Source organism: Mesoplodon densirostris, chromosome 6 (assembly GCF_025265405.1).
Source record: "Mesoplodon densirostris isolate mMesDen1 chromosome 6, mMesDen1 primary haplotype, whole genome shotgun sequence".
Classification (NCBI taxonomy): Eukaryota; Metazoa; Chordata; class Mammalia; order Artiodactyla; family Ziphiidae; genus Mesoplodon; species Mesoplodon densirostris.
Genome location: NC_082666.1, coordinates 1449407 through 1552717, shown reverse-complemented (window position 1 = coordinate 1552717; position 103311 = coordinate 1449407). Strand labels below are relative to the sequence as shown.

General features: G+C 62.7%; 6 protein-coding genes across 15 annotated transcripts; 2 read left to right on the top strand and 4 right to left on the bottom strand.

The window, feature by feature from the left end:
* The first annotated feature begins 11012 nt into the window (after window positions 1-11012).
* On the top strand, window positions 11013-41961 carry GPSM1 (G protein signaling modulator 1). Its single transcript, XM_060101982.1, is given in 15 exon segments — window positions 11013-11304; window positions 20362-20583; window positions 21242-21377; window positions 22115-22257; window positions 22550-22673; window positions 22910-23025; window positions 23381-23536; window positions 24468-24576; window positions 25338-25461; window positions 31612-31682; window positions 32518-32697; window positions 38590-38746; window positions 39124-39332; window positions 40345-40489; window positions 40492-41961. Coding segments are annotated over 15 exon segments (2166 nt in total). The 5' UTR covers window positions 11013-11239; the 3' UTR covers window positions 40701-41961.
* Window positions 41962-44650: 2689 nt separating this feature from the next.
* Window positions 44651-46401, bottom strand: DNLZ (DNL-type zinc finger). The gene is made up of 3 exons (XM_060102004.1): window positions 46112-46401; window positions 45672-45811; window positions 44651-44905 (listed from the first exon to the last, which is right to left on the bottom strand). The coding sequence occupies exons 1-3, from the start codon at window positions 46310-46312 to the stop codon at window positions 44737-44739; spliced, it is 510 nt and encodes a 169-aa protein (XP_059957987.1). The 5' UTR covers window positions 46313-46401; the 3' UTR covers window positions 44651-44736.
* Window positions 46402-46513: 112 nt separating this feature from the next.
* CARD9 (caspase recruitment domain family member 9) lies at window positions 46514-57399 on the bottom strand. Of its 6 annotated transcripts, none has more exons than XM_060101995.1 (13): window positions 54289-54859; window positions 53693-53896; window positions 53407-53544; window positions 52434-52738; window positions 52173-52352; window positions 51930-52073; window positions 51601-51726; window positions 49648-49839; window positions 49146-49187; window positions 48835-48883; window positions 47456-47544; window positions 46881-46963; window positions 46514-46789 (listed from the first exon to the last, which is right to left on the bottom strand). In XM_060101995.1, the coding sequence occupies exons 1-13, from the start codon at window positions 54308-54310 to the stop codon at window positions 46690-46692; spliced, it is 1674 nt and encodes a 557-aa protein (XP_059957978.1). In that variant the 5' UTR covers window positions 54311-54859; the 3' UTR covers window positions 46514-46689. The 6 variants fall into 6 exon arrangements, with proteins under 6 accessions (XP_059957978.1, XP_059957979.1, XP_059957977.1 ...); XM_060101996.1 differs by having other exon boundaries at window positions 47456-47532; XM_060101994.1 differs by lacking the exon at window positions 54289-54859 and adding an exon at window positions 57319-57399 and having other exon boundaries at window positions 51930-52352.
* Window positions 57400-57478: 79 nt separating this feature from the next.
* SNAPC4 (small nuclear RNA activating complex polypeptide 4) lies at window positions 57479-83792 on the bottom strand. The gene is made up of 23 exons (XM_060101981.1): window positions 83717-83792; window positions 82497-82639; window positions 81526-81572; window positions 80058-80225; window positions 79805-79930; window positions 79234-79312; window positions 78707-78788; window positions 77654-77758; window positions 77495-77567; window positions 77084-77248; window positions 73884-74031; window positions 73640-73746; window positions 73430-73524; window positions 71297-71391; window positions 66395-66474; window positions 65588-66061; window positions 64107-64350; window positions 63584-63654; window positions 62940-63044; window positions 62195-62222; window positions 59638-61271; window positions 58383-58507; window positions 57479-57565 (listed from the first exon to the last, which is right to left on the bottom strand). The coding sequence occupies exons 2-22, from the start codon at window positions 82624-82626 to the stop codon at window positions 58391-58393; spliced, it is 4173 nt and encodes a 1390-aa protein (XP_059957964.1). The 5' UTR covers window positions 82627-82639; window positions 83717-83792; the 3' UTR covers window positions 57479-57565; window positions 58383-58390.
* Window positions 83793-85189: 1397 nt separating this feature from the next.
* Window positions 85190-91973, bottom strand: ENTR1 (endosome associated trafficking regulator 1). Of its 5 annotated transcripts, XM_060102003.1 has the most exons (10): window positions 91807-91973; window positions 91557-91706; window positions 90743-90811; window positions 89861-89973; window positions 89156-89563; window positions 88558-88631; window positions 87824-87935; window positions 87458-87520; window positions 86897-87036; window positions 85190-86164 (listed from the first exon to the last, which is right to left on the bottom strand). In XM_060102003.1, exons 1-10 carry the CDS (start codon window positions 91874-91876, stop codon window positions 86065-86067), a joined length of 1299 nt encoding a protein of 432 aa, XP_059957986.1. In that variant the 5' UTR covers window positions 91877-91973; the 3' UTR covers window positions 85190-86064. The 5 variants fall into 5 exon arrangements, with proteins under 5 accessions (XP_059957986.1, XP_059957982.1, XP_059957984.1 ...); XM_060101999.1 differs by lacking the exon at window positions 90743-90811; XM_060102001.1 differs by lacking the exon at window positions 91557-91706.
* A 111-nt stretch (window positions 91974-92084) lies between these two features.
* On the top strand, window positions 92085-101540 carry PMPCA (peptidase, mitochondrial processing subunit alpha). Its single transcript, XM_060101997.1, has 13 exons — window positions 92085-92191; window positions 93355-93557; window positions 93993-94072; window positions 94316-94398; window positions 95981-96075; window positions 96848-96948; window positions 97334-97597; window positions 97872-97964; window positions 98060-98178; window positions 98283-98373; window positions 98463-98525; window positions 100023-100167; window positions 101211-101540. The coding sequence occupies exons 1-13, from the start codon at window positions 92121-92123 to the stop codon at window positions 101378-101380; spliced, it is 1578 nt and encodes a 525-aa protein (XP_059957980.1). The 5' UTR covers window positions 92085-92120; the 3' UTR covers window positions 101381-101540.
* Window positions 101541-103311: the final 1771 nt, after the last annotated feature.

The window sequence follows — 103311 nt, the reverse complement described above, 5'->3', positions numbered from 1 at the left end:
CGTTGGTGTGGCACCTGCCAGCCACCTGCCAGACGCAGCCCTGGGGAAGCAGCGGCCCCGCAGGGGACACACCCACGCCAGCCGGCCACGCCGAGAGTCTCCAGCGGAGCAGACCTCGCCCAGAAGCCACAAGGCAGCCGGGGCCCAGGGGGAGCAGCCCTCCAGGTGTGGATACCAGGAGGGCGGTGTGTGTGGGTCAGAGTGGGGGGACGTGTGTGCAGGCACAGAGACCCCAGAGGACTCACCCGCTGGAAGTCTCCAGGCCTCCCCGTCCGTGGGAGGGTGCGGATACGGGGCAGCAGCCATGGCTCAAAGGCCAGCGGCAAGCAGAGCGCAGGGACCCGGGCACCCAGGCCTCCAGGTCCGGGGAGGTCAGGCGGGGAGAGGCCCGCCCCGACGTTGCCGAAGAAACCCCAGGCGTCTCTCTGACAGTGTAGGCTCCTCCTCCAGGCTGCTGGGAGCCTGCAGGACCTGTGCCAGGCGCCAGGGGCCTCACCTGCACCAACGCCCCACCCGGGCAGAGGTACACACACCGGGCACCCCCCTACCGCACGAGGAACTGCCCAGAGCCCCGCTCTCGCCCTCCTCCCCAGAGCCCGCACCCCGCACCAGGGCTCTGGGGGCTGGAAGCAGGGGGCCTGGAGGTGGACGAGTGCCATCCCTTCTGACACAGGACGTGAGGCGTGGGTCACTGGGACAGCTCACACCTCCAGAGCAGCCCTCCAGGCGTGGATACCGGGTGGGCAATGTGTGTGGGTGGGTGGGTGGGGAACGTGTGTGCAGGCACAGAGCGCCGCGTGGTCCAGTTACACCAAACTCACAAACCGCAAAACCCCTCGCATCCTCGGGGTCGGCATGGCAGCCTCGGCCGAGCGACGGGAGGTGGCACTTTCCCATGGTCCTTACACTGGTTTTCCAACTAAGGGTGCTGGTGAGTGTGGGGAAGGGCGTGCTGTCCCCCCCGCCCCCGTCCCCGCCCATCCAGCTCCAACCACAGGCCTGCGGGGGAGGGGGGCAGGGTGGGTGCCCAGGGGTCCTGGGGGCTGCCCGATAAACATCCAGTCTTCCCAGCTGCCGACTTAGCTGGCTATGGGGCCACACCGGCAGGTGGCGCCGTGTCCCCATCACAGAGGGGGAGCCAGCCCCCTACGGGGGTGCCGGGGGACGGTGCCACAGGCCTTTGCTGTTCCTGGGGAATTGCTGGATGCTGTCCCGGGAGAGCCAGGCACCTGGAAAGGTCACCTCGGACTGGAGCTGGACCCTCCAAGAAGGACCACACTGGAGGTGGCTGGGACCCTGGGCCAGAGGGTCCGCAGGGCGCCAACCCCTGCGGTCGGCAGGTGTGGTGCTGGAGCTCAGCACCCCTGCCTGGGCCTGCCTCGGCCGCCATGAGCCGGAAGGTGTCCGGCACCTGAAGATGGGTGGGCTCAGGTGTGTGCACAGGTCAGCTTTGTCCATCGATGTCGGAGAGATGGGGAGAATCCACCTGGCCTGAGGGCTGGACACGGGGGCTGGAGCCTACAAAGAGCCGAGTTCCTCCCTCAGTTTCTGGAACATCCTCCTCACCCCAGGTCGATCAACAAAGACCCCAACACTTCCAGGGGGCGGCAGCAGTGCATCCGCTGTCCAGACTCAGCCCCCAGGAGCTTGGCACCCCCCTGCGGGGTCCCGCTGTCTGGTCGCTGCCCTGAGCGGCCACACCAGCCTGTGCAGAACTCCTCCCGCTGGAATTCTGAGATGCAGACTTCAGATCCAGAAAGCACCACGACTGAAAACGCGTTAATTTTTTTTCTTGGTTAAAAGGAAATGTGTCACTGCAAACACTGAGACAACTTTCCTGGCTGCCGGGCCACCTCTTCAGTCCAGGGGTTCCAGGTCTGAACACTGGCTCCGCCAAAACCCACACCAGGGACTGTGGCATTTCTATCGGGGCAGCCACCCTCCGCCTCTCAGTCATCCGTCCTTAATTTACTCTGACAAATGTAAGAGGCCTTCCCCAGAGGCACCTGGGGTAGCTGCACTGGGAAAGGGAATGGCAGACGTGGTACAGACATCAGGACACGGGGCCAGGGTTGACAGTGATGCCCAGAGAACCCCGTCAGAGAGGCAGTTAACAGAGTTCTGTCCACGGTCCAGCTTAGAGCGGGTCCGCCGGGTCACAGACCCCTTGGTGGTCCCCTCCGCAGTCTGCGGATGTAGAATTCACAAACCCCACGTCGGATCCGTGGTCTGTGGGGTAAGAGCTATTGTTGTGATCATGGTGTGAAGGTTAAGGGTATGAAACGTCTCCCGTCCATGGCCCAGAGAGTAAAGCAAAAACAACATCACCTCCAGGGTAGGGGGACGGGGAGACGGGTGCCCTGCTGGAGGATCCGAAGGATGCAGGGGGGCTGGTCCCCAGCATACCTCCATTTCATTCTCCAGCCCAGTCCCTGCTGAAAGGGAGTAGGTCGTGGAGCCCGACCACAGCCTCCAGGGCAGGGTGACGTGGCCCCAGGGATATAAGGCCCTGCGGTGTGGTGCAGCCTCCATCCCCTGCAGAGACAGACCGCCTTCTCTACGTGGGATGCACACGGCACCTACTGCAGGTCTGTCTGGGGCTGTGTCTGACTCCCTGCCCTGAGCCACAGCCATCACAGGACCCAGCTCATCAGGGGCGCGATGCTGCTGTGCTGGCCGGACAAGACGCGGGGTGACACGTGCTCTCCGAGGGCGGCCTCCAGCGGCAGCAGATGGAACAGCCAGGACTCGGAAAGCTTGCAAGGCCTGCCGCACCGCGAACATTCTAGAGGTCCAGGGGAGGGGGGCGTCCCCGGGCGTGCCCTCCAAGCAAAGGCCAGGTGGTTGCATCTTGCACCTCCCGCCTGGAGCCGGGAAGCACCATGCCTGGCAAGCCTCTCGGGTTCTGGAGGCAGCACAGCCCATGCCTAGGGATGTGCTCTGGCCATTTCCACGGCGACGCAGAAGGCCGCCAGCGTGGAGGGTGACCCGGAGCGGGAAAGGGCCCCCAGCAGGCAGGCTGTCATTGCCCGCATCTGTGATGGGCAAGGCTTGTGGGGTTGGGGGCAAGCCCAGAGGGAGGGAGAGTCATGGCCCAGGCCCCGGGCTCTGCGTGGAGGCCACACCATCGGAGGAAGAGTTTCACCCTGTTGTGGCCTGAATGTTTGTGTCCTTCCCAGATCCATGTGTTGAGCCCTAAGGCCCCGTGTGGCTGTATTTGGAATAAGGAAGTAATTACCGTTAAATGAAGTCATGGGGAAGGGGGGCTGATCCGATAGGATTGGTGTCCTCATAAGAGGAAACACAAGAGAGCTTACACTCTGTCTCCTGGCCCCCACGTGCACACACAGAGGAAAGGCTACGTGAGGACACAGCGAGAAGGTGGCCATCTGCAAGCCCAAAACTCCTCACCGGGAACCAAATCTGCTGGTGCCTTGATCTTGGATGTCCAGCCTCCAGGCCTGTGAGAAATAAATGTCTGCTGTTTAAGCTGTCCAGTCGGTGGTGTTTTGTTACCCGGCTTGAGCTGACTCAGAGACATGCCTACTGGGCCCTGAGACAGACGCCCAGCCAGGCTCCAGACATGACATGGCAGGGACTGCCCATCACAAGCTGGGCCCAATCGGGCCACCGGGTCACGAAGGGGCTTTTTGATGGTTCACAGTGGCTCCTTGCCCTAATTCTGAGCTTTGACCAGCCTTGCAGGGACCCTGGGGCCTGGGGCCCTGTATCTGGGGAGGGAGGCCCCGGCGCCACCCCCCCCCCCCTCCTTCCTTCCTCCTGCTTCCCCGCTCAGCTGCCCGGGGCCAGACACAGCTCTGTTGGGAAATGTCCATGCTCCCGCCCTGGGAGATTCGCGGTCTGAAGGAGGGAAGGCAGTACCAGCCACAGGGAGGGGCAGGAGGGGCAGGTGCTCTTCCGACTGGGGGCTCCCTAGGGCCTCACGTGCTTTGCTCCATTAAGGCTGCCGTCCCTGTACACCTCAACCATCGCCCCTGGATTAATTAGGGCCACAGACACAGAGGCCCTACACCCAGGGCAACCTGAAAACCATGCATGGCCTCAGGGTTCACTGTCCCCAGGGTCCTTCCCTCTCCCCAAGAGACTGACCAGATGACTCGGAAATTAGGGAAAGGACCCGCTGTCCTTGTCCCAGGGCAACTGTGAAGGATCAACCCATGAAAATGGCCCCTACCACCCTGCCCTTTGTAACCCTGGGCTGAGGCCACACAGGCCTGGGAGAGGAGGCTGCTGGCAGAGCAGAAGGGCCAGGAGAGGGCGCTGAGGAGGATGCGGGGTTTCCATGGCAACCTTCAGCTGCCTAGGCTGGGAACCACTGGGCAGAGAGGCTCAGGGAAGGGACCCCCGTGGGTTTGTGGGCCAGGCTGGCAGGAGTGTGGTCCCACTCTCCTGCTCTCCTTTCACTGCATCGCTGCTGGACGGACAGATGGACACTGCTCAGGGACCCCACTGAGGCAGGCAGCTACTCCGGCTGCTGCGCGCCTACTTTGTGCCTCACGCCTCCCGGAGGCAAGTCCAGACGTGGGCCGGCGGGGAAGGGCAAGAGGTGCATAGCACCTCTTGAGAACACCTGTGGTAGGGCTTCCAGGGCCCAGGGCGCCCTGAACAGCTGGCCGCCTCCCCACTCTGCCCAGAGTCCCGTGCCCCCAGGCCTTCCCAACACTGCTTCCCGGTGCAGGGCACCCCAAGCTCGGCACCCTGCCTTCTGCCTTACCTGCCCTCCCTTCCTCCCCGGGAAGTGGACACACGTCCCCTGAGTGCCCTCCGTCCCCTCGACACGGCTCTGCACTCCTGCAGCTCCAGCCTAGACTTGGGGGCGGCACGTTCCCCCTCCAGGCCTGCCTGGGGGTGACGGTGTCTGAGGGCAGGGGAGGGTTGGGGGCTGGGGCCTCGCCTCCTCCACACCTGGCGGGGTGCAGGGTCTTCAGGCAGGGGTGTGGGGCTCCCGCAGGGGTGAGTGGGTGTCCCGGGGACCAGGTGTCCTCCAGGCTCTGTGCCCACACCCCCGGTGTGGCAGGTGGCACACAGGTGATAAGCATCCAGTGCTCAGGGGCCAAGGCTAGGGGCAATGAGAATGAGGGGAGGGGTGCTGAAGGGAGGAGGCCCCTGCTGCAGGGCCCAGGGCTCAGGGACCTTCCTCACGTTCCAGCTGTTTTTCCAGGTTCCCAGCCAGCAGGCCTGCTCCTGTCCCTCAGCCTGGTGGCCCCAGAGGCACCTGGGCTCCCTCTGGCCTTGCTGTCAAATGGAGTACCTGTCCCAGAGGGGCGGGCAAACTCCCGGCCCATTGGTCCCACACACAAGTCTCATGTCTGCTGTGCTCCAGGGCTACGCCAAGGGCTTCGCAGGCAAGGCCTCATTCACCGGGCTCCCATCTGAGAGAGAACAGAGAGGCCCAGAGAAGGGCTGGGGCCCCAGTTCGTGAGTAGCCCTGCTGTGTCCCAAGCCCCACCCCTGCCCTACGCTCTAGATGAGCGGGGTGGGGGGGTCTAAATGCAGAGAGGATTTGTCATCAGTCAGTGAGCATCTGTGTGTCAGCCCCACGCCAGGAGCTTCAGCGATGCCAGCGGGCCTTGCCCACCTGGAGCACACAGGTGCTCTGCCCAGCCTGTTGCCCACCAGTAAGGACCTGGTCCATAGCAGTGACACGTCTATAAGGTGACTTTCACACAGCCTCCACCCCCAGTTGTGTCTGTGACGTCCAGGGAATGCTCACAATACAATGTTAATGGGCAGGGACTTGCCTGGCGGTCCAGTGGTTAAGACTCCGCGTTTCCAATGCAGGGGGCACGGCTTTGATCCCCGGTCGGGGGAACTAAGATCCTGTGTGCTGTGCAGCTGCAGCCAAAAAAATTGTTTTTGATGTTAATTGGGAGCAGAAGGCTACAGAACCACCTGTGCTACGTGATCCAAGTTATGTAGAAACCCTTGTCCGTGCATACTGAGACTGGGTGTAGTGGGGCAAACGGCGGTCCTGAAAGAGACATCCACCTACAATGGTAAATGCGACCTCATTTGGGAAAAAGGGTGATTTCAAATGAAATTAAATTAAGGCTCTTGGGCTTCCCTGGTGGCGCAGTGGTTGAGAGTCCGCCTGCTGATGCAGGGGACGTGGGTTCGTGCCCTGGTCCGGGAAGATCCCACATGCTGCGGAGCGGCTGGGCCCTTGAGCCATGGCCGCTGAGCCTGTGCGTCCGGAGCCTGTGCTCCGCAACAGGAGAGGCCACAACGGTGAGAGGCTGCGTACCACAAAAAAAAAAAAATTAAAAAAAAAAAAAATAAGGCTCTTGAGATGAGATCATCCCCAGTTAGGGTGGGTCCTAAGTCCAAGGCAAGTCCTTTCAGGAGGAGAGAAAACATAGACCGAGAGGAGAGACACAGGGAGAAGAGGGGAGAGCTCATGAAGATAGAGGCAGAGATGGGAGTGATTTGGCCACAAGCCACGGGACACCTGGAGCCCCAGAAGTTGGAAGAGGCAGGAGGGACTCCTGCTGGACCCTCCAGACAGAGTAGGACCCCACCAGCACCTAGATTCTTCTGGCTTCCAGAGTTGAGAGAAAACAAATTTCTGTCATTTTAAGCCACCCAGTTGTGGTCATTTGTTACAGCAGCCCTAGGAGACTAAGACAGAGGCCCACCCCCCATCAGGTAGTATTTAACCAGCACTTACTGTGCCTCCTGTCACAGTCCCAATGGGTCCAGCCTCCCAGCAAGCCTGGGAGGTAAGTATCAGAGAGACAGAACTTGCCTGGGTTGAAATGTGAACCCAGGCATCTGGCTCTTAACCACAGCATGGCCTGGCTTCTCTCCCCAGAGTGTCTGGGTCCATGATCCATCATCACGCTCCTGGAATGGGGACCTGTCAGTGGGCAGAGAACCCTCAAAAGGGAGAAACCCACTGCATTTTCTGTTTGCCTGGGGGGCTTCCTAGTGTTTATTTGGATCAGCAGATTTGCCTTCCTAATTCTGTTTGGTTTAGGCTGTTGTTAAAAGGTTCCCTCTCCCACCCCACGCCCAAGGCCTGGGGGGCTTGGAGCCATCCCAGGAAACTGGAGCCCCAATACACTCTCCTCTCTCTGTCTCTCTCCTTCTCTCTCTGTTTCTGTCTGTCTCTCCCTCTCTCTGTCTCTGTCTCTCCCTCTCTCTGTCTCTGTCTCTCCCTCTCTCTGTCTCTGTCTCTCCCTCTCTCTGTCTCTGTCTCTCTCCCTCTCTCCAGCACTCATGGGCCTGGGGGCACAGACGGGCAGGGGCAGGGGTTTCCATCACACAGGCCAAGGACGAGCCCCGCCATGGACAAGTGAGCACGGGTCTGCTTCATGGGCATCTGCTTCCTCTCCACAGGCCCTGGGGGCATAAACTGTGTGACAAAGCTAACAGCTGCCAGCCAGAGGACCAGGAATGCCGCATGGCCAGGTGTCATTCGATGACACGGTGGCGTACAGCCTCACACGCACCTCCAGCCATTTCTTGGATGTGTGTCATCTCCCAGCGAGGTGCTCAGGACCCTGTGGGTGGACAGACCGTTTCCTTCCGGGCTTCCTGCAACACCTGCTGTCCACCCTGCAGCCCCCACTCTCCAGGGACTTTGAGGCCCCAAGGGGCTGTGGGTGATGTCTTAGGGGCCTTGGGGCAATGGGGGGCACATACCCTAAAACTGTGCAGAAGAATGAGCTCTTTCTCAGGGTAATGAGATTTTTAGAAATGGTGGTAAAAAAGAGTGTTCTTTTTACTTAAGCATGAATGTGTGCGTGTGTGTGTACATGCACCTGTGTGTTTGGGTCTCTCCCCTCTCTGTCCACCTCTTTCCTCAGGTCCAGGTCAGGCCCCTCAGCCAGTGGCACCTGGTGGTGATCCCAGCCCCACTGGGCCCTGCAGGAGCAGCCTGTGGGGGGAGGGGGCCCCGGGAGGTGTGGGTAGGAGGAGGCGGGGTCTGGGAGGTCGTTGTCTGGGAGCTGTCACGGCCACCGGGACATCCCCATCTCCCCCCAGCCCTGGCAGAAGTCCTGTCGAAGATCGGGTGCTGGTTCTTTGTCCCCGGGATGGCTCCGGGTAGCCCGGTCACCTTCCCCCAGCCTGGTCCTCATCTGGGGTCCCTGTCAGCCTTGAGTGACCACCTCTCTGCAGGAGCCCAGGCCTCTCCACTCCCAAGGGCTCAGCCACAGCCCTGCAACTGTCCACTGTCATCTCTCACCGGCCTCTCTAGGGGACAGAACCAGCAAGGGGCAAGTTAGGAAATCAGGGCTTGACCTCAGCTCCCCCGAGGCCCAGCCCGGCCACGAGGCGCATCACGGCGCTGGCTGCTCGTCAACGGGAAGGGCGTGCTGATGAGGCAGGATGCCAGGGAGGGTGAGTGATGGCGGGCGGGCACGCGGCAGGTGCCCCCAGCTGGAGGTGGCAGTGCTGATGGCCGCCAGGGGCAGGGCCCTCGGTGTGCTGACACTAAACCCGTGGCCCTCTGAGGGCGGTGGGCCGGCTCACGGGAGGTGGCGCCTCTGGGGACCAGGTCCGGCATCACTGCCTGCACCCGCCCGTCGCAGCCCCTCCCTGCTCCCTGTTGACCGGGCCTAGAAGGAGGATCCAGGTGCGAAATTGCTTTTCTTCCCTCCGATGCTCCTTCGGCACCAAGGACCGTTAGGCTGTGTTCACAGCCTCCTGGGGAGACGCTCTGCCTGGGCCGGTGCACCGAGCGTCCCGGGGGAAGTTACACGACAGGCTGCACAGAGCCCAGGTGTGTGCGGGCGGCAGCTCTCTGCACCTGTAGGCTGCGGGGAGGGACGAGCAGCCGGGAGGCTGAGCAGAGTGAATGGCGGGGCGAGATGGGTGCAGCGCCCGCAGGGGCAGGTGGTGATGGAGGGTCGGTGCCCCCAGGAGCTCCTGCCCCCCAAGACCTGTCACCTGGCAGCCCCCTGCCCTCCGTGGAGCCGAGCCACGCCTGGTCTCAAAACTGGGAGGCCACGTGGGCAGTGCCTGTTGGGCTTGGTGCCTGCCCACATTCCACCCTCCTTTGTGGGTCCTCTCGATGGCAGACAATCGGGTCTCTGGATGGGAGAAGACACACCTCCGTGCCGTGTGGCGAGGACCGCCTGCGGGGGTCCAGTGGGTCCAGCATGGTCCCAGCAGCTGGCATCCCCTGAGCTCTTACTGTGTGCCAGGCACAGTGACCAGCACTGTCCAGACCCCACGATCCTTCCCAACCCCTGCAGGATGGGGCTGCCGAACCCTATTTACAGGTGGCAGAACCCAGGCTCAAACAGGGAAAGCCACTTGTACCCAGCACACAGCAGGGTGGGGGTGGGGATGGCCTAACTCAGAACCGGAGCCCTTGGCCAGCTCACTGCCCAGCACCCCCAGGAGGGTTCTAGCTCCCCCGGGAAAAGCTCTGATAGAAAGTTGAGACCTGAGCTCCCTGTATCCCCGCTCGCAGGAAGAAAGAAGATGCCTTCCCTGCAGGACCACTCTGGGGCCAGGAATCGCCCCCTCACTCCACCGTTCACGTCACGTCACTATGAGGGTGGCCCTCCTGGCATGAGGCGCCCGGCCGCAGACCCAGGGGACCCGCAGGGGGCTCGCAGCAGCGGCCTCCTGGGAACACTGAGCTTAGGCCTGGAACAGGCGGGGCCCACAGCAGCCCCTGCCCTGACACTGTTGCCAGTTCAGGGGTTCCCCAAGGACGCAGGCCTTGGGCTGCCGTAAACGAGGGTGGTGCCCCTACCCGCTGCACCACCCACCCTGCAGGGGCCAGCCGGCGGCCACGGCCAAGGCCGACAGCAAGGCCTTGCCCAGCCCCTGTGGTCATCGGGGGAGGGTGAGTGGGCCAAGCCGCCGCCGCTGTGCTCTGGGCACAGATGGTTCCATCCCCGCTGCCTCTTCCGCAGGAAAAACAAACCAGCTCGGGGCCAACAGTCCTTTTTTACCTCATGTTTATTTTCACGGCCTTTGCCTTTGCCTGAAGCCAGCGTCCTGGGGGCTGCGCTCTGCCAAGGGTCTGGCTGGCGTGGCCATGGCATTTTCCTGACCTTAGGGCAGCTCTCCGGATAGGCGCCAGGGTGCTCCCGGGGAAAGTAGCCCATTTCCTGCCCCCAGACTTGTCCCTGTCCCATTTGGTCACAGAAACTTTTCCAGGATTTGGAGTCTTCTGGCTGCATGGTGGGGGCGGGAGGGGGGGTGAGGTTGAGAAGGGGAGCAGGACAGAACCAGTGAGACCCTGGGGCAGTCAGAGCCGAGGGGGTGGAGATGAGGCCACGTCTCCGGTCAGGGCCACCAGGGCTCCCGGGAATTCGCAGGGGAGGAGGTGGCCTGGCACTGGGATACTGGACTCTGGTGGGTGGGCCCGGCCCGGCTGCTCTACCTGCATCCTTCCAAGTTTTCAGCCATCCCCATTTCACAGACAGCTGAGAAGGCCAAGGTGGGTAGGGGGGACCCTGCAACCCAAGGTCTCAGAAGTGAGAAACGGGGAGGGGGAGGGGGGCGTGCTCTCAGGATCCGTGGCTTCTGGGGCCAGGCCACACACATGCCTAGGTAAATGCTTCTCCATCCTCCCACACGGGCGAATTCACATGGGAGACAGACTCGCTAAAGCAGCTAGAGGGGCATCCCCGGGGCCTGCACCCCACTGCCAGTTTGGAGAGGGGCTGGGGCACGCTGGGGCTGGACTGGAGGAGAGGCAGAGGACCACCAAGGGGGGAGGGGTCTCTTGCCAAGCAAAGGCGGGAGGCCAGGCCTCCAACGGGGGCAAGAAACGGGGATGGCGAGGCCAGCAGGGCTGCACCCCCACGCAAACGGCCTCGCAAGCCCCAGAAGCCCCCCCAGAAGCCCCCAGAAGCCGTGCCGCGCCAGGCCCCTCCCCTGCACTCACCCTGGGGGATTGGGGGCACACCCTCCTGAGCCCTTTGCCAGCCGAACGCTCAAAGGCTCCGCCCCTTCCCCCGCCGCGGGCCGCTCCCCCGACCCCGGCTTTCTCCCCTCCCCCCACCAAGCGGACGGGGGAGGGACCGGCGGCTTGGCCTGCGCCCCCCTCCCCCTCGGGCGGCGGTGACATCACGGCCACGGCGGGAGGGGCGGCGCCGCGCACATCACTTCCTCGGCGCCTCCCGCCCGCGCGGACTGACGGACGACTGGCGGGCGGTGGACCGCGGAGAGCGGACCGCGGACCGGCGCGGGGCGGCGCGAGGCGGCGCGAGCGTGGGGTGCGCGGCCCCCGGCCCTCGGCGCCCCCGGCCCCATGGCGGGTCCGGCCCCGCCCGCCGCTGACGAGCTGCTCGGCCCTGCCAGGCGCCTCTACTCCAGGTGGGCAGGGCAGGGCAGGCGGTGGGGCCGCGCGGGGCCGCGCGGGGACCGGGCAGCTGCGGCCGCTGGAGGCGGGATTGGCCGGCCTGGAACAAAGGCGGCGGCGAGCGCGCAACGTGGCGGGGACGCCCCTCCCAGCGGGGCCGGCGGCAGTTGGGGGCGCGGGGTGGGGAGGAGGGGGCCGGGGGCGCTGGGCCTCCCACGGCCCACGCCCTCGAGAACCAGGGCACTAGCGGGTGGGCAGCGTGGGCTGCTGGGATGGGCTGCCGCCTGCCGTATCGCCCCCTCGCAAACGGTGTCCGGGGTTTGGGAGACTGGCAGCTTCTACAGCCCTGCTCTCCTGGCAGCTGGGCCCTGTGGCACAGCAGGCGTGTGGTGGGAGACCCAGGAGCTTCCCTCCCAAGCCTGGCACCACCTCCCCACTGCCGTGGCCCGAGTACTCTGTGGGCAGGGGGACACGGTATGGCTGAAGAGACCAGGATGTGTCACGGGTGGGGCCCTGCCCCCACCAGCCCACCAGGTGCCTGTGGTGCAGCGGACTGTGGCTGGCGTGGGGCTGCAGAGCCAGCCAGCTAGGTGGGTGGGTGGGCGCCTGCCTGAAGAGGCACCTGCCTCGGGCAGGTTCATGAGTGATGCCAGCGGTCTGAGCTCTGTGCCCCACGCCCATCAGGGATGACAGGGTGGCCCTGGCCAGGGCCGCGTGCCTGGTTGGTGACTCCAGGCTTGTCGAGGGTGTGCCACAAGGTGATGCCCTGGGCCTGGCCCAGGCGGGCATGGGCACTGGCGTGCAGGTGTCCGGCAGAGCGGGGCAGGCGTGAGTGCTGGGCCGGGGATGCTTACTGACTGCAGCTCCTGGAGGCGGGCCGGCTCCCCACAGTGGGGACAGGCCGCCGACTTGGAGGGACATCATCCTGGCTCCCCCCAGCCATCCTTAAGACCTGGGGGCTGCTGAGCGTTCAAGGGGCCTAGCCTGGCCTGCGAGGATTCTCCAGCCTGGCCAGCAGCCCAGCAGCCGCAAACCTCTGTGCTGGGTGCCCCCCCTCCCCCGATGTGCAGAATGAGGCTCTGGGGCCCCTCCCACCTTGGTCTGGTCTGTGCTGCTGGCCAGAGACACAGCCCCCATTGTGTGGTCTCGGGATGGAGCGCTGGTCCCCCGGCCTGGCTCCTGGGCCCCACGCAGGGGGAGGGGCGTGTGAGTGGGTTTGTTGGCAGCTGACGCTGGAGGCCTGTCCTAGAGGACCCTCTCCATGGCCCCCCCTTGGGATGGAGAGCTGTGCGGGGCTGCATTTGACCCAGGGTCGTTTCTCCGATGGAGAGGGGGTATTTTGGAAGAATGACACGTGTTGATCTGGCAGCCACCGGCTGTGTGTGTGTGTGTGTGTGTGTGTGTGTGTGTGTGTGTGTGTGTGTAGGGGAGCTATGGTAGAGGAGGTCCAGGGGCGCTTTAGCCCTGGGAGACCCTGCGCAGCCAAGCCTGGGGTCCACATCGTGCTAGTCTCCCCATAGGCTTCACCTGGCAGCCTGGGGTGTGGGCTGGCACCAGGGCCCAGCGGGGACACACCAGACAGGACCATGGCCTGGGGGAGCCGTCCCCGGGCAGGGGCACTGCTCAGAGCGAACGCTGGGAGGGGCCCCGAGCCTGGCCTGGATTCCTTGCAAGCTGAGCCGTGAGTGGAGATTGAAGGGGCAAGCCTGGCAGAGATTTGGGGGGCGCGGCCACAAGCCTGCTTCAGAGCCGTGAAGAGGCCCGTGAGGGTTTGGAGCCGCGCGTGTAGCGGTGGCTGGGTGTGTGCGGGCCCCTTCCTGGTCGGAGCTGGCTTTCAGAGGCTGCCGAGACGCCCTCAAAAGGTCACCTGTCCCCTCAGAGCCTGTGTGTCCGGGGAAGACCACCTGTGGCGTGGGAGCGGAGGGGTGCAGGCAGCCCGGCATGTGGATGCCCCGCAGACAGGATCCCCTTGGTCTGAGCACCCCAGGGGTGGCTGTTCTGGGAGAACCCTGTTGTGTGGGGGGCCAGGCCAGGTCCCCTCTGCCGTGGCCCCGCCTGGTGGCTCCCCTTCCACACACCCACACCGCTGCCTGGCAAGGTGAGTTCAGTTCTTACAAAGCGGGTTCTGGGCGGAACTGGGCTTAAGAAGCACATGGAGAAGGGCCTGAGCGTGAGTGTGCTCATGAGCCCGCCATGTCCCCAGATGGGGCCCTGGGGAGGGCACCGGGTCAGGGAGGCAGGAGTGGGCGGGGTCTCGTGGGGTGGGAGACTGTCCGCTGCGCCTGGGCCTGCTTCCCCAGAGCAGGGGTTTGGGAGGGGGTGCCGAGGGGCCCGGTGGGGAGGATGGGCAGGTGGCTGAGAAGCCCCCGAAAGTGGAGAAGCCACAGGCCGTCCTCTCCTGGCCTTCTGGCTCCCTTAAGGCCAGCAGCTGAGTGCTCCTGCTGGGGGCCGGGAGGGCAGAGCTGAGGCGGCGACCACCCCGCTGTGGGGCGGCTCTTTAGAGGCGCGCCCCATCAGCGGGCACCCGGACGGGGATCCCACGCCCCGTGGCCATGCCATCGGCCCTCCCCCAGGGCTCCCTAGAAGCGTGCCCCGCGGCGCTTTCTAAAGCTGGTGGTGGCCGTGCTCGTCTCCAGTGGTTCCTGCTTCTCCCAGGCTGCCTGTCCCGTGATGCTCCTAGATCCCCCGCCCAGACTGAAGGGGCGTCAGTGTGGCTTCACTCTGGGGACGACAGGACGGGGGGTGAGCAGGGGCCCTGGAGCGTCTGCCCAGAGGCCCAGTGTGGGTGACAGCCCTGGACAAGGACGCTGACATTTAGCAGAGAGTGGGGCTGATGGGGACGCAGCCCCTGGCCAGTGAGCCTTGGTGGTGGGAGCCAGGGGCCAGGCTTGGAGACCAGCCTCGGTGGTCTGGTGGGCACCAGAGGACGGCGTGCCATCTGGGGAGACAGGCAGGTGGGGCAGGAGTGCTGATGGACAGCCCGTGGGGGCAGAGAGCAGGGCAGTAGGGGCCAGGCGGGGCCGGGCTGATGGCTGCTCCCGGAATGCCGTCTCAGGTGCCGCAGACAGGTGGGAGGGGTACGGGGCTGACGTGGTGACCAGAGAAGTAAGGCCGGCCACCGGGCAGTCAATAATCACTTCATTAACTGGTAAGCCAGTGGGCAGGTGGCGGGAGCTTGGCAGACACTACCCTGCCTCCTGGCCACTGCGGTCTGGCTGCTGGGAAGGCTGACCCTGGTCAGTCACTTTCAAGGAGAGATGTGCTGGGCCGTCGTGGTGTTGGATGGCAGATCTCACGGGTGGACGAGGCCTGGCTGGGGCAGGCAGGCTGACCCCTGAGGCCCCTGAGGCGGTGGGCCGGGTCTCTCCCCAGGAGGTGGAGGACTGTAGATTAACAATTAAGCGTCGGACTTCCCTGATGGCGCAGTGGTTGAGAATCCGCCTGCCAATGCAGGAGACACGGGTTCGAGCTCTGGTCCGGGAAGATCCCACGTGCCGCGGAGCAACTAAGGCCGTGCGCCACAACTACTGAGCCTGCGCTCTAGAGCCCGCGAGCCACAACTACTGAAGCCCGCGTGCCTAGAGCCGGTGCTCCACAACAGGAGAAGCCACCGCAGTGAGAAGCACGCTCACCGCAAGAAGAGTAGCTCCCGCTCTCTGCAATTAGAGAAAGCCCGTGTGCAGCAACGAAGACCCAATGCAGCCAAAAAAAAAAAAATTAATCAAATTAAAAAAAAAATTAAGCATCTATTTCGCCCAGGTGGCAAATCCCAGGTGGAAGGCTGCCCCCTCTCCCAGAGTTTGAGTGGTGAGGCTGGTGAAGGGGGAGCTAAGACCACAGCCCCTGGGCCCTGAGAGCCCTGGCCAGTCCGGCCCAGAGCCCCAGGGATCCCCATCTCGTGCCCCGACAATAGGGCTCTTGTCAGGCCCTTGGGTGGACAGGCCTGTTGGAGGCCCCTGCAGTCCTGCAGCATGGGGGCGTGGGCAGTGGGCAGGAAGGCCAGCTCGGGGGACCGATACTGAAGCGGGTGACCTAGGGCTGCTGCAGCCCCAGTGCAGCCCCAGTGGGCACGAGCACCCACAGATACCCACAGGTCTGCAGAGGCCGTGTGGAGAGACAGGCTCCAGAATCTTCTTCACTGAACAAGGAAGTGAGCCTGGCCAGCGTTGGCAGGTCTTAGGAGGAGAGGGGAGGATGGCCTGCAGTGCAGGCGTTGGGGGGGCCGCCCCGGGGGGTGGAGGGGCCTGGGGTTGATGGGACAGTGCAGAGTTTGAGGGTTCAGCTTGTTGACAGGAGCTGCGCAAGGGGGAGATGGTCCAGGCCCTGCCCTGCCCCCCTCAGCTGAGCTTCCCCGGAGGGTGGACAGAGGCCTCCGGGCAGGGAGGAGAACGCCCTGGCCTGGACACCCTGGGGACCGGGGCCTGGTGTAGGCGGGTGGGCAGCCTGGGACCTCATTCTCCCACCTCTGCATCCACCCAGCCAGCCCCTTCCAGGTCTCGGCCCTCCCAGACCCCGCAGAGTGGCAACGCCTGCTGGGCCTCCTGAGCTGATGCTGACCCCCGGGTCCTGTATCCTGGGCGGCCTTTGCCCTGGACCTCCACACCCTCCTACTCATCCTCGGGTTCCCGCCTCTGCTCAGACCCCAGGATGGTCTTGGGGAGCTGGGCCCACCCTGGGTCTGTAGTTCCCTCTGACCCCAGAGCTGCATTTCCCTTCCTGTCCCAGGGTTCCCAGCTGCTCAGCCTAGCTGAGCCCCCTCCCACCCAAGGCCCATTGCTGAGACGGGCAAGTGGCCTGGCAGGAGGGGCTGCCTACGAGTGGGGCAGAGAGAGCCTCTGTGAGCACCGTGGGAACCTAGGGGCTCCTGGGATGGAGCAGCACCTTAGGGTGGGCTGCTGGTGGGGGAGGGGCCTTGGGCTTCTCACCACGGCTCTGCCCTGACCGAGCCCCGTGACCCCCTCTCCCTAGCTGGATGTTGGCACCAACCCCCGCTACTCCAGAGGCTTCTCCCTTTGCCCGGAGATGGTCACTCCCGCCTCATCAGCCGTGGTGGCTGGAGGAGCTGGGAGCCGGGCTGAGAAGGTGGCCAGGGGGCTGGTGGTTTCAGGAAAGGAACTGGGGGTTGTGTCTGTTCCTCCCGAGACGCCTGGCCCCAGGCCCCTCTAGGCCCGCACCTGGGTTAGACCTGGGGCCTGGAGCTCCTTGACGGTCAGGTGCTGGTGACCCCAGCAGTGCCCCAGAGGGTCGGGGGACTAACAGGGTATCTGGACTCTGTGCTCACCTGTTGACCCTGCTGCGTGCCGGGCGCTGGGCACCATGTGCCAGGCTGGGTATTGGGGAACAGGCCTCCAGGAGGACGGGGCGGAGCCAAGTGCAGACCCTGCTGAACCCCAGCTCTCCAGGTGGGGGCCAGACTCGCCGTGTCCCTCCTTCCTTCTCTCACAGACGTTGTCCCGGCGCCAACTAGGTGCCTGGTGCTCCTTTGTGCCGCGTGATGGGGTTCTGGCCCCGAACCGGCCACAGGGCCAGAGTGGGCCGAGAGTCTGGGTGAGCTGTGCGCCTGCGCCCGAGGGGAGCGCGTGGACAGGTCCCCTCCAGGCGCCCGCCAGCCCGCCCTGCTGACCGTGCTGATCCCCGGCTCTGAGCTGCCCTTGATCCCCTGATCCACTGCGGGCCCTGGGAGGCCCTGGGCCACCTGCCAGAGGGCCGGGGGTCTCCTGGAGCCGAGGCCGCCAGAGCCTCAGCCCACCAATCTGGGGTGGGGGATGCAGGGGACCCTGAGGCCGGTGCACCCCCAGGACCAGCAGCCGAGGTGGGGCGAGGGCTGGCTGGCCAGGAGGGAGGCCCAGAGCTCCGCCATGCCGGCTCCTGCCACAGAGGGCCCGCCGGCCCTGAGCTTGGCTGAGAAGGCTGTGTGCAAAGTGGTGTACGGCGCCCCCCGCCCCCGCCCGCTGCTGCTGCCCGTGGGCCTGGAGCTGTGGCTGTACGTGCAGAAGATGCGCAACCTGCAGAGGAAGAGGTGCGGTGGCAGATGGGTGCTAAGCTGGAGGTCACCATGCAGTTGGAGGTTCTTGGGACAAGGAAGGGGGTGGGGCTCTTGACCTGGGACACCCCGCCTGGTGCCTCCCCAGGTGGCCTCCCCACGTGCAGGCCTGGTTAGCTTCCCCAGTCTGCAGTTGCAGGAGACTGCGTCGGACACCCCAACATTGCGCCCCTGCCCCCTTGACTTCCAGGCCCAGGGCCCTTCCCAAGCCGGAAACCTCTGCTCTGAGCCACGGATGCCGCATCTCTGGGCAGGGAGGTGGGCGGGGGGAGGCCACGCCTGTGATCAGATCTGCCAGAGCCGGTGGGGCTCCGAAAACACCTGCGTTTCAGACCGAGTCCCCGGGAGGAAAGGGCAGCTAGCCGTGTAGTGAGCAGCTGGGCAGGGGCAAGCAGGCCTTAATTAAGGAGCTCCGTGCACGGCCCTGGCGGAGTGGGGCTGCCCGTGGGCTCCCGCGACGTGGCATCCGGAGGACCCTTCCCAGAGCTCTTGGCGAGGTGGCTGCTGAGGACTGGGCGTGTCGTGGGCGGGAGGTGAAAGGGTCTGGCGTCCTGGTCTCGAGGCCATGTCCCTGACCCCGGCTCTCTGAGAGGCCACAGGGCTCTGCTTGAATCTGGGGGTGGGGGAGATGGCGGGGTCCTCTGGTGCGGGCCCTGCATCCTCCAGGCGGGGAGGAGCCCACTTCCCCAGGAGGAGTGGCCCTGATGCTGGGGAGTCGTGACTGGACAAGGGGCATGGTGAAGGCGCCGACAGAAGGCGCTGAGGCTGTGGGGCACGGGGCGCTGGGCTCAGCTTCTCCAGGGACTCGCCAGCCGCACCCCAGCCTGTTCTTGAGGTGTAGCTCTCATTGTAAATAGAAGTGCTCTGTTGTCTTGATAACGCAGGAGCAGAGTGAATGGGGTGTTGTGGTTTCTATCAAAGGGGCAGTTTGGATAAAACGGTTGAGGGACTTCCCTGGTGGCGCAGTGGTTAGGAATCCGCCTGCCGATGCAGGGGACACAGGTTTGAGCCCTGGTCCGGGAAGATCCCACATGCTGCGGAGCAACTAAGCCCGTGTGCCACAACTACTGAACTTGTGCTCTAGAGCCCGCGAGCCACAACTACTGAAGCCTGCGAGCCACGACTACTGAAACCCGCGAGCCACAACTACTGAGCCTGCACGCCTAGAGCCCATGCTCTGCAGCAAGAGAAGCCACCACAATGAGAAGCCTGCGTGCCGCAACTTGAGAAAGCCTGCACGCAGCAACGAAGACCCAATGCAGCCAAAAATAAATAAATACATAAATTTATTTTTTTAAAAAGAGAAGAAACGGTTGAGAAGCACTACCCTAAACAACTTTATTTTTTAAGGAAACGCGTTGGTTCCCCCCCTCCAATAACTCCTGCTCATTGCACACCTCTGACAAGGAAGCAGGGTCGAGTGTGTGGGGTGCAGCTGGCTGGCTGGTGCGCACGTTTTGTTGTAAATTACTCTCTGTAGATTTTCCACGAACTCTGATGACATCCAAAAGCAATGGGAGTGTGAGGAGGGTACGGGGCGGCCTGCGGCGGCCCGGAGCCGGCTCCCGCCTCCCCCGGGCTGCTGTGCTCCTGCTGTGCGGCCTCAGTGGGGTGCGGGGTGGCAGGGGCCGCTTGCCTCGGTGGGGGCCCTCTCCCTGGCTTTTTCTGCACCTGTGCCCCCAGCCCCCCTCGGGCCCCAGCTCAGGACATGGACTCAGATGCAGCCACGCCCCACCAGAAAATGGGAGGTGAGGACAGGTGACGGCCGAGTCCCCAGCCCCCACTCCCCCCCCACCGAGAGCTTGGAGGGTGGGGGCCCTGCTCCAGGATGCAGGACCCGGGAGGGGCTGGGATCGGATCCTGCCTGTGTGGCCCTGACCACCTGGCTGACCCTGTGAGCCTCCGTCATCCTCAGCGGGGATCAGGGCCTGCCCCAGGCCACCGTAGCCACTCTGGCAGGTAGCGCCTGGCCCAGGGGCAGCCCATCGCCCCAGCGGCCGGGACTGGGGGAGGGAGGTCGTGTTTGCAGGCCGCCTCTGGGCCAGGGTCTGGCCGCAGTTGCAGATTCATGCTTTCGCCGCGCCGGGTGCCCTGGGGGTGGGGAAGGGGAGCCGTGAGGCTGTGGTACAGGTGAGGCGGTCATCCAGAGAGAGGTTGACGCCCACGCCCCCGGGCACCGCACCGGCCACAGCCCTCCGAGGGTCCGAGTGGTGACGTGCAGGGGCGTGGGGGGCGGGCTGAGACCCCTCCTCTCCGCCCAGGATGGAGCGTCGGGGGCAGGCTGAGACCCCTCCTCTCCGCCCAGGATGGAGCGTGGGGGGCAGGCTGAGACCCCTGACCCCTCCTCTCCGCCCAGGATGGAGTGTGGGGGCCAGGCTGAGACCCCTGACCCCTCCTCTTTGGCCAGGATGGAGCGTGGGGGCCAGGCTGAGACCCCTGACCCCTCCTCTCCGCCCAGGATGGAGCGTGGGGGGCAGGCTGAGACCCCTCCTCTCCGCCCAGGATGGAGCGTGGGGGGCAGGCTGAGACCCCTGACCCCTCCTCTCCGCCCAGGATGGAGTGTGGGGGGCAGGCTGAGACCCCTCCTCTCCGCCCAGGATGGACCGTGGGGGGCAGGCTGAGACCCCTCCTCTCCGCCCAGGATGGACCGTGGGGGGCAGGCTGAGACCCCTGACTCCTCCTCTCCGCCCAGGATGGAGCGTGGGGGGCAGGCTGAGACCCCTGACCCCTCCTCTCCGCCCAGGATGGAGCGTGGGGGGCAGGCTGAGACCCCTCCTCTCCGCCCAGGATGGAGCGTGGGGGGCAGGCTGAGACCCCTCCTCTCCGCCCAGGATGGAGCGTGGGGGGCAGGCTGAGACCCCTGACCCCTCCTCTTTGGCCAGGATGGAGCGTGGGGGGCAGGCTGAGACCCCTCCTCTCCGCCCAGGATGGAGCGTGGGGGGCAGGCTGAGACCCCTGACTCCTCCTCTCCGCCCAGGATGGAGCGTGGGGGCCAGGCTGAGACCCCTGACCCCTCCTCTTTGGCCAGGATGGAAGCCTCGTGCCTGGAGCTGGCCCTGGAGGGTGAGCGGCTGTGCAAGGCTGGCGACTTCAAGGCAGGCGTGGCCTTCTTTGAGGCCGCTGTGCAGGTGGGCACCGAGGACCTGAAGACGCTGAGTGCCATCTACAGCCAGCTGGGCAACGCCTACTTCTACCTGAAGGAGTACGCCCGGGCTCTGGAGTACCACAAGCATGACCTGTTGCTGGCTCGGTGAGCCAGGCTGCCCCACCTGCCCTGTGCAGAGTCGTCCCGCCCCTGGCCCCCCCACCCCGCCCCGCTCTCACCACGAACCCACCAACGTCCTCCTGCTGGCCCCACCCACTCAGCCCCACCTGACCGGCCCCGCCCCCCCATTTCCCAGTGTCTCCGTGCTCCTTGGGCCTCCAGAACTTCCCCTCCCTGGAACGCCCTCCCCTTGCGTGTTCCCTGCCCCCTCTTTTGCTCCTTCAGGCCTGCAGGAGCCCCCCCACCCCATCAGCCCCCAGATATCCCAGGTGGGGGCGGAGCTTCCGACCACCCTGACCACAGGGCCCTTCCCCTCCAGCTGGTGAGCCCTGGTTTCAGCATCCAGCCAGTGTGTGGTGCCGGCAGGCACGCAGCAAATACACGCTGCATGGTTAATTGCCTCTGCCGGGCCCCCAACTCTCCTGCCTCCAAGCCTGTCTTCACAAGTCCTTCCCGCAGACTGGCCTAGCAGAGAAGTGGTCCTGAGCTGGGCCCACCCTCCGCGGGACCCCGGCCCAGCGTCATCCCAGTGTCCGGGGACTCCCGGTCCTCCCAGGCCCTTGCCACCGTCACCAGGGCTCCCTGCTGGGTTCAGGGTCCCGCCCGTCCTTGGTCCAGCCCCTCCCTTTTTCCCGCCCTCCAGGACCATCGGTGACCGCATGGGGGAGGCCAAGGCCAGTGGGAACCTGGGCAACACACTCAAGGTGCTGGGCCGCTTTGATGAGGCCATTGTCTGCTGCCAGCGGCACCTGGACATCGCCCAGGAGCAGGGGGACAAGGTGGGCGGCAGCCCCTGACCTGTGGCCCTGTCTGGGTCTGGGATCGGAGCCGCAGGTGACACCACTCACAGCCCCATGTGCTCCCCCCGTGGGACGACGGTCCCCGTCAGAAATGAGGGCACTTTGGCTCACACCGACGCTGTGGGGCTGAGGCCCGGGCTCCCATCGTCCATGTCAGCTCCCCTCTCCCCGACCTCCCCCCTGAAGCCACCAACACCCCCAGTCGCTCCTGGGGCCAGAGGGAGATGGGGGTGGGGGCCGGCTCTGGAAGGACCCTGGCTGGAGAAGCAGCATCGTTCGAGCGACGGTGGGTCCGGCTCTGCTGGACCCTTGACGGCCCTGCTCTGTGTCCTCCCCCCGTGGCCCTGTGGGATAAGCATCCCTGCCCCTGTATGGACGAGGAAACTGCGGCTGAGAGGTGACTGACTCGCCCCAGGCCACCTTCGGAGGTGGTTGAGCAGAGGCAGAGAGAGCCCTGACCCTTGGGTGTCAGAGAGGGGTGACCGGGAGGGGTGGGGACAGGTCTCTCCCTCCCCGTGACCCCTACCTTAGTGTCTAGACTTGGTGCCGCCACCCCCCAGGCCCTTGCCTTCGGGGCCTGAGGAACAGCGGGGACCGTGGACCAGACGATGGGAACACCAGCTCTGTGCGCACAGGGCCTGAGCGGCCGGCTCCTCGGAGGCTGTGGCCTTGGAGACGCCCCCCGCTACCCCCACCAACCTCAGTGTCACCCACAGGTCGGGGAGGCGAGGGCACTTTACAACATTGGCAACGTGTACCACGCCAAGGGCAAGCAGCTGTCCTGGAACGCAGCACAGGACCCTGGGCACCTGCCGCCTGCCGTCCGCGAGACGCTGCGCCGGGCCTCTGAGTTCTACGAGTGAGCAGGCGGGATTGTCCCCGCGCTCCACACACGCGGGGACCTGGGTGGGCTCCCTCCTCACCCCCACCTGCCCCGTCCTCGGCCTGGCCGGCACAGGCTGCACCTGAAAACCAGAGTCGGGGGCGGGGCGGAGGCTGACCCGAGCCTTGGTGCTCAGACCGTGCAGAGCCGCCCTCATCTGGGGGCACGACCCTGGGAGGGGCTGTGTGGAGGCCACCCGCTCCGCATCTTCTAGCCTGGGTGGGTGGGTCGCTGGGAGGGACACAGCTCAGAGAGGCTCGGCCCCCAGGAGGAACCTGTCCCTGGTGAAGGAGCTGGGCGACCGGGCAGCCCAAGGCAGGGCCTGTGGTAACCTGGGCAACACCCACTACCTGCTGGGGAGCTTCACGGAGGCCACGACCTTCCACAAGGAGGTGAGCGGGTGGCAGCGACGGGGTGGCCCCGACGTAGGGTCGGAGCCAGGCGGCCGGGGCACCCCACCAGCCCCCTCGCTTCGTCTGGGCTTGGTCCCGGGGCTCCCAGGGCTGCCCCTCTGGGCACACGGACATCAGGCTGGCCGTGCTGGGCAGGGGGCGGGCGGGGCACCTGCCATCTGCATCGGATCCCGGGCTGCTCCGTGACCACCTGGGCCTTGTGTCCGTGTCCTCAGCGCCTGGCCATTGCTAAGGAATTTGGAGACAAGGCGGCAGAGAGGAGGGCCTACAGCAACCTGGGGAACGCCCACATCTTCCTGGGGCGCTTCGACGTGGCCGCCGAGTACTACAAGTAGGCAGCGCCCCTCCCACCCCCACCGCCCAGCCAGGGAGAGGGTGGGCCCTAGGAGGGTGAGGGAGCCTGGACCCCAGGCCAAGGAGGCGCCCACCTCAAGCTCTGCGCCTCCCAGCCTCCCCAGGGGCCATGCGGGGGGTTCCATGCCACCCTGGAAGGGCGACCGATGGAGCCCAGAGAGACCCCCAGTGGGGTCCTGGGGCTGGAGGCCTTGGGACCAAAGGGCTGCTTCCCCACCGCCCCCAACGTAGCCCTTGGTAAGGGGCGTTGGGGGAGCATGAGCTGTGCCCTAACCCCTGTGGAGGGGAATACTGGAATCTTCCTTCCTGGGGGTGACCCCCCGCCCTCACAGGAAGACTCTGCAGCTGTCCCGGCAGCTCAAGGACCAGGCGGTGGAGGCGCAGGCCTGCTACAGCCTGGGCAACACGTACACGCTGCTGCAGGACTACGAGCGCGCCGCCGAGTACCACCTGCGGCACCTGCTCATCGCCCAGGAGCTGGCCGACAGGTGCGTGCGGCAGGGACGCGTGCTGCCCAGGCCCACACCGGGGGCCCCCGCTCGCCCCTTCAGGCCCCTGGGCTGAGTAACAAGCTGATGACAGCGGCCTAGACTCGCCGGCCTGGGTCTGAGGCCCTGCTCTGCCACTGACCACCAAGGGACCCTGCTCAAGGCGGCCCCGCCTGGGCCCAGCCTCCTCCATCAGCTGGCCACGCCGCCCACTGAGTGGGACTGGGTGAGACCAGTGGACGCTGGGCCGGCTGCTCGCGGTGACCCCTGGCGCACGCTGGTTGGGGGGCTGTGCCCCAGTGCCTGCCCCGTTGCCCCCTTGAACACCCCCATGCCCCCCTCTCTCCACGTCCGTGTAAACGGCAGTCTCTACAGAGAGACAGACTGCCTGACCGAAGACCCCTAAACACACAGCCATGCACGCAGGTCTGGGGGCGGCAGAGGCAGCAAGAGGGTTCAGAGCTGCAGGCCAGGGCCCCTCATGGGTGGTGGAGAGGAGGGGTCTTCTAGAAAGCTGCTGTGCCGGGAGGCTTAAAGTGGCCTGCAGTTTTTCTTTTGGGTGGTGATGTTTTGGAACGAGATAGAGGCGATGGCCATAGATGGTAAACGTACGCAGAGCCACTGAATTGTGTGCTTCACAGTGGTTAACTTTATGGTACATTATTTATAACTTCATTTAAAAATTTATGATCAAGGGAATGAGGTCACTGCTGCTCAGGGAGCCACAGGGATGAGAGCCTCACCGGCCACTAGGGGGCAATCAAGGCCACGCCAGGGACCCTGGACCACCCACGGAGCACCCCACCCCACCCCCATCCCCAGTTCGTGATGGGCCTGACCACCCGGAGGCTGGGATCTTGGGACGGCTGGACTAGTGGGCAGGCTGGCAGGTCTGGGGTGCAGACGTGGACTCAGTTTCCCTCCCCGGCAGAGTGGGTGAGGGCCGGGCATGCTGGAGCCTGGGGAACGCCTACGTATCCATGGGGAGTCCCGCACAGGCCCTGACCTTCGCCAAGAAGCACCTGGAGATCTCCCAGGAGGTGAGCCGGACCTGCCCTCCCCTCAGCCCCCAACCCTGGCCTTCGCCAGCATTGGAGCCCCCCATCCCTGGTGGGCCTGTCCACCCAGGATCCTCCTGCTGGGGTCAGGGCAGCCCACGACTGGGCACTACAGGGTCGGCGCGGGTGAGCCCCGGCTCCCCGGCTCCCGGCCGGTTCCCTCCTCAGCCCCGACCCACCTCTGGGAAGCAGCCCCAGCGGCAGAGCCAGGTCACCTCCCTTCCCAGTGCTCCCCAGACCCGCCACAGCCTCAAGTCCACAGGCGGGCAAGGCCCTTAGGTGTCCCGGCGGAGGTGGGGAGGAGAACTCGGGTCAGGGGAGGTCCTGACTTGGAAAGCCCCCGACCTGGGGCGCCAGTGGGACCGGCCCCTGCGCCCCTCTGAGCACAGGCAGGGGCCCTGGAACTCCACGTGGGGATTCCCCCCCACCCTCCTTTCCCATGGCTTTGCTCCTGGGTAAGCACGTGGCCTCCCTGCAGCGAGGGTCCCCGCCGGGATCCTGGCTGGCACGGAGCTGAGAAAGGTGCAGGCTGACTGCCCAGGGGAGGGCCCCACGTGGCACGGCCGGGCTGGGGTGTGAGGGGGTCTGTCAGGGGCACATGAGGCTACCCCCCCGGGACCCCTGCCAGACTCCACCTCTGGGGCGTAGCGGGCCTAGTGCCCTTGGAGACCTGGGGCCGTGACTGCCCCGTGGGAGTCCACAGGGGGCCTCGCAGCCCCTGACCTGGCCCTGCCCGGCTGCAGATCGGGGACCGCAGTGGGGAGCTCACGGCCCGCATGAACGTGGCACAGCTGCAGCTGGCGCTGGGCCGGCTGTCCAGCCCGGCAGCCGCGGAGAAGCCAGACCTGGCCGGCTACGAGGCCCAAGGTGAGCTCCTGGGCTGGGCGTGGGGTCCCGCTCTCCCGCGGGCTCAGACCTCAGCCTGAGATGCAGGGGCCTGAGAGGGCAGGGGGGTGGCAGGAGGGCTGCCAGGGTAGAGGGGGTGCTGGCTTACGCTGGGGCCCAGTGGGCTCCGCCCTCAAACAGGAGAATATTGAACAGAGCTGCCAGCCAAGGGAGGAGGTCCCTCATAGCGTGTCGAGCCCCTGGGGGGTGTCGGCATCTGAGCCCCATCGCCAGCTCACTCCAGAGCTCACGGTGGGGTGGGCAAGTGACAGGGTGCTGGGGGCAAGTTGGGATGCTGGGACTGGAAGGCGTAGGACACGGCGTGGGCAAAGGGGCATCAGGCCAGGCCTTCGTGTCTCTGGGGCAGTGGGGCCCTGGGGTCGTTGCCCTGAGCCCCCCAGGTTTCTCAGGCACGAGGTGGAGGGGGCCCCTCCCTAGCCACCCCACTCCTCTGGGGCTGACGACCCCCCTCCAGGCTGGGGGCTGGGCCTGGGGGAGGGCTTCTTGTAGGGATGCAGTGGGAGGGGGCTGCTGGCAGGAGGGAGAAGCCAAGTCAGCCAGAGGCCGAGGGAGCCGTGAGCCGGGTACTCTTCAGCGGAGGCCCGCAGAAGAGCCACGGCTGCTGTAACGACCTCGTTCACGGGCTGCCGGTCGCCCTGTGCAGGTCAGTGATGCTACCCACACAAGGACGGAACGTTCGCCGCCAAGCGAATAGATCAATAAACACGGGCGCTGGGGCAGGGGGCCGCCCTGAGCTGGCCTCCCGCGCTGCCGGTGGGTACGGGGCAGGCCCTGGGCGGGTAGGTAGCTGCCCCTCCCTCCCAGCCCACACAGTCCCCAACCCATGGTTCCCGAGTTCTCGGAGAGTCCAGCCCCAGGCCCCTCATGGCTGTGTTCCCGGGTCGCCCACCTTCCCCAGCCTCCAAAGCCTCCAGGCCCGCCCAGGACGAGGCTGGGAAGCCATCCGACTGTGGTGTCAGGTCTCCGGGGTTCTGTGCTGTAACGCTCTTGGGTTTGGGACAATGGCCTGTCCTGGAAGGTGGGGGCACCCGTCACCCTCGCTCAGAGGCTGAGACGGAAGGGAGGAAATGGGCTGCCGGGACCCTCAGCCACCCTTGTTTTGGGGGTGCTGTAGCCGGTGGGGATGGGGTGGGGTGTGGCCGCCTTCGCTCCCCACGCCCCCCGGCACGTGCAGGCCAGTGTCTGCCCTTTGGGCCGGGGTTTTCTGAGGGTGGGCAGCTCCGCCCAGAGTCCCTGGCACGCCTGGCCCTACCAGGCCACCCTCTGGGAACCCCAGCGGCAGGTGGGGGCAGGGCTGAGCCCGACGTCTGGAAAGCCTCCCGCGGAGGCGCTGCCCAGCCCCGGGCTCTCCTGGTGTTTTCCTTCTTCTCTGAGCTGAGGAAAGGGGGGCACAGGGTGGGCGCGGGAACAAGGCAGCTTCTGTCCTCCCCACGCCGCCTCTTCTGCTCTGCCCCGGGCCCAGACCCTTCCCAGCCGGGGCCCCGGGAAGCCTCCTCCCACCAGGCTGCCGGCCCCGGGCCGCCAGCAGCCGCTGGGAAGAGGCCATCCTCCTGGGAGGACGGTGGCCGGGACGGCCTACCGAGGCCCGTGGAGGCAGGTCTGGGGGCCCCGGCCCTGGGATGCAGCTGCTGGAGGTGGGCCAGCGCCCTGAGTCTAGGCGGCCCTGGAGAAGAGCCCTGCTCGGAGGAGACCCCCGATCGGGTGAGCCCGGACGGGCAGGGCCTGTGGTGCGGGCCACGGCAGGGCTTTCTGCAGGGACGGCATCATTCCTTCATCCGTTCGTTCACTCGTTCTTTCGGGGCGTACTGAGCGCGGGTGGTGGGCCGGCCCGGTTTCTAGAAAGCCGGGTGCCTGTCTTCTGGAAACTCTCCCTGGGGTGCGGGGGTGGGGGCGTTGCATATCCAGAGCCTGGCAGTGGGGGGGCGGGGGGGGCGAAGGGGGCCAAGTGAGCCCCCAGAGGGCCCTTAACCAGCCCTGGCAGAGGAGCATCTCCAGGGGAGGAGGGAGGCCCTGGGCTGGGTCAGGGGGGCAGGAGGGAGCCGGTGGGTGTGGCCATTGTGGTGGGCGTGGCCTTGCGTCACAGGTGTGGCCTGTGGTGGGCCGTGGGCCTGGGGGTGGCTGGCACTTTTTGCAGCTGGAGGACCCAGAGCCTGGCTGGGTTCAGTCCATGTGTTACCCTCACGGCCCTCGCTGCCCCCACCCCAGCTAAGAGGTCCCAGGGTGAGTCTGGGTGGGCGGGGCACCTCCCTGCCACTGCTGCCTGGGTCAGGGTCAGTCCTCCCAGGGTACTTGCTGTGCCCACCCTGCCCACCCCAGGAGGGCACCGGGCGGGGGCCCATGCTGGATGGAGGTCCCGCTGCGCCCCCTCGACACGGCAGCACGGTCCGCGCATAAGATGGGGAGTTGGCGCTGAGCCCCACGCGGCTGCCTGCTTGTCCCCTCTGGTGGACGTCCCTCTGCCTGCCTACAGGGTGTGGACTGCCCTGCCCTCCCCAACTTGGCTGCTCCTCAGTCCCTTCACCCTCTGTGCCCTGCTCAGGGCGTCCTGGGCCCAGAGCAGCAGGAGTCCCGGGACACCACGTCCAGCCACCTTGGGAGGTTGGGATGTTCGTGGTGTGATGTCTGAGCGGCTGCTTAGGCTGTGGGCTCTGGCCCTGGCTCCGCATGTCCTGGTTGGCAGACCAAGCGGCGACCTAGCTGTGCCTCAATGTCCCCATCTGGGAAGCAGGCCCACTGGTCATCTTGGGAAGAGTACCTGGCAGGGACAGGGGCACAGCTCATGTCCCCAGGAGGGCTGACGATGCAGACACGTCATTGTCCATCTGTGCACTCAGCAAGTGGCCTGCAGCCCAGCCACGTGCCAGGCACCTGTGATGGGCAGATCAGGGCCATGGGGCCACAGGGGCCCTCATCTGTCCTTAGGTCTGACTCTTCTCCGTCCACTCTCAGCTGGACCCTCTTGGGCTCTCCAGGTGAGCCTGACTTGCTGTAACACCTGCCCTGTGCAGGCACGCCTACGGCCCCAACTCCCCCTGTCCTGACCTGGCTCTACCCCTCTGGGCTCTGTGGCCTTGGCCAGGTGGTCACCCTCTCTTGAGCCCCTGTGTCCAAAGTCCTGGGAGGATGGCTAGGACCTCTTATGCTGGCAATGGCCCGGAGGGGACAGCGCATGAAACTGCCCATGGGGCCTTACACGGTAGGCACTCAGTAAACTCTAGCTACTCATTCCTTAAAGCACCTATTGTATGTTAAGCCCTGTCCGAGCTCTAGGGCCACAGCAGTGATAAATGATAAATGTGCGGAAAGAGAATCACATGTTACAGGTGCTCTGGGGGCTGGTTAGGAAAGTTGGGTGGGGCAGGGTGTAGCCAAAAATACAGCAGCAGGTGGCAGCTCGAGCCCCATAACAAAACCCCACAGACTGGGCGGCTTAAACCATGGACGTTTATTTCTCACAGTTCTGGGGGCTGGATGTTCCAGAGCGGGGTGCCAGCATGGCGGGGTTCTGTGAGGGCCTCTTGGTTTACAGATGGGGTGGGTGGGGTGTGGGGGGAAGAGAGCGAAGGAGCTCTCTGGGCTCCTCGTGTGGGCACTGATCCCATTGTGAGGGCCCCACCCTCATGACCTCAGCCAACCCTAATCATATCCCCAGGCCCCACCTGCTGTACCATCACATTGGGGTTTGGGGCTTCGACAAATGAAATCTGGGAGGATGCAGAATATTCATCTATAAGAGACGTTTGAGTGAAGACTTGAAGGAGTGGAGAGAGGGAGCCCTGAGCCTGAGAAGGAGCTGCAGTCCTAGTGGAGGGAACAGCCTGAGGCAGGAGGGACCCCGCCGGGGAGGAGCCCTGGGCCCTTGTGTAAGCCCCACCCTCACAGCAGCGGGGCCCTTGCAGGTCCAGCAGCAGAGGAAGATCTAACCCAGATCCTTGGGGCATCTCTCTGGCCCCTGCATGGAGAGGGCACCACAGGGCAAGGCTGGGCAGGGAGGCAATGGGGCTCGGGGGCTCGGATTCTGGGTCGGCCCTGAAGGTGGAGCCGCCAGGAGTAGGGAGTGGACATGAGGTAGGAGGCCGGGAGCACCAGGCCGGGCAGCTGGAAACCAGTGGGTGGTGGGGACAGAGGACGACGAGGTGCCGCACAGGCCAGGCGTGGTGCGCAGTCCTCGGGAAGTTTCCAGGCCTGATTCTGGGCGGGCGGGGCAGGAAGCCAGCCAGTGGTTCCTGAATGCCCCCAGTCAGGGCGGGCTCAGCTCAGGGACCGCTGGAAGCGCTGGGTTCGGAACGCGCTCTCCAGACAGAGGACGCATTTAGCCCGGCCTGGAGGGCCTTCCGCCCGCTGTCCACATGGGCCGTTAGGGACCCGCCCTGGAGCCGGGCGTGGGCTGCATCTAAGAGGGACCTTTCATGGTGGAGGGCCAGGCGGGGCAGGAGCAGCTGTGCGGGGCCGGGGCCCAGCGGACAGGGTCGGGCAGCGAGTGGGGCCCCTCGCTGGGGCGGCAGGAGACGGAGCAGGGCTGTTGCAGGCCGGGGGTGGGGTGGGGTAAGGGCCGCCAGGCGTGGGGTCCCCAGTCCTTTGGTTCAGGGCCAGTTCCTTCGTTTCCTCCTCAGAGCTGCCTTCCTCGTGCCGCTGGGGGTGGGCGGGGGGACCCAACCCGACGCCCCTCTTCTCCTCTCCTTCACCTGTGGGTGGGCCGTGTGCCCCGAGGCTGCGCCCCTCTGGCTCGGGGCCTGGCAGAAGCCTGCCAGCCGGGGGCTGTTTTCTTCGGGGAAGGGGGAGGGGGGTGGGCAATGGCAGGCCTGCACGACCACCACGGCCAACCAGTGGGGACAGGGGGCCGTCAGCTGGCCCGGTCCTGGGGGAACGCTTCCAGGAGCTGCCTGGCTGCCACCTGGTCGGGCCGCTGTGGCCACTCCTCCCCAGCTCCTGGGACAGCCGACGCCCCTCCGAGGATCAGTGCGTCCCCACCTCAGACTGGCACGTTTCTCGGCCTTAGGAGGGCAGGGGGACGGCGTGTGGCTTCCTCAGGGCCGGGGGCCAGGACAGGGAGGAGGGCACGGCCGCCCTCGCCAGCCGCCCCAGGCCACCTGCCCAGCTAGTTCTCGTGAGGCTCTGGATGTTTGCTTTGGGCCGGTCTGAATGCCTGAGCGCCAGAGCCGGCTCCCTTCTGGGGACCGTGTCCCAGACAATGGGTGTGGGCCCAGAACCCAGGCCAGGCTTGGGGTCGGGGGCCGGGTGGAGGGCTCCCCACCCACCCCTCGAGGCTGCTCGCTGTGGCGTGTGCACCTGGCCGCAGTGAGGGGCTGGACAGGGCGGGCTCTGGGTCCAGCTCCCCACGCTGCACCGCGGGCGTCCACAGAGCAGCTTAGCTTCACGATCGGAGCCGCGGGCGGTGGGTGCTGGCGGTGGGGATGGAGAGCGAACCGTTGCATCCACGGCCGCAGCTCGCTGGGCGCCCGAGACGCGCCAGGGGCCATGAGATGCTTTCCAGACCCCCTGCGCTGTGGGCAGTGTGTCCGCCGGCACCATCTGACGGGGGCGGGGGTGGTGGGCGTGGAGGGGGCTGAGCTCCGCAGGGTGGGTGACCGGTCCAAGGCCAGTGGTGCCGAGACGCGGCCCCCAGGGTGTCCACTGGCGCCGGAGGCCTCGGTCACTTTGCCCACCGTGCTTCCTGGCCTCGCCAGGCCCAGCCCTCGGGAGAGTTCACTCAGCCTGCCCCCCCACCCCCGAGGACCTGGGCTGCCCCGGTGTGGGCGGGGTGGGGGTGGGCAGGCACAGGGTGTGGGAGCAGTGGAGCCAAGGCTGAGGCCCGTGGCTGTGGAGACGCAGGAAGAGTGTCCGAGGAGAGGGACAGTGGAAGCGACGGCGAGCGGGGACGAGCCGGGCCCCGAACTCGGGAACTGGAGCTAAGGGGGGCAGGGCACGGAAGCCAGACCCCACCTGACCCCTGCGCGGTCAGCCCCACCTGGACGCCTGCGTGCTTGTCCAGCCGGGGGTGCGGCGGTCGTGCAGAGGCCGCGTTGGCCCCCACGTGGGCTGGGAGGTGGGAAGCTCGTGACCCTCGAGGCCCGGGGTCGGTGCCGGCTGACCGGGCCTGCTGCCTTGCAGGGGCCAGGCCCAAGAGGACACAGAGGCTGAGCGCGGAAACCTGGGACCTGCTGAGGCTCCCGCTGGAGCGGGTGAGTGGGGCTCGGGGCGGGCGGCCGGGGGCACGTGGGGGCAGGTGGCAGCCAAGCGACAGCCGCCTCCAATTAGAAGCAGAGCGTGGGCAGAGGGATACTGAGGCCGGCGCGGTGTTTGCTGAGCTCCCAGCACCCACCGGGGTTCCTGTCTGCGTCACGTCCCTGCCAGATGTGCCCCGTGCGGCCCAGGACCCTGGGCGGGCCACGTGCCCAGAGGGAGCCCCAGGAGACCCCGCAGCGCCGGTGGCTGCTCCCTTCCCTCTCAGCGTGGTCCCGCCCCCCCGGCCCCGGCTCCTGACACGTCGGCCCCCCGTGTCCTGGCCGGTCCCCATTCCTGTCTGCTCCCTCCTCCCTCGGACTCTGCTCCAGGGGGAAGCAGGGCCGTTACGGGTGGGGCAGCGGGGGCTTGACAAACCCCAAACAGGTTTGGGGGCCCTGGGGCCGCTCTGTGCCTGCCGGGGTGGGTGCTGTGCGGCCCAGGAGCAGTGGCCTGACCTCTCGGAGCCTCCAGTCCCTTCAGTGTACACTGGGCTCAGTTGTGGACAGCCACGGGGACCCACTGTGGGGACAAGGCTCAGGGCCGCCCACGGTCACCCATCGCTCAGTGTGGGCAGGTGGACGTTCGGGGTGGTCAGAGCCCCCCCAGTCCCCGCCCCGCCTCTTCCCGCCCCCAGGCTGCCGGCAGCTCCCTCTTCCTCGGGCCCCTGAGCACCTCCGTGTGGGTCAGTGAAACGGGGCTGCCTGCATGTGCTCAGCCCCTCCTGGGGTCCTGGGCTGGGGAGCGCTGGCGGCCCGGCCCCCTCCCACGCCCGGCCGTCCTCCGCCTCCCCAGGAGCAGAATGGAGACAGCCACCACGCGGGGGACTGGCGGGGGCCGGGCAGGGACTTGCTCCCCCTCCCCGTGAGGAGCAGGAAGTCCCAGGAAGGGCCGGACGTCGCTGAGAGGAGGCCGCGGGAGGGGAGCCGCTCCCCCCTGGACAGCGCGGACGTCCGGCTGCAGGTATCTCGCACGGTAGGCGACTTCTCCCGGGGGCCACAGGGAGCCGCGAGGGGCTCCACTGCCCACCCTCCACAGCATCCTGCACAGCCCACCTGGAGGCCGGACCGGGCCTCTACAGGGAGCTGAGGTCATGGCCCTGTGCTGTCCCCTGGGACCTGGTGGGCACAGGGCCTGCTGAAAGCCCGGGGCACCCCGGGCAGGGAGAGGGTTTACTCATCAGCCGGACGGGAGGCCTCATGTTGGAGGGGGGGTGGGCAACAGGCAGCCTAGGCAGGGTCTGCAGGACAGCTTGGGGGCTGCAGCTCAGGTCCTCAGGCCCAGCCAGCAGCCTCGTCCTGGGGACACAGTGTACAGGGGTAGACAGACAGACGGGGTCTGGTGGACAGATGGGTGGGGATGGACGGTTGAGGGGTGGGTGCACTAGTGATCGAGTAGCCGGACGGGTCTCTTGCTGCCTGGCAGGTGTCGCTCTGTGCCCAGGAGCCTGGCTGGTTTCTCCAGGCTCTCAGGGGCAGGTCAGGTACAGGGTGGGCACAGAGGGGCACATGTCCGGCCACGCCCAGGTTCAGAGGTCAGCCTGGAGCCCCCCATGCACAGAACACCTGCGTCCAAGCCTCCAAGAATTAGTTTAAAAATAGTTTCCTCCAAGGGTTTAATCAGCACCTTCCCCGCCTTTGAGGGGCGTGGGTGCCATGCTGGGTATTCTTAGCCCCAGATGGCTGCTTTGCACCTGTCTTCCCGTGAGCCTGGGGCAGCCTCCGCTGACCCCATTTGACCCCAGCCCCACTGGATGGGTCAGAGGATGGCCAGAGTCTGTGTCCGGGGAGTGGGGTGAGCGGGGGAGGGCACAGGGGCCTGGGGAGGGGGACGGGATCCCTGCTTGGGGCAGGAGGCCCCGACCCCGAACCCAGGCAGTGCAAGGGCCCAGGCAGTGCAAGGGTGTTGCCACCAGCACAGCGGGGGCTGCGGGATCTGAGGAGGGTGGCTGGGTGTGGTCTGAGGGCCCGAGAACTTGTCCTGGGGCCGGGCATGGGGAGCAGGGCTGGGCCGGCCCCAAAGGTCAGGGAGAGTCTTGGAGTCGGCCCAGCCAGAGAAGGCCTGGGCAGGGAAGGACCCCTGCCAGGGCACTGGGGAGCCACAGCGGGCTCTGGAGTAAGAAAGGCCTGCCCAGGGTCGAGCAGAGGCCTGGCCTGTGCTCATGGTCCCCACCGCCCAGCTTCACCCAAGACCATACTTAGCAGGTGACGGCGGCGTGCATACCCACAGCCCGTTGTTCATGCTGTGAAACGGGGGCCGAGCGAGGGGTGCAGCGCCTGCACCCCGGCTGCCTAGGCCCCCACACACCCCGCCCTGCAGCAGGGAGCGCAAGGAGAGACTTGTCTTTCTGATTCTCTCGCATCCCTAAGTCACACCAGCCACCCCGCACGAGGGCTGTTTTGGAAGTCTTCCCAAAGAGGCAACCGAGGCAAAGCCGTACACCCCACCCTCCCATCTGGGGGCCTCAGAGCCTTGGGCCCCAGAGGTGGGGCCCGGGGAGGTGAGCCAGGCCCCCCAGACGCACTGTGGCTGCCACGGGCGGAGACCAGCACTGCGAGACCCCTTGCCTGTCCTATCTGTGAGTTCTGGCCCAGCAGTGTCCCTGTAGCTGCAGTTCCGGGACCTCTTCTACCAAATAGATGGCAGTCAAGGTTCGGGCTTGCCACGTGTGCCTTGTTTACAGCAGCCCTAAGGGGGAAACCGAGGCTCAGGGTACGAAGGAAATGGCTCGAGGGCGTCCAGCTAGGAATGGTAGGGCTGGGGTTCCTAGTTCAGGGTCAGCTCCTGGCACCCATAGGTTGGCCCCCATAGAGAACACGTCAAGGTTTCGGGCCATGGTGGTATCTTTGGAGAAAGTTCCTACGACAGGGTTCTGAGCCTGGCCCCAGCTGGAGGCCTGAACCCCGATGGTAGGTTGAGCCCCCGTGCCCACCCGGGCACCCGATAGGAGGCGTTCTCAGAGGGCCAGTCCCGGGCTGCTGGTGGTGGCCGTGTCCCCAGGGCTGTAATGGAAGGGGCCGGCAGCTCTGAGCCCACTGTAGAAGGAGCAGGACAGAGAGGGCCCTAAGAGGGGCCTCTGGTGTCCTTGCCGGGACTACCCAGATGCCTCGGGTGGTCGGCTCCTGCTGGCTCCAGGGCCGGGCTGACGCTGACTCCATGACCTCCCAGAGCAGGAAAGGGACACCCAGGCGGCAGCAGGAGGCCAGGGAGGGCACTGCGGCCGAGGGGCTTTGGTCTGGGGCCAGGCAGAAGCCAAGGGGGCTACTGTGTGGTGATGCGGCTCTGCAGGGGGTGAGGGTGTCAGGCCACGCGACCATTGAGGCCCAGAATGGTAAAGGACACCGATCCGTCTGGCTCCTCTCCGGGCTGGGCAGGAGACCGGGGCTGCTCTCAGAGAGGAAGTGCTCCCCAGACAGGTTTCATCCCCTCACCCTGCTGCTGTGACTGCCCACAGGCTCTGTGCTCAGGGAAATCCATCTCCGAGTGTTTACGGAGATTGTGTGTGTGTGTGCGTGCGTGCGTGTGCGCCCGGCGCGGGTGGGCGGGGATGGGGAGGGGCCCTCGCCCTGGGTCCTATTTAAGCATCAAGCTAAGAGGGCCTGTAGGTCTCTGCGGTGAGGCGGCACCGGGCGCTGCAGGCAGGGCAGTGGCACAGGGGCCTTGGCGTCCTGCCTGGGCTCCACGTGGCCCAGCACCCAAATCCACTTGGCTGCTGGCGGACAGGGCTGCGGATCCACGTGAGTGGGGGGTCCCTAACACGGCTGGAGGCTCACGGCCTGTCGGAGCTGGACTTGAGCGCTCCTCCTGGGGGGCCGGGGCGAGTGGATGGCCAGCCGGCGGGCAAGCAGTCAGCTTCCCAGCAGCCTCGCCCGGGCCAGTTCAGTGGGGGTGAGTCCTGTGTGTTGATCCGTACTCACCTGCCTTCGGACGTCCCCATCCTGGGCGGCTCGGGGGCCAGGGCAGCCGCAGCCCTGGGGAACTGGCCAGGCCGGCTGGAGGGGACACAGCCGGGCCTGGAGGATGGGGGAGCTTGCGCGACCAGGGCTGCCGCCGCCTTCCCGGGGAGAAGATGGGCTGAAGCCCCTGCGCTGGGGGTGGAGTGGGCCTCAGGGAGTTCTGACCTCGGGCGGAGGGAGCCCTAGTCAGGCAGGGGAGGGGGGAGGGAGCGTGGGGTGGCCTCCAGGTCCCTTGACCGTGTCCTACTGGGATTCAGGCCAGTGTCCTGAGCAAGGGACGTGGGCCTCCGCCTGTGCCTGTGGTCCCAGGCCAGCAGTGCCCTGCATGAGGGGGCGCCCACCCTTCACAGGTGGCCCTGGGCTCAGGGACGGCGAGAGCTGCCAGGCCCCGGGCCAGTCCCAGGTCTCAGGCTGGGATGGCTCTGGCGCAGCGCCTCGGGAGCTTGTCTGGACGACCGTGGCGGGGCCCTCAGGCCAGCCCTGGCCGCGGTGGTGATGGCGCCGTGAGAGGCCTACAGCAAACCCCCCTCTCCTTCAGGTGCCTCTCTTGAGCCCAAGTTGCAGCCCAGGGGAGGCTGGAGGAGTGCTGGGGACACATGCGTCCAGTGAAGTGGGACCTCCGGGTCACACCTTTCCTGGGAGGGGCCTGGCTCCATTCACCTGGCCCATGGTTCACCTGGGAGACCCCAGCGGGGGCCAGATGCTGGGCTGGGGGCGGGAGCAACAGCTGCCCCTGCAGTGGGGTGGTGCTGTGCTCACCCCACACCTGGCGGAGCCAGGGGCCCCCCAGCCTGCGAGCAGAGCCCACGAGCGCCTGGGGGAGGCACCTGTCCGTCGACCCCACCAGTTCATGGGTTGACGCTGGTCCCCAGCCACTCTCTGCCGGGCCTGCAGGTCCCCAGGAGGCCCGGACTAGGTGCAGCCCCCTGGCCAAGGCCCCTACGGGCCCCTCAGCACCGGCTCTCCCCTCCCTCCAGGTTTCCTGGGCACCACAGGAGAGCAGGGCTCTCGGGTGGATTTTGAACCCCCAGCTCCAGGCTTGGCTCTGGACCTGCCCTGGCCAGGCAGGGGGTGGGGAGGTGAGACCCAAGAGCCTGAGCCCAGTGGGGTCTCCTCCGAGCTGTCACCTGCCGGCACAGGTCGGTGGGACCACCCGCTCGGCTGCCCCTCCCTCCCTGCCCACGTCGGCCAGCGGGTCCTCCCGGCCTTCGGACGCCTCACTGCCCCATGGCCTGAGCCCAGCTCGAAGCAGCCCTCACTGTGCTCTGGGAGCCCAGGCTGGGCCAGCTTCCAGGGCCCCAGTCTCCTCTGTGAAACGGGCTGGTGATGGGTTGTCGGGAGCTCTGGGGGCCGCGCAGTTCAGGCTCTGAGCGACGAGGCGGCCGCCAGCCAAGAGATGCGCGGGCCAGGGCTGGGCAGGGCTGGGCAGGGGGCACCAGCTTCCGAGGAGGGAGGGAGCGGGGTGCCGGTTAGCACCCGAAGTGTCCTCTGGAAGCCACTCCATCCAGCCATCAGCCCGCAGGGCCCTGGACCAGGCCTGGTGAGGCTGGCGCGGGGGGATGGGCCTGCTCTGGCCCTGCCCTTTGGGCAGCCCCTGAGAGACCACGCCCTCCGTGGAGGTGTGAACTGAGGCCACCCTGCCAGTTGGGACTCAGCCTGACCCAGTAACCTGGTCTCACCCTACCCCACCCACTGCCTCAGAACTGCGGCCCTTCCCCCCATTCTGACCCAGCAGTGGGACTTGCGCGGGTCAGCTGGCTTAGCCCAAGGTCAGCCCTCCCCGTTGCCCAGGCTGCACACTTAATGCAACTTTTTAAAAAAATTTTATTTATTTTATTTTATTTTTTTGGTTGCGTTGGGTCTTCGTTGCTGCACGTGGGCTTTCTCTAGTTGCAGCGAGCGGGGGCTACTCTTCGTTGCGGTGTGCGGGCTTCTCACTGCGGTGGCTTCTCTTGTTGCGGAGCACGGGCTCTAGGCACGCGGGCTTCTGTAGTTGTGGCACGCGGGCTTAGCAGCTGTGGCTCACGGGCTCTAGAGCGCAGGCTCAGTAGTTGTGGCGCACGGGCTTTGTTGCTCCGCGGCATGTGGGATCTTCCCAGACCAGGGCTCGAACCCACGTCCCCTGCACTGGCAGGCGGATTCTCAACCACTGCGCCACCAGGGAAGCCCCCAGGCTGCACACTTATGCTCACTGAGGGCATCTTCCAGAGCCCCTGTGGTCCAACCACCAACCCAGGGCCCCCAGCCTGGCGTCCTGGCTCTCCCCAGCCACCCAGAGCAGACCCTGGCCCACCACACTCCCCCTCGGCCAGCACGCGGAGGGAGGGGCTGGGGGATGAGAGCACTGTCTCTCTAGCCTGGCCCGCGCACAACTGCTATCCTCTGGGGACCTTATAAAACTGTGCAAACCCCACAAGGGGTGGGACTGGGAACACAGAAGCCCTCACCTCCCCCGGTTCGGACTCCTTGCCTTTGGTGGTATGACCTGACATTGCTGGCACCTCTGGGTGCAGCATCACCGCTGCCAGGGCCCTGGCACCAGCCCCTTGCCGTGTGCGTAACGAGCTGCCAAGGGCCTAGTCACTCACTCGTTTATCTGTGTAGCAGACACTGGTGAGTGCTGTGCTGGGTGCTGGGGCTCCAGAGGTGCCCAGGCACGGTGGCACTCACTGCAGGCGGCTGACACAAGTGCCCAGTAGGGGCCCCTGGGGGGCACCAGGGAGGAGAGAAGGGGAGGCGGTGGTGGTGCTGGGAGCGGGAGGGGCGGGGGGGGGGAGAGGAGGGTGCTGACCTCGGCCCAAGCCGAGCAGCCACTCAACTGTGTCTGGGGGTCTGTGAGGGGCTGGTGAGCACAGCAGGGCCACCTGTGGCTGGCCCGGAGCCAGCACTGACTGCCCGTCCCGCCCCCCAGAGCATCCCCCGGGCCCCATCCTCCGACGAGGAGTGCTTCTTTGACCTGCTGAGCAAGTTCCAGAGCAGCCGCATGGATGACCAGCGTTGTCCCCTGGAGGAGGGTCAGCCCGCGGCCGCTGAAGCCACGGCTGCCCCCACCCTGGAGGAGAGGATCGGTGAGCCCGCGGGGGCCGGGGCCGGTCCCCTCCCTCCGCTGCAGTGTTCTGAGGGCGGGGCGGACCAGCTGCGAAGTGCCCCCTGTCACCGTGAGCCCCACGTCCCCGCCTTGCCCAAAGCTGCATCCCGGGAAACGTGTAATCATCCCACCCTCCGGAACACACCGTGTCAGGGCGCAGCGGTCTCGGAGCGGGTGTGGGAAGCCAGGCTCTCTCCTCCGTCACCCCCTGGAGGCCCTCAAGGCGGGCGTCGGGCCCACGGCAGGAGTGGCTGAGAGCAGCTGGGGTCTGGGGTCGGCAGAGAGGCTGCTGGGGGCTCCGGGGGCACTGTGGGCTAGGTCCCTGCCTCTCCGGGCCTGACCCCCCGTGCCCCGCAGCCCAGCCCTCGCTGACGGCCTCCCCCCAGACCGAGGAGTTCTTCGACCTCATTGCCAGCTCCCAGAGCCGCCGCCTGGACGACCAGCGGGCCAGCGTGGGCAGCCTGCCCGGGCTGCGTATCACCCATAACAATCTGGGCCACCTGCGTGGTGATGGGGACCCCCAGGAACCGGGGGACGAGTTCTTCAACATGCTCATCAAGTGCCAGGTGGGCCTGCAGCCTGGGGCGGTCGGGGGCTCCGCCACCCTCGTCCCGCCTGTCCCCCAGGCCCCTCGGCCCTGGTTAGTTCAGGGCCCCTCCCCGGGAGGCTGCACGCAGGCCGGCCTGGGCCCTGGGCCCCGGGCCCTCCGTCTCAGGGCGCGTCACGTGGGACTGGACCCCGTGCCGGCTCAGCCAGTGTCTCTGAGTGCCTGTGGGTGCTCAGACCCACGGGCCTCCTCCTGGGCCCCCTGAGTAGGTCACCCCAGGACGTCCTCAGGCGGGCCCCTCCCTACAGCGCAGGAGCCTGGAGCCGGTGCGCCACCAGGTATTCCTCCAGCCTTCCACGTCCGGATGGAGAAACCCAAGGGCCAGGCGGCACCCCCAGAGTGCAGAGGGCAGGAGGGGTCTGGCCGACACCATGGGGTGCAGCCAACCCACCAGTCTGGGCGGGGCAGAACCGCAGGTGGGGTTTCAGGGTCAGGAAACCCTCAGGGAAGTGGCTGGGGAGGGGGCAGCCTCATAGCCCCCCCAAGCAGGATGCTGGAAAGTTTCCAGGTGGGACATTCCTTCCCACAGAGGAGAGGAAAGTGCAGCTCTGGGCGAGTCCCAGGAGCCTCAAGAGCAGCCCCTGCCGAGAACCCCCGCCCACACGCACGCACGCCCCACAGGCTGCGCCGGCTCCCGGCCGCCTGACCCGATGGGGCCCTGGCGGGCTTGGCACAACCAGCTCTGGGAGCTGCGGCCCCGCCCTGTCCCTGGGGCTCGGGAACACACCATGGTCTGGCGGCCTTAGGAGCAGGCCTGGGAGGCCACCCCAGCAGCTCGCCCGCCGGGTAGGCCGTTCTTGGGGTCAGGGCTCCCAGCTGTGCCCTGGAGCTGATTCCCAGGGAGGCCCTCCTGAGCTGGCAGTGCCGCCGAGTTGTCCCCGGGGCCTCTGAGCACCGGGCCAGGCGCTGGGCTGGGCCCTCCGAGGCCTGGGGAAGCGAGGCCGCCAACCCGCGTGTCCATGTCTGCCCAGTCCTCCAGGATCGACGAGCAGCGCTGCCCACCGCCGGCCGTGCTGCCCCGCGGCCCCACCATGCCCGACGAGGACTTCTTCAGCCTCATCCAGAGGGTCCAGGCCAAGCGGATGGACGAGCAGCGGGTGGACCTCGCTGGGAGCCCAGAGCAGGAGGTGGGCGGACCCCCTGGGCCCCGGCAGCAGTGCCAGCCCGGCGCCAGCTAAGGCCTCGCACCCACAGCCGGGCCCGCCCCACCCCCGCTCCTGGACCGGGGCGGCGGCCGGGGGGAGCTCACAAAGGTCCAGGATGCCCACAGCACCGCCCCCCCCCGAAGCCAAATCCTCCCGAGGCCACAGCTGAGGGCAGGCTCTGAGCCACACAGCCCTTCTCACTGAGCCGGACGCTGGGCACGCGGGCCCCGTGCCATCCCCTCCCCAGGGCAGCAGGCTCGGGCCAGGGCCCACTCCTGTCCTGCGCCGGCCCCTCGCGGTACACAGCTTCCTGCAGGCTTGCCCCGCCCAGTCCTGCCCTCGCCCCGCCCCTGCCCCCGCCCCGCCCCTGCCCCAGGCCGGGCCTTCGCATGTCGGCCCCAAAGCCCGGTGCTGTCCAGACCCCTACGCTCTCCCCCTGCTCCCCGCCCGGCCAAATGTGAAAACCCCGCTGACCCCCAACCCCCAAAGGTGTCTCTGAAGCCTCTTCTCTGGGGCCACCAGCGGCACGGGCGGTTCTGTCCTCCTGAAGCTGGCCCCAGGGGTGGTGAGCACAGCTGTGCTCACCCCAGTCTGGCCTCACCCCTGGGGAGGGCCCCCTCCCAGCCCCTCTCCCCTCCCTCCTACCCAGCCTGGAGGAGGAGGAGGCCAGTCCCAGGAAGTTGGAGCCTGACCAGGCAGTGGAGGCAGTGCCCCCTACGTGGGGTCCTCAGCCCCACCAGGCACGTGGTCCTGAGCCGGCAGGGCGGGTGGGGAAGGGGGTGAGCTCCACATGCCTCAACTCCAAGCCCAGGAGCCCAGGAACTGAGCCGGCCCGGTTCTGGGAATACCAGCTGGTAGGGGTCTGCACCCTGACCATGCCAGGGTGGGTGGGTGGCAGGTGCGAGGGCTCCAGCTCTGTGGCCGTAGTGAGCACCCAGCCCTCAACCCCACCGCGGGGCGAGATGACATCACGCCTTCTCCCGTGGGGTGAGTCGGCCCTCGGGACTGGGCAGGAGACCATGGCCGGCACCCTCGCCCAGACCCCGTCTCAGCCCGCCTCCTGCAGGGCCCACCTCCAGCTCTCCTGGAGTGTCCCTGGGTCGAGCCGCAGCCCCACGGCCCCCAGGTAGCCCTCCTCTTGCGTGGCGCCTCACCCAGCCGCAGGTCCCGCCCTCTGAGCGTGGGGAGGCCGCCAGGCCCCCGCCCCTCGGTACAGCCCGGGGCGCTCTGGGCGGAGGGGCCCCGGAGGGTGAGGTTAGGGCGGCAGGTGTGGGGTTAGAGGCCAGAGCACAGGCTCCTGCTTGGCCGCCCCACACACCCGAATGTACGTGCGTATTTATTGCTCACACGTGTGTTTGCCATGTTGTCAAGGGGTCCTTTCCAACCCAAGAGGTACATTTGTTCTTGTTTTTCCCGAAAAAAATAAAAGTCTGCCAAGCGAAAGCTGTCGTGTCAGGATGAGGGCTGGCAGAGGTGCTGGTGCTTTCAGAGGCCCAGTGACTCCCTCACCTGGGTGAGCAAGCCTTTACCGTGCCAAGGGCCTGGGGCCGGGGAGCAGCGCCCTCCTCCCCACCCCGAGGTTGCCCCTGCTCCCGCCCACCCCCACACATGGGCTCAGTCCCTGCTGCATTTATGGGGGGGCGGGGCTAGGGCTCAGAGGGGTGAAGCGGCAGTCCCAGGGACACACAGCCAGTGAGGGTGCTGGCGTAGGAGCCCAAGTGTCCTCCAAAGCCCACGCCTCAGCCCTGAGCCCCACGCTCGCCTCCCAGAGGAGCTCTGGGGCCGAGACGAGGCTGCTGGAAGGCGTGCAGTGCAGTGTGGGGCAGCCCCTGAGCGGGGCACGGGGAACCCCAGGCCTCCCTACCGAGCCTGCCATCCTGCAGCCTCTCGGGTGAGGTGAAGAAAAGGGAGGGTGGGTGAGCACAAGGCCCATACGGGGAAGGGGGGAGCCCCCAACCCCCCACCCCGGAGAGTTCTCAGTGCTCCGGGAAGCCTGGCGCTCTGCCAGCAAATATCTGCGGGGCACCGTGCCTCTCAGCAGCTCACAGCCAGGCCAGGACGCTAAAGGCTCTGAGAAGTCCTGCAGGAAGAAGTTGGTTTGATGTCCTCAAACCCAGCGGTGCCTATCGAGCTGTCCTCAGAAGACACTTGGGGATGTGCTGTCACAGGATCACAGGAGGTTGGCCCTAATTTGACCATTTGGAGGGGATCCTGGCCAGAGATGAGGGAGGGAAGATATTGGGGGTGGGTGGAAAGAGCCAGGGGCACCTTGAGAAGGGACTGGAGATGGACGGCGGCTGGGCGGGGGCCACGCGGGGAGGCGCCAGGGTCGGTCCGGAGGCAGGGGAGGAAAAGTGGGCAGGAGCCTTTCCTGTGGCTTCTGTGGGAAGAAACAGTGGGGCAGGGCCAGTAGGCCCGCTCGGCCGGTGAGAAGGTCTTCAGTGGCTCTGGGGGGAGGGGCTGCCCGAGTTGTCCGGAACCCGCCCTGGGTGCACTCGCCCTACCATGTCCAGGAACTGACCAGCTCTCCAGGGTCAGAGGGCCCAGACGTCAAAACGTCACAAAGCAGACAATAAAAAGATGTGGCGGGGACCTCCCTGGTGGCGCAAGTGGTTGAGAGTCCGCCTGCCGATGCAGGGGATACGGGTTCGTGCCCCAGTCTGGGAGGATCCCATATGCCGCGGAGCGGCTGGGCCCGTGGGCCATGGCCGCTGAGCCTGCGCGTCCGGAGCCTGCGCGTCCGGAGCCTGTGCTCCGCAACGGGGGAGGCCACAACAGTGAGAGGCCCGCATACCGCAAAAAAAAAAAAAAAAAAAAAAGATGTGGCGAGTACCCACGTCCAAACCGCCCACGGAAGGAGGGCTTGGCCCGGGTGGCCCTTCTGGGTCCGCTCTGTGTTCTCAGGGTCCAGCCAGCTCCCTGGGCCTCCCCACAGCTGGTCCCAACCCTGTGGCGGCAGCAAGGCCCCACTGCCCTGGCGTCTCAAGGCCAGCGGGTCCCTCGGGGCCTCCGTGGAGGAGCGGGCCCGGGGCTGGCTCGTCCTCCATGACTGACTCCACACATGTCACAGGAGGCTCTGGGCAGGATAACAGGGGGTTGTTCACCGCGGGAAGAACGGGGGGTGTTTGAGTCGGAGCACGAGCTGCCGGCGCCTGGAGAACAAGGCCGAGGCCCGTGCTGACGGGGGCGGCCGTCAGGAGCTTGGATCCTGCGGGGACCCTGCGAGACTGTGGCTGGTGATTAATGTTGAAGGTCACACAGCCCAGAACACTTCTGGAAATAAACATGCTTTCATAAACACAGGAACATCCTGAGAAGGCAGTCAAACGAGGTTGGGAGACAAACTGCACAGCCCCGGGGAGGGGGACACTGCGTGGGGCAGCGGCCCACCACCAGGCCCACAGCAGCCCAGCTCCCACTCCGCTGGCCCCCATGGCCACCTCGCCCGCCTGCAGCCACGGTGAGCAGCCCAGCCTGCTGACTTGGCTTGGCCAGTGGCCAAGGGTCAGGGCTGAGGTTGGCACCGGCTCACCAGTGCCATCCAGGGGGCATCGAGGGGACGGCAGGTGGCACAGAAGGATCTGCGGGGCCTCCTTGTGTCCGGCCAGAGGGACAGGACCCACGGTGGGGCTTGGGGGTGCTGATCCCACTCCCAGGAAGAACAGTGGCTAACTGGCCATCAAGATCGGGTCCCTGGGGCTTCCCTGACCGTTAAGACTCCCCGCTTCCAGTGTCACGGTTTTGATCCCTGGTTGGGGAACTAAGATCCCACATGCCATGTGGCATGGCCAAAAAAAAAAAAAGATCGGGGCCCTGACACTTGGGGTCGGGGTGGGGCTGAGCCACCCCGTGCCCATCCTGAGTCCCATCTTTCCACCCATAGTCCTGACGAGGTGGCACCGTGAGCATCCTCATCTGCAGACAGGAAGACAAAGGCTCAGAGGGGCAAAGTGACCTGCCCAAGGCCACACAGCCACAGCCAGGAGGGGCTCAGACTCCACATCCAGCCCCTTCCCACTCAGACATGGCCAGCAGCCACAGAAGGCCCTGGCCTGCAGCCTGGAGGGGGGTTCTTGTGGGTCATTCTGACTCCAGAACCAGGGATGACAAGAAAGCCCCAGGTCCCAGCATGTGCAAGTGATGTTTGTTTATTGATAGAAACGGGCAAGTCCAGAGTGGCTCAGGGCCGGAGCATCCTTCTTGAAGGCAGAAGGCGGGTCAGCTGGCCTCTGTCTTGCCAGGGTGGGTGGGATCCTGGTCCTCAGCCCCTTCCATAGCAGTGGTGGATTTGGGGGGCCCCGCAGACTCTAAAACGAGCTCCAGGGCCCCCTCGCCAGCCACTCGGCGTACCTTCTCCCCTCTGGCCGCCAGGATTTCTTCAATATTCCTGAGAAAGAGGGAAATGCCATGACACTCCAGGCCCCGAAGCTGTCCTGCATCTGGGTCCCTCGAGGGCACCCCAGGCCAGGCCTCGAGCACATGAGTCCCTGTGCTGGTGTGACACCAGGGCCAGGCAGCCAGGAGGCTCCTGACCACTGCCCCCGCCACTGCTCTCCACAAGGTGGTGAGGCTGGCCCTGACCACTCCACCTCACACACACGCCCCCCCACCCCAAGTCTGGTGCAGTCAACCAACCAGTGTCAGCAGAAGACAAGAAAGCTGCGTGCTAGGATCCCGGCCCCACAGCAGGCACTCAGGAAGGGGTGCTATGCTAGTAGGGGGAAGGAACCACAGAGCGAAAGGCAAGCTGTTGCTTTTAAGAGTCAACCTAGTCTGACACCCTCATTTTAGGGTAGGCCCATGGCCCTGACATGTAACCAGGTCCTAACTGCCCCCAAAGGCTGTCAGTGAGGGCAGAAATCAGGCAGTGAAGCAGGCTGAAGGAGCTGATCTAGGGTGGAAAATTTAGCAAATCAAAACATGTTCCAATCTTGGGCATACTTTTACTAAAAAGTTACTTGTGTTTTATCTGAATTTCAAACTTAACTATACCTCTTGTATTAATAAGGAAGCTGGGCTGGAGATGTGAGCTCTATAATCCTCATTAGAAGGACGGTGCCCCAGGGAGGTTGGGTGGGGCTCCAGACTCAGGATGGACCAGGCCAGCACTGGAATATAGACCTCTGTCCCCAACCCTTCCCAGGTAGCCTCACCTCTTCCCATACAGGTCCGAGAACCAGCCCAGGTTGTCGGCGATGATGTGGTGGTTCTGGCAGCCGGGGCAGGTCACAATGACCACACCCTGGTGATAGGCGAGCTTGGAGATGTGCTTGGAGGACCTGGTCCCACAGACCTGGTGGAGACTAGGAGGTGAAGCCCTGCTCCCGGCCCCGCCCTTCCCAGAAGGGCCCACCCGCCCCCGTGATAACCCCACCACCCCCGGTAAGCCCCGCCCCCCGAATTAGCCACACCCGCATGCCCCCGCCCTCTCCGAGGGATACGCCCCCCGAGTGATAGCCCCACCCCTCTCCAGAAAGGCCCCGCCCCCTGAGGACAACTCCACCCTTCCTCGCCGTCCCCGCAGCGCCGTCCTGCGCCAGGCGCAGGTGTGGGCCCGGGCCCGGGCCCGGCCCCGACCCCGCCACGTGCCCACCTTGCAGGTGTAGACGAGCTGGTAGTGCGCCGGCCCGGGTCCCGGCTCGGAGCTCAAGCGCCGCCAGCCCCAACCCCAGGCCCGCCTTCTCCCCACGGCCTCCAGGCGGGCCCCGCGCCCCCACAGCCACCTCAGGCCGGGCCCCCGGGGCCGCGCGCAGCTCAACAGTATCGGCAAGAGGCCCAGCGCCGCCCGCACCATGCCGCCCGCCGGCCGCCCCGCCCCGCCCCGCGGAGGCCACACCGCCGCTGTCTCGGAATCGGGCACGCGATGGAAGCGGCCCTGCTCGGCTTCCGTCCCGGCGGCGGGCCGCGCTCTGCTGCCCCCTGGCGGCAGGCGTTGCGCGCTGACCGGAACGGGGTCGGAGGGTGCGCGCGGCAGCAAGACCGTCGGAGGCGGTGGTGTCCGGACCGCGGTCGTTTATTGACGGGGCTGCATTTTTAACACTGCAGCACGCGTGTGCATCACACAGAGATAGAACAAGCCCGTGCTCTCCAACGAAGAGACGGCCTAGCGGGGCAGATCCCAGGTGGCGCCGTGTCCTCCTCTCACGACGGGCGGCTGGACGGAGGGGCCGGCTAGGAGCCCTCGGTGTCGGTGTTGTCGCTGCCCGTGGTATTCTCCCAGTCCACCTCCCCCTGCCTCGCGCCGTGCTGCATCTTCCTGAGGGCCCGCTTCCTGCGGGAGACCCAGGCGGCGCAGGTGGGCGCAGGTGGGCGCGGAGCCACCGCTCCCCAGCCCCTCTCGCCCTCCGCCCACGCGGGCCCACCTGCGGTAGTTCTCGAAGCTCTCCTTGAGACGCCGCCGCCCCTTCTCCTTCTCGGGGGGCTCCCCGCCGCTCAGGCCTGCGTCCTGCAGGAGGGGCGAGGCTCAGGCTCCGGCCAGCGCCCGCGTGGGCCCCACCCCCGCCCCTGGGGCTGTGCACTGGGGGCCGCGGGCGGGGTGCGCTCTCCCTCCTTTCAGGTGACAGGACTGGCTTGGCACGCACGCACAGCCAGCGGGGATGGGCTCCAGGCCAGTGTTCTTTCTACTACAGTGTCCGGTGCGGCCCCTTTGCCGTCGGGCTCCGTGCAGTGGACAGTGAGGCCGAGTTCCCACTCAGGTTAACGCTGCGCCCCATCCAGAAGATGGGCCCGCCCCCTGCCCCCTCTCCCGCTGCTTCGTCCAAGAAGGCAGGGCGCTCAACTTCACATTCCAAAACACCACACCCCAGGAGCCCATGGGCAGAGACCTTGTGATCACCCCCCAAGCGTCCAGGTAGCGGAACCACTCTCCCCGTTACCATTCACACTGAGACCCACACCAGGGGCCTCCCAGGGCTCCAGGCGCCCCAGGCAGCCTTACCTCGGGGGTCAGTGAAAGCCGCTCCTTCTGCAGAGCCACAAAGGGCTGCTCAGGGCTCTCCCCGACGGCCGGGCCGCCTGCAAGGGAGACTTGTACCTTCTGGTCCTGCCAGGACCACACTCGCCTGTACCTCTACCCCCAAGCCCGGGCCAGTCCTGTGCCACCTTCTGGGTCCTTACTTGGACCCCGCAAGCATTCCCCTTGTATAGACATGGGGACCGGGGCTCAGAGACCTCACTTCTCACTCCTGGCTCCCGGAGCAGATGCCGCGCCCCGTCCCTGGGCAGGGGCCGGGGCCCTGAAGCGCTGGGGGCAGAACACTGCAGGCTGCTGGGCTCCCTCCACACCTGCCAGGGCCTGGGTGGGCCCAGGGCTCAGGACCCACAGAAAAAGCGCTCTGATGGGCTGGCTCCTCTAAACTGTCCATGGTGGGTGACTGTGGCTTCCAGGTCTTGGGGACATTGCGGTGGGAAAGGCCCAGGCCCAGGTCTTCCCCTCCTCCTTGGCTTCTGACCCTGAAGCCTGCCCCGCCTCCCGCAAGGGGCCACACCAGCCCTGGGTTGGGGCTCCCAGGACGGCTGGGCCAACAGCCTTCCCTTCCCGTTCGCTGCCTGTGGGTCCTGCCCGCCTGTCCCCACGTGGGGGCTCACTGGCCTCAAGTTCATGTCTTTGGGCAGCAGCAGAGGGACCAACCACTTACTTCTCCATTTGCTGCCTCTTCCTCTTTCAGCCCCCCTCAAGAAGCTGGGGTCAGGCCTGACGCTGAGGAAGTCCGTCTGGCTTCACACGCTACCTCTGCGGTGGCGCCCCCGCTACCACCCATCCTCCCAAACTCCCGTCTGACACCCACCTTCAGAGCCAGCCCCTCTTCATCCCTGCTGGGCCATCTCCCTGCCACTCCCTGTCCTGTGCCCAGGCAGGCAGAAGGATCCCGCCCCTGCCACCCTAAGGCCCCAGTCACCCTGAGGTGTCCCCCCTTCCCCGCTCTGTTCCACTTCCTGGCAGTGGCCACCTCCCCAGCTCCCTGCTCTGGAGGACGGGGTGCCTCCACTCTGCAATCCCGGGGCCTGAGTGGGCTCCAATGGCCAGGCGTGTTCTCAGGGTGGGAGCTGGGATGTGGACCTGCAAGCCTGGGCCCTGGGTTCCAATGGGGCTCTTGTTTGCTGGCTGGGGAGCCTTGGGGGTTGCTTATCCCTCTGAGCCTCAGAGTGCCCATCTGTGAAGTGGGGTTGTGGAGGTCCATGGGCCAGGGCTGGGGCATGTGTCCCCAGGCACCGGCGTCATGCGGTGTGCGAGCTGAAGGTCAGGACGGGTGCCAACTCGCGGCCAGAAGGAGGCCTTAGCCTGATTCCTCCGGGACAGGCCGCTCGCCTCCTCACCTTTGTCTGAGAGCTGGGCATCCTCCTCTAGGTCCTGGGGGAGCGAGAGCTTCCCAAGAGGGACAGGGCAACTGGTTAGACCCCCAGCCGGCCAGGACTGGGCATGACCCTCAGCGCTGCCCACCCAGTGCTGCTCTCCCCACCACCGTCACCGCCTGTGCCGGCTTCTCAGGGAGGGACCTACGCTGCCCAGCCGGGCATTGGGAGGATGGCCGGTGGTGGGCTGAGCTCCCAGAGCTTCTGAGGAACCATATGGGCCTGCGGTCCGGCAGAGGCTGTGGCCCTGGGCCCACCCCCCGAGTCACACTCACCTCTTGGGAGTTCCTCGGTGAGCCGTCCTCTAGGTCGGAGCTCTGTGGTCACAGAAGAGGGGTCGGTTGGCAGGCTGTGGGGAAACCGAGCCACTCGAGGGCACGGGGTGGGGTCCCAGGCCAGCCCGCCCTCCAGGGAGGCCCCTCTCCAGGCCATGGCTGGGCCTGGCCCCTGGCCAGAACGCCCCTCCCTCCCCCTCCCCACACCCTGCCGGGCCCTGAGCTATGCCAGCCCTGCAGCCCACCTCCATGAGGGCTCGGTGAGCAGGCAACCTTACAGGGGAGGGAGGGGCTCAGGAACATCTGGGGACCTGCCCGAGCCAGGGGCAGAGCAGTGGCTGAGCCAGGCCAGGCCCGGGCCCCTTGGCGGCTCCTCCTCTGGGGTCTGCAGTCTCTAGGGCCACACCTACCCCCATGTGGCCACGCCCCCAGAGCCCCACCGTGGCAGAGCCATGGCTCTCTCTGACTGAGGGACACCGTAAAGGCCCCGGGGGAGGCCCACCAGGACGGACGTCTCCAGTTGCTGCCACCGGAGGCGGCCCTCCACCGCCAGCAGCTGGCCCTCGCGCTGGAACAGCTGCAGCTGCAGCTCGTCCGCCTTCTCGCTCAGCTCGCGGACCTGCTTCCGCAGCGCGTCCTTGTCCTGCAGGCTGCGGGCGTGCTGTGCGTGCAGCTCCTCCCGCGTCAGGATCGCCTGTGGGGCAGCGCAGGGCAGGGCAGGCGCAGCGGGGGACTCTTGCTGGGCCTCCCTGCAGAGCGCGGCCCGTCTCCCTGCCCACCCCCAACCCCCCGGTCTTTCATTTCCCCTCCCGGCTCTCTCACTTCTCAGCACAGCCCGCCTTATTTCTAGCAACGCTCCTGGGAGAATTTCCAGCAACATGGCCGGGGACAGGGCGGGCCAGCGCTGGCCTCTTCCCCTTTATTATCCGAGGATGTCATTCGTGTTTTGGGGGTTGTAAATGCAATACAGGCTCAGGATGGAAAGTGTGGACAGTTGAGAAAATATAAAGAAGAGAACACCCCTGAGAACAGCCCCTGCTGACCCTGCAGGGTCTTCAAGTCCTGCTCTCTGGGCACATTCAGCCGTGTTCACATGCCCACACGCACGTTTCGTACTTCCTGGGTACAGCTTGATATCAAGAACATGATTGTTGACAGCCGTGGAACATTCTTTTTTTTTTTTTTTTTTTTTTTTTTTTTTTTTGCGGTACGCGGGCCTCTCACCGCTGTGGCCTCTCACGTTGTGGAGCACAGGCTCCGGACGCACAGGCTCAGCAGCCATGGCTCACGGGCCCAGCCGCTCCACAGCATGTGGGATCTTCCCAGACCGGGGCACGAACCCGTGTCCCCTGCATCAGCAGGCGGACTCTCAACCACTGCGCCACCAGGGAAGCCCCGTGGAACATTCTTTAAGACGAACACCCCACGCTTTATCAAGCCAGTCCCCCACGGCGGGGACACTGAGGTCAGCCCAGGAGGCCAGCCCACGACCTACAGTGACCGGCCCAGGAGGTGCGGCTGTGAGGCACACATGTAGGAAGCCAGCCTCCACGTCCGGCAATGATCCAGGAGCTAACACACACCCCTGCCTCCATCGGCCCCGACAGCCAAGGCTGGGTTAGTAACAGGACACCCTGAATTTCTGTGCCAGCTTCCAACTCGGGAACCACCCGAGAAAACCCTGCCACTCACCTCGGCGGCCAGGCCCCAGCGTCCCTGGGCGGGTGGCCTGCCCTGGGTGCCGCCGGGGCCTGCGCGCCCCTGCCGGCCATGCACGAGGCAGAGGGGGCTCTGCTCGGGCAGCTCCGGGAAGGGGCTGTCCCGTCGGGTGCGCTGTGCCCATTTCACACCTGCTGCCCCAGACCGCACTGCTGCCCACGGCCTTGAGGGAAGCACGCATCTGCCGGGTTTTCTCTGCGTTTCTGTTATTCCCATGAGAGGGCCTTCTAGAAGTGGGTTTGCCGGGGAAAAGGAATCTGCCTCTTTAGGCTCCTGATACAGATTACCAGTCACCCTCCAGAAGGTGACTGACGCGAGAGCTGTGGCTGATCAGAAACGACCCCGAGCCGTGACAGGAAAGTGATGGGAAACGAAGAAGCAGGTGCAGCCCCGCACTGGGGCGCCACCTCCCCACCTAGAAGAGTGCAGCCGGCCAAGGCGCCCGTGGCTCTTTAAGCGAAAGAAGTCTTTGCAAAACGAGTCAGAAAGCTTACACTTTTGTAGAACAAAAATTAAACTACATGTACGCTGAAAAAAGTCTGGCAGGTACAGCAGAAGGTGGAGCGTGGACTTCCTGGCAGCAGGTGGGGCAGAGGTGGAGGAACGGGACTAACTTCGTTAGCGTTCACGTTTTTAACGGAGCATGAACGGCTTTTGTCGGTGCTCCCTGAACATCCACCGTGACCACTGCATCCCCGAAAGGCCACTGCGTCTGGGAGGGCTGTGCGGCCCCTACCTGGTCCCGCTCGATGGCGACCTCCTCCATCTGCTGTAGGATGGCCTCGATGCGGTCCTTGTACATCTTGGAGTCCTTCCGCAGGGCCAGGCACTGCAGCTCGAACATCTCTTTCTCCTCCGTGCACTGCGGGAGATGGCAGTCAGCCGAACCGCCTGCGGTCCCGCCGGCCCAAAGCTCCGGACCGAAGCTGGGCCCCGACGTGCCTGGGGAGCGCGGGCACCAGGTGGGGCCGAAGGCCGGCCCTCGCCTCCGGGCAGGGGGCAGGAGGGAGGTGGAGCCCTGCCCAGTTGGCCCCGGGCGCACCCCCCCACTTGCCCGCCGCGCACCCGGGCACGCAGGGCCTCGGCTTGGCGCAGGTCCTTGCGCAGGGAGAAAACGGCGGCGGTCCGCGCCTGGAGGTCCCTCTGCGCCTGCCGCCAGTCCTCCTCCGGCACCTGGATGTAGGAGCTGCTCTGGTCCGGCTTCCCCTCCTGTGGGTGCGAAGGGAGAGGGCGGCAGCACAGCGGGGCTGGGAGGCCCAGGCTGGCCCTCCAGCGCCCGCCCTGCCGGCTCGCCCCCCGGGGCCCGACCTGGACGGAGGCCTGCAGCTCCTGCACCCGCGCCTGCAGCAGCGCCTTCTCCTGCTGCAGCTCCCACAGCAGCTCGTGGCTGGGCCGCTGCTCCATGGCGCGCTTGAGCTTCAGCGTGTGCTTGCGCTCCACCGAGCAGTCGTCCTCCGCCTTCATGAGGCTGTGCTTGAGCCTGTCGATCTGCGGGACCAGCTGTCAGCCTCAGCCCAGGACCCCGGCGCCCGCCGCCCGCCCCAGGAGCCCCGCCGCCGCGCAGGGCACCTCCAGCTGCAGGTCGCGGATGCGCATGAGCGCGGCGCCCCGCTCCTCGCTCTGGCGGGCCAGGCGCAGGGCCAGGTCGTAGTTCTCGTCCTTGCAGCGCTGGAGCTCGCGGCCGCCCACCTCGCAGGCCTCCTTCAGCCTCTGCACACGCTCCTGGTGCTTGCGCAGCAGGCTGTCCTTCACCCTCAGCTCCTTGATGAGGTCGTCCTTGGAGCCCAGCAGTGCCGTCAGGTCCTGCACCTTCTTCTGCAGCTTCATCACCTCGCTCATCAGCAGCTGCATCAGGCCCGACTCCCCGGATGCGTCTGCGGGCCGGGAGAGCGTCACATGATACATGGTACCCCGGGCCCCTCCCGGGCCTCCGCTTGAGGACCAGTGGCTCCGGGGGAGCCTGGCCAAGGGGTCAGTTCCCAGTCGCGGCTGCTCCCCGTCCAGGAGGTGAACTCACCTCCCAGCCTTGTCCCCCCGCCCCCCGCCCCCAGGGCAGGGCAGCCCAGGGCCTGGGTGTCCATCCCTCTGTCTAATTTTGTTACCATCCTGATTGAGAGGCAGGGGACGTGACTCGGGGCCGCCTCACAGGCTGCTGGGGCGAGCAGGCCTGGCCTCTCGGGCATGGTTTAGCGGGGTCACATGGTCTTCCGGGTAGGAGGGGCTCTGAGCCGAGAATCAGCCTGTGCACCCCACCGCGCACCTGCTCCCCACTCCGGAGTTGGGGTCCCCCTTCCCTCCAGCCTCTGCTCCCTCCACGAGTGTCAGGAGGACGGCGGGATGCGAGCGACACCCAGGCCGGTCCCAAAGCTGGCGCCCTTCCCACACACGGCTCGCTCCCTTTCTTTCATACGCGATGTATCCATGAGGGGACCCAGTGGGAAGGGGGCCGCCGGCTCTAACCCGCGCCATCCCCCTGCCCCTCCATCCGGGCCCTGCCTCTCCATCCGGGCCCTGTGCCTCCGGCCCGGGTCCCGTTCCTCACCGATGATCATGGAGAAGACGCGGGCGGGCTCTCTGCCCGTGACCTTCCGGTACAGCTGCGGGTAGTACAGCTCCAGGCTCTCTAGAAATGCCACATAGCCCTTGTGGCCAGTCCGCTGCAGGATGTCCAGGAGCACACCTGCGACCCAGAGGACACGCGTGGGCGTGCGAGGCTGCAGAACCCCAAGAGGCTGCGGTGGCGGGGGTCTGGACGGCTCTCCCGGGGCCTCAGCTGCGCGTGAAGCACCACAGCCGCGGGCAGACGGGGGTGGGGGACGGGCACTGACCCACTTTCCGCTTGCGGATGACCAGGCTGGGGTCGCTGAGCACCTGCTCTTCGTCGTCGGGGTTCAGGACCTTGCACTGGCGCAGGTAGGGCGTGATGCGGGCGGGGTCGATGACGGAGATGAGCTTCACACGGAAGCCCTCCAGGGCGCTCCAGCACTCGTCCTCGTTCTCGTAGTCGGACATGGCGTAGTCGGGGCAGGCGGCTGGGAGAGATGCCGTGGCTGAGCAGCAGGCATTGCCGGGAGCCAGGCCTGCGCCTCGCCCGCCAGGGCTCTGGGCAGAGCCAGACCAGGAACCCAGCCCAGGGGCGTCCAGGAGAGGGAGAAGCCCCCACTCCCTCCCATCGGCTCGCCCGGCGACGCCCTTCACGGCCCTGCTCCCGCCCCTCTGGCCGCCCTGGGCTTTTTCTCTCCCCGAGTCACCCCAATAAGCGTGGGGAACAGCGTGGAGATGCTCCAGGGTCAGGTGGCATCTAGGAGAACACGCTCCCCTGCACCACGGCCCTCCTTTGGCCCTGTCCCCCCAGAGCACCCCAAAGTGCTGCGGGGCTGGCGGGAGGCTGCCCCCTACCCACGGAGCTGTCTGCGCCACCTACCAGCACAACCTCCCTGGCACATGGGGGAGGGATCCCAGCCCCAGCCCCCGGCTGGCAAGTGCCTGGCCCCCGAGGTGCCAGGCTGTGCTGGCGGGACTTCCTCCTTCCCCACGGGACAGTGCCTGCTCACATCCACTCCCGTCCCCTCCTCTCCTTCCGGCAGCTGGTGATGCAACAGTCACCTAGCAGCTGCCGGGCCGGCCTGCTCCGGGTCAGGCTCGGTGACAGGGTGCCCTCCAGGAAGGGTGACTGTGGACGGCCCATGGTAGACGGAGAGCCAGGGCCCGGGCGCACTGGGAGGGGTGGCTGTGTTGCCCGGGGCTGGCCTGGAATGTGGCTCCATGCCTCCTCCAGCCTCTGGGACACCAGCCGTCCAGGATCCTCCTGTCTGCCTCCCAGGCGAGGCCTGCTCTCGGCCGCACTCTTGGGGACTGTCAGGCCAGCTCTCGGACAGGGGACCACCCGCCGCTATTCCCTTCTACACTACCAGTGGGGGAACCCCTCTCTCCAGGGCCAGGCTGAGCCGGGAGCAGCCACGTGGTGGCCTCCTCCCAGCAGTGGGGACGGAGACCCTGACCCCGCCGCCGCAGGCCGAGCCTTTGACCTGTGTGGAAAACACCGGTTTCCAGCCCAAAGGGACTGGGCCGCCCTCCTAGAGATGCGGCTGGCAGCAGGCTCGTGCTGCCGTCAGCCCGCCCACCCAGCAACAGACAAAGCACTGAATGAAAACACCATCAACTTGGGGTCTTTGGAGTGTTTGGCCCAGTCCCCACCTTCCTAGCCTGATGTCCACGTGTCCCACACCTGACAATGCCCTGCTGCTAATTCCAGTGAAATGACCAGCAGGTACCGGGTGGCTGTGAAGGGGACAGGGCAGCCGAGCGAGGCCACCTGATGCCCTCCTGGGGTATTTGCTCCAGACCCCGCTCCCTGCCCCAAGCCCGAGCTGGGCCACAGAGGCTTCCCAACCATCGGAAGCAAGGGCACCAGGCCGGCCTACCTTAGGGTCCTCCTGGGGCACCTGCGCAGCCACACACCCGTCAGCCTGGGCCCCCCGATTCAGTGAGTGGTAGGACTGCCCGGCTGCCGGGACAGAGGGCGGGCGGGGCCGGAGGGAAGCCGTGCACTTCCTGACGGGTCTGCTTAACCCCACAGAGGCCTGGCTATCCTCCCGCAGGGGAGCATCCCCGCGCTGCCTTCTGATTCGCCCAAGCAGGGCGGCCCCGGGAGGCGGGGACAGGGAAGTGGAAGCTGCCCGCTCCCGAGGAAAGCAGCTCCTGCTTGGAGCCCCCCGCGGCCCCCCACCCCGCCTCCCCACCGGCCAGCCCAGCGCCAGGGCCCCGGGGCCTGCCCTGGAGGCCCAGCCCCGACACTGCAGAGTGGGCGCGCGAGCCGTGGCTCTCCCAGGGTTGGACGAGGCCAAGCCACCGTCCACTCTGGTCCCATAAGGACTGCAGCGTGGTGTCCGAAGAGGGCATGGGGCTGGGGGGGGGGCGGCGCTGCAGCCCCTAAGCTTAACCCCACACGCTGCCAGCCCACGCTGCAGCCGGCTCAGCCCCTCCCTTCCTGGGAGCAGCCCCTCCCCACCAGGACACACGGGACAGCAGCAGGGCCCCAGGGGAATCCCCAGGCCACCGCCCCACCAGAGTGGCCTCACTGGTTGAGCTGAGAGCTGCCACCCACCAGGTTGAGCAACAGCTCCAGGAAGGGGCTGCGGCTGGGTGGGCAGGGGCCTGACCAGCGCTCCTGGCTCCCTTCCCGTAGGGTCCTGAGCCCCTCAGCCCCAGGGTGTTTCTCTGCCTCCTGGGCCCACGGTGGTCAGTAGGCTAAACCCCGGGAATCCTGGCACCGTCAGGCGCTGCCGAGTGGCCAGGCCTCCCCGCAGGCCTCCAGGAGGCCTGAGGTCACCCTCCAGGCACGACCCTCCAGGCGTGGGCAGGCCCCCAGCCCCCTGGGGGAGCCGTGTTCTGGGGGATCCTGTCCCGGCCTGGAGGGTCTGGGGGGGGAGTCCTGGTACAGCAGTGGCGGGAGCTGCAGCTCTGCACGCGCGGCGGGCACAGGGCCGGTGCCGGGCCCTCCGTGACCCAGTGTTTCCTGTCTCATGACGTGAGGCTAAGAAAGGAGTCTCCCTCATGGGGTGTTTATGAAATAAATAATAACAACGCTGTGTTCTCTGACCACATCAGAATCAAACTAGAAATCGGTAACAGGAGAACATCTGGAAAATCACTAAGTGTCTGGGAATTAAATAACAATCATAAATAACCCACAGGTCAGAGGAAATCCCAAGGAAAACTGGAATTGGTGAGTCCAGTACCAGGCACAAAGTGAAACACACACACACACCCAAGTGGCGGGTCCGCCTGTGGCTGTGTGACGTGACGTGTGGTGTCTGGGTGCGGGCAAAGGGGAGACAGGTGACCCCAAGTGACTGCTGTCTGGGGGGGCAGGACACACACTGGGCACACCTGTCTCATTTCTCTGTGTTGGAAAATTTCCCCAATAAGGTGAAAGCAAAGGGGAGCAGCGTGCAAGAACAAAGCTCCAGGAAAAGCCAGTGTCTTGGAGGGTGTAACCAAACCCCCAAACCCGAGCTCCTTTAGACAAGAAGGACAGAGAGGCCGCGGGGATTCGGCCTCCTGCCAAGGAAACGCCTGCACAGAACAAAATGAGCACTGGCCCGGGGCTGCCGTGGGGACTGTGGGTAGACAGGCAGCCACTGGTTCTGGGGACCCGCCGGGGTCGGCCTGTGTGACCCGGAGGGCAAAGGAAGTGGGCCCGCCCCATCCCTGTCATGGCGCCAAGAGGGCCACCAGTACCTGGGTGGGCGCTGGGCTGCCTTCTGCGTGGAGCAGCCCCCCAGCCTGCAGGCCACAGGTGTCTCTCGTGAGATGGGTAACCCTGTTTCTCCCCCTCCACAGGCCCCCAGAGGCCAAGCGTGCAGGGGCTCCGTGGACCCCAGGGCCCAGCTGGTGCACTCCCCACACATCGTCCAGGGGTGGCCCAACCCCTCTGCACACCACCCAGTACCTCAGGACAAGACCACCAAAAGCGCGTGGCTTGCTTTTAATTAAGAAACAGGACATCTCTTCATTCCTCCCGATACTGTGGTTTGCGCTCGGGGACCAGCCGAGCCCGTCACGACGCGGCCACTGCTGGCAGAGCCCCTCTGCCGCGGGCTGGGTGCCAGCCTCCCAGGGTGGGCAGGCTCGCCTGGGTCCAGCACAAGCCCCACCTCCTGTCGGCAGCGGCAGTGGCTGTCCGGCCCTGGGAAGTCCTGGAACACAAGATCACCCTGATGGCAGGGGGCCCTGACCGCAGCCGGACCCCACGGATGGGAACGCAGAGGGACAGCACTCTGCCTCGTGGGGCAGGGCAGGGTGGAGTGAGGCCTTGCCGCCCACCTGTGGTCCACGGAGCGGGCCCACCCCCGGCATGCCCTCTGCGGTCCCCCGCCCACCCAGAGCTCTCGCTCCCGCCCTAGCCATCCAGCCAGGACCCAGAACCTCCCACAGTGCAGCCCGCACTGCGCGAGAGGACCCGGCTCCTGCCTCTGCAACACCCTCCCCGACCCGGGTCTCGGCGTGTGAAAACCGACCATGCTGGGCCTAGCTGGTGCCTGCTGTCTGGGCATCGGGGACCCTATGCTTGCCCTACGGGCTCACGTTCCAGGGGAGACAACAGACAAATACACGGATGGATGTCAGGTGTCAGGGACGGGCAAGTGGCACGAGGACAGACGGGCACTGGGACAGTGATGCCACCGCAGGACGGTGGGGAGGGCGTGTCTGAGGAGCTGACCACCGAGCGAGGCCCGGACAGAGAGGTGGACAAGCCTTGCAGACAGACGGGGAGAAGAGTGCCAAGCAAAGAGGACATCAGTGCCAAGGCCCCATGGCAGTCGTGGGCCGGCCGGAGGGCAGCAGCAGAGGCTGGGGTGTGGCGCCCAGTGGGGGAGGGGAGAGTCTCCCAGACCCTCCCCGCAGTGGCCTGGATATACCACACCCCACCCTGCGTGACACCAACAAGCTGAGATGAGCTCCTGAGGCCCCGTGTGCCTCGTGCAAAGCTGAGGGAGGGCCCAGGTCCCTCACCCTGCTGCTCACTCCAGCCTCCTCCGCTTCCGGGTATGCCGGGCATGCCGTGTCTGGAGCACATCAAGGTCATCAGGACCGTCCGGGCAGGAGGGGACGGAGGCCTGTCCGGGGTGTGGCGTTCCCTGAAACAAAGTCCAGGCAGAAGAGAACAAGAGTGACCCTCCAGCCAGGATGGGCAGGGGACGGGGTGGCGGCGAGGGACAGGTAGCTCCTTGGACTTGTCCCCGCGGAGATGGGACAGGAGGTGCTGCCTTCCTGGGGTCACACACGGGCTCTGGCTTTCCACTGACCCCTCTCTCACTCGGGGGCTCCAATCCCCTCTGAGCAGCCCCCCAATAGCCAGCCACCTATGTCATGGTTCCCCCAAACTGGGCTAGCCGGGCAGGGATGGAGGACCATGGGAGGCTGCACACACTACGGGGGACAGCGAGCCTTTTGCCCTCAATACCTAGGGTCCAGCAGTGTTTTGCCTTTGCTTCAGTCCAGAAGCCCGCCCCGGACTCCTAAGGCCGTGCTCCCGGGAAGGAGGTGGGCCGGGCCGGGCCGTGGGCAGGTGGGACCGGCACAGCTCGAGCAACAACCCTGCCTCCCGGGCCCCGGCCATGCGTAAAGGCGGCCCCAGGCTCTACCAGGCCAGCAGCGAGGCCACCCCGCATGAAGGTGAGGGACTGCTTCTAGGGATTCTCTGGGGGGTCACCACCTGCTCGCCGGACACCACCTGCCAGGGACCTTGAGGCCCCTCCCTGTCCTGAGGCGACCTGGCTCTCTTGCTCAGCCCAGGCAACAGGGACTAGGGGCTCCCTGGGTGCCCGGGTCAGGGGACAACTTCACATGTGTGTGCATCGGGTTTCTTGTCAGGAAACAAGTCACAGTGGTTTTGCTTCCACAGCTTAGAGAACTCTGGACGTGGACGTGCTGGAGTCGCCAAGTGGACGGACCCCACAAAGTGCAGGCGCACAGACAGCCCCCCAGGGGTGCGTGTGTGTGCACGCGCGGGGGGGCACGGAGACTCCTGTGGACGAGGCCTGGGTGGCGGGACCCCCATGCCGGCAGTGGGGTTCCGGCCGCTGGAGTCCACGCGCGCGGGGCGCACGGAACGGCCTCTTGCTCCGCAGAAACCAGCTGCACGACCTACCCCCGCTCCCACCCCCGGCGCTCCGGGCGGGGGCCGACACCCACAGGGGGTGAGGCGCCCCGGGGGATGCGGACGGGCGTGGGGGGGGGCGAGGGCGCCACACCTGCAACCGCCTACCTGAGCAGGCGTGGCGGCCGCCTGCGGACCGCCGGCCGAGCCCCCCGGCCGCCTGTCCACAAGCTCCGGCTCCCCCGGGGTGCTGTCGTCACTGTCGCTCTCGGGGCTGGACCTCATGGCCACCGACAGGGTGGTGGGGACGCCGCGGGGGGAGAGGGTGGCCAGGAGCGCTGGGAGGGCGAAGGCCGCCAGGAAGCGCACCCGCAGCAGCAGGTAGGCCGGGCTGTGCCGGAGCTGCGCGCGCACCCGCCCCAGCGAGGCCTGCAGGGCTCCGGCTGCCCCGCCGGGCCCCAGGGAGGCGGCTCTGCGCTCCAGGGCCTTCTTGTGGAGCAGGAGGCCAGACAGCGCCCGCAGGCTGCACAGCGTGGGGGGCTGGTAGGACAGCCTGCTGCCCAGGGGGGGCACACGCGCCCCTCGCTGCCCCCTCAGCCACTCCCGCACAGCTGCCTCACCCTCCTGGGAGAGGAGGCCCAAGTCCAGGGCCCTCTTCTCAGGCCTGGGCCAGGGCGGGGGTGGCCCCTCCAGGCCCAAAGGCCTCCTGGGCTCCCCTGGCCCTGAGGTGGTCCCTGGGGGCTCCGCTTCAGAGTCGTCAGCCAGGGGTGTAGCCTGGGAGGAGGTCCTGGGTACAGATGTCCCCCCAGCCACTTGGGCCTCTCCAGGGGTGAGTCCCCCAGGGCCATGGGCCACGTCCATCTCCGCAGAGCTCTGGGATGTGGGGTGCGTCGGAAGGGTCAAGAGCTCTGTCCTGGAGGCGGGGTCTGGTTCTGTGTCCGTGTTGGTTGGGGGCTGCCCGGTGTGGCCCTGCCCAGGGAGCCTGGGGCCCTGGTCTGCCTGAGTCGCAGTTGGGGAGGGCAGCAGAGTCACCGATAGCCCTTGGGGGTCAGGAGTCCCTGTGGGCCTCGGAAGGCCCACCATCGCCTGCACGGGCACTGAGAGCAGCCCCTGGGCTGTGAGCACCCAGGTAACAGGCAGAGGGGTGCTGGCTGCCGTGTGTGTGCCCAGAGCTGGTGTCAGGCTGAGGGGCTGGACAGGCAGCTGAACAGGGCTAGGGGCTGCAGTGAGAAAGGGTGGTGCTTCGGGCACGCCCTGCTTCCGGGACGTGGCAGGGGCCTGAGACTGTCCGAGACTGCTTGGCCGGCAGCTCACAGGGACCTGGCCGGGGCCCAGACCTGGGGCCCTGGAGGCAGCAGGGGCAGCCGGGGCCTTCAAGGCTCCTGTGGAGGCCGGAGCGAGGGCAAAGGCTTGCAGCGTCAGGGGTCTCTCCTCCATGGCTGAGGCCCAAGAGCCTAACGCACTTGAACCGGCCGCTACAGGGCCCCCAGGCCCAGACAGCATGGTACTGGAGACTGGGGGGCCTTGGGGGGCCAGCGGCTGGAAGAACACAGGCGAGGAGATCAGCACCTGGGGCGGGAGGACCGCAGGGCCCTGGGCAGCCTTCCTGGCTCGGGCCTCCCGCAGCCGCTTCTCCCGAAGCAGCTCAGACACAGTTTTGGGCTTGGGCCGGGGTCCGCACGGAGCCTGCGGGGGTGCCCGTGGCGTGGACTCCGCGTGGCAGGCCTGCGGCCCTCCGCTCCCTGTGTGGCGGGTGCTCTCCTTCGCAGCTCCTTGGGCCGGCACGCTCTGGAGGAGGCAGCCTGCAGGGAGGACACAACACTGGCTGATGAGCTCCCGAGACAGGATGCGTCCCAGGGGAAGGGCCCTCACAGTGGGCAGCCGCTGGGCCTGGCATCTGGGCCGAGAGGGGCACGTCAGCCTGGCCGCACGTCCCCAGACCTTCCCTCGCACGGCACCCCGAGCCCCCATGCTCCTGCCCCCAACCAGGGCGGGCCCGGGAGGAAGGCCAGCCCACGACGGCCCTGCGCATCAGCCCGACATCTCCAACACCTTCCAGACAAGGACTGCTGGCTACACCGCCCTCCTCCTTGCACGTCACCTCTCACGACCCCAGACCCTCGCCCGATTCTGCCGGTGTGGGCAGACTGGTGGCCACAGGCAGGAGAGGCCCGTACCAGATGCTGCCCCACCAGCCACACCAGCCAGGCCTCCTCCTTGAGATGGCATTCAAACGGACCCACCGCAGGACGTCCCTGGTGGCGCAGAGGTTAAGAATCTGCCTGCCAGTGCAGGGGACACAGGTTTGAGCCCTGGTACGGGAAGATCCCACATGCCGCAGAGCAGCCAAGCCCGTGCGGCACAACTACAGAGCCTGCGCTCTGGAGCCCGCGAACCACAACTACTGAGCCCACGTGCCACAACCCCTGAAGCCTGCACGCCTAGAGCCCGTGCTCCGCAACAAGAGAAGCTACTGCAATGAGAAGCCTGCGCACTGCAAGGAAGAGTAGCCCCCGCTCGCCGCAAGTAGAGAAAGCCCGCGCGCAGCAACGAAGACCCAACGCAGCCAAAAATAAATAATGAATTAACTGAAAAAACAACAACAACAAAAAAAACAAAAACGGACCCACCGCGAGCCACCGAAATCCAAAACCTGCAACAGGTCTGGCCCTTTCCCCACTAAACACAAACCACCCAGATAAAGGGAGAGACAGATGGGAAGTACCTGGGGTGTTCTGGGCACTTGAGGGTACCTGGAAAAGAAACCAGAGTAGCGTCAGCGCTTCTGGGAAGTCCCCAAGGGCCCAGACCCACTTCTCCACCCCCCACCAAGACCACCACACTAGCCTGTCGCCCCACCCCCAACATGATTCCACCCAAAGGCACCCTTGGGAGAGCTCATCTCGGCGGGGTCAGGGCTGTGTGGGCTTTGCAGGGAGAGGCAGGGGGCCTGGCTGTCTAGGCAGGAGGGCACGGGGCTCCGTGGCCTGGATGGGCCACCACAGGACCGTATTTGGTCCTCCGACCAGCAACACTGTTTTGTCATTTCCTCCCGAGGTGACCGGGCTCAGGGACACAGCCTCCAGCTGCAAGACTCAAGGATTTGGCCACCGGCAGCAGGCTGCCACCCCAGCGGGGCCAGTGCCCAGGGCAGCAGGCGCCCAATGGCCCCCACGCTCCACCCAGGGAGGTACAGCAAGGCGGGAGGAACACACGCTGTGGAGCCAGGCGGGCCCCACACCCCCTGGACTCGCCTCAAAGCCCCTCAGGGCCCCGGGCCCTCCCCGGGGGACGGGCAGACGCCTCCCAGGAGTGTCTCGGGCTGGCCCCGGCCTGCGGGGACCCGGAAATGCCTCTCTGCCCGGCTGGACAGGCGCCATCTGCCCCGTGCTGGCTGTGCCGCTGGGACAAGAGGGAAGGGTGGCGGGAACCAGGGAAGCCCGTGCCTGGCACTCACCCTCACTCCTCACCTGCAGGAGTGGCGAGCCCCGGGCACCAGCCTGGAGCAGGGTGGGCGGCTGGGCCTTCCTCTCCCGAACGACCTCCATGCAGCCAGCTGTGTCGATCTGGAACAGCTGAGGGATGTGGACACACGACACCACGTGACAGGAGGCCTTCCTTCCCATCCTGAGGCCCCCCGCCCCCTTGCAGGGCCAAGGCCATGAGGGTGTCCACAGAGGGGCTCAGGCCAGCGCTGATCACAGCTGCTCTCGTGGAGCGGACCCAACGCCCCAGAGGCCCGGGCTGGGCCCGCACAGCCCCTTGAGGCTGGGGCCACGTGGCTCAGGCCCTAGCCAGGACTCAGGTCCTCCAGGCCACCTCAGTGCCGCCGCCTTCCTGCCCTGACCCAGCCCCTCGGGACGGCCCAGCCCCTCTTCCCCTCAGCGCCCAGCCCCTCCCACGTAGCGTTCAGCTGACGGCGGCCGGGACACCGCCCCATGGCTGCCCCTTCCACGCTGAGTCGAACGCTGAGAAGCGTAGGCCACGGAAGAGCCACTTTTAAGGATCCACAACTTTAAAAAGCTGGACTTAAGTGAATCTACCACAAACTTCCAAACTCCACGAAAAATGCAACGCACAAGAGAAAACAAGGTGTGCACCGGTGGCTTCTTACCTGAATGAAGAGGGTGAACACCGGGGTGCTGGTCAGGTGGGCGCCCTGCAGCCGCCTCCTGATGCCGTCCGCTGAAGGGCACAAGGGCACGTGCACAGAGGGGCCCAGAGACTGAGCACGGGGCAGGGGCCCCAGAGAACCCACACCCAGCTGCCGCCGTGTTCAACCAGAAAGAAGGGCGAGGACCTGGCTGGCAGGCTGGCACACATTGCTGAGCCCCGAGAGTCCCGCCCGCCCAGACAGTGGGACCCACACCTAGGCACGAGAAGATGCTCCCGCTTAGGCCTGAGTGTCTGGTCACTTCCTGAACCGGCCACCAGGTGCTAAGCAGAACAGGAGAGGCAAAACCAAACGCCCCGCAGGTCGACACTGGGCGGACGGTCCCCTCCCCCGTTCCCCCTCCCCGGCAGGGCAGCTGGGACCTCCATGTGCCTGCAGGTCCCCTCCAGTCCCCCTCCCCCGACCGACTCTAACCCTGGGCCCCACGGGGGGCCCCCGCAGGGAAGGGGCCCCCAGGCAGTACCTCGACTGTGCGCCACGGCGGGCCTCCGGGGAGTGCGCGGCAGGATGACCTCGCCCACCCACGGGCTCACGGCCGTCAGAAGCTGGTGCTGAAGGAGCCTCCTCCGCAGGGCGTGTCCCTGGCGCCGCTGCCTGGTCCCGTGCCACAGCGGCCGCATGCAGGGCCTGGCCCCACCACTGCCACCGCCACTACCAGGGGTGGGTCCCGGGGCGGTGCTGCGCGCGTGTGGCTGCCTCAGCTCCTTCTGTGGGGAGAGAAAGGCCCCTGGGGCTCCTGGCCAGGCTCAGCTGCAGGGCGGCCACGCGCCCACCCTCACCATCCTCCACTCCTGCTGGGTGCCGGAGCAGGGTGTGGATGGGAGACGAGACGGGTGGTGGGCATCTAGGTGGTCTTGGCGGCCTGGGGCGCCGCGTCTGGCACCAAGTGGCCACGTTGGTCTGAGCGCCTGCAGCGCTGTCTCCAGGGGCCCCAGTGGACGTCCCCACCCTGACAGACCACAGGAGGCTGCTGCTTTTGGGAGCACGCACAGCTCCCTGCCCAGACCCCAAAGTGGCCCGCACCTGCGCCCTGGGCCGCTGGGAAACACTCTTTGGAGTGTGGTGACCTCAGAGGAGGGCAGGGGGTCCCTAAGGCCTGGCTCCAAGAAGCTGCCCAGCTCGGCCACACCCAGGACTAACAGATTCTCCATTCTTCTGGGCAGCTCCCTGAGCTGATGACACGATGTGCCTGAGACAAACCCTGGGGCTTAAGGCCCTGCAGTCACAGACTCAAGGAGAGACGATCCCACGTGGCACGGCGGCCGTGGCGTCCACTGTCCTTGGTGTCAGAGAGTGGACTTCCAACCACGCCCAGCACAAAACAGCCACCCCAATGTGGACGCCACGCAAACGTGGCCAGAGCCGTGTCTGAGCCCAGGGCCTCGACACATCCATGGACATGCCCACGTGTGACCGGCTGAGTCAGACCAGAGCAGGCGGACAGTGGGACCCTCCACAGGGGCCTCCTTGGACGCAGGTGACCGAAGGAACAGCTCCTCCTCGCTGCGCCCACCTCCCGCCCCACAGCTCGGGGCAGCACCCACCCTGTCCCTGCAGCTCTCCCACAGAGCTTTGAAAGCAAGCAAGCTGGGGGATTCCCGGGCGGTCCGGTGGTTAGGACTCAGCACTTTCACTGCCGGGGCCCGGGTTCAATCCTTGGTTGGGGAACTAAGATCCCACAGCTGTGCGGCGTGGCCAAAAAAAAAAAAAAAAAAAAAGCAAGCAACAAGGTTGGGGAAATGGAGGGGCCGGCCTCGGGAAGCAAGCTTCTGCCTGGGCAGTTCTCCGGAACGAGTGGACGGGTCCGGAGCGCACACTGCCACGTGCAGGGAGGAGGCGTCTGCCCACACCCAGGGCTCAGCTGCACGAGCCTCGGCCACCCCCATCCCTGAGCACAGCCTCGCTGACCCCAAGCAGGAGAGCTCCCACCCGCCCATGGCCTACCTGGCGCGCCGGCCCCATGGAGCTCAAGGGGCGAGCATCCGTCGAGCACGGGCATCTGACGCCTCTCAGGCTGGTGCTCTGGGTCCCGGAGGGGGCCCGCGCCTGGCCTGCCGGCTCTGCTGGGGCTGAGGCCATGGTGCAAGCTTCCCAGCGGCCACCCCGGGCCGTGTCAGAGCCCTCGGGAGGGCGGGGGCAGGCATCACAGGGTCCTGGCCAGCTCCCGGCCCCCCCTCCCCATAGCTCCCTGGCACTCTGCCGGGCGGGAACCCACAGGTCCACGTCAGGCACCACATACTGTGCTGGCAGCAGCGCCCGGCCACCTGTCAGGGCCCCCAGGGCTGCCTCTGGCTCCGAGTCCTCGCTGTCCCCGCTGCCGGTGCTGCTGTCCCCGCTGGTGGTGCCGCTGTCCCCGCTGCTGGAGCTCCACTGCACCCTGCGAGGCGGCCGCCGCCCCCGCCTGCGCCGCTGCTGCTTCTGTAGGGGGAGGGCTACTTGGAGGTCCCAGCCCCCCAGGGCTCAGTGGCGGGGGACAGCGGGCAGGCAGGCCAGGCCTATGGGGAGAGGCCTCGAGTAGGTGCGCCTCCAGGGGGCCAAAGGGGCTGGGCGTGCTGGGTGGAAGCGCCCTCCCGCCGCTCTGAGTGGGGAGGTCGAGCTCCCTCTGCCCTCGGCCGCCTGGAAGAAGAGACGCCACGGCCGGAAACCAGACGCCCCAATTCTCGCCCGCCAGCCGCTCTCCCCTCGTCCTGCCTGCGGGGACGCTAGCCCCCGGGGGCTGGGACCTTCGGCTGACTTTTAGTAAAGCCTCACCCTGACCATGATTTTCCACTTGCTTAGGCACTGGGAACCTGTTCGATGGGGTAGTTCAGAGGCTATTTTTGCCCAGTGACCTACAAGAGCAAAACAACACGGAAGTTACTTCTTACAAACAGGTTTTGACAACACAAGTTTAGCAGCTTGGAGAAGAGGGTTCCTCTCCACCGTACGCTGGTGGCCCCGCTAGCAGACTCGCACTGTGTTCCGCTGGAACCCTCACGCTGCTCCCACACCCGAGCTGCTCCCACACCCGAGCTGCTCTGTGAGATGATGGGCATCTGACTCTCAACGGATAACCAGCCCGAGGGAAGTTCTAGCAAACGCACAACCATGAGAAAAAAGTCACCCACGTTTACGTGAAACGGCCCTTGAATACCTGCTATTCCAGGCTTCTAAACCAGACGTTTCAAATTATTTGGTGTTTTCTGCCAGACAGTGCTGGTGGGGCATTGCTTCTATGGGGCAGTCTGACTGTGTGGGACAGAACCCTCAAACCTGGCAATGCTACGTCTAAGGATTTCCTCTAAGGAAATGTTACAAATATAAGCAAAGATTGAGCCACTGAACCCTCAGCTCATTCCACCCCTGTAACAAAAAATGAGAAGCAACTTAAATGTCCATTAACAGAAAATTGATAGAATAACCTGTGTACTATTATCCAAGGAAATATATCACTGTATTGAAAATAACACTAGGACGCAGAATGTGTAAAGACATAAAAAAATATTAGTAACGGATAACATAACGACACATCATAAAGTAAAAAATAGCTGCTCAATTAAAAGTGGAATGACTCAGGCTTCCCTGGTGGCGCAGTGGTTGAGAGTCCGCCTGCTGATGCAAGGGACACGGGTTCGAGCCCTGGTCTGGGAAGATCCCACATGCTGCGGAGCAACTGGGCCCGTGAGCCACAGCTACTGAGCCTATGCGTCTGGAGCCTGTGCTCGGCAACAAGAGAGGCCGTGACAGTGAGAGGCCCACGCACCGCGATGAAGAGTGGCCCCCGCTTGCCACAACTGGAGAAAGCCCTCGCACAGAAACGAAGACCCAACACAGCAAAAATAAATTAATTAATTAAAATCAGTTGATGATCATCTAAAAAAAAAAAAAAAAAAAGTGGAATGACTCAACTTCAATAAGCTGGCTCTTCCTAGGAAAGCCACCTGCACAGGGAAGTGCCCGGCAAGGGCATGCCAGCAGACAGCAGCCACCTCTGGAGACAGGAAATGAGTTACGTTCCTTTCCTTCTTTTCATACATCTCTAAGTCTAAATTTCCTATAATGAACATGAATTGGTTTGTAAAATGAAAAAAACACCACCACCTGCTGAGATGATGAAATATGGGGCAGAACGGGAATTCCCTGGTGGTCCAGCGGTTAGGACTCTGCGCTCTCACGCCGAGGTGCGGTCTTTGGTCGGGAAACTAATATCCCACAAGCCGCATGGCGTGGCCAAAATATAAAAAACACAGGGCAGAAGAGCTGATGACCAGGGAGGCAGCCTAGGATGAGAGCAAACCACAGGCCTCCAGTGGTACCTGCAGAACTCCAGCATGAACTCAAAGCTGTGAGAAGCCCTTGGACAGCAAATGCATCAAGAACTCACCAGAGATGCCAAGACCACGGAGTAGGGAGACCCTGAGCTGACCTCCCATGGACACACCAGAAGTACAACTACTCACAGAGTTAGCACACATGAGAATGGCCTGAAGGCCAACAAGGTACTTTCCACAATTGAAAGCACAAAGAAAAAACCAAAATGAGACGGGCGGGGTGGGGCAGAGACGCAGCGCAGTCAGGGTGCATGCCTCCGGGTCAGCAGCCCACAAATGGGAGGAACATCACCGTCATAGAAGTCTTTCTCCAGGAGCGAAGGGTCTGAGCCCCACACTGGGCTCCCAATCCTGGGGGGTCCTGCACCCGGAAGACGAGCCCCTGGAACATTTGGGTTTGAAAGCCAGCAGGGTATACACCTGGGAGAGCCAGAGGGCTGTGGGACACAGAGACTCCGCTCCTACAGGGCGCACTCAGAATCGTACGTGCGACAGCAGTTTGCAAGGAGCCTGGGTCAGACACACTTTGCCGCCGGTGCAGAGCCTCCCAGAGAGGCAGGGGGTAAAGGGAGCTCCCCCTGGGGGTGGGGACGCCGGTGGCAGCCATTTTGGGGAGCCAGGTCCACTGCAGCAACACCAGTGCTGGTGGGCGCCATTCTGGAATCCTCCCTCTAGCTTATTAGCTCTGGGGACATGGCCCCGCCTGCCAGAAGCCCTGCTCCAAGCACTGCTCCCCGACCCCGGACGTGCAGCCAACCACGCAGGAAGCCTACCCTGCCCTGCAGCAGGCCCACAGCCGTTGTACCAGGGCCGGCCCTGCCGACCAGCACCACAGTAGTTGACCCTGACACGACAGAAGGGCCCACAAAGCCCATATAGGGGCACCCCTAGAACACAGAGCTCTGGTGACCAGAGAAGACTACACTGCTGGGCCCATAGGATGTCTCCTACCCAAGGCCAGTTCTCCAAGATCGAGAAACCTAACTGACCTAACTCACAGAAATAGAGAGAATTAAGCAAAATGAAATTGACAGTAACATAATAGTAGTAAAGGACTTTTTTTTTTTTGCGGTACACGGGCCTCTCACTGTTGTGGCCCCTCCCATTGCGGAGCACAGGCTCCGGATGTGCAGGCTCAGCGGCCATGGCTCACGGGCCCAGCCGCTCCGCGGCATGCGGGATCTTCCCGGACCGGGGCACGAACCCGTGTCCCCTGCATCGGCAGGCGGACTCTCAACCACTGCGCCACCAGGGAAGCCCTAGTAGGGGACTTTTAACATCCCACTCACATCAATGGACAGAAAAAAATATCAGTAAGGAAGCACTGGCCTTAAATGACACGTGAGACCAGATGGAATTAACAGATATATACAGAACATGTCACCCCCAAACAGGATACACATTCTTTTCAAGTGCACATGGAACACTCTCCAGGACAGACCACGTGCTAGGCCACAAACAAGTCTCAATAAATTTAAGAGTAAAATCATATCGAGCATGTTTGCTGACCACAACAGTATGAGACTAGAAATCAACTACAAGAGGGACTTCCCTGGTGGTCCAGTGGCTAAGACTCCATGCTCCCAATGCAGGGGGCTGGGGTTCCATCCCTGGTCAGGGAACTAGATCCCACATGCACGTCGCGACTAAGAGTTCGCATGCTGCAACTAAAGATTCCACATGCCGCAACTAAAAAAGATCCTGTGTGTCACAACTAAAAAGATCCTGAGTTCTGGAACTAAGACCCGGCACAGCCAAAGTAAATAGATAAATACTACCAAAAAAAAAAAAAAGAGGGCTTCCCTGGTGGCGCAGTGGTTGAGAGTCCGCCTGCCAATGCAGGGGACACAGGTTCATGCCCAGTCCGGGAAGATGCCACATGCCGCGGAGCGGCTGGGCTCGTGAGCCATGGCCGCTGAGCCTGCACGTCCGGAGCCTGTGCTCCGCAACGGGAGAGGCCACAACAGTGAGAGGCCCACATACCACAAAAAAAAAAAGAAGGAAATCAACTACAAGAAAAAAACTTCAAAAACACAAACATGTGGAAGCTAAACAATCTGCCACTAAACAACCAATGGGTCACTGAAGGAATCAAAGAGGAAATAAACACCTGGAGACAAATGAAAATAGAAACACAAAGATCCATATCTATGGGATGCAGCAAAAGCAGTCCTACGAGGGAAGTTTATACCAATACAAGCCTATGTCAGGAAACAAGAAAAACCTCACTTAAAAAATCTAACTTTACACCTAGAGGAACCAGAAAATGAAGAACAAAGCTCAAAGTTATAGAAGAAAGAAAATAATAAAGATCAGAGTGGAAATAAATGAAACAGATTAAAAAAATAACAGAAAACAATCAATGAAAGTTAAGTGCTGGTTCTTTGAAAAGATAAACAAAACTGATAAACCTTTAGCCAGACTCATCAAGAAGAAGAGGGGGCCCAAACCCATAAAGTCAGAAATGGAAAGGAGAAGTTACAACCAACACCCCAGAAATACAAAGGACCATGTAAGATTATTACAAAAAATTATACGCCGAAAAACTAGACAATCTAGAAGAAATGGATAAACGCCTAGAAAAGCACATTCACCCAAGACTGAATCAGGAAAAAATAGACAATATGAAGACTGATTACCAGTAATAAAATTGAATCAGTTAAAAAAAAAAAAAAAAAAACAGAAAACAAAAGACGAAACAAAACTCTCAACAAACAAAAGTCCAGGACCAGATGGCTCCACAGGTGAATTCTCCAAACCATGTGAAGAAGAGCTAACGCCCACATGCTCACAGCAGCACTATTTACAACAGCCAATATACGGAAGCAACCTAACTGTCTATCGATAGATGAACGGACAGAGAACAATAACGAAAACATAGTGTCTATACATACAATGGAACACTGCTCAGCCACAAAAGGGAAAAACAGAAATCTTGCTATTGGCAACAACACGGACGGACCTAGAGGGTGTTAGGTCAAGTGGAGTGAGTCAGAGGACGTGTGACTGCACTTGTGCATGGGGTCTAACACACAAAACAGACAGACAGACACCAGGCCCGCAGATGCAGAGAACAAATGGGTGGTTGCTGGGGGGAGGGGGGAGGGGGGAGGCCAAACAGGTGAAGGGGATTAGGAAGTACAAATCTCCAGCTACCAAATAAATAAGCCAGGGGGCGCTCTGCACGGAAGAAGAAACATCGTCAATAACGTTACAATAACTTTGTACGGGGACAGATGATTACTAGACTTACTATGATCACTCCCTAACACACGCAAATGTTAAAATCACCATGTAGTATGTGTGAAACTAGAAAAACCAAAACAAAAAAATAAGAACTTACCGACACCATATTTTTCTATTAATTCAATTAGCTTTTCCTCTTCTTTGGAATTCCATCGTCCCTTTTTCAAGCTAAAATGTAACCTCCTGAGATACCTGAAAGCAACATAAAAACAAAGGGACGTTTTAGAAGCCAAGATGGCCTCCTGCTGCTGCCCTGGCATCTGCAGTGGTTTCTAAGCTATGACACCCAGAGCACAGGCAACAGAAGAAAAATACAGGCCAACTGGACTGCAGCAAGATTAGAAACTTTTGTGCTTCAACGGTCACCATCAAGAAAGTGAAAAGACAACCCACAGACTGGGACAGGATATTTGCAAATCACGTATCTGCTAAGAGACTCGTATCCGGAATATATAAAGAACCCTTATAGCTCAATTTTAAAAATGGGCAAAGGACAGAAATAGCTGTTTCTTCAGAGAAGACACACAAATGGCCAAACACAGGAAAGCTGCTCAGTATCATCAGTCTTCAGGAAATGCAAACCAAAATCACAGTGAGATACCACTTCACTCCCACTAGGATGGCTCTAATCACAGGTAGTGTTAGTGAGGATGTAGCAGACTGGGACCCTCCTACACTGCGGGTGGGAATGTAAAAGGGTACAGCCACTTTGGAGGACAGTCATTCCTCGAAAGTTAAGCAGAATCACCATGTGACCTAACAATTCCACTCGTAGGTATAGCTGAGAGAAATGAGTATGTATATCCACACAAACATTCACGTTTCCAAGGTTCACCCATGATGTAACACCTATCAGAGTATCACTCATTTCTAAGGCTGAATAACATTCTAGTGTCCATACACTAGAATCACACTTTGTTTATCCACTCATCTGCTGATGGACACTTGGGTTGTTTCCACCTTTTGGTTGCTGTGAACAGTGCTGCTATGAACACGGGCGCACAAATTTCTGTTTGAGTCCCTGATTTCAATTCTTTTGGGTACTGGGTGGAATTGCTAGATAATGTGGTAATTCTCGGTCTACCTTTCTGAGGGATCTCCATACTGTTTCCCAAGGTGGCTGCACCATTTTATACGTTTTATGATCCCACCAACAGTGCACAAGGGTTCTAATTTCTCCACATCCTCTCCAACACTTGTTATTTCTCATTATTTATAAACATTAACCATCCTAAGGTGTGTGAGGTGGTATCCTGCTGTGGTTTTGGCTTGTATTTCTATAATGACTAATTGTGTTGGCATTTTTTCACGTGCTTAATGGCCATTTGCAAGTCTTCTTTTGAGAAACGTCTATTCAAGTCCTTTGCCCACTTTTTAAAAAAAAAATACATTTATTTATTTATTGGCTGCGTTGGGTCTTTGTTGCTGCACGCGGGCTTTCTCTAGTTGCGGCGAGCGGGGGCTACTCTTTGTTGCGGTGTGCGTGCTTCTCATTGCTATGGCTTCTATTTGTTGCAGAGCACGGACTCTAGGCGCGTGGGCTTCAGCAGTTGTGGCATGTGGGCTCTAGAGTGCAGGCTCAGTAGTTGTGGCACACGGGCTTAGTCGCTCCGCGGCATGTGGGATCTTCCCGGACCAGGGCTCGAACCTGTGTCCCCTGCACTGGCAGGCGGATTCTTAACCACTGCAACACCAGGGAAGTCCCCTTTGCCCACTCTTGAACTGCCGTTTTTTAGTAGGGAACAGTGTTTCTTTGTGGGGTGATCAAAACGTTCTAGAATTGATTGTGATGATGGTTGCACAGCTCAATAAACACACTGAAACCCATAGAACTGTACACTTTAAATGAATGGATTATATGTGAATTACAGAATAAAGCTGTTAAAAAGAAAGAAAAAAAAAAAAAAGCAAGCCAAGAAAAGGACGAAGCTGAAGCTGCCTGCCAGAAGCCCTGCCACCAGAGACCTGGGAGAGGAATTTAGATCACGGGGCTCAGGGAAACTGCCAACCAGGGGATCTCAGAGGATGTCCAGCTGAGCCTGTACACAAGTCTGGTCTCAAAAAGAAGCTGCCCTGCTTCCTGAGCAGGTGAGCCCTGGTACACCTAGCCCCCAAGGCCATAGCCTCCTCCGCCAGCAGATGACCCCGGGCCAGTCTCCCAGCCCGGCCCGCAGCCCACACGGAGGCAACCCCAGCAAGGCCTTCCCTTGCCCAGCGCTGTCCGACTCACCGGTCTCGGCACTGGGCGTCGCTCCTACCTGGCACCTCTTCCCGGATTTTAAACCAACCCTGCTCCCCGTACTTGGCGACTGCCCGAAGCAACTTCTGCAGAGAGAGAGCAGCGCACAAACAGTCCCTCTGCTGCCACGGTCGCGACCTCCCCGGCCCCAGTTCAGTTTTCAACTCCAGGCTCCAGCTCCCCTGGGTCCTGCAGGCGTACCGCGTCTTCCTCTGGGGCCCAGAGGCCCTTCTTCAGGCTGGGGTCTAGGCTCTTGGTCCACCGGTAGATGAGCTGCATGGAGTCCCTGCCCTCCATGTAGTACACGACTGGGGACAGAGGGGCTTTGTGGGCGCCACGCTTCCCGGCCGCCCGGGACGACATAACCCCCACTCCGCCCCACCAGCTCGCACAGCTGTGACTAGGGCACAGCCGGAGCCTCCGCCTTCCCGGGCACGGGACTCACTCTTCCGGTAGGGGATGTGGCTGCCGACGCGCATCTCCTGCACAAGCCGGGTGAGCACGCGGTCCTCCTCCTCCGTCCACTCCCTGCGCTTCAGGGCCGGGCTGTGCTGCTGGTACTTCTGCAGGCACTGGAAGGCGCTGCGGCAGGTCTGCTGGGGCCAAAGCACAGTGCGGGGCAGTGGGGGGGGGGGTGGTTATGGGCACTCGCCACGCACGGGGGACGCCCGACTGCAAGCCAAGGCTGCACTCCTGCCAGGCCCCTGGGGGACAGTGGAGAGTGCCCCCGACAGAAGGCTCGGGCCCACTAAAGAGGGTCCCCAACACTGGCTTATGAAAGCAAGTATGTCCACAAGCCGTCAGAGCTCCCCATTTATGTGACACCAAAACCATATTGTTAACTCAAATTCCCAACGGAGGCCTCAGCTCAGCCGAGTCTACGCGCGAAAGTATCCTGCCAGGCACGTGCCAGCACCGTGGCGCGGACCCTGGAGCCCTGAGTCGGTTCTCCGAAGCCCCCATCAGGGGCGGCCGAGCGTCGCCCGTGCAGGGGGCTGGGGGTTGGGGTGCTGGGCAGTCCCTGGTGTGGCGTCTGCGTCCGGGACACCCTCGCAAGGAGAGCTCCAAGGCAACGGCCCCCCGGCTTCCACCCGAGTTCCAGCTGAGCACACAGCCCCCCAGTCCCCACCGTGAATATTTCTGCCCAAATCCGCCCCCTCACTCGTCTCCTATGGGGAAGGGGTTTTCCAAGAGCCGATGAAGGTGGTGTGAACTATCTTCTTTTCCAGAGCAAGCTCTCTGGCTACAGAGCACAGGGTGGGCAGCCTCCTGCAGTCCGTTTAGTTGAGGTGTGCAGGTGGTGAGGCCTTTGGAGACGCGACACGAAAAGCACGACCCACTGAAGAAAGAACTCGTAAGCTGGACATCATTAAAGTTAAAAACTTCTGCTCGATGAAAGACGATGTCAAGAGAATTAGAAGATAAGCCACAGACTGGGAGAAAATGTTTGCAGAAGACACATCTGACAAGGACTGTTATCCAAAACACACAAAGCACTCTTAAAACTCAACCATCAGAAAATGAACTACCTGAATGAAAAATGGACCAACAGACACGTCACCAAAGACGATACACGGATGGCAAGTAAGCGCGTGAGGAGAAGCACCACGTCCTAAGTCGCCAGGGAAATGAAAATGAAGGTGAGGCCCCACGACGTCCCTATCAGAACGGGCAAGCTGTGGACCCCTGACAACGCCAGATGCTGGCGAGGGGGTGGAGCCGCAGGAACCCTCATCCGTGGCTGGTGGGGACGCAGGTGGTGCAGCCGCCTGGGAAGACAGTGTGGCGGCTGCTTACGAAGCTAAACATAACGGTCCAGCAATTGTGCTCCTTGGTATTTACCCAAAGGAGTTGAAAGCTTCTGTGCACCCAAACACCTGCACGTGGATGTTTACAGCAGTTTTCTTCATGACTGACAAATCCTGGAAGCACCCAAGATGCCCTTCAGCAGGCGGATGAAAAATAAACTCCGCTCCGTCCAGACAATGGAACATCATTCAGCATGAACAAGAGATGAGCTATCGAGCCATGAAAAGACACAGAGGAACCTTAAACGCACGTCCATAAGTAAAAGAAGCCAATCTGAAAAGGCCACATGTTGCATGATTACAAACACAGGACATTCTGGAAAAGGCAAAACTATTGAAACAGTAAACTGAACGGTGGTTGCAAGGGGCTGGGGGAGGAAGGACTCACAGGTGGAGCACGGAGGACTCGTAGGGCAGTGAAACCACTCCGTACTAGACGATAATGGTGGGTACGTGTCATTGTACTTCCGTTGAAACCCACAGAATGTGCAAACCCCAAGGTAAACCATGGGGGATTGCGACACGACAACGTAGATCCGTCCTTTTTTTACACCTGGTGAGTGATGTTCATGACAGGGGAGGCTGTGCACGTGCGGAGGCAAAGGTGCGTGAGAGACCCCTGTACCGCCCTCTCCATTTTGCTGTGAACCTTAAACAGCTCTAAAAAACGGTCTGGGGATCCCCTGGAGGTCCAGCAGTAAGGGCTCCACGCTTCCACTGCAGGGGGCATGGGTTCAATCCCCGGTCGGGGAACTAAGATCCTGTAAGCCGCACGGTGCGGCCAAAATACACACAAAAAAATCTTAAAAAAGAAAAACACTAAGGAACTAAAGACATAAAAGGGAATTCTCTGGCAGTCCAGCGGTTAGGACTCAGCACATAGAATTTTTCTAAAGCCTCATTTACCAAGCAAATATAAGCTACTGTACCAAACTGCACACCAGCTAAATGTATACAGCAAAGCTGTGAGAGACACAAGAACAAAACGGCTTTTTAACAGTTATGTCAGGCTTCATCCGAGTTCCATCAATACAATTCTTTCGGAGAGGAAAATTCAATAATATAATAAACTCCACTTAATAGGCTTATACGGAAACCCAGACTCTCAGGGCAGAGCACACTTTTGTTTCTGAACGGCTTTGGTAAGTTTAGTTTGGTCTGCTGCAACCACGTGCTTGGCCACAAAAGTGAGAAATTTTAAAAAATGGAGATTTTTACAGACTGCATTCTCAGGTCATAAAATTCAAACTAAAGAATAACAAAAGGGATTCCAACAAACCTCAGTATTTAAAAATGAAAACACACATTCCTACATAAGCTAAGATCCAAAGAGGGAATGAAAACTGAAATCACAGACACTCCAAAACCGGTACAAAGGAGACACTTCATACCAAGCTGTTCTCGGAAAACCAGGCCTTAAATGCCTTCATCGCTAAAGACAGAGGTGAGAGTGAGAACTTAGTTCTCACCTCAGGAGATGAGAAAGACAACAAAACCCAAAAGAAACCAGGAAAAGGTTCTTCTCAAACCACCAAAATAAATTTCCCTCAAGCCTACTAGGGAGAGACAGGCGGGAACTCGGGGAGGGAAGGGATCTGGACGGAACTCAAAGGCTGGTCCGGGATGTGGGTGGAAGGCACGTGAGCACTGAGAGAGGCAGCGGGGTCTGAGCAGCCTCCGAACTCCGCCTGGGGAGGCGTGGAGGGGGCACCCTTCCCCAGGGCCACACCCTCGGAAGCGTCAGGAGGGAAACCTCCGGCAGCTCCAAGGGACAGCCCTGGCCGCGGCGCAACGTGCGGCCTGAAGACACCCGACCCCGCCGGGCCTCCAGCCTCACCCCCAGCTCCGCGGCGACCTTCTGCCAGTCCAGGTAGCCGTGTGCGGCCGCGATGGTCTTCAGCTGGGCGACCTCCTGCGCGCTCCACTCCTGCTTGTTGATGCTCGGGTGCTCGCAGTTCTGCCAGAACCTGCGGATCTCCTGTGCGCCGCGGTTGCCCTCGAACTGTAGACAGAGAGACCTGTCTGCGGGGCTGCGGCCCTGATAGGGGCTGCTGGGCTGCGGGGCTTGGGGGCTCCGTCTAGGGTGCCGAGACGTGCCAGCAGGGAAAGCCCCGGAAACCACCCCACGCTGTGGACACGCACTTGATCGGAGAGGGTCACGGCAGGTCTGGTGGCCACGTGGGTCTCGGCCTCGCTGCCCGGTGCTGACCCCCACCCCAGCTTCCGGGACGGAGCTGCCCCAACTCACATTGATGTTGGAGATCTTCTCCCAGTCATGGTCGTCCAGCCTGTCCCCCAGCAGGGCCTCCTCGGGCAGCTGACTGGAGGACGGGGCCAGGGCATGGGGTCACGCCGGCTGCCCTCGGCTCGCCCCGCAGGACGCCCTCCCCGGCAGAACCCCACTCACTTGATGTCCTGCACCTCCTTCTCAGCCTCCCTGATCTGCTTCTCCAGGATCTGCCTCTCCGCCTCGCTTGCGCTGCTGCTATGTTTCTGCTGCAAATACTCGAGCCTGAGAGGCAGGAAGAGGCACCAAGGTTACCGACGGTGCTGCTGTGCCCCGTGGGGGCACGTGGGGGTCTCTGGGGCTGGCTCGGCCTTTCCACAGATCCGGGACACACCCCGCAGAGCCGGTCACCCCGTACCACACCACGCAGCACGGCGACGGGCAGCACAGACTCGGTGCGGGGTCCAAAGGCGAACCCTGCGACCGCAAACAAGCTGCTCACTCTCTGTAAGCTGCCCTGACCCTCACGCCCACAAGGAAAGCAGCGGCCCTCCCTCTGGGTGTCACGACAGTCACACTGGCGGCCAGTGTGGCGATGCTGATGCGGGTGACAACGCTACCGGCACCCGTCCCAGAGCTTGTGTCCCAGCTCCCAGCCCTGCGCTCCGCACGCAGCGAGGCCTTCCAGACATCCTGACCCTCACGCCCAGCACCGAAGCCAGAGCTGCAGTTACCACTACGGGAAATAACCGTTTCCAGAACAGGCCAAGCAGAAAACCCAGCTCTCCTACAGCCCGAGGAGCGACCTGTCACCACAACAGATCCTGACCCACACGTCAAGCCGTGAGGCAGTGGGCAGCCCCTGGGACCCCTGGCCTGACCCCAGGTGCTGTGATGTGGTCACAAGACACCATGCTACCGGCACACATAGGATGCATGTCTTGCAAATGGTCCTCACTTCCAGGGGTGGAAACTGAGGCCCATGCCAGAGAGAGCACCCAGGTCACATGACTTACATGGCCACCAGGCCTGCCCCGCCCTCACGCGCCACCCTAGACGTCCGGCTGCCTTACATGCGAGAAGGTTCAGGAGCAGTGCCACTCCCGCTGCAGCGGAGCAAACCCAGCAGAGCAAGGGGCACGGCTAACGGGGCCTCTGGCCATCATGAGCCGCCAGCCTGGACCGGCCCCGCCCGGGGGCAGGCGGCTTCCCGTCCCCCGCGTTCAGACTTACTTGAGTAACTTGGGCTGGAGCAGACGCTGCAGGCGGTCGCTCACCACTGCCTTTCTGAGCTGGACCTTTTCCCAGGTCTTCCCTGAGAAGAAAGGAAGAGGATGTGGTTGCGCCGTCCCCAGGACGCGTGTGCCTCGGTCAGACCCCCTCAGCGACCCCTGTGCCCCGTGCAGGCCTGCGGCGAGTAAGCGAAGGTGCTGGCGGGCGCCCAGGACTCTCCCCAGCGTGCACCCCCCAACTCCACCCCTGGGCAGGGCCCCCCAGGGCTGCACGCTCAGGAACGGGGCGGGAGAGACCAGAGAGCGAGCCCAGGGTTGGGGGCTGGGCCTGCCCCTCATGACAGTGTCACCGCAAGGACCCCACCCGGCGCGGGAAGAGCAGGGCTCCGAGTGACCAGGCCCAGCGGTCAAGGCCCCGAGGAGCCTGGCATCCAACGCCTGTGGGGAGGCCTGGGGACAGGCAGGGTGGGGTGAAGGCCCCTCAAGCCCGAGCCGGGCAGGTGCTGAGGTTTGGGCCTGGGCTCTCACACTTGGTCACCAGGAGCTCTTCGAAAGCCTTGATGCCCTGGGCGGCCCTCTCCCGCGTGTCTTCGTTGGCAGGAGGCCCCTGTCGGAGAGCGTCGTGTTATGATGTGGATGGAACCCAACTGTGCTCCCCGCCGGGACTCGGGACCCTGTCCCCCAGCTTCTCGAGCAGCCCGGCCGCGTGTGAGGCCGGGCCCCGGACGCCTGGTCCTAGAGCGCTGCCTTGAGAATGGCTCTGGACACCACCCGGCGGCACAACGGTGAGCTCAGTGAGTCCACGAGTGCTGACAAGGGGGGCGGGACTGCCATCAACCACGGGGACACCTCTGCTGCTAGGACTCCACACTCCTGCCCAGGCGCCACCTCTCCAGGAAACGCCCCAGGGGCTTCTCTGTGCAGCGAGGTCAGCTGCCACCTTCCAGGGGAGGAGACCTTGACTTTCACCCCTGAACCCGGCAGAGTTTTAATTTAGGGAGGTTGGGGAATGCTCTCCTGAAGAATCCAAGGGAAGTCACAACACCCACAGAATGCTGCGGGGACGAGAGTCCCTTCCCACAGAGCCTGCACCACTCACCACTCCGGTGACCTTGTCCTTGAAGTAGGGCTTCATGAAGTGCCCCACGTACAGACCCGAGGGCAGGTTCCTGCTGTCCTTCACCTTGGGGCCCTTGCACCCCACCAGTCCACACATGACTTCCTCCTGGGGCAGACACAAGGGGTCACCTGTGGGCCAGGCAGCAGTGCCTCCCCTTGGAGAGGAGGGGACCCAGAGCTCTGGTCCCGGGAGGCCTGGCTGCAGGACTTCTTGGGGCCAGACCCTGTCCTACCTGCTGCTCCCGGTTCTGGGCCAGCAGCAGGCTGACCTCCGCCAGCTTCTCCCGGATGACCTCCTGGTAGACCATGTTCAGCTGCAGGCAGGTCTCTGGGTCTTCAGGGAGTGCCTTCTCCCTGGGGTCGTCCTCATCATTGCTGGCCTCCCCCCACCTTTCTCCTTCCTGGTGACAAGCGGAAAACTGCAGGTAAGGGAACACTCCCGCACCCTCCGGGCCCCAGTGGAGCTACATTCTGGCCACTGAGCTGGTGTGAGACCACCCTGACAGAGGACCACACAGCATACAGACACATTTCCCAGTTTTAAGACAGTTCAATTTAAGTGTAATTTCTGGGCTTCCCTGGCAGCGCAGTGGATAAGAACCTGCCTGCCAATGCAGGGGACAACGGTTCGATCCCTGCTCCGGGAAGATCCCACGTGCCACAGAGCAACGAAGCCTGTGCGCCACAACTACTGAGCCTGCGCTCTAGAGCCCGCAAGCCACAACTACTGAGCCCGTGTGCCACAACTACTGAAGCCCGCACGCCTAGAGCCTGTACTCTGCAACGAGAAGCCACCACAACGAGAAGCCTGCGCACTGCAACGAAGAGTAGCCCCCGCTCGCCACAACTAGAGAAAGCCCGCGCACAGCAACGAAGACCCAACGCAGCAATCAATCAATCAATCCATAAAAATAAAAGTACTGTCTAAGAATACAATTTCAGGTGGCGAAGTGTAACAAAATAAGCAGTTTTCACTTTCTACAATAAAAACTTCTGTAAAACTTGGACTTTGTAAGAGGCTTGCTGGCAGCCATGGTGAGCGGAAACAGGGGCCGCTGCAGCGTTGGAAGACTAAAAACAAAGCCAACCCCAATGTCTATCTCGAGGCGACGCGTCTAAAAACCATGGAACTACAGTAAATCCATATCAGAAGAACCACCCAGCTACTAAAAATAAGAAGCAATTCTGTTTCTATTGACTTGATTAAAAAAACAAAAAGCCAACTGTAAAAATTTTCCAAACTAACATAAAATCACAACATAAGCAAAAAATAGTTAAACAGCAGCACCACCTTTGTGCTCACTTGCCGGCGCTGTTCTAGGCCTGGTACATGCGCACTGACTGGTGCTGGGAGTGCCCCCATGGCACAGACTGGGAAACTGAGGCAGAGAGGTGAATACGGGGCAGGACCCAGGCAGCCCGCTCAGCCTCCCGTGTGTCACGTCACGTCCCCTGAGGTCAGTGGAGCCAACAGGAGCTCAGAGAAATCAAGAGGTGTGAACACCAAGCTGTTAAGAGCGGTATGTCTAGGGGCAACCTTACTTCTGACGATACTTCGGGGTGTTTCCTCTTTACTAACAAACACGCGTCACTTTAAAAATGCAGAAAAACCAAGATGAGTTCAGAACGCCCCCTCCCCGGAACCCCTGGCAGGGTGGTGCGCCTGCCTCAGCGGCATAGCCACCTCGGGCCAGAAGTTACCAAGAGCAGTGGACCAGCAGCGTCCGAGTCCTCGTCGGGCAGCGAATCTGCAAGAACGCAAGCACATGTGTCAGTAACTACGACGGAGACGGTGGCTGGCGATGGGATGCCACAGGCGCCGAGGAGGCCGACGGCCAGTGCAGCACACGGAGCATCTCCCAGGCAGACGAGAGGGGCGGAGGCCAGGGAGGTCCAGAGGGTGGGACATGTGCTGCGTGGACCTCCCCCTCCCCACCCATGCCCAGTGGCCGAGCACTGCCCATCGACTGTGTGGGGCAGGCACTAAGCCGAGGCCAAGGTCAGCCAGAAAGAGAAGACGCCAGCCCCACGCGGAGTGGGGCCGGGCGTGCAGGAACGGTGACCGCGGGGACGACCAGGGCAGGCTTCACGGGAGACAGCGCTGTCCTGGGGGAAGTGAAGCCACTCAGAGGAGGGGACAGGACAGGCACAGAGGCCCCGATGCCAAGTGAGAAAAGGCCCTGGTGTAGTTGGGAACTGTGAGAGGCTCGGTCTCAGAGCTGCAGCTGGGCCTGAGCAGGCTGAGCAGGCCAGGGCCCTGGACGGCTCAGCCACTGCAGGCAGGCCTCCAGCCAGAGCTGCGGGGAGGGACACTCAGGGCCCAGGGAAGCACGTGGGTAGTGGACAGAACAAGAGCCCTGGCAGCAGGGTCCTCGGACAGAGGGCAGCTGCCTGAACCCAGGGAAGAGATCCATGGGTCTCAGCAGTGGTGACTGTTCAAGCACGGGGGCGAGTTCAGCCCTGAAACCTTCTGACTGCTGAGGAGGGCAGCACGGCCCCTCCTCCCAGGACAGCCGGCTGCACCACGGGGCAGGGTGCTCGCACACAGCCAGCGGGGCCAGGGACTGACGAGGGAGGGGTGGTAACACACTGTCCAGCACCACAGCACACTGCGGCTGACTGGAGCCCGAGGGCAGACACGGCCGCTCTGACCAAGGAGCGTGGACACTGACCTGCATCAGAATCCGAGTCGAGACTTGACTCTGAGATGTCCACGTTGATACTCGAAGAGCTGGGATCCAGAATCCTTTCCAACTCCCTGATCTCCTTCGATATTCTGACTCTTTCAGCATCTATATCCATGACGTCTGCCCACCTGCAAAATACATTATGTTATAAGCCAATGGGGTGCAGGAATCCCACCAGCCCTCAGACGTGCAGCCCTGCAGGGGACTGACCAAAGCAGGCACCGGGTGAGAGGCCGGGCCCGGGGAGCCCTGGGACCGACCTGACACCCACCTGTACCCCGTGAACTCCCGCTTTTCCTCTGTCAGCCGCCCTGAGGCTGCGACCAGCACAGGGGGGAAGAGTGATGGACACCAAAACAGTCCAACTGCCACCAAGCCATGAGTGAGCTGGCCACCCAGTGCGTTAAAAGGAGGGCGTGGTGGCATAGTCACTAGAGGACAAGAATGAGGCCCATGGACCCTAGGTGCAGCCGCCTGCCCGCGGCACAGACCTGGACACACAGGGTACTGGGCAAGTGAGCACTGAAATACACGCTGACCAGGTGGCAGGGCTCAAAGCCCTGGGAGGAAGCCCCCTGGGTCTGCTGTAGCCCCAGCATCTAGCACAGCACCTGGCCTTCGGGGCTGTCTGACACTGAACAAACCCTTGCCGAAGAAACAGGGATCTCTTTTCTTAGGAACAAGGATGTGGAAAATCTAAAAAGGGGTCGAAGATGGGAGAATAAGTGGGCGGCAGAGGAAACGCCAGGGGAACAGAAGCACAGACCCAGGAGCCCAAACCACTCAGGAGAAGCCTCCTCCCGCCCGTGCAAGGCCTCTCCCCGCTGCAGGCGACGGGGGCCTCCACTGCGACATCAGGGCCGCCGCCAACCAGAGCGTCCCCAGTTCGCGCAGCGGCACAAAGCTGAAATGCGAAGTGTTTATAACCTAACTCGGCTTGAAGCCAGGTCTGCAGAACCGACAGCCGCTCCGGGTGGGCGCGGGGCCACTACCTCCTCGGGCAGCGGGAAGGAGGCCTCCAGGACGGCGGCGCGGTCCCGGCCCAGGGACCCCCGCGCGTCGGGGCGCCCCGCACGCTCTGCCCCCGACGGCGCCCGCGGGGCCCCGGTGATGATAAGGCCCGCGGCGGACCCCGCCGCCCCCCGCCGCTCCTCACCAGCCACCCCCCTGCCCTCGCCCCCCGGCCCTCGCCCGTCGCTCCTCACCTGCGCGCAGAGCCGGCGCCCGGCCTCCGTACCCAACGCTTCTAGCAGCGGCGCTCCGACTGAGCCGCAGACCGGAAGTCCCGCCTCCAAGGCCTTGGCGGAGGCGCGGGGCACGCCGGGAAAGGGGCTCTCGGGCGGGCCCGTGCTGCCTCCGCGCGGCCGCCCGCGGAACTCCCGGCGCCCGCCGGCGCCTCGCTGCGGCCCCAAGGGGCCTGGTCACCGGGTCCGGAGCATCTTCTCCCCCGCGGTGGGACCTCCCGCAGCCACCGAGCCTGTCTGTGCTGTTTCTCGGTTAGCTGTGTCCAGGGTTTTGGTTGAGGAACCGAGGAGAAAACCTGCCGAGCGCTCGCGACTGTCCCGGCCGGGCCGTGCGGGGCCAGTGCGCCGAGCCCGTCGGAGACGACCGGCCTCACCCCTGCGACGCACCCCGGCGACGCGCCCCCGCGGGAAGGGGCCCTGACCTCCGGAGTGAGGGCGTCTTCCCGGGGGCGGTGGCCGAGTCCTGGAAGGCGAGTGACGATGCCGGGAGAGGTAGGATTAGGCGCCCCTCCCGTGAGCCAGGTGGGGTGGCGGCGGTGGGGAGGGGGGGGCGGGTTGGTGCTCAAAGCGGGACCTGCAGCGAGGGGCCCATAGAGTTGCCGGTCCTTCCCGTGCTCACTCAGCGCCCCCGTAATAGCCCGGGACCGGAGCCCACGGGGTCCAGATGCACAGGCAGAGATGCGTGTTCAACAAAGTCATCGTGAATTGTTCTCTGAAGTTTTTATTTTTTTTTTTACTGTGGAACACTTCAAAGGCACAGAGAAGAGTGTACCAGAAGCCTGCGTGTCCACCCCCCTCCTTGCTGCACTCAGACCCCCTGTGCCCACCCCGGCCCTCCAGCCGGGTGATCTGGTCCCTGTAAACTAAATGCTGTGCCCTCTACCCAGGGCTGTGGCCCAGGCACGCTCCCTGGCAGCCCCAGCCCTGTTGCGAGCGCACCCAGAAGAGAGGCTCACTCTAACACTCTCCTACTAGTCCACCCTGTCTGAAGTCTGCTCTGAAAACTGATCCCAGAACCCACTTTTCACCAACGGGCAGGAGCACAAGGTAGCGGGTGGGGGTAAGATGAAGGGCGGGGTCATCGGGGACTCCTGGGAGGCTCTTACCTGTAGCTGAGATCACAGGGCCTAGCAGTTTGAACGTCTTGTAAGTCCAACCATGGGACCTCAAATGCTCCCATGCTAGACTCCAACCTGTCCCACTCAAGACACGCGAAGCTGTGCCACACGTGTCCGCAGCGCGCTGTCCCTGCAGCCGAGCCTAGCAGCAGGTGTGGGTCCACCCTAACCCCCTGGGCTTTTCCATTTATCAGCACAAACCAGCCATTAGGCCACAGTCAGCAGCGTGATTCTCAAGCATAAAGAACGGGCTGAATTAGGAAAAAAAGGACACTGTATATGAATTTTAGAATTTATTAAATAAGAAAACTGTCAATTTGAACAGGATGCAAAAGGACGTTTATTTAAAAAAATAACATCCATAGGAAAACAGCCAAAAAGGCATCTAGTGCATGTTACACCACCCCTCCAACAGGAAGGGATTGGAAAGGCACACGGGGAGACATCGCCCTGACCTGGGAAGGCTCTGCCTAGGCTCCAAGTCCCTGAATCCTACATGTCATTGTACAAGATGCCGCTTGGAATGCGTAGTAAAACCCTCCAGCCAAAACTAGTTTTCCAGTGCACTTAGATGGTGCCCCACCGTGGAATGCCTGTGCTGATCTTGGTCCCTGTGGGAAGATAGTGGCAACCACCTCGTGGGGCATCCATGCTCAGGTCACCAACCACAGGAGGCCCCCCCCAGAAGCTGAAGGAGTGGTCTGTGAGCCAGAGGGGGCGCTGAGCACCGGCAGTAAGGCACAGGTCCCTGTCTGAGGCGAGCGCTTACGTTATGGCTCATTTAGTGTTTTTCTCTACTTACGAAAGCAGAGACAATCAACTGAACTTATCTTACAGTTCATATTCTAGAATGACAATGGAAAACACTCATCACAGAACTGCTGTTTTCGTTTAGTAACTCTAAAAAAAGTCACCGGCTTTTATAGAAATGCCTTCCAGTGGATGATCAGCGTCTATAGCTCACCAAGAAGGGCTACACGAAGCACAGGTGCAGCTCTCATGTACAGGAGCTGCTCCTCCCTGTGCGCAGCTAATGATACTGGTCCAGGCTGTGAAATTAGTATCTCGTGATAGATATTTTTACTGTGTGTGAAGACTGCACATTCAGAGACGTGGTAGCATGTTGGAATCCATCGGGTAATGGTTTCAGGATGTAAACAGAGCTGTGAGCTGGAAGCACCTCCGTGGTTCTCAAGACTCCTCCCCCTGACCTTTAATTTCAGAAATTCTGTCTATAGATTTAAGGATTTCAGCAACAAGATTCAACGTTTCAGCTCCAGAAACCAGCTGCCTGAAATAAAAGCACAGATGTTACAGATGGTTTCTACAACTGCTCCAGGGCAACAACAGAAGCTTTGGGACCTCCCTGGCAGTCCAGTGGTTTGGGCTCCCCGCCTCCACTGCAGGGGGCACAGGTTGGTTCCCTGGTTGGGGAACTAAGATCCCACAAGCCGCACAACGCAGCCCCCCCGCCCCCACCCCCCAAAAAAAACCCAGAAGCGTTAAAGCACAGAAGTTCCAGAGTGAAAAGTGCAGAGTTTTTAAATCTTAGATTTAGTCTCAAGAGACTCTTTGTACTGGACTTAAACGAGACGGGCTTCTCTACCCACGGCTGTGTCTGGATACCCGATGGGCTTCCCTACCAGCGGCTGTGACTGGACACCGCTGCTGCTGAGCTCAGCCCCGCGGGAGAGAGATCACAACGACGGCAACCGACCCCTCCCAGGAGCCTCACTGTGCCCTGCATGTCTTGGGCCTTCTTCAAGTTTATGTGTTTTTATAAGAGGAAAAGTATTATTCTTTTTCACTCGAAACCTTGGTGTCTTGTAGGTGATTCAGATCTGGCTGACGTTAACCTTCACGCCTCCCAGGTGAAAACGGTCATCCCCCCGCGGACCGTGGAGGGCCTGCTCACCAAGGATGTGTCGTATGACCGCGGGGTGAACAGGATCACTGAGCCCCACCCCCCAAGGCTGCAGCTTGAAACATCAGCTAAGCACCCCCCTCCAGCCCCTGCACTCACTTGATGGAGGCACGCGCGTTGTCCATGACAGCGCGGAGGTTCTGCAGGGCCACGTCGGTGTTCTGCTTGACCACCGTCAGGCTGGCGCCCTGGCCTGACCGCAGGGCTTCGTTCTCGCGCTTGAAGTTAGAGACCTGCGCCTGGCCCGGGGTGGGGGGTAGGGGGACGGGCGTGGCAGTGTTAGGACTTTTTCCTGGCTAAACAGGAGAGCAGCTAAAAGGCCATCTGACAAGGCACCCTAGGGTAGAGGCGACAAGGGGATGATGCCCTTTCCTAACCGCGGGGTAGCAGGCCTAAAGGACACGGGCCTAATGCCGTCCCTGGGACCCCGCCTGTCCTCTGGTGTGCACGTGCCACGCCCCGCTGTACAGTGACGCCCTCGACACTCTTGTTGGGCACGACCAGGAGGCCCGGGAGGAAAGCTCACGCTGTCCTGATTTGGGTGCCTCGTGTGCCAGGGGGAGCAGGAGGGGGAGGGGAGGAAACCCCAGCAGACATTCTTTGGTGCCTTTTTTGGAATTCACGAATACGTGAACCGTTTAAGCCCCTCTCTCTAGTTACCTGGAGCAAGCTGATTTCCTGTTTCAGTTTTAGGATGTGATTTTCTGCCTTTACTGCCCGTTTCTGTTATTCCCCCCACAAAAAAAGAAAAAAAAAAAGGCATCACTGATGGGGTAACATGGACACAGGATGCATCCCCTCCCTCCCCGTCCCTCTCCCTCACCTGGCGGCCCCGGCCAGGCGGGCCCACCCCATGGCTGGGCAGCCCATTGTGAGGGGCCCTGCTCACTGCCGGCCCACCCAGACCCACGTGCCCCCGGGGCAGGACTCGGTGCCCTATAGGGAGTGACACAGCGGACACCTGACAGTGTCCAGCCAGGCTGGCCTGCCCAGCCCCCACCGCGAGCCAGGTGCCCGTCTGCTCACGGTCATGCGCTCCAGGTTCTCCTCCACCTGCTGCACTGCCGACTCCAGGTCCTGATAGTCCCTCTCCTCCTTGATCATTTTTGCTTCTAACTTCCGCTCAAGCGTCCTCACCCTTGTTGAGGAAAAAGCCCAGGTGATTAGTAACTCCCTTGACTAATTCTAAGAATGTCAGACTGTAAGCAGTTTTAATTGGATTGATCAAATAAAAACCACAAGAGCCCAAGGTTTCAGAATGCACCTTGGGAGGAACAGCTGTGAGGTAACAACCTCGGAGCTGGATGCCAGTCAGCTGGCGGTCAGGGGCACCCTGGGGCCGTCTGACGGCCCTGCTGCTCCATCGTCAAGTGGGGTTGATTTTGCTCTGTTTCAAATACACTTTTACACAGCACATAAGAAACATATCTGAATGCAATAAAACCACGCTCACACAACTACTGAAGCCCGTGCGCCTAGAGCCCGTGCTTGGCAACAAGAGAAGCCACCGCGATGAGAAGCCCGTGCACCGCAACAAAGAGTAGCCCCTGCTCGCCGCAACTAGAGAAAGCCCGCACGCAGCAACAAAGACCCAACGCAGCCAAAAATAAATAAATTAAATAAACTGATTTTAAAAAACAAAACAAACAATAAAAACCCAGGCACAGTCCAACTCCGATACTTCATTATCGTTTTCGCATTGGTTTCTTTGAGGGTCAGAAGATGATTTGAATTGCAAGCCTAACTCAAGACGTACGTACATTTCTGTTTGAGTTTCAGAGAAGCTCTGAACCTCAGTCAGCTTTCTTCTTAGCTTAGAATTTTCATCTTTCAGCTGTAGAAAAAGAAAATCCTTATTAGAAACTCAGTGTCTCACTACAAAGGGATGTGTACTTCTGCTATTTGGCTCTGGAACTTCTTGATAAAAATATTGCAAGAGTCACCCTACAGTCCACGTACAGAGAAAAACCAAGAACAAAGTTTTCTGCTTTTTAAAGGCCTACTACACTCAGAGACTCCAGTCTTACTCAGATCTTGTAACTCTTTCTTAGGTGACTATAATTTTTCAAATGCCCTCAGGACACCGGGCAAACTGTCCCCGAGCCACCAGCTGGGGTGGACCCTTTTCTGAGGGGCAGCGCGTTGAGGGTCTCCCTCTGCTCCAGTTCACGCCCCCTCACAGCCCTCCGCAGGACTTGGCGGTTACGCTCACGCTGGTCAGACAGACCACAGGCTGTCTTGTCCTTGGAGCCCACCCCCAAGGCTATCAGGGACACCGGGGGCTCCCGGCTTCCTCCAAGAATGCTGCTTAGACACGAGCCGTGACCAGGGTGCCGACACACAGCCCCTCTCACTTACTGCTTCGTAACTTATCTGCAGCGTCCGAAGGTGCCTGTCCCCCAGAGACTCTCCGTGGACTGTGAAGTCGGTGCTGGGGCTCCCGGCTGGGGAGACGCGGGAGTCGGAGTCGCTCAGCGTGCACGGAGGCAGAGACTCGGGCCCCACCAGCTCCAACGGGTTGGAGAAAAAGGAGACATAGGTGCTGCAGGGTGACGTGCTGGCGGCGACCCTGGAGGAGTGGGTCTGCTCCACGGCAGACGGCAGGTAGGCTCCGTCCCACCCTTCGTCCTCATCCTCGTCCTCGTCCAGGAGGTCACCAGCCCCTGTTGGGTCTTCGAAAAATGGCTGCTGATACTCCAGGCCATACCCCACGGTCTGGGAGGTGGGGGAGTTGCGGTCGAGTCCCAGCGAGTGCCTTGTGGCTTCCTGAAGAAGACAGGGAGGCGACGCTCAGACTCCGGAGTCGTCGCAGGCCCTTCTTCCTAGATGGCTGGCGTTGGAACGAGAAGAAAGGCCCATCTCGGCTACCGGGAAGGTGAGGGGCAGGAAGGACCCCAACGGCTCTGAGCGCCACACGGCTTCTCCACCGGGAGCAGCAGCTGCTCCGCTTTGCCCCACAGCCCTCGGCCAGTCTCCTGGGAAGGAACACTGCACGTCAGAAGAGAGACGGCCTCCGGAAGGGTTTTCTGTCTAAGGTCGCTGCAAACAACACCTTAGGTTTACCTTTGAATAAATTCTGCTGTCAGTGTTCTCCTTCGACAGGCCGAGGTTCTTGCTTTTCAGAAACTCTTTAAAGGAGAATGGATTTGCCTCTTCAAGATCTCCAAGTTTCTCACCTGAGATGATAACAGACGTCACAAACATGACAAGTCTCCTGAAGGTCCTTAAAGGGAGCGTCCCTACTCGCTGCTCTTTCCTGAACACGACCCCGCCTGAGATGGGGGACGCCGCTCTCGTCCTTCCACCAGACCGCAGCGACACTGGGAAATGAGAAAGCTGGCGGATAAAACAGACCAACTCGGGCATTCTAAATTCTCCTTCTCGTCCCAGCCCTTCGGTCTCCGCACCTTGCTGCCCACGGGGTCCACCTGGGGACATCTAAGGCTGCCACACGCCCCCACTCCCACGCAGAGGGCTTGGGCCGCAGCCTACGCCGGAGGCAGAGCGGACGTGCAGCCACATCAGGAACCACTGCTCCGCCTCCAGCCTTTTCCCCACTCACTCTCCAGCTTCCCCTTCTCTTTCCCACTCTCTCGGTACCCGACCAGCCACCCTGCGCCCTTTAGGCCCACCAGTGATCCAAGCCCAGGTGCCAACCCTGGATGAAGCTGGCTCCTATAACCCTGACCCCACTGTCTCCTCAGACCCCTCAGGTGTGACTTCCCACCCCCTGCCATCCCTCACGCCCAGGTTCTCCTGCCCCTGTGCCCACTTTCCCTCCACCCGTGGGTCAAGATCGACTGTGGGGCTCCACCCCCACCTGCTCTTTCGGGCTCCAGGTGTCCCAGTTATATGCTGTCAGACTGACAGCCCTGCTGCTGGGCACGTGCCTGGCACGTGGAGACATGGACGGAGAGAAAAAGAAAGGATACTGAACTAATGCACCTCCAAAGCGTGTGTGCTGGGCTCCTGATGGGCCTTGCGTAGCGCCTTTCCCCTTTCCATAGCCAAAATCTGCAAAGAGACATCATCACCCCACCGTGATCGTGGGAGGCCTTTATGACCACAACTATTTTTGACATGAGGTCTCTACTGCAGTGGTTCTTACGGCCTGGGCAACTTTCAAAGCACAAGTCCCCGGGCTCCTGCCCCTGGAGATGGCCTGACGTCCATAGGCCCTGGCATCTGTGATTCTGAAAAAGCTCCTGATAGGTCTGATGCCCCGTGGGGCAGGCGCACGTCCTCCGTCTTACGGTGCCTCCTGAATGCCCTCGTGGGTTGTCATTGGCTCTCAGACCCTGACAGAACCACCTAAACACTCCCTCAACACCCTGGACCCCAGGCAGGCAGTGTAGCCGCTTGGGGAGAATTAGGATGAACTAAAGATGGCCTCTGCCCAGCTGCAGCGACCAGAGGATGGCTACGCCTGGTTTCCCAGCCTGGCCTACTGGATGAAGGTTCCCTCATCCTCCCACCTGAAAGAGCAAGGTGGTTTCCTGTGTTGCCACTGGGCCTACCTTACCTCTATGGCGGCATTTGCCACGGTGTACTGGAACTGTCTGGCTGCGGGGGCAGGGGGTTCTGCAAGAGGAGACTGTGAGCTCCAGGGGGCGGGACTCCTATCCACTTACGTTTCCTACTCCCAGCGCCCGGCGCACGGTGGGGCTAGTGGTCACCGTTGGGCCGGAGCTGAGTTGCGCTATCGCGCGGGACCTACAGGTAGTGCCGGCACCGGGAGTCCCTGAGGCTCGTCTCTCACCTGTGTCTCCCACGGAAGCTAGCACCGGACTGGGCACATAGCACATAAACGTCGGCCGAATGCCGAAGAAGTGGGACTCCAGGTCCCTGGCTTGGGGGCGCTCACAGTCTAGCTGGGGGAGACAAGACGGGCGCTCATAGAACGCGGGAGCTGTAATAACAACAAGAACGACTTCACCGCGCGCCCGCCTCACCTGGGCCTCAGCGCGGACGCCGGGCCGCGGACCCCCGCCCGCCCCCCGCCCGCTCACCGTCCGGAATAACGAAGCTCCGGGCCCGGGACAGCGGGGTGACGCCGGGGCGGCGCGCGTAGCCCGCCATCGCCGCGGATCCCGCGGCGCCAGCCCTCCCTAGCCCGGCAGCGGCGGCTCCATGGCTCTGACTCCGCCCCGGCCGCGGCCCAAGTCAGCCACCCCCGTCGCCCGCCGCTCGGCCGCTGCTCCGAGCTTCTCGGCGCTGCTCCTGCTCCGCGCACCGGAAGCGCAAGCCCGAACGCCTCGGGGGGGCGGGGGGGCGCCGGAGGCGGAACAGGAGGTGACGACAGAGCGGTGGGCGGTGACTCAAGATGGCGGCTATGGTGCTGGCGGCGACGCGGCTGCTGCGAGGCTCGGGCTCCTGGGGCAGCTCGCGGCTGAGGTGAGCCGAGGGCCGGCCGGGGATCGGCCGGGGGCTGGGGCGGCCCGCGCCCTTCTGGACGCTCCGCCACTGGCTCCCCCACGCCGAGGGGCGGCGCCCGGCAAGCGGGCTGGGAGTGCGGGACCCCCGCCCGGTCCCCGAGGCGACGGGGGCACTTCCCCGCATGGCGCCCCGGGCTCCGGCCCCGAGCCCCATCCACCTCTCTCCCGCCCTCTCCTCCCGGGCGGTCGGGGGTGCTCGTCCGAGGTCACGTGTCATCTCCGCCCCGGCCCCTTCCGGCCGCGTGCCCCCTTGTGAGGCCGAGCCGGCAAGCCTGGGTTCTGTGGTCGCCAGAGCCATGTCCTTGACTGCTGTGCTCTGTCCTCTCTCCTCTGGATGTCTGGCCTTTTCCCGCACTGGCGCTTTCATTCAGGCGACAGATGGGTGTTGATCCCTCGCTGTGAGGTCCTGGGTGCGATGGGGACAGAAACCAGGCACTGGGTCCAGGCAATCTCATGCCCGAAGTGTCGGCTTTAAAGGGAGTAAGCCGCCTTCGGCGGTAAGAAACAGGAGAGACTAAGTTCAGGTGGAATGCGGAGGAGCAGCTTACGAGGAGGTGACATCTGAGCCGAGGGGTGGGGAGTGAGAGACGGGTCGGCCCTGTGAACAGTGCAGGGGAAGGCAGGTCAGGCTGGGAACCGTGAGAACGGCAGCGTGGGGATGACGAGCCCAGTGTGTCCGGGGAACGGACCAGCTGGCCAGTGGGACCTGGACCTGGGGCGGGGGGTGGCTACCAGATGAGTTTGGAGGGGGAGTTAGAGGCCTTCGGGACCCGGTGAAGAGACGTGGCTTCTGCTTAGGCTCCAGGGAGCTGTTGAAGGGCAGGGCTTGGCCAAGTGCTCGGTGTGTAGAAACAGACTTAACCCACTGAATCCTCCTTTCATGGAGGTGGCATTTGAGGCCTAGAGACCTGAACCAACTTGCCGCATGTCCCTGGGAACACCTCAGCGGTGTTCTTGGTCACGCCTCTGTGTTGTCTCTGGGGACGTGTAGAAATCAGTCCTCTAGATAAGAAGATGCTGATTTTTTAAATGCACACAAAACACAAATAACTGCACCTAGGTGGTCACCACAGGTCCCGTCATCTCAGTTGTATTGTACCTGGGCTGATTTCTGTGTTTCAGGTTTGGAGCCCCTGCATACAGGCAGTTCAGTAGTGGCGGTGCCTATCCCAGCGTCCCCCTCTCTTCCCCCTTGCCCGGGGTACCCAAGCCTGTTTTTGCTACAGTTGATGGACAAGAAAAGTTTGAAACCAAAGTCACCACACTGGAGAATGGGCTTCGTGTGGCGTCCCAAAATAAGTTTGGACAATTTTGTACAGTAGGAAGTAAGTACTGTCGGTAGCATTGTGGGTGGCCCCGTTTGTTGTAATCCGCACACACTTCAGTTGACTGTTACTTGTACTTAGGGCATCGTTCATGAATTGTATCCTGAGTGAAAAAGCATGGCGTAGAATCTGAAAATTTAGTAACCAGAGTATGAACGGTGGCTCTCCTGGTGGTGGGTTTTTTTTTTCCGTCTTTCTACCTTTCTGTTATCCTGAAAGTTTTCTACCACAGATATAAAGTACGTAATTCTATAAATACTGATATACGTATATAGCTGTGAAAACCTTCAGAATCGAGGTAATGTACATATTTGTCATTCTCACGTGTTTAAATCTGGCTGTTTGGTCATATTCACAATTTTAAAAGGTTTGTCTTGATTAAATCTTCCCTTTTGAATATCTGACTTAACCTGTCAATTTTCTTTTTATTGCCAGTTCTTATTAACTCTGGATCAAGATACGAAGCAAAATATCTCAGTGGAATTGCTCACTTTTTGGAAAAATTGGCATTTTCGGTCAGTGTCCAACTTGTGATTTTTGAGACTATACTTGGGAAGAATCTGTCAAGGTTTGCTTTTCTAAAATGGATATTTTAATAAATGCTTAAGTTGCCAAGTCGATACTAATTAAGGTTTTTAAGTTAAAAGATGATTTGATTTAATGTGTTCTGAAAACAAAAGTAAATTTTTTTCTTAAAAACTGTATTTTGGAGGTTGTTCTGCGTGGCTTACGTAGGCTCTCTTATTCATTTTTCCTAGTCTACTGATCGTTTTGACAGCAAAGATGAAATTCTGCTTACCTTGGAGAAGCACGGGGGTATTTGTGACTGCCAGACGTCAAGGTACGCCAGCTTTCACGTACAGACTCATCTTTTACCATGTGGACTGTCCTCATCCTTGGTCAGAGTCCCCCTGAGCCCCTCCCATTGGCGAGGCCATGGAGGTGAATGGTGAGAAGTGAGCCCTGGTCCAGGCAGAGAGTCGGGTGGAGGGTTGGGTGGGTGGCAACACTTTCACGGAGGTGTGCGCTCCGAGGGCCAAACCTCCCCTGTCATTCGAGCCAGGCTGCTGGCTGGGCACTGGGGACGCAGAGCAGGCCTGTCCCCAGGATGCTCACAGATCGGGCAAAGGGTTGCACCACAGGTGGTAGACGCAGGAGCCAGGGGCCAAGGGTTGTGGGAGCGTGGGGAAGGTCAGGAAGGGAACGGTAGGCAACTCAACGTCGGGGCTGCTGCTTGAAGGCACCTGCCAGGTGGAATAATGGGCGGCCGTGGCTCAGACCCAGGGGACAGCAGGTGCAGAGGCTCAGCCTGGAAGAGGCAGTGGTCGGTTTGGGGTGGGGAAGGTTCAGTAGGTAGGTGGGGCACAGATGGGGTAGGGGTGCTGTGGACAAAGGCGGGTGGTGGTTGTCTGCCCAGTGTGGGGCGTGTTTTGGAAAGCTCTGTTCAGGGCAATATGAGATGACCAGGCAGAGATCACACCTCTGTGTGTGTGTGTGTGGTCCACGCCAGGTGGCATGCGGGATCTTAGTTCCCCGACCAGGGATCGAACCCGGGCCCCTGCAGTGGAAGCACAGAGTCCTAATCACTGGACCTCCAGGGAAGTCCCAGATCACACTTTTTTTAAGCAGTTGGTTATTTCGATTTGAATGCTAAAGAAATGAGAGAGAAAACATAGGTTAAATGCCAAGAATTAGAGTTGGCATGGGGGCAGTACGTTCACACGTTCAAAAAAAGGTCTGTTCAGAAACGTGTGGCTCCCGGCTGCCCGTGAGTGAAAGCCAGACTGGTTGGCTGTGTTCTTGCGAAAACGCTCATCCTCCGTCTCCCCAGGGAGCCCCTTCCTGTGGTCAGGCAGGCCTGTGTTCTGCCCCAGTGCAGCCAGCTAATTCCCAGCTCAGGCTCTTGTTCCTGCCGCTCTCCCACGTGGTCCTACAGCACTTCCCCACTGAGAATGGCCCCTTCCCTGCAGAGGCCCTGGTGGCCATGTCTCCCCCGCAGGGCTCGCTCCTCTCCACGTGGCAGCCTGGCCGTGCCGCCCTCGTGGCTCTGTGGTGGCCACGTTTGCGCCTCCCCTGCCTCAGTGTGCCTGTCTGAACACAGTGCCTCGTGCTGTGAGCCACTGTCACAATCAGTCTCTGTCCCCCAGCCGTCTAAGGCCAGGCATGCGCCCGTGTGGACAGTTCGCCTGGCGGACACTCAGCGCAGGATGACACGAAGCAGCCTCAGGGGGGGGCTTGTGCTGGTGAAAACCGCTCAGAGCTGCCTCTCCAGTTGGGCTGGACAGTGTCTTCCAGTCCAGCGATTAGCCTGTGCACAGCTGTGGTTCCTGCCTGCTAAGAGTTTATGCTGTAGGGTGGGAAAGGGGAAAAAGCCCCTGTCGTGACCTTAGTGCCCCCGGCGTTGGTCTTGTTGGTTTTTCCAGAGACACCACCATGTATGCTGTGTCTGCTGATTCTAAAGGCCTGGACACAGTGGTTGGCTTGCTGGCAGACGTGGTCCTGCACCCCAGGCTAACAGGTGTGCGTTCGGGCTGCTTGAGGGGTCCTGGGGTGGGGGGCAATGCTGGGAGGTGTGTTGATGCACTGCCCCGGGGAGAGGCGCTGTGTTATGGAGCCTTGGGCCCACCCCCCAGTGACAGTCAGCAGGGGGTCCCTGGAAACAACGCTCACGATTAGGAACGTCCTTGATACTGACTTCAACACTTCTATCTGTGCCCTTTGACGTTTGTAGCCAAATGGTTCTTTCGTTTCAGAAAAGCATCTCAGATGGTGTTTAAACACCCTGATGGACGTGCTACCAGAAATTTCTGTGTCTCTGTCCCCATTCCCTTCCTCAGCCTTGCAAATGGCAGGACTTCAAGCTCCCTCCTAGGAGTGGACACAGGCCAGTCTAGCTGTGCTGTGTTTCACAGCAGCCTGGCCTTGGGGTTCCCAGGCTGCGGTTCCTCATTACGATCTTTCTGGTGCTGGTTCCAGTTAACCTGATGAAACACACCCCCGCCATTGGTCTGTGCCTCTGTGTCTGGACCTGAGCGCCTCGTACGGGGAGGAAGCCGCGGCTCGGAGCTGGGCCAGGTGGCTGCTTCCGGGCAGAGGGGAGGAGGCCCAGTTCGTCCAGGTCCCAGCCTGCAGGGCACTCTCCCCGTCACTCGTACGAGTGTCCCCAGGTCTGCCGCAGAGGAAGGCAGAGGAGGCGCTGCCCGTGTCTGCCGATGAACGACACTGGGCCCAGCTCGGCGACCTGGGCTCAGGGCGGCCTCCGTCTGAGCCTTGTCTCTGGTTCTCTGCAGATGAAGAAATCGAGCTGACGCGTATGGCTGTCCGGTTTGAGCTGGAGGACCTCAGCATGCGGCCCGACCCGGAGCCCCTCCTCACCGAGATGATTCACGAGGTGCGATGGACACGCGGGCCACCTCCACGGCCTCGACCCCTGACCCCGGGCTCTGCGGGGGTCGTTCCCCTGCCTGATGCCGCCTTGCAGAACGGTTTTAATTTCTGAATTTGTTAGCTATGCACTTTTTAAACTTTCTAATCCTTACGGTGACGAGGTCTGTAGAGTGAGCCTTTTATTTTACGTTTCTTACGCATTTTCGTTCTGGGAGGCAGATTTCACTACTTCTGTAAACGCACAGAGCTGCTCCTGCCAAACGGGAGCTGAAACGGGCAGCTGGGGGGCTCTTCCCATCTGGCCGGGGATCGCGGCAGTCCCGGCTTGCCTGGGGAGGCCTGGCTGTGTTCCCTTTGTCACTTGTGTTTCTCTGGCTTCCTTTATCAAGGCCGCTTACAGGGAAAATACAGTTGGCCTCCACCGTTTCTGCCCCACGGAGAACATCGCAAAGATTGACCGATCGGTGCTTCATTCCTACCTGAGAAACTACTACACCCCCGACCGCATGGTGCTGGCCGGGGTGGGGGTGGAGCACGAGCAGCTGGTGGAATGCGCCAGGAAGTACCTCTTGGGCACCCGCCCTGCCTGGGGCAGCGGGGCGGCCGTGCACGTGGACGGATCGGTGGCACAGTACACCGGGGGCATCGTCAAGGTAAAGCCGTCATCTCGGGGTGCGTGCGCTTTCTTTGACTTCTTGCAGCGTGACCGATCTTGTGTTTATCCTGAAGGTGTTAGGTTCACCTTAACCCGCGTTCCTCTTAGAGCTGAGTTCCACCTGGGCTGGAGGCTCGGCTGGTCGCGCCTCTCGAGGGGTTTCCTGACACTGGTGTACGGTTTCTGTAGACCCGTTTATAGACCACCCGACTGAGAAGCGTGCCAGGCCTGGTGGTCTTTCACTGAGTGCACGTGTCCGTTCTTGGTTCCAGCTGGAAAGGGACATGTCCGGTGTCAGCCTGGGCCCCACCCCGTTCCCCGAGCTCACGCACATCATGATTGGCCTGGAGAGCTGTTCCTTCTTGGTGAGTCCCGGGCGGCCCGGGCAGGGCGTCCTGGAGCGGGCGCCACGCGTGCGCGGGCTCGGCCCAGGCTGAGCTCTGCCGTCCGTCTGCCGCAGGAGGGGGACTTCCTCGCTTTCGCGGTGCTGAACATGATGATGGGCGGCGGCGGCTCCTTCTCGGCCGGTGGGCCTGGCAAGGGCATGTTCACCCGGCTCTACCTCAACGTGCTCAACAGGTGGGTTGGGTGCCCTCGCCTGCTGTGTGGGGCCGCTGGCCCAGGCGAGCACGCTCTGGGGCCATGACACCTCCCTGGTGTCCCTCTCCCCATGTCCCTCACAGGCACCACTGGATGTACAACGCGACCTCCTACCACCACAGCTACGAGGACACGGGCCTCCTGTGCATTCACGCCAGCGCCGACCCCAGACAGGTGAGGCCCGGGCCTCCTTCACTGCGGGAACCGGGGCACCAAGGCTGCCGGGCTGACATCACGCTCTCCCACTCCACGCTCTCTTACAGGTTCGAGAAATGGTGGAAATCATCACGAGAGAGTTTGTTTTAATGGCTGGAACTGTGGATGTGGTAAGTAGGGTGTGGATGTGGTAAGTAGGGCTCGGAGCCATTTCCAACATCCTCGCGGTGTTCGATGGGTAGAGAACACGGTGTAGGGGTGGCTGGCAGAGGGCTCGTGCTCTGTGCCCACACCGCCGGCATCCCAGCCAGGACAGTGCAGCCCTGGGGTGACCCAGACCTGCCCCCGTGGGAGCCCGTCCTCCCTGGTCTTGATGCTGAGAACCCCCCCAGCGCCAGGTCTGCTTGCGCTGACCGAGCCCGTGCCTCCGGTGCCTGCCCTGTGTCCTTCTGTAAAAGGGTAAATTGGAGCAGTGTTGAACAGAATGAGCGGGCCACGTGGGGCATTTTTCTAGTTCTTTCCTGGCTCTGGTTTATGTTTTGACCTGAGATTTTGTTCCCTCAGTTTTTTCATTTACTTTTTATCATACCATACGGTTTAGAAGTGTTGTTTTTTCTTCTGGATCAGAACTGGCACCAATAAGCAGATTCTATATACACACTACACATGGAAGTGTGCTCAAACAGCTGTGTACACACGCACGCACACAGCAGCAGAGAAGCCCAGCGTGTGAGCCTGCTAGGGGTCAGTGGGTGTGCTTCACCTTCAGAGCTTCTCTTCTGCACGTTCCATGTTTTCTCCAGTAACCACATACTCCCTTTTTAATCAGAAAAAGAAGCATTATTTTAAAAATAAAAACGTGTTTAAAAATTTACACTTGGTGGTTCCATTAGCGTCCTGCTAGAAAAGGTGTTTTTCTCTAACGTGAAAGTAACTTGAGATAAAAATTATTTGCCTGAACTTGCAAAAGTGATCAAGACCTGTGTTAAATCAGGAGTTATTTTACTTAAACGATGCAGACTCTAGACGGCCGAGATGTTCTCCAGGCCTGCGAGCTCCCCGGTGGGCGGCCTGCACCTCTCACCAGCCCCCCGTCTCTGCCCTTGCGCTCCAGGCTGGGCTTCAGGAACGGAACTCCCTGGAGCTTAGTCTTAAACTTGGCCCCAGATACAGAGCTGTTAGCTTGAGCTGGCTCCTGCGGATTTCCCAGGGAGCGCGGTGAACGTAGCTGACAGGACCCTGCCGGGATTTGCGGGGAGCCCCAGAGCCTGCGTTGAGTTTGTTTTCCTTGTGATTTCAACATGTGGCCAGCTTTGGGGTCTTGGAGTTTGGGTGTTTGGTGTTCTTCCTTGCTCATGCTGCATGGCAAAGTTTAAACCCAAGAACTCCAGGGAAGCACATACTTCTCCCTTATTTCGAATGTGGTAAAGGCCCTATTAGTGTAGTTCCGGCCGTGACCCAGAAAGCACAGAGGCGGAAACATGGCGGGATCTGCTGGTGACTTGGGCCGCGAGCCCAGGCACGGGGGGCCGTGTTCCCTTATTCAGCCCTGGGTAAGCGGAAGACCCTTCGCCAGGACACTCGGTCAGCCCCTCTGTTGGCTGGGCCGTTCGCGATTGGCTGGGAGACGGGCGTGAGCCCAGGGACTGAGCCACGTGACCCCGCAGGTGGAGCTGGAACGGGCCAAGACGCAGCTCACGTCCATGCTCATGATGAACCTGGAGGCCAGGCCCGTCATCTTCGAGGACGTGGGGAGGCAGGTGCTGGCCACCCGCTCCAGGAAGCTGCCCCATGAGCTGTGCGCACTCATCCGTGAGTCCCGGGCCCAGGGCGGGGGTGGCCCCCGCAGGACTTGTCCTCTCCCAGGTCTGCTTCCCAGCCCTGCCAGCGCCGGCTGAGCGCCTTGACCCGTGTGACCCCAGCTTTTTGCCCCCTTATGAAAGGGCCTGTCATGACCCCTCCAGGTTTCAGCGCAGGTTCAATGGGAAGGTGGGTGGAAAGCGTGCGGCCCGGTGCCGTGCTGTGCGTGGAGAGACACCAGCTCCGGCAGCATTGCCCCGGGCGCTCGTGGCAGGTGTCCGTGGCCTCCTGTGAGTGGCCTTCAGGAGGCCCTGAGCCTCCAGTTCAGGATGCCAAGCTGTATTTGCTTGTGACTCTTTGGGGGACAGGTTAGTCTTAGCTTTGTCAGATTCCCAAAGGGTCCGCAACCCCAGAAGGGCTCTGCCTACTGCTCCGCAGGGCCGAGTCGCCCAGGGTGAAGCTGACGTGGTCCCCGGGTGTCTGCTGGGTTTAGAGTCCTGCTGAGGACAGCACTTGCTCGCTCACGCGCAGACCCTTGTCCTCCCTGGGGGGAGCCCCTCAGACCCTCGGGTACCACAGCACCCGATCTCCCTGAGGCCTCGTCTTCTGTAGAAAATAAGTTCCCAGGGGTGTGGTTCCCCCCTCCAAGGCTGGGCCACGTGTGCAGCCCCTCGGCCCCCCCTCGTTCTGACCTCATCCTTTGTCCACGCAGTGCTAAGGCTTTGGTGTTCCCCTCCCTGCAGACTCGCCATGTAGGTAACTCATAGCTGAGAGGTTTTTTCCTTTTTTACTTAATTACATTAACTCCTGTTGGGATGGGCATGTCCTAATGCAGTTGAAATGAACACTCGCCCATTTACTAAGAAACTCACTGTGCAGTCCACACGTGGCTGCGCTTGGACCCTCGGGGGTCCTCAGCATCTCTCCTCCGCAGGTGGCGAGGCGGTGGCAGGTTGGGGACCCCTCTGTCTGTTCAGGACCGCAGCCACGGCATGGGAGGAGTGGGATCCATGCGGGATCGGGTGTTCCCCTGACGCCTCTCTTCCCCGTGCCAGGCGATGTGAAGCCAGAGGACATCAAGAGAGTTGCTTCTGCGATGCTCTGCAGGAAGCCCGCAGTGGCCGCCCTGGGGGACCTGAGCAATCTGCCGGCGTACGAGCACGTCCAGGCGGCGCTGGCGAATAAGGACGGGCGCCTGCCTAGGACTTACCGGCTCTTCCGGTAGAGGCGGTAGAGGCGCCGTGGCAGCACCGTCCACATGCGTTTCTTTGGGGTGACTTTAGGGCAGACATTCACAGACGGTGCAGACTGGGGGACTTTTCCTAAACGTGAATTCCTTCAGAACTGGACGTGCCAATCAGTGGAATAAAGATTGCTCTCCACCACTGCGGCTGGAAACCAGGGGACACGCAGGGAGGTTGGAGCAGCCGGCTGGGGTCAAGCCGGGCTAGTCTTCCTCCTCCCCCAGGAGTTTCGGCAGGTGGGGGGACCGCGTGGTTCCCCGAGGCCGGTGGTCATTGAGCGGGGGAGGCCTGACCTCTCCTCTGAGGCCCCTGGGCCCATCAGCCGGCCTGCATCCGGGAGGCCGGGGCCACCCATGCCAGCACCTTGAGGGTCCCGGGGCGATGCACCATCCAGCTTGACCGGTGAGGGGTAGCCTCTTGCCCTCCGTAGTAAGGCCCTGATTTCAGAGGTGGGGAGCTCGGGGCAGGGGAGGCGGGCTTGAAAGGCGGGAGGACTGAGGCCGCGTGTGGGGCCCTGCGGGGTCAAGGGGCTTCGGTGACAGGGCCCTGCAGGGCCTGGGCACCTGCACTGGCTGCCGTGGGTCCTTCTGACACTGCCGTGGTTCACAGGGCGGCTTCCTGGCCACCAGCGGGTTGCACAGGACCGGGCCACAACGCTTTGTGGAGAAGAGTCGTTTCCAGGCTGTATTTTTTGAAACGCTAAGTGCAGCCCCTGCTGTCCAGCTGGGGGAGGGAGGGGTGATCTGAGGCCGTCAAATAAACATTTCGGTGTCACCTGTCACGTCGTTCATCTTGTTGGGGCCTGTCGTCCCTTTATTTCCATCCCTTTACTGCACGCCTACCCTGGCCCAGGTGGGAGGGGTCTGGGCTCCTGCTGTCCTTCGCCAGCTCCGCTCCAGTCCGCTGGGTGGGAGCCCCAGGCTCATGGCAAGCGGGCCAACAGCGTGGATTCTAGTTGTTAGGAACGCCCTGTGGTTACTGGGCTGGTTGGGAGGGAGCGCGAGGCATGCTGGGAGCTGCTCCCAGCCGGGCCCAGGTGCCTCTTGCGGGAGCTGGCGCTCACCCGGGCTTTCTATCCCCTGGACACCCACCCCTCCCTCTCTCCTCCCCCTTTACCCCCCACTGCCCCATTCACTTGGAGGCCTTCCCTCCACCCTTTCAGCCCCCGCCCACTCTACGCGCTGTCCAGGCTGTTCCCGGAGCCCCCTGTGTGCCTTCGTTGGCGCCCACGCCGAGTCTGGCCCTTGGGGACTGGCTGACCTGTGGCCTGTGGCAGGACTCAGTGTGTTGGGAGAGAACGAGAGACAGATTTTAAAAACCACCCTCACACTCGGTCGTATTTCGCAATTCTTTATGAAGCTTATTTTCCAGACCTTGGTCGATTTCATTTGTGTTAATTTGAATTTCAACCTAACCGTCCAAGTGAAAGCCCATTCATCTAAAGTCTATAATGGCTCATACTAAGTAAACTGCTTCACTTTGGACCCATGAGATGTACGCAATGACCCCCCCTCAAGGACACGAAGCCCAATGTCAAGCCAAACTAATACACGTGAGCGTCGCGTTAACTCTCTTCTCCATGATTTGGGTCAGAGAAAATGCCTAGAAAGAATCCATAAAACCCTACTCATTTCGAGCCCCATTACCACAAAAACCTTTGTAACAAAAGAGATTTTCTGTTCATTGACTCAAAGCTCAATGGCACATTCTTTGAGCAAAATTTTATACATACAACCTGAAGAGTTTCTTGAAATCAGATGGGATTCGCTGTGCCTTCTCATTAATGGACTTTCTCCCATTGGTATCAAAAGATTGCGTGTATATTGCTTTAGAGTTCAGACTCCATATTCTGGAAGCGGAGGTGAATAAAAGTTTGATAACGATCTTCGTGGGAGTTGGCTTTACATCACTG

Excerpts from the sequence above, each read along its gene's own strand:
- DNLZ (XM_060102004.1), bottom strand. The coding sequence starts at position 46,312 with ATGGTGCGGGCGGCGCTGGGCCTCTTGCCGATACTGTTGAGCTGCGCG. Across the intron at positions 45,812-46,111 it reads AGCTCGTCTACACCTGCAAG|GTCTGTGGGACCAGGTCCTC; the intron begins GTGGGCACGTGG and ends AGTCTCCACCAG. Across the intron at positions 44,906-45,671 it reads TCGGACCTGTATGGGAAGAG|GAATATTGAAGAAATCCTGG; the intron begins GTGAGGCTACCT and ends CCTCTTTCTCAG.
- CARD9 (XM_060101991.1), bottom strand. The coding sequence starts at position 54,310 with ATGTGCCAGGGAGGTTGTGCTG. Across the intron at positions 52,353-52,433 it reads TCCGCGACCTGCAGCTGGAG|ATCGACAGGCTCAAGCACAG; the intron begins GTGCCCTGCGCG and ends CTGGTCCCGCAG. Across the intron at positions 47,545-48,834 it reads TGCCCAGCTCTCAGACAAAG|TCTCCCTTGCAGGCGGCCCG; the intron begins GTGAGGAGGCGA and ends AGAAGGTACAAG.
- SNAPC4 (XM_060101981.1), bottom strand. The coding sequence starts at position 82,626 with ATGGATATAGATGCTGAAAGAGTCAGAATATCGAAGGAGATCAGGGAG. Across the intron at positions 79,313-79,804 it reads AGGACAAGGTCACCGGAGTG|GGGCCTCCTGCCAACGAAGA; the intron begins GTGAGTGGTGCA and ends GCTCTCCGACAG. Across the intron at positions 77,759-78,706 it reads CTCCAGCCCAAGTTACTCAA|GCTCGAGTATTTGCAGCAGA; the intron begins GTAAGTCTGAAC and ends CCTGCCTCTCAG.
- ENTR1 (XM_060102003.1), bottom strand. The coding sequence starts at position 91,876 with ATGGCGGGCTACGCGCGCCGCCCCGGCGTCACCCCGCTGTCCCGGGCC. Across the intron at positions 89,564-89,860 it reads ACAGCAGAATTTATTCAAAG|GAAGCCACAAGGCACTCGCT; the intron begins GTAAACCTAAGG and ends TGTCTTCTTCAG. Across the intron at positions 87,521-87,823 it reads AGAACCTGGAGCGCATGACC|AAACGGGCAGTAAAGGCAGA; the intron begins GTGAGCAGACGG and ends GGGGAATAACAG.
- PMPCA (XM_060101997.1), top strand. The coding sequence starts at position 92,121 with ATGGCGGCTATGGTGCTGGCGGCGACGCGGCTGCTGCGAGGCTCGGGC. Across the intron at positions 96,076-96,847 it reads CCTGCACCCCAGGCTAACAG|ATGAAGAAATCGAGCTGACG; the intron begins GTGTGCGTTCGG and ends GGTTCTCTGCAG. Across the intron at positions 98,526-100,022 it reads TGGCTGGAACTGTGGATGTG|GTGGAGCTGGAACGGGCCAA; the intron begins GTAAGTAGGGTG and ends GTGACCCCGCAG.